The sequence below is a fragment of the Aulonocara stuartgranti genome, assembly GCF_965226115.1.
Source record: "Aulonocara stuartgranti genome assembly, chromosome: 15".
In the NCBI taxonomy this organism is placed as follows: Eukaryota; Metazoa; Chordata; class Actinopteri; order Cichliformes; family Cichlidae; genus Aulonocara; species Aulonocara stuartgranti.
This window is the reverse complement of record NC_138951.1, coordinates 9,514,626-9,624,631: the sequence shown is the minus strand read 5'-3', so window position 1 is coordinate 9,624,631 and position 110,006 is coordinate 9,514,626. Positions and strand designations below refer to the sequence as shown.

Below are 110,006 nucleotides of genomic sequence, written 5' to 3'. Positions count from 1 at the left end.
CTTTGTTTCTGATCACTTGCTGAGTTTTCATGCCATCTCGGAACAAATACGTTGCTGTTTTTGTCCTATTACCACAAGAGGGAGACATTTACAAGCACATTCCCGCGTCCCCCCCCCCCCCCCCCCTCAATAAATAAACAAACAAACAAAACAAAATAACATACAAAAGTACAAACAAATTATTATTATTATCATCATTATTATTATTACTGGAAAAAATTGAGCACTTAACGATTTTGGACTGAAAGGTCACACAATGCAAATTGCAAAAGCCATCACTAATTGGAAATATAAACCAACAAGAAGTATTCACAGAAATGTTTTATTACATTGTACTGAGTAAAAAATTCTATATGAGATGATATGAAAATACTTTTTTTATTATCAATATTATTCTGCAATGTGAGTTCCATCCATCCATCCATCCATCTACCCATGTGTGTGTCCACAGACTGTATGTACAGTCTATGAGTGTTTTCATATAGTTCCGTAAGTTTTATCCATTGACTGAGAAACCAACTGTGGGAGTTCAGGCTGTGTTTGAAGTGGGTTTAGCAGCGTACAGGATGAGATCTGTGGTGGGTAAAGGACCAGTGACTTTAGGTTGCCCTTGAGGTCTGATACACATAAGAGTGTTTTTTTCTTAAGATCACCAGTAAATCTGTATTAATTTTGACCAGAACCACTTAAAAATAATCGTTAAAGCGGATTAATCAAGCTGGTCCTGTTTAATGTCTCCCGTTAATTAGTTTGTCAGCAGTGTTTTAATATCGCCTAATGACTTCATATTTCACTGATGACATTCAAGGGGTGTTAAAAGAGGGGAAATGGCCCATTCAGGATTCAGTTCTTTCACTTAAGACGCCCTCGATGAATAAGACAAGGTCACGGAGGCCTAGCCTTTAGGGAGAGATACATTATCAGGGGATGGGGGTGGGAGAAATCCCATAGAGGAAGTTCTCTCCCCTCTAAAACAGCATGACGGGCACAATGTGATACAGTTCTGTCTTAGGACAATACACCGCACAGAGGATTCATGATAGAGCTTAGGGCAGCCACACTGTATTGGATGGCAGAATAACCCCACAGTACACAATAATGGTGACACTAGGGACCAATGCTTTTGGATAGGAGAAACGTTTGACGCTTATTGTCATATATATTTTTATGGTGCGTTGAAAGCTGGGTTGAAACTATAACATTTAAATATTTATCGACTTTTAGACATGTAAAGAAAAACACCAGTGAAGAAGTTAGCCCCTTTTCGATCTTCATCAGCAGTTTAGAAAGCTTTCTAAGCAAGAACAAAGAAATCAGAAATCGTAAAGTTGTAGCTCACAGTATTGAGGACACGGCATTTTCTCTGAGATGAAAATCCTATGTTAAACAAAATGCTCAATGGAGGCTAATGGATCCCAAACAAGTCCATGCACTGCTTCCAAAATGCTTTGTTTGACAAATCAATTTTCCCATAACCCGGTGAGGAGAAAAGTGATGTGGATTGATCGTCCCCCCTGACTTTGTTTCCAGAATATTGTTTGATGGCTGGATAGATTAATTGGTATGACATTTGAAAGCCTTCTCTTGACTGTCAGCATCCGAGCCTCGATATGCCGATCGAACCTCTGTCTAATTGTCTCCTCTATAATACCTCAATTCACAAATTAGAGACGGTGCCTCTATAAACTATTCCCCATGTAAGGCCCAAACAACATCACACTGCTCAATCAAACACTGGTTTGAATAGGAGCGATGCTGTGGACTGATAAGATAGAGTGCATTAAAGGGCATCACCTAAACCGCTGTGCCAGCACATCTTTCCCTCGGCACGGAAGATCCGAAATATACAAGTCAGATCCCAGCAGCAAGTAAACAGACTCTGGACTCAACAGTCTGTCAAAGCTCACACTATCTGAATCTTTATTAATATCCTCATTTAAATTAGGACTATTAAAGAACAGAATAAAAGGGTAAATCATGAACATCACTGACCTTGTAGTGTAAGCATGTAGTTCTCTGATTTGCTTTGTAAGCGCATGGCCATGTTTTTGTGAGGTAAAGGTCAGAATTTTAACCTTTACAGCTGACCCATGTCCATTCATATGACACTAAAGTAATTAAGTAATAAATATACCAAGGGTGTCAAACTCTTAAGAAGTTTAACTACATGCTGAATCCTTCACATGTCTTAGTAAAAGAAATAATAAGTGTAATTTGAACAGCATGTCTCAGTTTTTCCACATGATAAAGAAATGCTGCTGGACTTAATGGAAGAAATCTGTCAGCATAACTATTTGGGCTTAGAAAATTACAGTCAAATTTTCTGGTAGCTCATTGAGCAGACTGTCCTGTAATTGTTAAAGAAAGTTTCTGCAATTTGTTTATTTTCTTGATTCATTTTGTTTTCTTTTTACAGAGGACTCACCATAAAACTTAAATTCTATTGTAGATAGTTATTTAAATGTTTGTCTATTACTTAGATACTGTGGTGTAGTATGAATGGGCTGTAGAGCTCATGAAAATACAGTAAAAAAAAATCAAAAGTCTATGCCTTCCTTTACATTTTCCAAAGCAGTACGTGGGTCTTATTGGAGTTTTTTGTGGGCCAATTATGGGACCCGGATGAATAGTTTGACAGCCCTGATATAAACAAATAAATGACAAAAAGGTTCCTGCTTTTTCACTATTTACTGTTGAAATCTGTTTTGTTTTGTTTTGCAAAGAATGTTTTCTGTAATTTTATACACATTTATTTATTTGTGCTTCCAAATTTCTTTCATTTACAACTTAGAGATCTTGTAGAAAAACTAAAATGTACCATCGAAATTGTACTTCTTATTCTTATATTAAGTTATCTCAGGGAGTTGAATGTCTGTAGAGTGACAGAAAGGGAAGTTTCATTGGTCTGGCCCACTTAAGATCAAATAGGTTGCACGTGGCCCATGATGTAAAGTGAGTTTGACCTTCCTGGTGTAAATAATGAAACCGCGTTTGATGAATTCCAGTTGTCCACTGTCCCATTGTCCCACTGTCATTATGGTATTAATGGTTAGAAGATAGTTTTTTTTCATGTGAAAATGTTAAATTAAACATCAGATAATATGGTTTTGTGCAATCTTCTGTTGCTTTTACAGTGTGGAAGTAAAGAAGAAAATATACACTATATAGTGGGTTTTTTGGGGGGGGGGGGCTTACACTGACTTTTGGGATGTTATGAAGTGTTTTTGGATTTCACAAAACAGTGTGACTGTCTGTTCCCATAACAATGTAAAATACTGAATCTGGCCAAATGCAGGTTACTTGATTGGCAGTTGTACATGCAGTCTTTACCATTTTCCTGATACATTTTCCTTAATGATTAATTATGTGAATAAGTAAACCTTTAAATTTAAACATTTCAATTGCATTTAATTCAGAAATATTGCTTCATGTTTATCAGTGCCAAGACTATTTTTTTATTGCATCTGCAAATGCTTATATAGTTGTGATAGGCTAATATCAGCAGATAATAATGTGTTGGCCTGACTTTAGTATACAGTAATGGCAATTTTTACAGTAATCCTGACTTATACTAATTAACAAGGCATTATAACAGCATCATTAGTTACCACATATACAGCAGTTAAAGTTAGAAGCACAAAGTCTGAATCTGTTATTTTCCACCCACTATAATCTCTGATACTTTTATGTTTACAGACTGTGCCTCCCCCTCCAGAGCTGCAGCCATCAAAGCTACCGCAGAACAGCGGTCCTCCCAAAAAAAAAAAAAGGAGACAGGCTGGTTTACAGTCCTAAAAGCACCAATAGTCTGTTAGTTCTCTGAGGGAAAGCAACATGTTTCATTAAATCAGATCTGGCGTTGGTGGGATGCCTGCCCACGACATTTTATCACCTTTTATTTATCATTCAGAATGACTAATTGTCTTGACTCCAATTTTATGGGCTGGGCTCCTCACAGAGCAAGCTGCTCAGACGCCCTCCTCCCTTCAGCACCTTGCTCCTCCCTATCACCCCAACACACCCACTTGCCTTTGAAAAAGTGTAATTGAATGAGTTTACGTCGTCAAATTGATTAATCATATTAATTTGTACTTATTAGTGGGATGGTTGAAAGCGATGACAATTAGATTAATGAAATTAGTTAATTCTTCCTACCCACGCCACACTCCCAACTATGAAGAAAGGGGGGAAAAAGGCATACAAAGGGAGACTGTTATGACAAAATTGGCAATCAAGATTTGGCTGCTAATTGAATGTCTGGTTTTTTATTAATGATGAGCTTTATAAGAAGACCTTGAGAAGAGAATATTAATTGATTAATCAAAGTCCTCCAAATTATGCGGGGAGTATACAAAGCAGAGGTCTGACGAAGCCCCCACCACCACCATCACCACCACGTTACATTTAGAAGAATGTCCGGTAGTTAGTTTCACTGGAACATAGACCTGTTTGATAAACTGTTCACTGACGTCTGAGTTTCTAGCTGCTGCTTACATTTGTTCATGTAATTTACTTTTAATCTATTTGCTTAAATAATTCAAAGTGATTAAAACCTGATTTTGCATCCATATTAAGCGTATATTTTCCATCATCAGCCCACTGGTTTAAAGACAGAAGTCTTTATTTTTGCATTGCAATACAAGGGGAACCTCCCCACACTTTACTGTAAAGCATTACAGTTGCCTGATCACAGATCATTTGCAGGGAGCCACATGTCCCAGCAGTACCGCAGCCAGACATTCATCATACCTGTTTGCCTGTGCTGGAAAAACAAAATATATGTAAATATAAGTAAATGGAGTGTGAGATCCCTCAAGCCGATAGAGTGCTTTGAATTTCATTAAGCAACAAGCTGTCCGCCTGTTATAAACGATACCGGTGAAAAAGAAGTGATTGTTGGATATGATAAAGGTGAAATGCAATAGTTTATGCCACCATGAATCTGATTGTAACGCTCACACTATTAGAAAGGCTGATAAGAGCATTTATGACTATTTGCTTTGTGTCAAAAAGGGAAGTGGGCTGTTTGATTAATACAAGCAGCTGGCTGCTTCCAGGTCCTGCAAGAATGCGTTGTTGCATATAACTTACAGAGGCAGTAATGGGCTGGTTTATATACTAAAATGTGACCTGCCACACATGTGAGATAAGCAGAATTATGACTAGCACATTGTGCATTTACAAAGTGCTATGCTTGATATGCATTCTGTATAAATGTGGGTGAGTAATGTCTTTGTTTTCACTAAAGAAATATGTGCTTAAATGACAAGATGCTATCTGCTAATGTGGTCTGTATAAAAGTGCAGGAATGGTTGCTTTTTACATTTAAAAAACATATAAATCTTGCTCACACTTATGCAGCCAGAATGGATTGCACCAAGTTTTCAGCCATTCAATCAACATATCGGGGCACTTAGCTTTAGCTTATATCCTCAGATAGTAAAGGAGGCTGTGTGAATTCATAATTGAAATAATAAAGTTTGTGTGGCTTAGCAGATCCCCACTGGAGGTTTATCGGCTCACATAACACACCCACCCACACACACACACATTATTTCCTAGATATTTAATTACACTCTGGGTTAAAATTGTACAAAAAGATGAATAGTTCCTTTAAAGGGCTCAGATCTGTTATTAAGTCTAATGTTGTTCAATCTAACAGAAAGACAATAAATCTACATGGCTGAGAATCTGAACCTGAGGAGACATCAGCATTTTTATTTGATCCCTTGTTCATCCTCAGCGGTAGCAGGAAGTAATCTACCAATCGACCACTCAAATATCTGCATATTTCATGATCCTGATGTCCCACTGAGAAGATCTAAAATCTGTCCTGAAAGTACAGACGACAGCCATCAATGCTAGACTTGATCAAATGCTACTGCACTAGTCAGAGGCCATCAGTGGTCAAGGCACCCTCGTTGGCAGGATCTATTGTCTCTGTTTACACAGTCCATCCTCTTTAAACTGTGCTATCGATCTTGGCCTAGGTCATGGGTTTGGCATCAGGGTAGCGAGGAGGTGGAGAGGTTGGATGGAGGAAGGGTGTACGTGGGAGAGTAAGGACAGAGAAGGGAAGAAGAGAATAAGGACACAGAGGAAGACGCTTCCCCAGGGTGTTTCTTGTGCCAATTTCCTCTTATTTAGCATTTGACCCTGGTCTTGGCTTTACAACTCAATGCAGCAGCCTCATGTTCAGCATATAGTCAATGCATGCCAATACTTTAAATGAAGACTTGCCACTGCTTGCAACAAAACCTTAAAAGTACTCTAAACTGAAAAAATGTTTTTCATCTGAGGCTGGAGGTGTGGGGATGTCTTTTCTTCCCAGGTCAATATTTGAGCGAAGGTGATGAAATTCAGCCATTCTTATTTTTCACAATAAGGCAGGGGTTTTGCATCTACAAATGTGTTATTTAGTTACAAGATTTTATTGGTGAGGTCTGTTGCTGTTTTACTCCACACTCCAGTCCATTAGCAGCATTGCTGCCAGAGCAGGGCCGATAAACCATCTGGCCAGGCTCCTGAAAGAGATAGCAGCATCTTAATGGAGTGAAAAGGTAAAAGCAATTAATGTCACATTAGCACATCACTAATAAGGCCTGACCCTCAGTATGCTGCAGAGGCAATAATTGGTTTGTTCACAGTGGGCCTAACAACCGTGTTGAAGCTGATGCTGAGTCTTGAAAAAGAATTCCACAAACCAATCACTTTCAGCACACTTGATGGACTGGTTCTTATATAGCGCTTTGGTACTTGTTAACACTTTATAATACAACCCATGACTAAGGCTGTGATTCCCCTGTAAAAACATGGAGTACTAATGTATTTTATTTGAAATTACAATGTAATTATATTTACAGACAAATACTTAAAGCTAGGCACACTAGAATATGGGGGTAACAAGTCGGGTTGTTACACGAAACAAATAAATAGTAGTAATATTAATGTTAAGAACTGCATCTGTAATTTTAAGTACTGCATAATTTCCTGGTAAATAAGTGGAAAGACAGATAATATTTCCTCATCTTATACTGTAAGCATGCTTTACTTTCTGGGGCGAGGGCCATATGATGAAATATTATGAAAATTGTAAAAAGGCAAGCTTAACCCACTCCATAATATAACCCGTTGTCCAAAAAGTACAGTGTACTTACAATGTAAGATGGGGAAATATTGTTTGTTTTTCAACTAAATTACTAGGAAATTTGTTACGCTGTACCTAAAATTACACTCAATATAACTGGTGTCTCCTTTCCTGTAAAATAACTGGAGGTAAGGCTATGGCACACCATAATATGGTGTATTTGTGATGTAAGATTTTAAAATATTGTTTGTTTTTCCAGTAAATTGCCAGGGAAAAATGTAGCTCTTACTTACATATTACTTAAACTTAATTCATAGTATAATTATTTCTTTATTGCCTGGCTTGTTACCCACGTAACAAGTGTACCTACCTAATGTATTTTTATATAAATACAATTATGTTGTAAAATCAAATAAAATGTGCCAATATTTCATTTAATTACAGGGGGATTACACCCTTAGTCTTTGGCCATATTTCAAACTGTTACCTTCTACTCGAGCTTTCAAAGCACGCTATACAACATGCCTCATTCACACCAGGACTTTTTCCTATTTCCAGGTCTTATCTATCTAAAATTCAGAAGCAACTCAAGGTTCATCATCTTGCCCAAGTACACTTTGGCATGCAGACTGGAGTACCCAGGGATCGAAACCCCAACCATATGATTAATAGATGTCGTAGTGGACTTCCTAAGCCACAGCCAACAATGTACTGGTGCTGATATTTACAATATGAACAGCAGCGACTGAGTTTTTGGTTACGCAATGGCCTGTCTGACTTCTAATGAGTATTAATGTCTCATGGAGTTTTATCTTGGGTTTAACTAAAATAGATGTAGGTCCTCTGGTTGTTTGTTGTTGTGCCACAACAGTATCTCGCCATATGGAACATTAATCTGCACTGAAACTTTATTCCAGTGAAAAAGACAAAATAAATAAATCAAAATCAAAAATCAGCATCCAAAGTTTCATGCAGAAACAACGTGCAGAAACAAAATTGTGAAATTTACAACAGACACTGGTCTGTCCTCTTTAACAAATTGTATATAACAAACTATAATCCCACGCATTGTTGCCATGACCTCCCCCACTTTCAGCTCCTGCCTTTGAACCGTAATTCAGACTTCACGCGGCGGTGGCAGCCGGCCTCATCTCTAGAGCTTTCCCCAAACAAAACATGTCCTTTCTGGCTTGAATGGGATTGGGAGGGTTTAAGATTTGGCTTAATTGTTGTCTTTTCCGGTGTTTAATTATAAAAACACCAAAGCACTGTCATTGCTGCCGTCTAATTCCACCATGTTCCGCTAATTATGCTGTGTTAATGTAGGCTTTTCTGTTACAGCGTCACACTCATTAACTTAGCGGTGACACTGCCCTTAATTGGATAAGAGGCCATTTAACTCACTTCTCTTTGATTAAAATGATCGCCTGCTTTGAAACATCAACCCAGAGAGCATGAAACAGCAGCTTCCCTCGTAAAAGACTTTGAAAAGTTTGACATCTGTCAAATCTCTGAATATAACTCCTCATTAGAAAATGCTTTCACTGGAATTGCACATACCTGCAAAGTAAAATGGCCCCACGCTGCGCATCGGGTGTCACTTGCTGCAGAGCATGTGATTGTTGCAGATCCAACCACTGCTCACAGGTTTAATAAGGATCAGTCTAGAAAGAGAAGCTCTGCAAACCTCCAAAATGTCAGACACTGCGGTATCATCACTCACAGCAAATGGGCTTCTTCCTCCAATTTCCACCTTTGTTTCTTTTTTGTTGTGATCCCCTGGGATCTTGTGCATAGCAGTAATGCTCTGAACTGTCCTGATGTAGAATATAAGACAAGAGGAGCAACAAGCTGATCTGGATTTCTTCTCTTGGAGCAGTTTTATAGAAGCACACTAAATGCATGTAGAATTCAACATACGTTACTTTAACATTAACTGACAACAAGTCAGCTTTCTGCTGCTGGCTGCCATGTTTAAGCAGCTCACAGTTAATATCAAGCAGACCTCCATTTAACTTTAGGCCCGGTAAAGACAAAAAGCAGGATGAGAGCAGCGTTGCTTTCCAATCTTCCGTACCCCTGTTCCCATACCCACACATGCCCTCAATTACCCTATGAGCACCGCATGTGCAACATCATTAATAAGATCCACTAATAATGGTGGCGAGCTCCATTGGCCGTGAGTGAGATTTGACTAATTACTGTAATTGTATTGGAGTCATGCTCATTAAATATGAAAATTGTGTTCTGTGAAATGAATGGGGTTTCATGATCACTCTTGTATGGACAGGCGAGAAATAAATTAGAGAACCGGTTCCCGCTGCACAATTAACCACAGTGCAGACAGCTACCTGCCACACCCCCCGGTCTGGTAATAGAATGTGTATGTGAGACTGTGTGTAATGCGTGGATATTTACCATTACTTGTTGCTAAAATTCTTTTTAATACAGGCAATATGCATGACCTGCTTCCTTATGAAACGAGGAGACGTTAATAATTCACAGAGCATATAATTGCAATTATAATGTTTTTCTCAGAGACGTTTCTCAGATGGATGATAATTTATGTTTTTTTTTTTTGTCATTTGATTTGATATTAGCTTTTATCAAGTGCATTCCCTTTTCTGGTATATTTATGCTATATAAATGTTAAACATGACACCTCCACAGAATAATTTGCTGAGAATTTTATAAATATAAAAAATATCATGCTGTAATTATGCTCTCAACACATGGAGACCATTATCACCAACTAAGCAGGCATTTTGTGTCCATTTTGAAACACGTAAACCTTGAGAAAAGTAAAAATATGCCCCCCCCCACAAAATTCAAAATTCTTATAAGGTGTTCTGGGTGCATAAATGCTAAAAACAAGTCATGTTGCTAAGTGGTTGCCAGCTAAAATGATTGTATCAGAATATATCATGGCTAACTGAAGTTTTGTGGATATAAATGAGATGTTACAGCGGTGACAGAAAATGCTAGGATGCTATTATTAGGTGCTGCAGGGAAATAATGCTAAAAACAGGTCATTTTAGCCAGTTTGTTAGGCGGTTGCTGGCCAACATGGTAAAATCATAGCATCTGCTATAGATAAGAACCTGCAAGGGACTACGATGTAGAAAAGGAAATACAATGTTAAAGTTTGAAAAAGATCTTTCCGTTTGCCCTTCAACTTTTCATATGGAAAGTAGGATGTTGTCGATGCTTGTAATGTAGATGTGTTACATTTATGGAGGCCATGGTAGTGTAGCCATAATGTACTTAACATTGCTTGTGTGAATGGCATATTCATATTAATCTGCCCTGCACTTTGTTCTTTCAGTACAAAAACAAAACAAAGAAACAAAAACACCTTTGCAGCTGAAACATTCTAATCTTTGGATGACAAATGAGATTTTACAGTTTATGAAATAATTACTAATAAGCCTCCTTTAAGAAGCAGGGCAGTGGCTGCAGTTTGCATGGAGATGGTTGTTGTACCAGCTCATGTTGAGTGTGGGGAGCTCTCCTAAATCACTCAGATTCTGTTATAAATATCTTTGCATTTTCTATATGTGCTTATTAATACCAACCAGGTTATCTTGTGTGACGCATCATTTCATGCATCTAAAATATATCAACAGTGATTAAACACTGATTGAGGAGCTGCTTAATCGGTGTTGGAGTTATGTGTGGGTGCCCTTTCCTTTCACTTGTCCCCTAAAAATTAGAGAACCTGAACCAAACTTTTTTTTAAATCACAGATGTTGTAATATTTATTGGCTGGCCAAGATCAACATGTGCACAAGCATAAACTGCTAAATTCCATCTTACATCAGAAACGTACGACCCATGAGCAATTAGTGAACAACTTCCACTCTGAGCACAACAGCCCTCTCTTCTACTCAGAAAACAGACTGTGCTGGTGACTCTTTACAGTAACTTTATTTCTTTCCACCATCTCTTGGGATTTAAACGGCTGTCAGAACTCCAGATTCTAGATGACGGTACCTGGGAGTGGCTACGTCCCCAGGGAGTGGAGAATTTTTTTCACCCCCCTTGTTTCTGCGCGCTCAAGCTGCTTGAGAAATCTTGCAATGCAAATGTGGTGCTTACCTTTACCGCCCAGTAACAAAACTGTGTTACAGTTAGAGGCTTCTGTGAAAGCCCTGATTTTGTCTGAGGAGATATAGAGGTGAGGAGCAGCAGGTAAACAAAGCATAATGTGGAGGTCAAATGCTAATGAGAGCTCCATTTGTTACATCTGGCTCTCCCCAAAGGCAAAGCAACAACGTCAAAGGCACCCAGACATAATAAATCATCCAAATAAATAATAAACTTCAGAGAAGATTCAGAGAAGACATCACGATATTCATTGTGGCTCATGGAATGAATTCACAGCCAAGTCCTGATTTCTCTCATGTGGCCTTATTTAAATTGTCCCATTTTAAGCTGCATGTACTTGAGACAGCATGACGCTTACAGGTCCATTTTCAGGCCTAACACCCTACCATATAATTTCCATCTGCTCACTGGTTAATAGGGTAAGACCAGCGAGAACCACATTATGAATTGTAACTTGCTTTAGCAGAGATAGAGGCCGTGAGAATTGAACAGATGCAGTGCCATGCGGGGCTTGCAGCTGTTGCGAGGCCTTAGAAAACCCACAGCTGTCCCCCTCTCTGTCTGAGTCCTTAAGTAAAAGGAGACTGCGAGACAGATGTGACTGATGAGGCGATGAAAAATCCAAAGAACAGGTGGAGTAACACAGGTAGTACAGTGCACTTGTATAATGTGCATCTAATTCTTTCTGTCTACACTCTCGTCTTTCCTTCATGTCAATCAGTTACTGTGGCTACCCATAGATGGCGCTCAACTCATTTTGAAAAGCACCGGGCTTCCTCAGGGCTGTCCATCACAAAGTGCCACAGACTGCATGGTGTTGAGGATGAGCTGCAGAGAAAGGCACCCTTACCTGTCCTTGAGCCAGGCGAGTGAGCGGGGGGTGGATAAAAAAGAGTAGATTCAGCATGTATGTACAATGTAGCCATAAATCATGACCTTCTTCAATTTACACAGGGAGCATATTGATGGTTTCCTATCTCCTTCACTCACTTTCACCCAGTTACATTGTCTAAGACAACACCGCTCTGAGTACGTAACTGTGACTGACACTTTACAGCCTATTCTCAGTGGACTCTCACCTCAGTCGATGAATAATCTTCATGAGGCAAAGGAAGGAGTCCGGCTGCCCAGCTGTGGAGCTGAAGCATTTGTCGGTGGTACACGGTTGCACTAAGAGTGTGATTAAAGATTTAATAAAAGACCTAAGCAACAAGACTGGTTGATAAACAGACTACAGTGCGATATTGTCAGTGCCCCTTGGTAAGTACAGACCGCCCTAACAACTTGTGGTGACTTAAGGTGAATACAACAGGGTTTGCAGGATGGAAAGTCACTATAAGGACAGTGGGCCATGGCCTAATTCCCTTCTATATGATAGGTGAAAAAAAGAAGATCTGCAAGTTCATAAGACACATTTTCTGTAGCTTCTTTTACTTTGCTTGCAGTTTTTTTTTTATCAGTCAAACGTCGGCGAGGAACACCTTCACATAAAACTTCTACACATAAAAAGGTCTGCTGATATACAGTATAGACCAAGTTAATACACAGTTATGATTTGCAGCAATAATATGGAGTGGCGAGTGCAGCTTATGCCAGCATAATAAATAAAAAAATGAAAAAGTGACAAGCCCATTTATCTGTTTAATTCAGTCTTCTGTTGAGACATCTTTTCGCTGGACATCATAGCTGATTTTGTTTAGAGGAATGCTTTGTGGCAGGCTGATTAAACACAGACTTACCCCCACTCCACTCCACCCCACCCCCACCCCGACTCCCATATTGGCTGAAGTTGAAAGCCCAGTAAATGAAATGACTTCCACAGGATTGCACCACAAAGGAAGAGAGTGCGTCAGATGTGCATTCAGCCGGCGTTGTAGCCAACGCAAGGTCAAAAGGGACGGCGTGTAGACAGTTAACCAACTGACAGTCGGGGGGCAGGAGGATGCCGTTACACCCCGAGGCACCGTCTTGATAATATCCAAGCGCGCATAGACACATACACACATGTAGACACTCAACTGGTCTTCCAGGCACTGCACATAAACTACCAGTTTTATTGCTTTACAACTTGCCTAAGGACTATTTATTTTGTGTGCATCTGTGTGTAAGTTTGATGCGAATTTCATCTTATATCTAGTGCAGGTTAAGCATAGGCTGCAATTATATTGTTAGTAGGTTGTGCAAATAAAAATGTATATACTGTGATAGTGTAACAAACCTCATTGTTGCTCATTTTGTAGATGTGGTTGCATCCTCGCTTCAACAAAGGATGTTACTGTTGCACCCAGAGAGGCAACTTTGTTACAGAAGACATCTGAAAAGTGCCGGGTGACAATTTGCAAAAAAAGAAACAAAGAAAGTTATAAACCTAAACCACGATAAGCTTACATTATCAGTAAAAAACACTGAAGACCAAAACTAAGCATAGCTATCCAATAAAAATCCTGTGCAGCTGTTACATAAACCATGTGATTTTATTGTCACTGTACATTCAGTGCACTGTTAGATTTGACTCACTCCAAAAAAAAAGAAGAAAAAGAAAAAAAAAGCATATATTTACACATGGATACAGTAGGCATGAACACAACAAACGAAACACAAGAAAATGCCACACAATACTGTCCAGTGAAACCCAGCTGTAGTTGCTTCTAACTTCCAATATTTTCCCTTTGTCTTCCCAGGACTGTGCGTGCATAGTTAGCCTGTCCTTTCCCAAGCATAAGTGTATAATCAAAATGAACCAAAGCTCCCTTTTATCTTGATTCATATATTACAAATGCTAACATATTGCTTTTGAGAAGGGGAGGGTTAATCCTCTTGGGTAATCACATGTCTGTGGTACATACACCTAGCAGGGTCCTTTATACACCGTGGACCAGAACGGCCAGGGAGGTTCCTCCATGTTTTATGTAAATCTCGTCATCTCAGCGTGCGCGGAGTTAAGGTAAAGTCCGCAAATGGAACAGCGAATAAGCAGCTTTCTCCTCCGAGGAATGTGTTCCCCAACCGCCGTAAGTTCATCTACATTTTTTTAATACCCAGCCAGTGATGTCACTTTATTTCTGTGCCACAGATTCCCAAGAGGAACCCATGGCCCGCTTCCAAACCCAGTGTAATTTTCAAAAAATATGAATTGAGGTATAGGGTCTAGACGACTTTACTCACTATATGTCCTGCTGTGCCGATAAGCAAAATCGATGGTAACGCAGTGTGTGTGTGTGTGTGTTTCAGCATTGAGATACACAAAGATACAGAAGAAAAAAAAAAACAGAAAATAAGACAATATCTCACCAAAGACTTACTTAAATAATTACCCATTGACTCAATACAGTGACTTGTATTATACAGGTTTTCAGTGGGCTCTAAATTTTGTTGCTAATCCAACATGAAAAACTCCCTAAATTGGCAAATCAAAGGATCATAGTTATAGTAACGAACAGCAGTCGTAGTATAGTGAAATATGCACATAATACATTTGTACAGCATGTCCACAATGTAAACAAAGAACAAATAAATGTCAGTCTGATGCTCCACAACACAAGGAACATAGGGTGGCCATATTTGCCTTGCATAGCCCAGTGATCGCTCTGTTATGAAACTATTACAGAGACTCATGAAATCGTCTTTGTAAAGGTTTAGACAAACCCTTCCCACCATCAACCAAAGTAAAACGTCTCTCGTCCCCAAGGTAGAGCCAAAGCAGAAATTTAATTGCTCCATTTCTACTGAGAATTTCAGCTTAGGAGACAATTAGAGTTAATTGGATGTTGTCGAACCGTTTTAGAAGTCTGGAAATAAATTAAGCATTTTCTTTTATTTTCTTATATTAATTTGGGAGAAGGGGGGGGGGGGGGTGGAAGTTGGGAAACAATTAATCTGCTATCAAGTCTTCAAAGAGCATGGAGGTGTGTAAATGAACTCTGATCAGGAGGGAGGGTCAGTTTTCCTGTTTTGGTCGAGCTGGATTGCAGCCATTTACAGAAACTCTCCTCAAATTAGTACAAAAAAATAGAAAAAGAAAAAAAAAATCCTTTCACTTTTTAGACTTGTTTTTATCTCAGAGTGAGACTTCACAGAACTAATGATCGATCAATGCCTCTATTGAGCGAACAAAAGAAGATAAAAGATTTCCAGCATGTTTTGTTGTTAGGTTTAGTGGATACAGAGCAGAAAGGGTATGCTCACCATTAAAATCTGTATTTATGTGGAAACAGCAGTCATGTCTGCCTAATACAGCAGCTTTCATAACGTGTATTAAAAAGACAATAATGCTTTGGCTTGCTACTGTACAGAGGTGATGAATCCCTCATTTCAGCCGGGGACAGAAAAGCTGGTTAACAAGTGAGGAAGTGCATCGTGGGAATTGTATTCTCTAATGTATATGGTTATAATTATCTATGCATTACATTACAGTGAATCAGGAGTGTTCCTGTGGGAATCGTCAATAGTTACTGGCAGCTTGGCTTTATGCTTTATAATTGTTTGGGCAGAAGCTAATGGCACTTGACACTTTAAAGACTACTTTAAGTGTTCACGAGGGACAATATGTGTCTTACTAAAACCCTAAGAGCAGCTGTTTCATTTATTATTAGTATACTGTTTTGATCATATGGTAACATGTTCCATCTAACCTGCTCAGGTCATCAGGACAGGAAATAATATGTTCATAACTCTATCACTTTTATCCTAATTGAGTAATTTGGCAACTGGTTTATCACTGATAGATATTATGCTCCAAAAGACTACCATTACTTTTGGAATATACAGATTTATTAACTTAGTCTGTACTCCTTAATGGGAGTATGTTTGTACACAGTGCCTGTCTGAATATTAGCACCTTCATTAAAAATTAGCTAAAGACCAATAAAACTACAAAACATCCGAAAGCTGCATCTGGTGGTCAGTGAGATATATAATTTTCCACTATTGTTGCCACTAAGAATGAACTCGGAGAGCCTTTCAGGTTGTTCTCAGACAAACAAGTGTCATTATTGTGATTTGGATGAAAAGAGAAATTAAGACGAAAGAAAAGTGAGGAAAGTAAGGATCATAATGATTCCTGACAAAAATAAAATAAAATTTGGGTATAATTTAGCATGTTGCATATAAACTTTTTTCTTCCTTCATCTCATTTGCAATATGATCTTATGCTACAACCACAAATTGGTGTCTACAAAGAGTCTTTTTTTTAAACTTTATCAGTTATCCTGATAAAAAGTCATGTAAAGCATCATTTTTTTAGTTTAAAGCTCCTACATTCCTACATCAAAGCACGTGATGACACTTCAGTTGGAAAAAAAGACTTCCCAACAAACCAACTGGGACATTATGACAAGCATTTGAACGCACAAATTAATAATATTAATTGACTGTAGCCTTTATATCGACACAGATGATGTTAAATTAAATAGCAAATAATACTGTTCATACTTTACAGACATATTCAGCTATGGGCTATCAATATAGTGACACTTGTTGTGTTGAGAACAAACTAAAACAAAGGTGGGCAGAGTTTCACAAGAAAAGGCAAAGCCTGTACAAAATATCACAATCTAGCGCACCATCGTCAACAAAAAGCTTTCGAAACAAACTGAATGATATTGTATAGTTGCTGAGGTCTTCATATTAGGGGTGTCAGTTTGCATTAAAGGGCGTATTACATTGCATTCATTGTGTTTAACTTCATTCTTAAATATAGCTTATCGTTATCACGTGCAGGTTTCACAGTACGTTTAGTTGCCAATAGATGTGCATGAGGACAAAGAGAAGCGAGGGACAAGTTTAGCCTCTAAAAGCAAAAAGGACCGACAGAGTGAGCTGATACAATACTCATTATTGCCACATTATTCATAGCTGCTCAGTGCAAACTCTCAGTGAACTCTGATCACCAGCCAACCACCGTCCTTCTGCAAGCACCAAGTTGACCGAACCACTGAGCTGATGAAGCTTCTACGAGGTAAATATATAATGAAGAAATGGAGAATCTTACTGTAACGAGTACCACTGTCTTCGATGGTCAATACAAGAATATGTCTAACAGTTCTCCCTCCCCCAACCCCACATGTCCAGTGCAATTTCACACAATATACAGTACACATATTATATGTAGACCAGTTAGAGACTATTGCTTTAACAGCTTGCGATGAGAAAACGTGAGAGAAGGAAATAAAAACATGTGGCTACGTGGCTGTACAGTTCTTGAGGACATTTATATTATCACATTTCCATTTTGAGATGAAAATAAGATAAGAAACAAATTCACAGAACCTTCAGGTGATATAGAGCAACGGGTCTCTGGTTATAACAAGACCTCGGCTGCCTGATTTCTGTACACAACATCTTTATATACATAATCGTGATCCCCTGTCAATCAGTCTGATAATTGCCCACCTTTTAAAACTATTTCAAGTCCCTTTAGTTACCTTTAAGTTTAGTTTTGTTTAAAAGTGTTAAAATGACTCCAAGCTTCATCCTTCCATTGTCAGTTGGCACCACCTTTATTTATTGATTTATTTTTTAATGGGCTGTCCCTCGCCTCGGATTGGGTGATGCAGCTGCACGTCAAACACCCGGCCCGGGTGTCAAGCCTTGGCTTCCAGCATCTCGAGGAATAGTTTGTGCATGGGGACTTTGCCCTGCATTTTGATGCTGTAGAAGTGCTGAACGGCCTTGGTGGCAGTCTGACGGAGCAGAGGCAGGGTCATGAGCAGCTTGCCTGCCCGCCGGGGGTCCTCTGGGTGCTGGGAACCCTCAAAATCCTGCAGGGCCTCATGAAGAGAATCCTGGAGCCTTTGGACAGCCTCGATATTCTCTATGTGCATGGAGTCTGGAGCGAGAAGAAGAAAGTCGGAATGACAAAAATGCCTAAGACAAATCAGATGTTTCATATCTACATTGACAACAACTGCATGTTTTGCAGCTGCATCATCTGGTTTTAAACTCAGTAGCTTGTATATGCAAACGTGCAATTTTGCTTCTTAGTGCTTAATGACGCTCCTTAAATAAATGACTATGCATGGCTGGGAGTCTCGGGAGACATAGGAAGAGAGGGAAGTACAGTAGGTATATATAAATATACAGCAGGAGAGGAAAAAAAAGATTCATTTCTTTTGGTATCATGGACCACATACATCCCCCCTGCTAATGAATTCAGATGGCTGCATTACTAGGATATCATTCAGCTGAATGATGGTGGCAGATGGGCTTCATTTCCATAAGAAAGAGCAGTTGGCCCCCTTATGTATAGGCTCTAAAATAAAACCAGTTGAGACTTATTAAAAACTGCTCTCTACGTATAAGTCTACATGTTGGAGGGGAAAAAAGAGAGAAAAAAAAACAGGCTTGTCCTCCGAAGGACGAGCTGACAGCGAGCATTTTAATGGACAAGCACTGGTTTGCTTTCAGCCAATTTCACTGCACTGACATACTGTGTCAGGTCTAATCTGTGTATGCATCATATCCACAATTCATTAACTCACAGATAAAGCAGTGCACGACGCAAATGCGAATTCAATACAGTATTATAATCAAATCTCACAGACTGAGATAAACTCGTCCTACCCTGGTAGTAATACGGAGTAGCGCTAAAGAGAAGGCAAACACGGCTGCTGATTGAAGTGTAAGTGAATGAGATCAGCTCTGCTATGTGTCATGAAAGTTGTGGCGTGAAGTAAGACCGTGTATGAACATGTAAATGAGGCAGAAAAAAGGGAAAGTACAAGGCTAATTATGTTCCTAACTGACTGATTAAGTCTCTTTTACCAGTCGCCTTCTGTGTAAATTGCATTTCTATCTTGGGAAATTAACTAGGCTATGTGGACCGCACATGTGTTCCAGCACTCTTCATTTGAAACCTTCATGTTAATGCTGATCTGATCCTCATTAGGCTGCACGATCATGTGTGTGCGCGCGCTCAGATGTGAGAAAGAGAGTGGAAAATAAGCAATATGTTTTTAAATGGGTGCACGCATAAAGCATGAGTGTGTGTGTGTGTGTGTTTGTGTGTGTTTAAGGAGGCTGGGGCTGGGGGAGGAATGCAAAACTAACTTTGAAGAAACAATTTCCATGTAATCCGTCAGCAGCCTGGCGTCAATCCCGTCGATACTTTGCTAATTACAAAATCAATGGCCATGAATTTCCACAGCTGTCACACCCAGAGGACCACTGGAGCCGAAGCTCGCCGAGACTGTGTTCAAACGAGCCGAAGTTGCCCCCTCGCCCTCCCAGAGCAACCCCTCTGAACCCTAGCCTTCCTCTCTCTCTCACACGTCTTCCTTATACCTTTACCTCCCTGTCTTTCCATCACCTCCCCTCCTATTTATCCCCAACTTTCCCATGGAGTGTTTGTCATCAGGAGACTAAAGCTCTGGGCTCAGCATTTTTCATTTTTTTCAGTCAGGCAGGAGAAAAGACTCCTAACAGGCATTGATTAGCGGGGGACAGGCCCAGCCTCATGAAAAGCAAACTGTCAATACGGGCGCAGCATCTTCACACTGGAACAAACGAGGCCCGTCGCTCCCCGACGCTCATTCCACTCCACTTAACACATTTTATTGACAGCCCCTGTTTTTCTAATGAAATGCTAAATATATCTCCCTCGGCTGTGGCGCGCTGGCAGCTACTGTTATGGAGATGGAGAGAATGAGAGCGCAATGTGACAGTCACACACACACACACGTGCACATGTATCTGCACACAAATTAAAATATAGCTACACACACAGACACAGACACAAAGTTAAATTAAAAAAAAATCTTGATCTTGACCTTTATGTCCTCTCTTATCGGGGATCTTTCATTGTGGGGGTGATGGTGCCACAAGATACCGATAACCACTCGACATTTTTTATCCCTGTGTTTTATTTCTTTGTCTGTTTAATTAAACGCCAACTGCCAGGCTTTACTTGAGATTTTATATAAACATGCACCTTCCTGTCTATGTCATTACTGCGGAGAAAATAAAGGCTATTTGGCAAAAGTGACTAATCGGTTTTCGATTACTTGATTACAGTATTTTAATTTACTTTAATTTTATTTCTTTAGCGATAAATCACAGTCGCCTCAAGGTGCTTTAAGTTGGAGGGAAAAGAGCCTCCAGAGAAAACCCCAACAATCAGATGATCCCTGTACAGCAGTTGGCGACAGTGGGAAAGAAAAACTCACTTTTAACAGGAAGAAACCTCTGGCAGAGCCAGGCTCAGGGAGGGGCAGCCATCTGCCGTGACAGGGTGGGGGTAGTAGTCAACGCAAGTATGCCACTGAGCCACTACTATCTCTGGGAGTTTTAAATAGATGATTTTTGGAAAACTTAAACTCTCTGGAAGCCAAATACAATAAACAGAACTTGGTTTAGGATGTAATCCCATCATTTTGACTTGCATTCAGCAACACAATCCTGCTCTGCCTACTTATTGATGCACTATGATGTTTATGAAGATCCAAACCCACTACTCATCCAACGTTTCTATGAATTTGAGCCTACAATATTTGTGCTGTTCACAAACTCATAGATTAGGATTGTGAATTTAAGTCTAACAGGTGAATGGAAGATTACCTGAGTTAGAGAGTGCAATGGCTTTGAGCGTAACAAACTCCTCCTTCTCCATACGCAGCTTCTTGTAGCGTCGGACCAATGGCAAGATGGCAACATGAAGGTCCAGCAGGCCTGAGATCCTCGCCTGCTCCTCATCTACCACGTAGTCCTCCGCATACATTATCTCATCCTCACAGGGCAGTGAGCGAAACACAATGCTCAGCACCAGGATCTCCATCCAGGCACTCTGCAATAGACTCATCTGGTCTGCCAGCGAGAGTGTGGAAAAGCCTGCAGGAGTATAAAGAAAATATATGTCACATTTGAACATTTTCTAGGTACTGCTGAGCCCTCACACAGAACAACCATGTGACATAGTAAGAGGGCAGCCTATTAACCCCCCTGCTCAATTGTTGCCTCTTTCAGTCCTCTGTGTGCTTTATGGGCTATGTACAATTGCTGCGCAATCCTCAAAGAAGTCCGACTTGAAACAGAGACCGACTGCTGTATGCAGTGGCTTTCAGGGAGCAATATAAATCAGTCAGGAGCAGAGGCCTTTGAAACATGAGCCAGGGCTGCCTCAGCCATCAACTCAGTCCTTCTGCAACCCACTGCATAAGCACATGAGACCCTGCTTAGTGAGGACAAATCCAGACTTAACACTGATTATATCGTATCATTGTCAGAGTAAGGACGGGTGAATAGACATTCACTTCTTCTTTACAACAACTTCAAAGTTAATTCTGTCATTTAAAACAGACTAAATTAATGTACTGAAATTCCAACTGAGAAAATAGGAAGGAGAAAAAAAGAAGATCGTGTGGATTTATAATTAGACTTCACCATTTTATAGTTTTCGCATTTTCTAAGAGACTTTTGTGGGATTCCTCCACCCTTTTCATAAAAGGGTAAAGAAAAACCTTTCAAACAGTAATCAAAACACTTCTGAATCAAAAAAAACAACCTCTGTTTGCATCAGAAAGACCATCTGATGATTTTTTTTTCTTTTAAAGGAAGCAAGTGAAAGTACCTTTTATCTATAAAAGATATAGCCTACAGGTTTATAATACTTATATACATAAAACATTTACTACAACAAGAAACTCTAATAGTACATGCCCATGTCACGGTACTTTCTGACCCGTTTTTGCTGATGGCCATTAAATTAAAATGATCAATGCTTTATAAATTGTAGCCCCATAAATGCACAAATTGGGTCATTTCAGCCCACTGCCAGGTGGTTGCTATGCAACATGATGATAATATATCATGTGTAATTCCACTTTTGTGGATATAAATGAGATGTTAATGTTGTGAATTGAAAACAATAGGTGATGATGATTTCATGAGGTATTGTGGATTGTTGTACATTCAAGGTTAAAAAGGTAATTTTAGTCATTTGTAATATGGTTCTCATGGAACCTGAAGGTATCATAACATATCATCCATAACTTAAATTTTGTGGATGTGTTATTGTTGTGAAACTAAAACTATAAAATCCTTTTATAAGTTGCTGCAGCTTCAGAAATGCTAATATCATGTCATTTTAACCTGTTATTAGCTGGTTGCTGGGCATCAGAATATCTGATATAGACAACAACCTTCAGGTGTATCAGATGAGCCTGCGTACCAAGTTTGGTAGCAAAAACATATGGACAGACATACACAGATTTGCGTATCATAGTAAAATGTCTTTTTTCCTGTTCATGCACAATCATTCCCTGTATATGAACATGGTGTCTCACTCTAATCCTGTTCCTGCCTATCACATTGTTCATATTCTTTATTGGCATCAACTTTCAACTCACCTCTTCTGGCTGTGGACTCTGAACTGGTATTTATTGGTTAGTTCATTCACAGGAATTTTGAGCCACCATGATTAAGAAACTGGATCTGTTCTGTAGCTGTGGTGTAGTTCTCCCAACAACATTTACCATCATGTATCACAAGTGTATTAATGTGCTGATTTTCAGTGTGTGAGAATTTGTTTAGAGTTTTGCAACAGGAGAAATCAGGTCCGTACATATACTGAATAACATATTCACTGGGATTGGGATGGAATTATGAAGGGGAATGCTTTAAACGCAGCAATGTTAAGATCCAAAAACAAAGCACACATGCAGGCTTCTTCCTGTGTTGTTCAACCTTTTGAACTTGGTGTGGCAATTCATCCAAATCTCGAGGTCGACCCATCAACTTTCACCTCTAACATTCACACACACCACATCAAACACCTGAAAGGACCTCAATGGCCACAATACCTTTCACTACTCTATGGTGAATAGGAAGGTGATTGGGGGATATTGACCAGGGCCTTGAACTCACCACGCTGCTTACTTAAATCTTGAAACTTGTATGGATCGGAATCGGACAGGTTGACTTAAAAGGGGTCCTCCCGATGTTTCTTATCAAGCAAATAGAGGAACGGCGGGAAGCGAGAGAATGAAACAGAGAGAAAAGAGTGCTGGGGGTGTCATTGATTAGTAGATTGTAATCAGTCCACCAAATGCGAAAGGGTATCGATCCAAGCCTCAGATCTGACAAACAGACATTTGATGGAGGACATCCGGTACATGTTTAGTGGGGGGAAGAGAGGACCACAGGATCACTGAATGTAGATATCAATGCTGTGTCAGGAATTCATGAGTTTACTCCAGATTCCCCAAAGACACTTCTGCAAGAGAAATGAATGGCCTAAATTTGGTGAGGCTTATTTAGAATAGTGAGGCAGGACTAGGGATGGGTACCGGTGTCCGGTGCCATGATGGCACCGGTTCTGACATAAACGGTAGTAACCAGACCGAAAAGCAGCGCACATTTCGGTGCTTTATTTCGGTGCTTTTTTTTTCCTGAGCTGTGATACACTTTAGATTCTAGCCAATCATTTTACGTTTCCGAGGATAGTAGGCGGGGCCAGGTACGTACGTTCTGTTAGAGCAGAGCTACAGATTAAAAATGTCCAAGGCGAAGCGGTCAAAAGCCTGGCTGTACTTCACAGCAAAATATGCAAACTCAGCAGCCTGCAACAAGTGCTTTAAGCTGATACTGTGATACTGTCAAAGGAGGTAACACCTCAAATCCGATGAAACACCTGGCGACGCATAGCGTTTTTTTTAAAAGCCCAGAAATGCGCCGTATTTGATAGCTTGCTGCGAGACCTCACACCGAGCACATCTACTGCGGGTGGGTTGCCTGTTATGCAACATCCCCCAAAAACACGAAGAGGAGAGTCCTGGCCCCTAGCCCTGCCAGTGTAGCAGAAATGATGACAGATGATGGTGGCAGCAGCCGTTCTTCTCTGCGTGAGTAGCTAATTTACGTTGAGTAGGCTAACCACGTTATTACATTAATGCATGTAAGGTGAACTAGCAAACATCATCATAGCTACATGCGGCTGTCTTCTTGTTTGATGGCAGATACTCCCTTCACCCTGGCTAAAAAGGCTAAAATGACCAAAGAAAAAGTGGAAAACAGTTAAACATGAGAGGTTTAGGACAAAGTTTGTGTTTTTTCCATTGTTTAAGCACTGCTTCCAGCCAAGAGTGATACCATATATGCCCCATAGCTGCAGAAAAGGCTAACATTGTTATATTTTTTACAACAGCTGAACATGAGAGGTTTTTGGACCAATTTTGTGTTCTCCATTCTTTAAGCACCGTTTGAGCACCGGCACCGTTTCAAAAGTACCGATTTGGCACCAGTATCGGATAAAACCTAAACGATACCCATCCCTAGGCAGGACAAAATAAGTCTGACAGTTAGAAAAAAGTAGCATAGTTACATACAGAAACAACCCGTTTAAATAACTATAAAGCAAGAACACTTAAGGCTAAAAATCATGCTTATTAGCTCCATTTAATGTAGCATACCTTTAATATACTGCCTCAACATAAAACCACCAATTGTGCAGAATGCCCTCCCTTTGTGATGCCAAAAGCTTGCTTATCATGGGTAACCTGTAGTGTCAGGCATCAGGACATTGGTAACAAATGCTTTGAGTCTTGAGAGCTGCTGGGTGTGGCCTTCGTGAACCTGGGCTGTTTTTGCATGTGGGACAGATGCTCAACTGGACTTTGTAAATAAAGTTTCGAGCTCTTTGTAAAATTCCTCCAGTTGCTCCTGTGCAATTTTGGAACTTGTGACATGTCAAAGTAACATCTGCATGGAGGCCAGGACTAAAGGTTTTCCCAGCAGAACATTGCACTGTGCTTTTCATTTTGTGACTCATTGGTGAAGACATGCATATATTTCCCTTATTTTCCCCCAGCACTCCTGGCCACCTTTTTCTTTTCTCTTTTTTTTAAACACTCAATTTACTGAAGCAATTTAGTGACTTCCTGGTTTCCCTTGGGTTAGCCTGGAGCTGGATGTGCGTCGCCTGGAGGTGGCTGAGTTAAGTGTCACTGTGGAGGGTGAATCCCCCTGATGAAATATCAATATTTCACCCTAGTGATTTGATGCCGTTTGACCAAACATGACACAATACTGAGCAAACCAGGCAACGTCAGCATCTCTGTGTTTGCAGTCTCTCTGCATGGAGATGAAGAACATGAACAGCGACGCTGTTCTGCTAAACTACAGGGTTTTAGAGTATTTATGTTTTACTTGTTAGCTGAATAAATCAAAATCCTTAATTTTACATCCTATAGGCTTTATCGCTATGCGTCTTCATAGTGTAGTGACTTAGACATTTGCTTCACAAACAAAAGGTTGCTGGTTCCATTCCAGTTGAGACAGAAATCCCCTTTAGGGTTGCGTCAGAAAAAAAAACATGGGGAGCTATCAGCTGTGGTGACCCTTGTGAACAAAGAAGCACCCGAAACTAGGTTTAGGTAAAATTATTTTAAACTTAAAGTGATTTCTTTAAATTATTTTAAAGAAATCTAGACTATTGGAAAATGCCTAAAAGACACTTTGAATAAAAAAATGTCAGTGCAAGAGTGCAAATTACTACTTATAGGGCTCAATGAAGCCTAATTTTTGGAGGTTACAGTTCACTTTACTTCAACTCAATTTTATTTATATAGTGGAAAAAAACCATCATCTCAAGGCGCTTTATGTAGGAAGACCCTACAATAATTCATCAAAAACCCAACAATCAGACAAAGTGCTATGAGCAAGCTCTTGGCGACAGTGGGAAAGAAAAAAAACAACCTTTTAACAAGAAGAAACCTCCGACAGAACCAGGGTCAGGGAGAGGCAGCCGTCTGTCATGACTGTTTGGGGGCGAGGGGAGGGAGACACGACAAAAGATATTATTAATCTCTGGCTGTTTTCCAAAGCATAAGTAATAATTAGATGCAGAGTGGTGTATAAACACATAGTAAGTGAAAAAATGTGAGTGAAGAAGAAACAGCAGCCTACAGCATAACTATGGGAGGATATAGGGTCACCTGATCCACCTCTAACAAATGCTTTATCAAAAAGGAAAATTATGACACTAATCTATAGAATCTAATCTAATCTATAGTATAGAGGGTCGCTGTAAAAAAACTGTAAAAAAAAGACTGAATACATGTAAATAGAGGGCTACTCAAATACCCATAAATGCCTAAAACTCAGAAGTTACTGCTAACTCTTTTAAGCTAAGTTTTGCTAACGAGGCCATTTTTCACCAAAGTATGTCTTTTACCTCTTCACTCTGTGCATTATTGCCAAAATTAGGAACACCCTGTCTCAGATACTAGAAGAACTAGTCCAAACATTTTTCAATTCCAGGCTGAACTCCTTGTTACAAAAATGCCACAGCAAGTATACCAACAGGGACTGGAAAGAGACACATTCTCTACTTTTATAACTAAGCTTGACAATTTTCTTTTTGATAATTAAACTATCTCAGTGACCCTGAAAAAAGCATTTATCTGCCACTACTGCATGCCATTAAATTTGAATTCTCTCTCCTCCAGCTTGTGCTTTGTACTCTCTCTTTGCACCTCTCTGCACAAGCTACACATTTATGATCTGTAGTTACGAGCCCAACTAACCTGCTCAGTGTTTATAGTGTGTTATTGCTCTGCGCTCATCTCTTCTCTCGCCACTCCCCACAGCTGACTGAGGCAGATGGCTGCCCCTCCCCGTCCCCCTAGTTCTGTCTGAGGTTTCTTCCTGTTAAAAGGGAGTCTTTTTCTTCCCATTGCCAAGTGCATGGCTACAGGGAATAGTAAGGTTTGTAACACTGCAAAATTTTGATCCAACTATGTAAACTGCTGTTTTTTTTAGTGATCAAATACATTTTAATGCTAATAGTTACAAAAAGATTTACTACGCTGACAAAATGTAATCAAAATGAAATTTTTTAGCCATAAAGAAAGAGACAGTAAGTTATATAACAAAATGTCCCTATTTATTTGAGCATTAAAATAAATAGGGACTGTTTTTTGCTAACTTTAAAATCAAAATCAGAAGTATTTTTGTTGCTTTTACATCTATCACACTGTTCACTGTTTTAAAACCATGTTGTGCTCTGCAAACTGTGGGGCAGCTTTTGTAGTAATGCATTGACCTGCAGGGGGAGGCTGTTGTTGTTGTGTGTGTGTGTGTGTGTGTGTGTGTGTGTGTGTGTGTGTGGAGAGGGGTGTTGCCGTTTCACCAAACACATTACAATACTGTAACACTGTAAAAACCCATATTTAGCCAATGTAGCATGTTAGTCAGCAATATGTCTATTTCTTTAAAGGTCCCCAGGTCCCCAAAAAAAGAACTGTTTGGCAGGGTTCTGGTAATGCAACAAAAAAATACAGGTGCGTGTAAGATAACTGAGGCCCTGCTCAGTACAGTGAGGAGACTGAGTGGTTGGCAGTGAAGCTTGAAGCTGTCATTGAGAGCGAGGTCTAAAACAGACAGCAGTTCACTCTCTATTCATTTAGTATCATTACAGGCCTCCTAAGAGCCCTAATGGGCCTAATAAAAAGACAGAGGTAATAATGAGACTTGAGGGCCCTATATGAGCAGGAGGAGTAGGAGAGGGAGAGCCAGGGGAACAGGAGAACAAGGAAGCCAGAGAGTGTGTGTGAAAGATATTATGGCAGAGGGTGCGCGGGACAGAAACAGAGAAAAAGAAAGGAAAAAGAACGAGCATTAGATAAAGTGAATAGAGGGCGCTGTACGCTTTTGACTTGAATGTAGTCTACGCTTTGTGAGGTGGTCTGTGTGTGTGTGTGGTTACAAATCAAGGGCCACAATAACATGTCTCCTATCATGTTCTTGAAGCCAAAATGTGTGTTTTTGTTTTATTTTTTAAAAACTTCAATATTTTTAATTGGCTCCTTTGCACACAAAAAAACCTAAACCAAACTAAACTGTGAGGATTAAAAATTCATCAAATTACTTCTTTCCAGCTGTAAAACACAAATATTTAAGCCTTCACAATGAACACGTGTACCACAATACCTAAGGAGTATTACATGTTTCTTCCCAGCTCTCCACATGTGGATGCTGAAGGACTTTCACATTAATGGAGCGATCTGCGCTAATGACTCCTATTACCTCATCGTTAAGGCCATTTGCGCAGTGGGCTATGAGTGTAATGGAGGGAGTGGACTGTTAAACTGTAGGGACCCCTTTTGTCTTAATCGTTACTTGGTGACACTTTGACCCAGTGGCCGCGGGTAAAATGTCTCCAGAGTGTCACGTGCTGCCTTTAATAACTCTGACAGATCTGGATTTAGATCCTCACACCATACAAGATCAATACTTTTTTATTTATATTTATATATATATGTATATATATAAAAAAAATGTAATGAGAATAAGGCAGTGGAAAAACATTACAGTAAAATTCATTACAGGCCCCATGGGGCTCCATTAAATTGAGGAATTTGACTGTAGTTACCCTATTTGGCTCTTTTATGAAAAATACACCTGAATTAGATTTTTTCCCTTGTTCACAAGATGTTGGATGGAAAAGAGGTCAGGAGTAAAAAACAAAAAACAAAACCCAAAAACTGTGCATTTGGGTCAGGGAAGCTCCTTTTGTTCCTGTTAACGCTTGTTTCTCGATGTAAACTCGAGAGTGGTGAGACAGCATGTCTCAAACCCCAGCAACCCTCCATTGGCTAATCGTTTAATAAGGCTTCTCTTTTCCTAAACATTCATGTAAAGTTCAAAGGGCTGGTTTGGGCTCAGCTCATTTTGGCCCACAGTCCAAACAGATGATGTAAGCTTTCCCCAACAGGTAACTTCCTTCATGTTACTCCACTATGCAATCGATGCTGTTTTCAGATGGTTGCCCACTTGGCTGACTGTGGATGAAGTGGCTAGGTGCCCCACTAGTGGAACACAGCATACATTTGAGAATCACTGGTCTACAGCAAATTGACACATAATGTGGAGGAGTTGTCTCCTAATGTCATTCTCCATTCCTGAACTTTTCTTACTGCTAAGGCCTCAATCACACGAGCCTGTCAACGACCATCTGGCAAACAAAGGTCATAAGGTTGTCAGGTAAGGTCCCTAGTTAGTTGCCAGGGTTGTCAGTAGTTTGCATGGAAGTACTGCAAATACTTGCAGACATCTCTCTGAGCTTTAGTTAAACTTAAAAAAGTACAACGCAAACCAGAAATAAAAAATATTTACCATTAGAGTAAATTTTCCTGCATCAGCCAATGCATTTCAAAAGCGTCAACTTTTACTTTGAAGGCAAACAACAAAATGACATATAAGTGTCATTATTTATTAAACAAAGCCAAAATGCTAAATAAATACGCCCCATGATTCAGTTGTTAGTAGAACCGGCTTTAGTGACAATAACTTGAAGTAACTGTTTTCTGTATGACATCAAATCATTGTAACCTTCTTTACACCACTGATTTAGCCCATTGAGGTTTGTTTATGTCAAGCTCTCTTAAGGTCCCCTGTATTTCAATGAGATTGAGGTCTGGACTTTGACTGGGCCATTACAACACCTTGATCCTTTTTCCACCCGTGAATAAGCTTTCTCACTGGAGTTCAATTAAAAAAAAAACAAACTTTAACTCTTACCAGACTGATGTGCAAGAACATTGGGCTCAAATTGTGGTCATAAATATTTTGTACTACTGAGTTTTGTAACCTTGTAAACCAAAATATCTGAAAATTTTATGTTTGTGCATTCGTAGATGAGAATTTGTTTGTGTGTGTAAAAAAGATTTGTGTTTGTAAAAATATTTACACAAGTTACAGTTTTTTTTGTTAAGGTCTGCTTACAGATACAAAACAAAAAACTATGTGTAAAGCTCTGCGTTCAAGTTTCCTGGCTGTGTGTGAGTTTCAACATACAAGTACGAATTTTGACCCGTTTTTTTCTTCCTTTCAGCTGATTGGTCAATGTCATCTCAATCACAAATTTAACAATCCAATCAGAGAACAGATGGGTTTGGCTGTTGGAGTGGCGCTTTCCATATAAAAGTTTCAGATATTTTGGTTTACAAGGTTACAAAACTCAGTTCACAACTACGCATTTGATTTACAAGTACAAAATATTTATGACCACAATTTGAGCCCATACATTCCTGATATCTTTGCTGCTTGGCATTACATTAACACACATCTGAATACCGCAGACCAGCAAACTGCCAAAACCTCAGTTTTCACAGAGGTGCTCACCCTCGCTGATGATCAATTAATTAACTTGATTAGTAGCAGCTTGCTGCCACTTATCTTTCTATTTCCTACAGAAGCAGTAAGGATGTACTTTGTTTACACACTTCTACATCTTTTAGTTTTTGTCAAATAAATAATGACACAGGTTACATGTCATGTGCATTTCCTTTGAGGCTTTATTTACTTAATTTTAAACAGATAATTTTTATTATGTCCTGATATGTAAAGCCACAAAATTAAAAGAGGATGTACTTTCTTTTTCCCATAACCGTATTTGCCATCGTCCTATAACTACTCTGGGCCACTGCTCAGCAAACGATTCATAGTCTTGCTTTAAGTGTGGACGATGAGTCAGTAAAGGGGACAAATAGGACAGCACTGTGCCAGCCCAAAAGGAGACAGAGAGAAAAAAACTCCATTGTTTTGGCAAAAAATCATTTTTTATTTACTCTGAATAAATTCATTTTTGTTTTTACGACTAATTAATTGTGTTTAAGCAAGCATGAGACCTTTTTTCGTTCCTTACTCTGACGTAAGGATTTGCTTTTTTTTGTTATCACCTTGAAATAAATGCACAACAAAAGACAACTGAAGATAAAATTTGTGTCCTGACTGCTGCCATTTATTTTAATCAATTAGGAACCCCTTTAAGAAATGCATCAGTGAAGAATATTACTAGCTTTAATTGAATAATAATTGAATTGACAACACGTGTGTCTTTTACATGCTTTATTTAACCAGATCAATGGCTTGCATATACTTTGAAACCAGCCAGTGCTCCTTATGAACACGCGGAGGTCCAAAGTGTCTCCTTCAGCCGATAAAGATGAGAAGAACGGAAGATCTAAGAACATTTGCATAGCAAGTCTTATTTAAGAATTCATCAACAAGGAGAAGGGAAATCCATCAGTATTTCCCTAAATAAATCAATTTCACCACAGGCCCTGTGTAGTCTCCTTAAGTAAGTAAGAGGATTGCTTTCTTTAAGTCTGGGATTGAAATGGAATACATTGACATAGGGGCGGGTCCCCCCCACAGACTCTCCCACCCCACTCCACCCCACCCCAGTCAAATCAAAGGTTTCAGCTGCTCTTTATTGATTAGATTTTAGAATATGGGACTAGCTTCTCCCTTAGGTGCAGATGAGTAGCAGATGTTAATTATCCTGTGTGTGTGCATGCGTATGAACGGGAGGGGGTGGCGGGTTATGTACAGCAGTCGGTGAAGTACTCCAGTAATCTCACACTGTAACATTTGAGCAAATCAAAGAGCAAATGGGAGCAGTTTCTCCTCCGCTTTACTAACTGCACAAGACCACACGTGAACCTTTTTTTTTTTTTTTTTTAGCAACTTAATAGATGGCCTGTATAAAAAGCACCTATGTCTGAAATTTCACATTAAGACAAGTGTTTGGAAAGCCAGAGCCCTGATGACAGGTTCAGTCAAGAGCAGTCACATGTTTCTACCTGGGATATGTTTGGCCCAGCCAATGATGACCACCAGCTCGCGGTCAGCCAAGTCACAAAGCGTTGTCAGAGCCTTGATGTCTCCGTCCGGCATGGTGGGGTCAGGCATGGCATAGATCTTCTCTGGCTCCACCACCAGCAAATGAGAGACGATCTTTGTCACTAAGAGGGGGAAGAGACAGAGAGAGAGAGAGAGAGAAGGACGGAGGGCGTGAAGGAATATAAATGTACTGTGGTGTGCGACAGTTTTAGGCAACAGTGTTTGCCTAAAATATGATCATATTGTGCCACATCAATCTCATCTTTGGATGTAGATAACAATGCTCTCGCCATATTCCTCAAGGGGATTCATTTCACAGCTTTATGTCCCATCATATTAACTAATAAAGTTAATGCTTTTTCTAATGCTCAGGTAATACACACATTGTTACTGAGTGAGATTTTAAATGAAAAAAAGAAAAAAGCAACAAAAAAGCAACTCACGTGGTTTTTTGGCTGGAGGGGGGAGGGTGAGGCCGAGGTAGGCGCCGTTTTCGGCATCCAACCGCCGCTTGTACTTCTGACGCCCCCCTCTCACTCGATCCAGACGCACACCTGCAAAGAAAAATAATTAAAAATATCACGTATGCATAAGATAAACCAAAGCCACTCTGACGAATCCACAAAACGTAATGATTACGTAGCAAAATAAAATAAAAGGGAACTTTTCACTTGTTATGTTTGGAAGTAGGCGTTGCTGCTGACTTTCTCACTTTCTTTTTATATGCTTAATTTTTGAAAGTTACATTCAGTTATAACGACCTATTTTATGGCATCGTATTTGCTACAGCTTATTATAAAACTGTAGCCTATTTATTGGGGGGGAAACTTGACCTATTTTGCTGTGTCATCAGACTCTCACGAGCATTTCAGGGTTTTTAATTTTCTACCCTGTATATGACAAATACTATATAACCATTCTTCATATAATATACAGTACAAAAATTAGGATAACAGCATTTTTCTGTCATTTATCTACATAAACAGTTACATTCCTTTATTTTTAACCTTTCAACCATCAAGCAGGACTTCTGAGTGGAAGTTTAAGCATTCACATGCAGGATTATCTTCAAAGCCATCACAGAGGATGCGGGCTGGATGCACCTTGTCTCCTGAATTGATACGTTTGCATTAAAAGTTGTTTGAGCACTGAGGGAGAGCAAACAGATTTTACATGGTCAAGTGGAATTAAGTCGTGTGAGATTTCCCAGTGACTCATATAAATTCCTTTGATTCCCCTGGAAACAAAAGAATCCGATTAGGATGGTCTTTCAATTTCCTGACACCGACTATCCACTAACCTAATTACCCACCGTGCCCAGAGGGAGCTCATTCTTCCCAGCAAACACAGTGAGATCATTTTATGCCTGGCAGATTGAAGCTAAATCGAGAGCCCCTCTCCTAACACAGCTTTCCATTTGTACGCCTTAAAGTAATCAATAAGGCTTGCAAATAGACTTCTTGTTCTTTGAACACATGTGGATGCGGTTTTAATTAGTCAGTTAGGCAGGCAGGAGCTGGGTTTGCGATAGATGGAGCTTTAGTGGTTGTTTTTAGCATTACTCTTGGTTAAGTTAAATTTAAAATGATAAATTGGGCTTCAGGAAACAGTGTGCATGTACTCCAGATATTAAATCAGTTCAGGAGCCTCTCTCTCTCTATTTAATGGTACACAGAGGCCTAATAAAGGGTTATGCAGTTAGTTAAGCCTTTCACAATAATAAGCTTGTTTAATGCATAAATATATTAAGAAGGTACCAAAACCGAATTCATGCAGCATGTTCTTGTAAGGCTAACTGACAGTGAATTGTTGCTGCTTTTGCCCCTAACATTATCAAGACACACACACACTGACACACACACACACCAGTTTCCCTGCCGTGGGCTGCTAGGTCATGTAGCTACAACAAGCGACAAGTGACCAAACAGCCAGAGTTAGAATTCCAAGATCCGCGGGGGCTGTTTGAACTCGAACATCCAACTGGCCCATAATTAATAGACGCTGACAAGAATTAAGAGCTCAGCGCTAACCAGTTTCAGTTTACAGCTTAGCGGCGCTCCAAACAGCAGAGACCCGAGGCAGGAGGGCAGGGACAACGACAAGGGAAAAAAACAAGGGTTAGATAAGGCTGAAGAGTGGGAGGGTTGGAAAATCAAACAGAACAATCTGCTGTGCTTGGATGAATATATCTGTTTTCTGATGGTTTCTTCTTTCTCAATTTGTACATCCTCTCTCTGTCGGCCCTGCCTGTCCCAATGACCACCTGATCTCACCAGTGCGGGATTATCTCCTCCCCATGTGATATGGAACAGTACTGAGAATATGACCACAACAAGACAGCTGAATGAGGCCCCTGGAAGAGGGCCGGAGAGGGTGCGAGGGGGGCAGTGTGTGTCATCGTCAGCACCGCATTCCTAACCTCAGGCCCAAAACCACATCGGCCTCCGCGCTTCAAGACAATGCGGGTCCAGACGAGAGCCTCTGACATGGGTTGGGGGCGGCGGGGGCCAGGCGGGTCCACAGATCATCTTAAAGGCATCCAGATCCTTTTTTATGGTTGCTGGCCTTTCATAAAGTGTGACAGGCAAAGTATGGATGCATGGGTGAGGTTATGGGGTAAAAGAAATGTGTGTGCTGGATAATATGAATTCACATACTACAGCACGCTCATAACTTTGTGCTGACTGCGAGAAAGACGGGCTGAGATACTTGGCTGAAAGTCTATTCTTGCTATGTGAGTGTGTTTGTGTGCGTGCACATGTGTGTGGCAAGACGATGAGGCATATTTACATTGGAGCAATCTTTACAGCCACCTGATCTGTTTTGCTTTCACATACACAACATTTATTGACTTGTTAAAACGTTAAGGCAAATTTCTTATTAAAGTGACAGTGTTTCGCTTCATGAATGAAATCTGAGTTAAGTATGTGATTAAATTTTCGGCCTAAAGCCCCCACCCAAATTGTCTAAATCCACATTCTTCGCAATGTGGTCAGAAACATCGGTCTATATGCTGAAAAACACCCACATCAGCAGTGTCTTCAATGTAAAACTGAAGCCAGAAAAACAAAAATACACAAAGGAAGACAGAAGGTTGAGCAAAAACAAAAAAAAGTGTCCAAAAAAAACATTCATGATATAAATGAGATTCATTCTTCTGGTACAAAAAGATGCTCTACAGAGCAGCTGTCATCACTGAAAGGTGCATGTGTCTCATATCAAGACTGTGTGTTACTATGTGAACATGTGCTCGTGTGTACATGCGTGTTTAAGCTTCTCACTCTCAACTATTTTCAGCCTTTCACCTGTCAGAGGCGCTTCTTTCGAGAGAATGTGTCAGAATTGGCTGGCTGGCTAACGCTGCCAAAGGGAGATTAGGAGCTCCCTATTTTAGCTGGGAAAAATCAGAGGGATGCGGCGTGCAGCCCCCTCCGACGCAGCCTGCTCACCCTTTGCAAAGCGCAGCCGCTCTGCCCTTCCAGGGCTGCCTCTCAACATCTGATCTGGAAAGTCAGAAAGAGCTACAGTAAAGGCTGTCATCGGGTTTTTTTCTTAAGTCTGGGTGGGCTGAAAATAAGAAGGGAAAGGCGAAGAAAAGACGACACAAAAAGTTGAAGGGAACTGGATTGGGTTGGGTATTAACATGGCGCACCATCTGCTGCAACCCCCTCCCGGTGGCCTGGCAATGCTGGCACTGCTTAACCGTAACTGCCATGGCACTTGTATCACTCTTTATCATGTTTTACACTTACATAAATCTGAGCCAGCGTGTCCATAAAGGGCTATTATTTTGTCTCGCAGTGCCGCCCTAACCACAGATGCAGCTCTAATAAAAAACATCTGCAGAGCTCGAGAAGGGCCGAGATCATTCATGAAGTTGAAGCTGGTGTAGTGGACAAAATAAAATGTTTTTAAAAAGCTAGAACGGTGTCAGTGACAAGCATGGGACCTCAAGGAGCGATTCTGAGCCCCTTGTCAGGGGTGATATACATTTTAACATGTGTGTCGGGAAGCGAGTACATGTATAGAAGGGTTGTTATGAGGTCAGCGCTTCGCTAAATCTTTTTCTTCGGAGGAACACGTGTTAGCCTCCGTGTCTGATCTATCACCTGCCAGACAGTGAGGACAGGCCAGTGCAGAGCCTCTGGGTGGGCGCTGACTTTCAGCTGCATTCTGCCAGCTACTCTGACACCCTAAAAAGCAAACAAGCCCCCACACATGTGCTGTTAGATAGACAAGTTTACGGTACAAGAAAAAACAAGTGGCAAGAAGGGAGGGGTCCTTCTCACTTATAGTTCAAGTACTTCGAATGGTGCAGACCAACACATGCTAAAAATTCTGGTTCTGAAGACGCCCACAGAGTATAGACTTTGAGTATATCTTTATTATGGTGATGTAATCTTAGCATATAGATTGGTTTCTGATTTAAGCCTATTGATTTGGAAGGGACCTGACAGTCTGTGATATTGGATATGGCTTTACTAATCTTTTGTGTATGTGGCCGGAGGAAAATAAGGCTGTAACATTACCCTGGTAGCCACGTTCGCTCAGGAAAGACTGCTGATCCCTATCTGTGGTTAGGAGAGGGCGAGACAGCGGTGTAGGTTGCCAAAATAGTCTGGCAGCTTGTGTTCATCCACCACATTACAGCGATGTCAGAAAATCCCAGCATGCAAAGAATAAACCACAGAAACACCGAGCTAACATCACTGAACTAGAACCCACCAGTAGTGACTAAAAGACCAAACTGTAAGCGCCTTTTATGCTCAGACCTGCTTCTTCCAGGACAGACACTCAGTGGGTATAAGGCGATATGCTTCTGTTCCAGTGGGACTTGGTTTTTGAACACGATAATTTGTTAACATGATGATCGGACACCTGTTCAAGGACCAACATAGATACCCATGCTTACTGGCACAAAAAGAAAAAAAGAATCCATCTCTTCTTCAGCAGGATGTGACTCAAAGCGGAAATTGAAAAATGCACACGCGGTAGATTCTTGCATCATTTAACACCGTACAGTAATGCTATGGGATATTAGCGCCGCTATTAGCTGGGGGCACTGACTCCTGGCAGTTGTGACTGACACCATACCTTCCGTGAGTTGTAATTACGTGAAAGTTTTTCCACTGACCTGTGATCTTTCATCAGTCTCAGCTGTACATTTGAGGGGTCAGTGAATGAGGCTTCCTCGAACAGCTGCCCTTCGCTGCCGTCCACCCGGCTCATCCAGGTGCTCTGCTTTGACAAAGCAGTAAAGCCGAACCAGGAGAGAGGCCTGTCATCTATATTATTTATTCGATTTTCTTGGAAAAATAATAATCTGTTACATCTTAAACAGACAGCTTAGCTCAACATACCCTTAAGCATAATCCATAAATTCCCTTTGCATTATGTTGGCACTGGCCACAGCTAGAATACCTGATTTATTTAGACCCCTATCACACCTGAAGCCACCAAACCAAGTTCGAAGAAGTAAAGTCAGCTGATTAGTGGCAGGTGGCGCACAGCAGAAGGGTTTTCCCCACCCACTAATGGGGCTCAAAATCCCTGGCAGCTACCCTTTAAAAGTCAGGATGGCACGACTGGCACGAGGAAGAGAAATATTGGAAACTTCTAGAGCAACTCATCACAATATATAACTCTCACAGCACCCCGAGGGAGGCGTTTTTTAGGAAGCCACTGCCAACGTGAGGGAAATTTGCAATGGGAACAAATGAATAACTTATGAAACTTACAATATCCAGTTTATGTATTTATCAATGTTTACCTGTTAATAGCTGAAGATTATAATAGTTAAAATAGAAACGTATCTGGAAACATTTTATTAATTAAAAAGTTAAAATGGTTTCATTTCAAAGGAAAGAAGTAAAAAAAACACAAGCCTGCTTAATATTGACAAGGATTGCTACGAAAAATGAAATTTGCTCAAATGTGTAAACCTTCAACATAAAACCATTTTTCTGTTTGGACACCACAATCATGAGTTTACACCTAAAAAATCTGTTTTTAAGCTGGAAAAGCTTTCATCCACATCAGAGAGTCAGTCAGCTATTTTTTTTATGTCAAAGATCAAGGTTTACTGCGATCTCACAAAACATATTTGGGCCAAACTGATTAGGTCTGGCTTGGATATGGATATAAAACACAAGTTAACTGGTTTCTGGTTTCTCTGTAATTATTGTATTTAGGTCTGGACTGTGGAGGCATCACTACAATTGTGGGTGTCTTCAAAATATCCCTTCAGTAGACGCTCAAACATTCGTCTTTGTTGGTTTAAAAGATTTGCGTTTCAAATCTGAGTCTGGATAATTGTGAGGATAATAGAAACCTTCTTTATTAAGCGAATACTTTAACACTACGCTTCCTTATTCTTTTCAGTGTATCCATCTCCTGTTTGTGGAATGTGCTGTTGTCTTTAAGTCCTCTGGATTCATTCCACGCTGCATTAGTTATTATTAATCTCTGGCTTTCTTCCACAGTGTATCTTTTGTCCTGTCTCCCTCCCCTTAACTCAAACCAGTTGCAGCGGAGTCCGCAGGTTTCTAACCATTGAAAGGGAGTTTTTCCTCCCTGTCACCGACTGCTTGCTCATAGGGAGACGTCTGATTGTTGGGATTTTATCTGTATTATTGTAGGATCTTTATTTTACGGTAAAGCGTCTTGAGGTGACAGTTGTTGTGATTTGGTGCTATGTAAATAAAATAGAATAGAACTGAATTGAATCTATGAAATAATCCTTGCTAGTGTTTCCTAGATTTTACCCACAATGTCACTCTGCTGCTTGCAGTTCAGAGTCTGCATTTGTGCCTTCTGTTATTAGTCCTCCGTGTTTGAACCTGTTGATGATATAACTAACCTTGCAGGATAATAGAGTGTTAAACACCATTTAAGTTAACATTTTAAGAAATTACACAATGTAATTGTTCCTTGTCGGTGACCAGCCCTTGGTCACTTGTTGCAGGGTGATCTCATAGCATAAAGTGAGGCTAGCCGCTGTCCCCTCCCCCCTACTGGTTCACTGATCAAAGTCCCCCTTAAATCTGTAAGAGTCCACGCCACTGCAGTATGCCATGATTAAGTGTCCTTTTTACTCTTAATTGAACACCATCACTTTTAGAAAATCGCCTACTGTGCCACATATTGCGGTGGCTGTGACGCTGCGCCTCGCACACACACTGGCCGGCTTAGCCTGGCTCTCCGCTGACAATACCCCACAGTTTTTCCTTTAAGCATGCACTAATAGTTTCAGCTTTATTTCTGAAGCAAATGTGTTGCTATTTTTTTTTTCTTCTGGCCAAGAGTCAAAGGCTCAGTGTGAGATATTTTGGCCAGGATTAAGACATAAAAAATGGCTGCATGTATAAATAGTAGCGTTATGCCAAACAGAACGGACGGCCCCTCTGTCTGAGAGGAACAAACGCAGCTACGTCACAGTGAAGCTGGGTCAGTGAAAGTGAACTAAAAGAGAGACACGCAGTCTTGTGTTACTGGGACAAATTGCAGTCAACTTGTGCAGGCTGCTATTACCAGATGTGTACAAAACTATATGGCCATGGTTTTATTTTTAGGAAACAGTTGTTTTTCTCTATGTGGAGCTTATAAATAAATTTATAAATCGTATGTTTCTTTAATTTAGGATTCAGTGTGGACTATGAAACACATACACACACATTAATGCTATCAGAGCACATATTACGTCCTAATAAAATGTACGATGCAGTCATTCCTCTAATCAATTACACTTAATCTTAATGTTGGTAGAAATAAAGAAATCCTAATGTGTGAATGAAATATTTTAAAAATTCCTTTGCTTCTTTTTCTCTAAATCTTTATTTTCTTATATCTTTTATGCCATCAACACCTATGGAAAGCCTACACTTCTGCCTTTTCCAACTATTTATTTATAAGTGACTTATGTATGTATGTATGTATATATATGTATATATTGTACTATTCTTAGTTAGTGTATTGTCTGTCTTGTCTTAATGTTGGTTTAAAATGGAGCACTGTAACAAAAAATAATTTCCCCCAGGGATCAATAAAGTATTCTGATTCTGATTATTTCAGCACATTATTCAATTAATTTACTGTTACTGTCAGTGTGCATTTATTGTCCTATACAGCGTTCGTACCACAGTTGCTCAAAAATTATTCTTTGTTTCAGTATAAGACAAAGAAATGTAATTAAAATAGGCTGTATTTCAGCAATTTGAGATTTTGTTTTTTCTCATGGACATCTGTCCAGAAATGTTCACTGAAGTCCAAGCTCAGCACAAGCCCTCTGCGTATAAATAGCATGATTTAGACTTTTCATAGACTTTGCATTGGTGTAGGATAGTTCTTCTCGCTCTGCAAACTGAAAAGATAAAAAAAATGCTCTTCCCGTGGAAAGAAAAAAGAAAAAAAGAAAATCTATCGGCTAGATTTTCCCTCTGTACTCCCAGAGGACTCACACTGGAGGAAAAACAACACGTGCAGGAAGTGAGGTGGGATATTCGGAAAGCATTTAGTGGATCAATACGGCAGGCAAGAGAGGGGAAGGGAGACAGACAGACAGACAGACAGAGTGGGAGATGGAGAGAGAGACACCCAGAGCCCAGGGGAGAGGGAAGTCTTGGGGGAACAGCCTGTGCTTTTTAAGAGTACTGTTACACATCTCAGTCGGTCTTGGTAAGAATATCCAGCTCAGCAGCTTTTTCCACCCAGCTGAGTTAAACACTCAGAGGCTCGGCAGTGTGAGGAGAAGTAAGTAAGGCTTGTGGGTGATGTCACCGGTGTCTCCCTGAGGCCACAGCTGGCTTTAATATCACTGACCATCCTCTAGACCGGAGTGACCATCACAGATCCACAACCATTGAAAAACAGACAGCTTACTCTAACATATAGGCAAACCTCCTGATTTCAGCTTGATCATAAAATCTTTACACAATCTCATATATTTTAAAATATAGAATCACAAGACAATTTGGTGCCATAGAGGAGAGTCTAAAGTTTATATACTAATAAACAGAGAAAGCTGCCTAAGAAGCATATGATCTTTAGGATTTTGATGTGACAGTTAATTAATCTAGACAGATGCTATTAGCACCAAGGTGTCAATAGCCAACAATGCTATTTGCACCAGTGGGTGGAAAAGTTAATGTGGCTATTTACACCAGGGAGTATATAGCATGGCATATACGGCATCACAGAGACAAGCACCGGGGTGTCCGTAGCCAAAAGTGTTACTTGAACCCAAGCACTCACTGCCAGAAAGGCGTTCTAACACCTCAACTATAACCTTTTCCTGCACATAAAGAGCTAGTTTTGTTACCCAAGCTTAGCCACAGTGTGACTGAAATTAAGTCTAAAAATTACATGTGTGTGGTTTTATAAGGGACACAGACTCCAGACAAAAGTCTTTAAAGCATTCATCCACCGCAGCCCTCGTCACTCTGCGAACTGTGAACTCAACTGCTTCACGCTGCTTCCTATGTGATATACAACCATGGATACAACAGTACTTAGATTTTTTCGTAGTGCTGAGGAGCAGCACTGAACAGAGACCCCAAATAATGCAGCTTTGCACAAGGGGCAGAGTAAAAATAAAAGGATAAAGCAAACACACACTCACATATATATATGTTGTGTGAGCTTGTGTGAAAAACCAGTACTCACCCTCTTTTAGCATGCCAACTTTAAGACATTTCATAAAGCGGCAGGCCTGGCAAGACTTTCGTCTCCTTTTGGTGATCTCACACTCATTGGTAGCCGGACAGCTGTACTCGATATTCCCTGGAAAAGGATTGGAAAAAAAGGACTCCATTATTCTGTGTGCTTAAAAGATATACATCAGCAATTAGGAATAATTTGTTTTGGAATTATTGCGCTGGCAGGAAGATCAAATCACACCAGGCGCGGAGTGAGAACACTGCAAAATACACAACACGTGTGTGCACATGTGTGCCTGTGAACGCACACACACCTGTCCCAAGGTGACCCCGTGTGACACTCCTGAAGGAGAGGAGGGTTTAGTGGCATTTTGATGGGGCATGTAAAAAGCACCTACCCGCCCCGCAGTCACACTCAAATTTTGATTCACAGATAAATTAGCTTCATTAATGCAGAGCGTCCTCTCTGCAACGCTCACCACGACCCTTTCCAGCCCATCCTTCTTCACCTAAAGGATGATGGGAAAACTGCCCTCCCTCAACAGCACGGGGCTAAGAGACGGACGCACAGCTGAGCACTCTGCATAATGTTCTCCAGCAAAGACCAGGAGCTGCTGCTAGACTGGACAATCTAAGACTGCGATATCATGTAGCAAAGCTCGATGTATTATTCAAGTCGTCTTGACGGTTGTTGGCTCACTATGGAAATATTTCCTATGCAATTTAATCACTCAGATCCAAAAACAGCCAGAAAATGCAGACATATTGAATCTGCTGGAATTTAACCGCTGCCCGTCTTTCTCACCTGATTCCGGTTAAGAGTTTTTTTTTATTTATTTTTTCCCCAAATCATTACGCACACACTTCAAAAGTTGACACGACACCAAGAATCCAGTGACAAATCCTCTTTCCCAAGTATCCGTAACCCCATGATTGACTGTTTGAACAATGTCCCGTAAGTCCAGAGATGTATTAATGGTACCTAAAAACAGCAAACCAGGTGTTGTCTGTTGCAGGTCTGCCAGAGGAGCGCACACACACACACACACACACACACACACACACACACACACAACCCCCTGTTGGTCAAGGAGAAGGTGCCAACATTTGTCAGGATCCCTGGCATCGAAAGTGCCAGCAGGGTCACACGCACAGTTAGGGGCCGAGGGCACCACGCCAGCATGTTGGCAGAGGCTGCTGCTGGATTCGGGGTAGGTAAAGTCTGTTAAACTGAGAGGCATTAGCAGAGGGGAAATAAAGTACACTGCAGCGCTCGTATGTAGAGATGCACGCCATGTACCTTACTGCATACTACACTGCAAACTAACTGCATGCAGCAAGAGCGTTATAATATTTGCAGTATTAATATATAGTACTTTAGTTTTATTCTCAGTGCGAATACTAGAGGGTAAATTCTTATGGTAAAAATTACATAATCTAATGAGTACACTTAATACTTTTTAATGCACAGTAATGTCCCACAATTCACACTAGAGACAATTAAGAATAAATGAATAACTAAAAGAAATATATATATATATATATATACATGTGTGTGTATATATATATATATATATATATATATATATGTTATATATGATGCATGTTGTATGAAAATCTAATTCATGTTAAATCACATAACCACATTTTGCACAAGCACAAAATGATGAAAATGATGTGATATGTTGAAAGGCATTAATAAATCTGTGAGTATAAAATTCCGGTTTTACAAAATGAAACACAATAGTTTTCATTTTTTTCATCTTTCTTCAGCTGCCTCCTTGACGTCTGCTGTTTGTTCTATTGTTGTAGAGCACCGAGCAATATGTTATTTTTCACTAACTGAAGGCAGTGATTCTGAGCTTTGCCTTAACAAGCAGACAACATTACAGTTTGCTGCATGCCTGAAATGTTGAACTTATTCTCTGTACTACATACATGCAATATTTCATGACCTTCTGAGGTTGATGAACTTGCTTGGATATCAAATTTTCTTCCTTCAAAATCAAACAGTAATCCAAAAATAACAGGATAGGTCAAATATGACCTGCATGTGTGTGTTTTTTGTTGGGTGTGGGTGGGTGAGACGAGGGTCCACAATAGACTTAAATTGCCTACCTCTAAAAGCTCACTGTCGGCAACCCTCTTAGTTAATCAGGTCTTGTGTCCACCTTTATTTCTCAAAGGACATTTCAACCACTCTAATAACCTTCCTTAACCTCTCTTATTTTCCCTCTAAATTTTGATATATTATTATGCTATGCTATTATCCACGTGCATCTCCACTCAAGTTGGACCTCTTCCTGTCCTTCTCCTTTACCGAGGCCGGGACCCCCTTCCTGATTACCATTCCATTAAAGCAGCTTCTCCTCTCTGTGAATGACCACCTACCCCATCCCTCGTCCCACCGCCTTTATTTAGAGGACTCTTCAGCATCTCTGTCTCGCTGTTCCCTTCCTCTGTTATTGCCACCACAACACGTGCCTCTGCTTCTAATTGGACCCCATCTCCTTCCCCTTGGGTGAGGGCTTGAGGGGCCTGGGGGCAAAAGGAACGGATCCACACCTCCCACCCTCCTTTCTTGACTTTCTCCCAATGAAATGCCTGGTTCTTAATTACAGTCACCCAACACTGATTGTTATTGACTGAAACTCCCGTGGCTCAGGACGAATGACGGACAGATTAAGCTCATTACAGGCCTGTCCTCCAAGAAGGAGAGTGAAAAGAAGAAGAAGAAGAAGACTACAGTGACGAGGAAGAAGATGAGAAGGAGAGAGAGAGGTCTCGGCAAGACAATGCAAAGTCACACATCAGCATTACTGGGGCACGAGCAGCCTTTTAACTACCAATGATTGATCATAAACAGGCATGCAGGATTTGGACAGAAGGCCAAAAACATTCAGTAAAACCCAACAAAGTGTAGCATGCGGACTGAACAACAGATATTGTGCTGATGACTTGAAAGAAAGTAGGGGTTTCCTACATTTTCTGATGCTCCCGATCCAAAGATGCTTTAGCCTCTTGTACATGAAAAGTGAAAATTCTCCTAAGATAAAACAATCCAGCCATTTTCATATAGGCTAATTAAGCCAGGAAAGGCCTTCCTAAAAATGGGCAGCCAAAAAAATGTAAATAAATAATAAGTTTTGGAAAATATGTCTTTGCTGTCTCTATTTTTTGTGTGTGTTTTTCTTTTAGAAATGTCTGATAATTAATAATGAGAAATAGGATATTTTAGAAAATTTTAGAAAAAAAACCTCGCTGCCAAAGAAAAAGAAAAATTATATATATCAGGATGAGGCTTGGTATATTTGTCATCATCACATTAAGAGTTATTAGAAAAAGTCAGAATTTTGTAAACATGTGATGTAATTAGAGAGAGTGCCGAAGAGTTTCACTCTTAAGACCAAGTGAGGTAACCAGCTCTCACATCAGTCCCACGTTTTCCATCTTTATTCTGACAGTAATGCGCTGTTTTGGATTTTAACAAAAGCCAATAAAATAAAAGGAAAAAACAGTGCCGAAAGATGCTTCTTCTGTTTCTTCGTGCTTCAGTAATTGAGAGGGATTTAGGCAGAATACTTTTCAAATTTGCCTGACTTAATGTGCCCTCACTCTGACTCCATGTATCCAGACACAAATGCTGCAAATCAAATTAAAAAAAAAAAAGTGGCGCATTATCTCTGTCCAAAAGATTACTCTGGAACGGATCCCACACATGGCAGATTCGGTGCCAGATGTATGATTCGCATGCAAAGACATCAAAAATCACAAACTAGAGCAGATTTGCGGTCTGGGCCTAATGCCTGCGGTAGACACCACATCGTATTAGCCCCATGAAAGCACTGAGGAACCTGTGACACGCACGACCACGTATTCAAGTGAACGTAAAGTATTTAAAATCATTAAAAAGTAGCACTTCTCTATTGTGACAAGAGTGAAAATACACCTTGCTTAAAAGTACTGGTGGAAAGTCAGGAATTTATTGTTTTAAGTATAAATTTATGTTTGATTAAAATTCAGTTTCACTAAAATTATTCATCTCTTTACTTCAATGCTTTCATGTAACAACCTTAGCAATAATTTACTTTTTAGAATAACATATTAAGAAATACAAATCATTGTTTTTTTATGGCCACTTTAAGGGAAAAAAAGATAACAATGTAACATTTTTATCTGGCGCTGTTCACCTGTCGCTGTTTTGATGTCTGTGAGTTGGTAACACCTATCGACAAGTGGTTTTCTTTTTTGCTACTTATTTTGAAAATCCAAAAAACAGAGGCCGTCAATATCGATTGATCTGATAATCCACAGAAAAAAACCAATAAAAAATAAAATGAAAACTGTAAAATTTTTAACGTGTGTGGGTTCTTCATTTCTCTTCTATCGATCAGTTCTCCACATCCTCTGATTTATCTGGTTAGCTGTGGTGTTGTGAATGAATATTATTGTGTCTAATGTAGTTAAAATAAACCAGTACTTAAACAGCTACAAACAAAAAATGCAAAAATGCAGTGCATGGTCTAAGCAGTAAATGGGAGCACCACAGAGCATTTTTCTAAGTATTCACAAGTTATAGTTAATCCAAAAAGCAGACATTTTTACTCATATTTTCTATTGCTGCGGTTGTGCTTTTACTTGTCTCCAATTGTAACAAAAATACAAAGAACCCATTACCTAAAAGACAGTTTTACTGACAGCTCAGGTGAGTCAGTGAAATGTGAAAGGAAAAGTGGGAAAGGGGGAAAATACCTTGTATCGTTCTTTTGAAAAAGGCTTTGCAGGCCTCACAGGAGGCCACTCCGTAGTGGTACCCCGAGGCAGTGTCGCCACACACCAGGCACACCCTCTTGGGAATTCCATTGAGCATGTACTCGCACTTGATTGGCGAGTCATCGGCCATGCCGCCGGAGCACTCCTCGTAGCGGCGTAAGCAGGCGCTGCCGCCTCCCAGCATGCCTGGGTTGAACATTGGGGGGGAGTCCAGGGTGTGTGACCGTCCACTGCCAACGTTAACGTAGCCGCCGCTGGCGTCAGAGTTGCCACTGGGGCTGTGGTGACTGCCAGTGTCTATGAGCGAGGAGGAAGGACTGGAAGGCTCAGTTTTGACATAAGAACCACAGCTCGAGGATAGGTGCCGGTCCTCGGAGGGCATTCTGGTTAATAACCTGGAGAAACACAAACAGAGTCGGAATGTCAGTCAGTTTTGAAACTGAATTTACAGGGAATGCAATGGTTTTCCAAATTTTTGAAAAGAAATGAATGTTTAATTCAGTTCAACTGAATTTTTATAATGTCACCGCAAAATGCTTTATCCTGTCCAGTAAAGACCCCACAGTATAAGAGCTAAAAACCCAACAATCAGACAACCCCCCTATGAGAAGGCAATTTGCGACAGTGGGAAGGAAAAACTCCCTTTTAAGTGGGAGAAACCTCGAGGAGAAACAAGGTTAGAAGGGCAGCCATCTGCTTTGACTGACTGTGTGTGAGGAAAAAGAGAAAAGAAAAGGAGAGCATTGGGTGATATGGTGGAGTTCAAACCACTTGTTTTAAAGCACATATATAAGTAGGCAGAAGGACACCATGGTTTGTGTTGTTTTCAACTTTTGTTTCCACGAGTTGTTTGGTTGGATTTAGGAAAAAAATTGTGATTTGGATTTGGAAAAAAACAAAACAAAACACAAAAACTGTCATATTGGCATAGAAACCACATCAGGGGACACTGAGCTTTGGCATAAAAATTATATTTTATTACACAAACTAATAACATAAAAGTAACATATCTCAGTATTAATAATTAGCAAACTTTTTAAAAATATTAACTGTTTTACCGCATTTTCTTCACACATTTTTAAAACTTTTTCTTTAAATAAAAAGAACGCAATGGCTCTCAAAAAAAAGAGGACCAAACAACAGAGCACAACAGAGCACAAAAGCTTCGCCGTGACTGTACCGAGTCTTGCCTGCTACCATCATCCGCCACTCATTCTGCGAGAAATTCATCAGCCCGTTCACCTGAGTTTGATAGATTGCCTTACACACACAACCATTAATGCGCCGGAATGCCAAGTGATATAGTGCAGTAGCTCATTCCTCTCAGGCAAAATGGTAACTAACGACCATGTCAACAGATGCCCCATACATCTTGCAAACAATGCCCACAATTGGTCGGCTGCCAGAAGTAAATGAATGAATGAAACTTCAGAAGGCTGTTAATGGACAAAGAGAGGTGTTACACTCAGCATATGGAGGATTGTGGGTAATAGATGACCCAATCAATAGTCCCAGTTATTTTGACAGTGGAGGTGCTGGGTTACAGCTGGCAGAGGAAGTGCCTTATTCCAAGAATTTCATCATAAAGATTACAAAGGTAGGATTAAAGAAAAAAAAATCCTCATAATGCAGGGTAGAAGCTAAAGAGAGTATTCTTTATTTGCCTTGTTAAGCTTTATAAGAAATTATACACTTTGCTTAACGGTGATGTTATAACTCCATAAGTATGCTTGTTTACTTAACGATTACTGCTACTGGTGGGTAGTCATTTCTCTTTGAGGCCGCAAAGCCAGTGTATGTTGCGCTCCTTGCTGTAATTCAATAATATTCTCTCAAACGAAGCATGAAATGAGGCCCGGGTTGGTCTTAGAACTGCTGGCTCTGTCTGTCACAGTTGGTGTTGATCTTACAGAACTTCAGCCCTTAAATTCTTATGAGTCATAAATATGGGGTGAGAGTGGCGGAAAGGCGTGATGGGAATGTCTGAAACTAATAGCAAGCTAATGCTGCTTTACAGTCTGAACTTTTTGGCTTTTTTTACTGCCAGGAGCTGTCTCCATTTTTTTTTTTTTAATTTTAAATGGTGTTGTGTTTCCGAATGCATTTTCCTTCTTTTGCCTCCTTTGCACAAGTGTTTATTTAAAGCCAAGAAACCTCTTTTTTTTTTCTTTTTTAACTGCAAACGAGTAGTGAGAAGAAGAGAAAAAGAGGAGGAGATAGCCTCTACCCCTGGGCCCAGATCAGATCTATTGATCCTCGGCTTCCTTCCTGTTCCAGATGAGGCATGAAAAAATAAACCCTCCTCTTACGGGCCCCAGACATTCCTTATGCATTTTTAATCAGTCGAGACTGTTAACATAGTGCGAGATTGAGAGATACAGCATTGTGTTAGCCTTCATTCTAAGGATATTGTGGCTTATAAAAGACTCAGATGACTCATGTTAAATCTTGTTAGCAATCAGCATTCACCTAGAGTCAATTGGACGATATATTTTCTCCAAGCTGAAGTGGAGAGAGACCAGCCTGGTAATAGTTAATACATCATTGCAGCCAGATAGGGGGGGATTCCCTATGGAATAGCACATTGTGGCATACGTAAAAAGTAGTTCATTCCACACTTAGCACACGGCAACGCTGGGGAGATGTTTTTTGTTAGGTTTAATGGAAATTTCTAATGGGCCCTTTCAAATCTGTCGAAATGAAATAATGGCACGAACCACCAATTCGTGCAGACAGAAATAGCTTCATAGTTTCATAATTTGGTCGCCCCCCCCCCACCAGCCCCAATATAAAGAGACATAGAGTTTTCAAACCACAGCCTGACTCTCCTCAACCTGTCCCACTCCCTTGACAAAAAAACACACACACACATGCACTGCACCTAATACCTAATGGGGTAGTGTTTGCTCCGCTGCGCAGAAAAATTGTACAAACGGAGCAGACAAGCAGGACTCATCAGACAGACGTGAAGGTCACCTGCCTTCTCTGTTCTGAGAGGCCCACACAGTCCCACAATGGACACCACGGAGCAGCAGATGCACGCGTTCCAGTCTGTCCACCACACGTCAAGAGACTACTCTGTACGACAAAATACAGTCGTCCAGAATGTTTAACGCGACAGGACTGTGATGCACGCTCAGATCATTGACCATTTTTTCTTTTTTGAAGCTAACATGAGATAGGTGCGGAAAATGTCCCGACAGAGCAGCTGAAATCTCAGATGTTTGCATGTGCATGTGTGTATTTTGGCATGCCTCCTCATGCTGGCAGAGCCGCAGATCCCCAGCTTCCCAACATAAATCCCGAATCCATCCACCTCTTCTCCATGAAATATGTTGTCTAGCCTCCTGAATTTCAGCATGATAAATTTACACCGCCACTCAAACACGAAAAAGAAAATGCATATTTAAAACAGTTCTCCATAAATGACCTCATGCTGTCCTTGTCTTGGGTGAAGGAGTGAATATATACGGCTCTCCAAATTTTTACCGTGTACTTTTCCGCATAAAGGAAATATTATTGTTGAGCTTGGGGTTAAGCTTGTAGCAGGGAACACAGCGTAAATCACGGTGCTGAACACACAGTCGAACATGGAAGCACAGAAGGACAGAGGCAAGGAGCCATGCATGAAATTAGTTCATTAATCTTTCTATGATAGGCTGTCCTTGTTTGGGGCAAACTCTATCAGCTTTAAACGGAGTGCCCCTTCCCGCCTGACACATAGATTACACTGTTAGTCAGTGGCCGCGGTGTCTGGGAAATGAATGGTCATGCGAGTGGGAAAATGGGGGTAGCGTGTGTCTCCAAGTGTTAAGTGGTAACAACAACATGCGGGTGACACAAATGAAGGTCATCAAAAATGTGTGTGTTCTTAAATTTCGCTGCTGCGAATATCGCTTTTTCCCCCTCATATATTTATAATGAATACACATTTAAAAGAGCTATCCCTGTAATGTGCTGATTTGATAGAAGCAAACACATGAAAGAGGATTTCTAATAATCTAATAATCATCTGCTACAACGTTGCAGATTCAGTCAAGGAAACGCAAACCTACAGTTAAATGTGACAACAACAAAAAAATCTACCAACTGAACAGAAGTATTTATTGTATTTGCCTTTAAAGGGTGAAGGTTTCTTCTTTTCGGAGCATCTTATTCCTGAAGTCGTTCGGATTTTCTTGCATTGTTGTGTGACTGATTTATCTATTCCCTCTTTTTCGGATACATTTGAGCTTATGTTTAGTGTACTTGCATGTGTATTTAATATGTGTTTATGCTAATGTTCGACTATGTGCATTCCACACACAGACTTGTACATAATACTGAGTGATTCTGGTTTAAAATGGATCAGATTGTATTCCTTTGCAACTGCTTTAAAACCACAGTTTAAAGCTTGATGATAAGTTTGTGGAACCAAGCATATCCTTTACTTGTGCTGCAAAGCTGGAAAGTCATTCTGTAAGTTATTTTGCTCTGACACCTTCATTTTTAAAAATATTTGTTTTAATGTTGTTTTATCTCAGGTAGTAAGTCCCAGCACTAGTTTTGCATCACATAGATATACTTTGTTTCTTCTTCTCTATCTCTCTAACACACACACATACACTCACACACATGCACATACCATACAGAGAATTTCCAGCATATGGCCTCTTCAATGTCACTGCCACGAGGAGAGACTGCATAGATTTCCCACATGGATGATGTCTCCTTACCTGGAGTGTCAACCCCCATCTACATACACATCCAGCACCTCTAGGAAATTGCTCTCTCTGCAAAGTCAAACACACCCCTAACTGCCTTTTAAAAAGAGACAGAAGAAGGAGGTTACGGGGGGAGAAAGAATAAACGAGCAGAGACTTAAGCCGTCATTGGGAATCAGAGAAGGACTCATGAGGGACAGTTACGATATTGATTTCATAAATAAACAGAGATGGCCATCGATCCTAATGTTATTTTGCATTTCAATTACTGCCCAGAAACATAACCTTCAAACGTCTGCTTCTCCACAGTAATAACATCCACTGATAATCACAAGCGAGTCTTGTTCGGCACAAATTGGCTTTTCTCTCACCCCTCCTACCCCTTCCACCCCCCACACCCCCTTTTTTTCTCCCCCAAATGTGTAAATGACACAACTTTGCATTTGCCTAATGGTATTAGAGCATGGACTGAATTTCAAGTGAGACTCAAGCTGATACAGTAAGCGCTCCGGTCAATTGACACAATGCAAATTAACGTGGTGAAGAGGAATTAAGTTCACAATGTGAGACCTCGTGAAGCTACGATGAGGCCCATTAAATTAAACATGCCGGCTGACCCGCACTCCATGATTAGACGCACACTGCTTCTTTCCTTGTGTGTGTGCGTGTGTGTGTGTTAATTTCATTTGATCAATAAAACAAACTCCTTCTAAGAAGTCCTCTCACTGCTGCTTACACTCAGCCTGAGCACTTGAAAGGCACATTCATGTTTGATTGAACAGCAGGTGAAGAAAAAAAAGGTGTCCATCTCCAGCCTGATGAACTCAGAGTCTTAACAGGCCACCTAAAGGATATATCTATAACAAGAGGGGCGGTCATGACATGTGATGAAGCTATTTCTCCCCTCATGCCATCACACAGAACCAACAAAGCTCGGCTCGTAAGGAGTAGCCACTGCTAACAGTGAACGCGACAGTCATGAGAAAACACAGCAGCGACTTCACACGTTCAGAGCTGTTTTTATCTCGGCCAGTTTTTGTCAGCTTTATGAAAACTCAAAGCTGGTGGTGAAGTTGGAAGGAAGCAGATTGTTTTCCCCCCCTCACCACAGTTTCAACACAACGCAGCACTTTCCCACCACCTGCTCCCTCCATCCGTCAGTGGATTCTTTTGGCTTTCCAGTCAGTTCTGCTGGTCAGATCAGCCAACTATCAAACAAAGTTGGTAGAGATCACAGCCCTTGTGTAAGGTTTGGATCCTTTTCAAGCAGTCTGACACAAACCAAACGGTGACTGGTGAAGTGCGAAAAGGTGGCCGGGAGCTGTGAGTACACATAAAGTGAAATATTCAAACTCGAACCTTGGACAGCACACGAAAGAAGCAATGAGTGCAAGATCGATCACGAATGGATGGAAATAAATCCGCCACTACATGTTCTATGTTGCAAAAAACACTGATTGCAGATAGTGAACTGCACTCACTGCAAATTTGTAATGCTTGAATTCCCCTAAACAACTGGCAACTCCAGGTACTATTTTCCTTATGTTCAGGGTTTTAAATACTCCGTTGCAATCAAATTAATTTTACCTCAAGCATCCGTACGTGACACCAAGTGTTAAAAAAAAAGAAAAAAAAAAGAATAAATTGCGGGTGCATCTTAATCACAGCAAGACCCGTGTGTTAAGCGTAACAAATTACAGATGCAATGTATGATAAGATGATGTGCTCCTCTTTAACAGACACAGTCAGGTGTTTCTATGTATCGGACGGCTAAAATTAGATCCCAGTCTATCTGTGTCTGCATACATTTGGTCGCTTATGCATTCCTGTTTGTTTACTTGGGGAGGACACCTGTGGGAATAGCAGGTAAAACAAGTTGAAAAAAAATTTGAGCAAGCAGTATATTTAATCTTCATGTGACGCCTTTGTCAGTTAATAATAAGTTAATTAATAAGTATTAGAATTTCTATAATTTAAAAAAAAATGCAGTTATTGTAAAAGAAGAATAAAGCAATATGTGTAAAAAAACGTGTCTAATGCGACTCTTAATTCAAAACTGCCTCCATTAATTTTAAAGCAGATGGTTCTGACTGACAAGAAATAGTGGAGAGCACCTGTGGAGGCTGATGCAAATAGTAGGTCATATGCAATTATGTACAGCTGCATTTTATTGTGATTTTGGTCCACAACACGCAAACACGATCCCGACGTGCACATTTACATAAAGAATAAATCACTAGATGTAACTAATATTTTGGTCTCTTGACAAAGCAGGTATTTGCTTTAGCATCAGAAATGTGGTTTGACAGCTGGGCACTAAAATCCTTTGACCTTTCACCTCGGGCCAGTATGATAGTTGTAAGGCAAAAGTCTCCAAGGGTTTGAAAGCAGAGGCAAACCTAACTAATCACAGATATATGTGACACTGAGCACACAGATTTTCAGCGTGCGACTTCTCGATGTGGGAAAATGTAGGACAACATGGTTAATGCAACTTTAACGCTTACAAATACATTTTTAAATAAAAAAAATTCTAAGTGTAGAATCGTTCATCTCAAGCAGAACCAGTAAAAATATGTAGAGTTGTGGTGTTAGTGTAGTGCTGGCCTATCAAATATGACCTAACAAGTATTTAAGGATGCAGGTATAGCATGCATAACCAGCTACTCACTTGTCAGAAGCATATTTTTTTATCTGCATACATAAATGCAGACACACACACACACACATAGATGGACACAGACACAGTCTGGGGTCACGATGGGTTAATAGCATCATATCGTAGGATTTGTCATTTTTAATCATTTCTATTTGGCATAGTTTTTTTTTTTCTTTAAAGATGTAATTAAAACTTCAGAGTTTTCATTTGAAGGTTTTTTGAGTGTAAAAATGAAAGCCTTGCGATTGTGTGTTTTAAAACCACCACGAATTAACTGTGATATTAAAAGTTAGAGCCTTCAGAGACGATGCTTGAAACAGATGTATTTAATTGAGATCTGTTACTTTTATGTAAAATATCAAAACAACTGACAAAACTGTGGTTGAAGTTTCCAGCCTGGAAATGATTTACATCCTTTTTCAAAAGGAATTTTATGTGATTCATTTGATTACAGTGAATAAATCAAATTTATGTACATCCTTCAAGGTGTGCACGACACCTTTGACTGAAGTGTTGAAGCGCTTTGAATCATCGTCATCATGAGCAGCAGCAGCAGTGTATACATTTTATTTCGTGATCAATAGAACTACATACACTTAACACCAAAATGAGCTTTTTTTGATGCATGTGCAAAGTGCATTAAAACGACACATACTTCTACTGAGCGAACAGCTTCTAACCAAAGCTGCTTTGTCGTTTCACTTGCTCAACCAATACAAACCGATAGGATCTCATTTGTTTTGATTATGTGCAGTGGCAGCTCTGATGCAGTTAGAATAAACACTTGTTTAACACTTCAGGAGATGCTCCCCCTTTTTTTTTCTTTTGTGGAGCCTTGCAGAGTTGGAAATATCCTTAATCGCAGTCCTGTAAAAAGTGCTTAGCAGATTAAACCTTTCCAATCCCATCTACAGATTAACATTAAGAGGATCCCAGTGAATCTTTCCAGGTATCCAAGAACTGTAACAATGATAAAGACTGGAGCTCCAAATGAGATTTGAGAGTTTCTTTAACTTCTCATTTGTTAGGGAAAAAAGCTGCTTGATCCCTGCCTTTGAGCTAAGAAAATGCACAATAACCATATGCATGCGCAAGAAAAAAAAAGTTTTAAAGTGCACATTTTGTTGTTCGTATTAACTGCATTTTACTCAAATACTGTGCCACATTTGGAGGTGACCAAACTTACTAAACTCTCAGTGTTATTTAATCATAACCACCAATTTTATATAAAAACTATAAATGACAATAAAATGAGATGAGCTGTATCAGTAACACAGACAGACATGTATCTACTTCTTCAGTTACACACTTTTCTGTGTCACGCTTACACAGTACAGTCACAACTAACTTTCCCCGGGACACCGGCTGGTGCTGGAGGACAGTGCACGGGATACCGGCTGCATTAATCTGCCTGTGACTCTCTCCTACGAGCTGAGTTTAAACCCTGGATCCTGATGCAGAAGCTAGAGAGCTGTACAGAGACCAGCTCCCCGGTCTCCCTGCAGGCTACGCCACAGCAGCCACCGCTCAGCTCTGATGTCCTGTACATGAACAAGAGCAACTCCCTGTCTTTGGAAATAGTTTCGTTTGCTTTTTTAAAGAAACAAATTATAACATTTTTAAACAATTTTTATCAACTTAGAGAGAGACAGAAAAGTTTAGATGAGCTAACCAAGAAGGGAAAAAAGGGATTTGTATAAAGAAGCACCTACTGGTTGTGGTAGCAGAGAGGGTCAGGGATACACAGTTCGGAAACATCCATCAGTCCTTGTTAAGCATTCCAGATGTTGCAATTTTAAAAAAAATTCAAAAACAACAACAGATAAACAGCTGGGGAAAAGCTGAAGCAGGAGATCAGTTCCTAAATCTCCTCATATTCTCAATAAATATTGGTCAGGTGGTCCCGGGTGCTGCTTCCCCTCCCTCCTGTGTTCAACCTGCACACTTAAAATAAAAATAAAAAAGAGAAGAAGAAAAAAAAAGAAAAACCTTCTGCCTCGGCCCAACAAACTCCAGTCTGCACAGGTGCCGCACGCTCGGGCTCAGGAGTACGGCCGGTGAGAAGAAAAGTGGTGGTCCGAGAAAGAGGAGAGAGGAAAAAACAAAAAAAGAACCTCAGGAAGAGATGAAGAGAGGAAACGGTGAGCAACGAGAGGAGGTAGAACACAGATGATGGGATTGGTGGACAGAGAAAGAGAATAAAAGATAAGAGGGATGGATGGAGAGCAGCAGCAGTGAGAGCGCACTCAGGCTGAGTAAGTCGGCGAGGGGGGATTGAGTCTCCATTGAAGACAAGGGGGCTCTTTAAGAACAGGAGGGAGTGGTTTAGGTGCATATGGAGCGACCACTATTGGCTGGATTCAGGAAGGTTGTCCTGCCAGCAGCCAATGGTGATGAAAGATTACTGAGATGAGACGGGCTAATGGGCCACTAGTCGGCCTCCATTCACAAGGGAGCGCTGCAAAACAGAGAAAGAAAGAAAGAAATGATAGATAGATAGATAGATAGATAGATATTCAAAGTAATGAGGTAAACAAAAGTGGACAGCAGTAACTGACAAGAAACAGAAGTAGAGGCACGTTCGCTGAGGGTGATTTGAACAGGTCTGTTTACGGTGCTTTAAAGGGCTCAGTGCCAGATTATGGAGCTAAACGGTTCCCTTTAGTCTTTTATCCTCTCCACCATGGATCTGGCTTTCCACAGCCTGCCCTCCTTTAAAGTAATGACAGCTGCTTCCCACAGCATTCCACCAGTCACGCTGTGAAGAGAGGGGATCTACCCGTCCTTAGCGAGGCAGGATGTAGGAAAACTGAGAGTGATAATGACCTCGGCAGGAATGATAATAATGATGACGACGACAGAGAAGTTTGAGTGGATCTTTACCACGTACGTGAAATGTGGCAGCCCATCGGAGGAAACCCAAAGCCCCGCCACCCACCCCTCCAGCCCACTTCATCAACCCACATTTTCCCGATCGATGCAAAACCCATCACACGCTCCTATTGATCACAGCGTTGCCGTGTCGCCACAAGCCTCAGGACAGACTCCCGTTTCCCAACCATCTTTTAAATGAAAAGGAATTATACATTTGAACGTTTTCTTTTCATGTCAGTCCATATCAGAGTCACAGGAGCAAAAGGCTGATTGCGTTATTAAAGCAGCTGTGCATTCTCCATTTCATTTTTGATCAATATTTTAGCATTTAATGTACTTTCCTGCGAAGGAAAATCCGGCTATTCCCGCTGATCCGATTAAGACATCCAGACATAATCAATAGGGGGGATATGTTTATGTTTTTAATGAGACCGAGAAGATGAGAACTGATGTTCAGATGACATGTATGATTTCACATGCAGAAAATAGAGCCAGTGCCAGTCAAACCAAAAAAAAAGTGGTCTTTTGGTATTTTTAAGACTGAATAACTTTATGCAAAATATAAAGTGTATGTCAGACTACCTTAAAATAAAACACATTTTTATTTGGCAATGCTTAATTCAAGGCTAAATTCCACATTTCTTGCATTTTCCCGCTCCACTCTTGTGTTGCCAGCTTTCTGAGGTGGGTACATACTTGCGTCCAGACCTAATTTGTCTCCCTTCCTCTGCGCGGCCTGCTCACACAGAGTAGAGACACAGGGTTTTGTGGCATCTGACAGGAAATCTATTGAGCGCACAGTCTGTGTAATCCCACCATCACGTTATCTTCAGAAGAAGAAACCGTAATCCAATCATTAAATCTGTATTTAAGCAAAAACAGATTTTCGGCTCTATGACCGTGACTGTGTCTCTTTAAGGAGATCAGTGCAGACCAGCCTCGCACCACCCTGCATTTTCAGGCAGCAGTTTAGGCTCTCATTATAGTTTTGCTCTCATTTGCCGTTTTACATTCTCAGCACTGTAAACTCCCAGCACGGCTGTAATTTAGAGAAGAACAGCTGAGTAGGAAAGGGAATCGGGGTTTATTTTTGGAGTGAAATCTGGACTAGTGTAAACAGTGAGTGTTAATGAATGAAAACAAAGATGAGAAGGATTGTGAGAAAAAAATTTCTGTAGAGGACCAGAAATTTGCAGATTTCTCAAAAGTGCAAAAAAGTGCAAAAAAGGACAAAATTGTTACGTGTCAATAAGTAGTAATGACATATTGTAGTGGGCTGAGGGACACGGTCTTCCTGTCACGCTGCTTGTATGTAATTAAATTCTTGATTCACGAGCAAACTGCCTGTTATGGCTGACCTTCTGACCTCGCCATGAAGAAAGTGTATCAGCAGGAGGAAGTTCACTCTGTACACCTTCCTAAATGTTCTGGGCATTCAATTCAGTCTCCAGAAGCTGGTACAGATGAAACCGTTTCTTGTTGGTTCATTTATGCAGGGAACACGAGACAATACCTTCAGTTCTTGGAGCCGGTGTTTTTAGTTTCACTTCGGCCACACACCACTCGATCAGCGGCCACTTTGATGAACTCAGCGCGTTGCCTGAAATCATCAGTTGCTTTAATCAAATTACTGACATAATGAGCAATCAGTGACACGGAAAATAATCAAGGTGCATGAAGGTAGAACCAAAAAACTTGTGGTTTTCTTTTAAAATATAGAATTGTTATTATATTTATTTTTGCCATTACATTTGAGATTTGTGCATTTTAATGCGTTTGATTGTTGTCATCAAGCACTTTGTGATTCTTAACAGGAATAGTGCAATATATATACATATGACTTTTTGATCACGTTGCAAAGCTGCTTTATCAGTGTACTAGCATTTCATATAAATCTGATAAAATAAAAATTCAGTGTTGCATTTAAGTGCATATCATTATTTGATTCACTTTATACTAGTTAAAAGTTTGTTGTATGTTGCTGTCTGAAAACACACATACTGTTATCTCTTTCGTCTACATGCAATAAATCGATACATTTATTTTCATCTATTTAAACCCACGAGGAATTTGTAACTCACTCCAGACAGACATTAAACTGCTGACATTAAACTTCTGCAAGTGCAAAACCTTCAACTCCGCCGCCACAGCAAAACCGAAACAACAAACCCCGTGTCAACATTCGACTTCTTACACAAAGCTCACGAAACAGACACTGAGTCCCACAAATCCATCATTTGCACATTTTCCTTTCGCTGCCGCGTACTTGTTTGGCTCGTCTGCCGGAGGAGTGTGGAGAGGGATAATTACTATAGCCACAGGGCTGCATTAATCAGCTGGGTGCATTTGTTGGGCTTTATTATGTTCCACTCCCCTCTCTGGGCTGCGCCGACTGAACCACCAGGACGAGACAGGGCTGGTGGAGGACCGCTGTCGCCCCGCTGCCCGCTCACGCTGGGTTAATAAATGCTATTAGCCTCTATCTCTTGCCTCTTAATTTCTCATTTTACTGAGGGCAGTTAAAAGAAAACTACGTGAGCGCTTGTGTAAATGAGAGACTTGTTGCAGGGCTCCGATATCGTTGACTGCGAGAGCCGGACTCCCACAATGTGACTGGATTCACTTTTCTTCTGCTGGTTCGTGCTGTTAAAAATGTCCATGCAGTCAATTCAAGATTGATCATTTACTATTGTGGGATATTGATGTGACATCACTGATAGTAAGCAACAGGCTGAGTGTGACCAAATGTGAGCATACAGCTTCTCCAAAAACATCTTTTAAGGTCCTGCGGGAGTTTATATTGTGAGCAAATGTATTATAAATATGTAAGGCTGAGAGGGATGACACCCAAATTAGCTAAGCAGCCTCCATCAGACCTTTGACTAAGTATTCAGTACAGAGTCTGCATCATAATTAGAGAAATCCGCTGTTATGAACTCTTAAATCACTGCCTTGTTGGTGCTGTTACGTATTGTGCTCTTTGTTAAATGTTTTCACTCATCAGAAGTCACTTTGGTTAAAGGCAATCACCAAATGGCATATATTAACTTAAGGACATTTCTCCAACCTGCGCTGCATCTTTGAAAGCCGCGATTGTGATTCCAGCGACAGCAAACGGTCTCCGCTGTGTTTAATCACATCACATATAAACAAAATCAATTTTACCCCCCACGCTCTAATTTTAAACGACTCCTTGACACCGCTCGAATCCTCTGCGACTCGCCCACGTCAACTGCATAACACAAGAGGGTCTGGGATGGAGTCACCTTTGAAGCAAAGCCAGGTTGTGTCATTGTCGGATCAATACATTCATCTCAAGTTCATTCCAATATGGAAGCTGGCAAAAAGGGGAGCCTGGTGCCGTCAGCTTTTTAAAGCCTTACGATGCTTGCGTGCATGTCCGTGTCTAGACCCTGCCGATAAAAACGGCTAGCCCAAAGAGAAGTGGGTAACACAACTGATTGGACAAAAATAAAACACACAGGAATGCATACGAGCATCTAGATCTTCATGATAGCAAGTGTGCACATTAGTCAGCCTCACCGAAAGTGTCTGAAAGAAGAAAAATATAGCACGTTCTCAAATTCATGTCACAGAGCTGCCATTTGGGCTCATACCGACTTCAACGTCTCAGAACACCCACAGGGCACTAGTGACTCTTCAATTACGAGCTTCCCTCTGAGGAACGGTTAACTTAAGTGCGAAACTTTCTGTTTTAAATGAGCGCGTTTGATAGGGAAATTATCCTCTTCGTTCGTCCCAAACCCACAAGGAAAGAAGCTCTTTGTGTGAATGAATTACCTCCATGGGTGAAAGAATTATCAAAACGGTTAAGCGGAGATTTGGTGGCGTAGCCCGTAAAAGAAGCTCTCTAAATATTAGTTTAGCTGCCGAGAAATCATCAAGTTAAAATAAATAAATAAATAAATAAAAGCAAACATTTATGCAAAGCAGCCTCATTGGCAGCAAATCTCATTTCGGAGAGAGAGGCTTGGTATTCCAGGCTCGGCTCCCCCAAGATCCAGGGATGACTTTCATTTAGTCTCACCTCTCCCTCCAACTGGGGTCACCCCTGTTGGTATAGCAAGCACAGCAGTCACATTGCTCCGCCATGCACACAGATTGCTTACTAGACCCGCCTGGAACCTTTCATATTTCCCAGTCAGCATTTTTACAGGATAATTTTGGCAGCCTTTAAGGATATCGCTGCCTTAATAGAGGATAAAAATAAACGGGTGGTGGAAGGGCTATATCAGGCCGGTATAATCTTGTATTCTACACTGTGTGGAGTTAAACGTCTGGCTTTGGCTCCATTCAATGAGATTAAACTTCTCCCCAGCTGATTCCAAAAGACCATTTGTCCTATTTTTAAAACTATAAAGAGCATTTTGAGCCAACTATATCTAAAAAGGCCAGTTAAATTGATTAAAATACTATGGTGTAAATGGCATTATAGAGCAGCTTCTAAGAATGTCTTTGGTCTATATCACATTGAGCGACTCTGGTCAGCAGATTTCTACAGATGGTTTGTCAGATTCAGTTTGCATTTGTAGTCGTGTGCAATCTTTAATGTGCGCTGTCTGTGCATATACATATACAAACAGTGGTGAGCATGTGTGTGTGTGCTGTATGTGCCTATAGCTTTGGGCGTTTGTGTAGTTACAGCAGTGACTGGCTGCGGTATAAGAAAGCTAGTCAAAGTGTCTCAAAGAAGGAAATAGCTTAATTCAATCAACGCTACTGCTTTCAAGACCACAGGGGAGCCGGCTAATGGTGTTAGAAACTTGAAAAGTTGGAAAAATAAGCATGAGGAAGTTCTGACTACCTGGGAAAGAAGTCTGTTCCTTGAGGCTTTCCTATGCTGTATGATAGTAAAAGCTCCACTCTTCAGGGCCTTGTTGCTTCTCTGTGAGCTCAAATGCTGGATTTTAGCTTGTGCTCCTCCCATGAGGGGCAAAGCTTTGCAGAAGTTGGAGGAGGGTTATGTGAAGTTCAGTGGAAATGTTTTTCGAGTACTCAGCCAACTTTTTAATAAAAGACAAGAATATGGATCAAGATGTTCTGCACAAGCTTGTTTGGAAGAGAGTGGATAGGGAGTTGGAAAATATAGAGGTTTGGTTGAGTAAAAAAAAGAAAGAAAGAAGTAACCCTTCTTCTAAATAGGCATCCTGTGGGCATTGCCTTATAGACTTATGAGAAAGAGACAAATATTATTGCAGAATCCTGAGAAAACATGACAGCCTGCGTCTAAGACTGTGCAGTGCAGGAGAAAAGCCGTGGCTCGATAAGGCGCGCACCTGGTTTGTTTTGTGCGCCCTTCCCCCTTCTCCGACATTCACCCGCATTAATTCTGTGATTGTGTCTTCCTCTCATTTTCTCCCTCGTTATGCATTTAATGTTTCCAATTTGCCATCATCACAGAAAAACGCCACAAGAAGCAATAAATTCTTTTCTAATTCAAAATAATTAGGATTACACGGACCAGTGGTTTTCAATCAGTGAGATCATCTCGGTGATAGATGGCAGGATAACTGGTCATTGCCGAGACATAAATATTGTGTCGTTCAATTAATCTGGTCTAATGAGGTGTCAAAGCTGCCACTCATCCATCAAATACAATTAGGAATAAACACATATGCATGGAGATGGGTAATTAATAATTAGCAAAGCAAAGAAAACAGTATTGGTTTCAGCAGCCACATTCACAGAGCAATTTACCACAGCTCTGTCTTCATCTGATTTTTCAAGTGACTGAGACAACGCCACATCAAAGGAATTTGAATCAGTTTTTTATCCATTTTCGTGTCCCATGTTTGCCCTGTGATTTTGCTAGGACGTATGTCAGTTTGCAAAACAGCGTCAAACCTTTAATGGGCATTAAACGACAGTTTAACCTCAGAAAAATCCACTTACCTTTCAGCCAAATGAGCAACATCTAGCCCTGGAAATAAGAGCATGTTTTCTGTAGGCGTGCTCTGAAAACTCGATGATGGATAGAGGTCTATTTTTTTTCTGGACCAAAAAAAGGGAAAAACATTTATTCTAGATCTTGGGAATTAGGGGCTGTCATCAACAGTTTGTCTTCATATTTCTCTAAAGCCCACAAGGCTCATTGTCCTAAAAAAGACATTTCATGCAGAGGGCTCATCGTCTTCCATTTTCAAAAGGCAGCCAAGCATCCTGACAGAATTAAAGTGTACTGACGAGTCCTCAAGTATGAAAATAGCGGTTTATTCTGCTCTGTTCAAAACACAGTGTCAAAATTGTTCACCAATATCCGAGACATAAAAGGCAAAACTATTTGTGACCTGAGCGTGTCACCTCTCAGGGAAAAGGTCCTGCTCATTAAATCTGTCTGTAGCACCAAAAGCTGGCACCTGTCAAACAGAAGCAGTGAGGCAGTGTGCTTCAGACACATCGCAATTATCGGGCTTCACCTCCAGACTTTTACTCATGCTTGTTAAAACCACTGAAAAACATGACAGTTACATGACATGTAAGCTACTGTGAAGCACTGATCTCAAAACACAAATAAAAATTTAGATTTTATCTCCACATTTATTTGCATTTTTTTTGCCTAAGATTTTTTATTATCTCAAGAGTTTGAGGTGGAAATCACATTTTATCCTCAGCAGCAATGACATGTTTATATTAATTTTTTTTAAACTTATGTTCTGCATCTGAAAAGTGGTAAAGTATTTATACCAAAAAATAAAGCTCAGGAACAGCTGACCAGGAAATGAAATGTACAAATTTCTCTAAAGTTGCCCGCGGTGCTATTTAATCATCTAAATCAGCGGTCCCCAACCTTTTTTGCGCCACGGACCGGTTTATACGCGACAATATTTTCACGGACCGGCCTTTAAGGTGTCGCGGATAAATACAAGAAAATAAAACTAGTACCGGTACCGAAAAAAAGAAGATTTATTCATAACACACGTGAAAAGACCAAGGAAAACCGAGTAAACGATAAAAACGATAACAAAATAACGCTGAAAACCGATAAAAACCCTGAAAACCATACATTTCAGACCTGAGCCTCAACTCTCGTGGCCCGGTACCAAACGACTCACGGACCGGTACCAGTCCGAGGCCCGGGGGTTGGGGACCGCTGATCTTAATTATTTCACCGTGTTGCCTGACTTGTGGAAACAACTGCTATAAAAATATTGGCCTTCTCTTTAATATCCTGACACCAAGTAACCATTAACCTAGTACTAAATAAGTGATAAATAAATAAATTGGTTTTGAACTATCGGCAGCAATTCTTTCCAACCATCACAACCTCAACAACATCACTTTGTGGTGAGTGATTTAATGCCGTTGTTCTGACAAACCATCCTACTCAACCAAAGCTGCAAATTTGATAGTTTTGTGCAAAAAGCAGATGGCATTTCCACTTGAAAATTAACAAACATTCACAATGGCATATTAAAATCAAGTACCCGCGTCAATAAAGTGCTAATACTTAGCTAATTTCTAAATATGAAAAAGGCGTTAAATCACAGGCGGATGCTATCAACTTGCGCTTTTGTGTTGTGCACATGTGCAGAAGCAATAACTTGAAACTAGACTTGACCAAAGCTGGAAATTTGATTTCAATAGTTTTCTGCAATAAGCAGATAGTTTTTCACTGTACAATTAACAATCACAGTGGCTTAAAAAATACAGTGTCCATGTCAATAAAGTGCTAATAGTTCAAAATATGAAAACGGAGTAGTGTTAAATCACAGCCAGATGCTAGCAACTTGCATTTTTGTGTTCTGCGCATGCGCACACATATGCAGAAACAAGGGGTAGGATGGTTTGTGGGGTAGGATGTATTCCCAGAACACCGGGGACATTTTCTTTTTACTAGCCATAAGAAATGTGCAGGTCATTAATGTAACAGCTCAGCCAAGCTGATTGGTGGTGCCACAAAGTGACGTTGTCATACTGTCATGAGCCTCTCTTTATGGGTTGAGAGACCCTTACTTCTGCAAAGTGATAAGACAAGTAGCTTGTTATAAAAAAAAATTGTTTCTACATAAAACTGTAGGCATCTGTGCAGCTGTCGATCTCCAAACTAGATGGCTCAAAGGCACACAAAAAAAAAAACCAGAGGAAAAACATACATATGATTTTGAGGTTTTTCTTTAAAAGGATGTTATCAGTTGTTATTACTCTCACTGTTATAGCTAACACGGTTTCTCTTCTACTGTTTACTGGGCTAAGCTTACTGAATGGAGATGGCAGCACAGATCACGTACATATGTTTGCTGAAGTAGCAAAAAATGACACCTTAGATGGTGGTGTTGGTGGTGGTATATGCCACCGGATGGAGTTTTTTACTCATAGTTTCTTGTCCAGGTTTTCACAGTTATCAGAAACTGTTTAGTTTTTGCAAAAAGAAAAAAAAAAGAAAACTTTTAGGGAAAGATCGTACTTTGGGTTCAAGTTGTTGGACAAAACCTCTTTTTCACACCAATACAAGCTCAAAACACAACACAAGGTACTCTAGTGAACCAGTAGGATACTTCAACAAATGCTTTCAATGATAGTACGGTGGTCAACACTGGACATGTTATGCGCACTTGTGCCCTCCTTATGTGATTGTCAATGACAGAATTAATGATAGACACCTCCTGGCTCAGGCCTCATGCATACAGGCCTAGACACTGGCAACTGACCAGCTGATGAGTGGTTGGTGTCTGTCTGTGGGTGAAATTGGTCACTGCAAAAACCTAATTGTGAGTGTTTTGGTTGGTAGCACATAGGTGATTGTACTTGTGGCTTGAATGGAAGAGGCTGCAACAATAAAAAAATACATATATACTATTTATACACTATTTACATGAAATAACAGAACAACAACCTATCCTCCAACCACAGTCCCGGAGATTAGCTGCTTAAAGACAGTCACAGTTGACCTTTGTCTGAGGTCACTTGGGAGATCGTTGCGGAGTGCATCGTGCAAACCCCTTTTGAAATAAGCTTCCCAATCGCTCTTCACCATTACAGGATCTTTAAGAGATATTGGGGACCTTGTTGTTCTTAAGAGAGTCTATGGACCCAGCATGTAGGTATGTAACGTGTAGGTGCAAGAACATTTAAGCCTCTAAACACTAACAGTGCCACTTTATACTAGATTCTGTGATGCACAGGGACTCAGTGCTAGGCTGCCAACACTGGAGCAATATGATCTCTCTTCTTTTGATCCAGTCAGTAATCTGGCCAAAGGACTTTGGACTAATTTCAAATAAGTAAGAGATGATTGATTAAGTCCAGTGTACAGTGCATTACGGTAGTCCAGTCTAGATGTAACAAAAGTATGCATTATGCTTTCCAAATTTAAAGGTTTTGAAAAAGATATTAGTCTAGAAATCTCAATTATTCTGGCCTCACTGATGCATGATTATGGGAGCAAAAGCAACAGTTATTTACTGGGCTGATTGCACTCAAAAGAGGTGGCAAAGCAGGTTTCCATCCACAAGTTATTCATTTTATAGAAATGAATAAAAGTTGCACTGATGAAAGAAATATCTTGACCAATAAATCAAAATATAGAAAAAATATTTTATTTCACCTCTTAATATTTGCTGATAGTGGATAAAAAAAAGTGCAAGAATTGTATATTTACAAAAAATATACAAAATATACATGCTAAAATTTCTATCAGAATTGGACTGAAAATAGAGGCCATATTCAGAAAACACTTTGTTAAAAAATAGGACCAAAATAACGAAGAAATCTAAAGATGTTTCTGATCTGAAAGTAAGGAAAAAAATCTAAGAGATGATTGAAGAAGCTTGCCGGAGTCCTGGGACTGTAAGATGTACTTCCAGTCAGTCAAACTGTGCAGGAAACTTAAGTGTGTTGGATAAATATGGAAATAAAATCAACACTATAAAAAGAAAATAACTCAATGTTAGAACGTGGTTTGATCTACTTTGTCATCTATATGACAGATTCAACCCCCTTCATTATTTAGCGAAGCAATATTTAGTAAAAGTTTCATGCAGCATGGTTAGAAATAAAATAATAATTAATAACTAAAACTATTCAAATAAAAACATATAAACTGGCTCCTAATGGACTGATATTATACCAACAAACAATTTTAAGGTTTCATCTTTTAAATGTATTGTTTTATAAATAACATTAACATTTTTATTCCATTAATAGAACCTGAAATGTTTCCTAATGTTTAAGTTAAAGAGAGATCTGCAGTTGTCCAGCTGATGGTGGTGGAGACACATAAGCAATGTGAAGTCGTCAGGGTTGTCTTCCACGAGTCTACATAACAGGCCAGAGACACTGAGACACCCTGATGGTTCAGTTCAGCTGTAGCAGCAGCAAAGAGGCAATTATCCAGAGTCATTGAAGCGAAAGACAGGAGGAAAATCAATACATAATTTCAGCATTTCAGAGGGTGTTTCCTTCAACTGAATCAATGTCTCAATTCACCACTCTGACTTAGTTGTTTTGTGAGTTAAGCTCTTTTTGTGTTTCTTATTGTACAATGAAAATAGTTGATAATAAATAATGATTTACCTCTACTTCCTGTTGTGGGTTATATAAAGTCACCTTAAAGCTGCTGGATGCAAATAGAGTTTGAATTTGAATCTGCTAAATGTGAGGTCTACTAAGAACTGACAGCACACTGCCGTGAATTTTTAGTCTAAAGTCACAAAAAAAGGTTAAACAGACACCTCTGTGCATCCTCTAAGTGGCCCAGCCGAGAGAAATTCACTTTACCCGACCCGGGGTTAAGCATCCGGGAGGAGTTTCATCCAGTCCTAATGGCGCAGGAGCGTGGTGTAAGTTCACGCAAAGTTTACGGCTTCCACGCTGTACCATTTTATTACACTGTCACACTGTATTATGGAGGGCGGGCAGATGGGCAACCCCTGCTTACACCGCACCAAGATGCCATGGTTAAGTGACAGCAGCCAGACACAAAAATGAAACAAATCAATAATGGCGTCTCTCATGGAGAAGACCAAACCATGGCACAACATGATAATGACCACAAAGCCACTGAAGCGTTGAGGCTACCCTCAGAGAGGCACTTGTTTAAATGAATCTAGGTTAGTATGATTGACTAATCGCCGAGTAAATTAGAAAAGACAATATCATACAGCTCTGTGCTGCATATCAGAGCTTTGTTCTGCTCTTAGCACCCATGGCCCACGATGGTTGTCTAACATAATGGTACACCTTCCTCCATAACCTGGCAATTATGCTGCTTGCAAAAACTTCAGGCATTATCTCCTTACAAAACAGTAAAAGACCCATTTTTAGGATTAGATATGGCTAACTTTTATGTTGTGAATTTGAATATGAAAAGAGACTGGTGGGGCGCACAGGGAGCCCATGGGACCCAAACACAGACTTCCTCTAAAATGTTAATCGTTTAGCTAATTGAAGGTATGTTCTTTGTCAGCGCTGCGTTTTGGAGGGTCTCTTCTATGGACCGAGCGAGCACAAGGTAGCAGCGCTTTTAGATGTTATTGTATTTGACTGCTGCTGCACCAGGGTGCCAGTGGATTTAGGTGCTTTTAAGATAAGTTACGGGAAAAACGCACCCATACCCACAGATGTGAATGAAGACACACAAAAACCTGTACGTATACCCACCCACACACCCACCCGTGCAGCGACACAGGCACACACACACACTCGCACATGCCATCATTTGCATTTCAAAAGAGCATAATTGCCCAGGGCGGTGACAGGGGGAGTGTGGCCTCAGGATTCCCCGAGAGCGCCTGTGAAGTTAACGAATCATAAGTCGAGATTCAGCCGAAGCTCCTCTTTCATACAAGCACATTCACACCAGCGTCCTCCGGAGTAATAGGCTGGTAGAGCAGCCGTATACCGTTATTCAGGCAACACATTTAGTGCCTTTTGCAGTTCAGGTAAAAACCTTGAAGTGATTCTTTTTTTGGAAAAAAAAAAATATATAAAAAGCTTTTTTTAAACATAATTTTAAGTTGTCTAAAATTTTGAGCCCAGTTTATATTTGAGCAGACCAGCACAATAAATACATGTAAAATGAGACATGCATTAAATTATTGCATTTTTTTTCTGTTAAATGCAATATTTTTTTTTTAAATGAGGCTCATTTTTTAGGGTTGCTTTATTTTATAAGTAATAACATGACAAATTTACTTGCAAAATTTTATAACCAGTCTTTTGTTCAGCTTTAGAAACATGCTGCATTCATTTCAGTTTACATCAGATGTGAATTGCTCTGGATACAGCTCTGAGTAATGGTCTTCCATTTCATCCCTCAGCACTGCTGTCAGCGAGGCATTTTCTGTGCGATTCCCATGGTTTATTGTATACGCCTCTGCACACATTCATTTTAATGCTTCCGTACAAGGTAAAATGTGTAGTAGAGCCAGTCTTGAGCCAAAGTTTGTTTTTCTTATGTTATATTCAGCACAATGAGACCGCCAGAGTTATGACACAAGAAATATATACACTAGTTTTAATGATTTTATTATAATTTTAGTCACATGCAACCCAACTGTCAGTTTTAGTGAGTTTTTATCCAGTGTGGAGAATCAAATGTGAGACTGCTCCTGAACAAAAGGAAGAAATTGCACATTTTTAAGTTGTAGAAGTTTAAGGAAGGCCACAGAAAAGTGGCCTTAGGTGAGAAAGAAGGTCCTATCTTCCCGCTCTTCGTCCTTGCAAACGTAAAGCAATAATTCTAAATAAAATGCAACTGAAATATATAAAATCAAAGTTGTTGTATTTGTTTTTTATTAAAAGAATTAATCCATCCATCAATCTTCATCTTCTTCCGCTTATCTGGGGTCGGGTAGCAGGGGCAGCAGCCTAAACAGAGAAGCCCAGACCCCCCTCTCCCCAGCCATCTCCTCCAGCTTGTCGGGGTGAACACCAAGGCGTTCCCAGGCGAACCGAGAGATATAATCTTTCCAGCGTGTCCTGTATCTGCCCGGGAGCCTCCTCCCATTGGTACATGCCTGGAACACCTCACCCAAGAGGTGCCCAGGAGCATCCTTGTCAGATGTCCAAACCACCTAGTGATGGGAATTCTGTCTCTTTTTGGAGAACGGGCTCTTTCGGCTCGGATCACAAAAAAGAGCCAGGTCTTTCGGCTCCCAACCGGCTCTTCAGGTTGTTTTGTTGCTTTAATTAATTGATTATCAACAACAATATAAAATTATGCACAAAAGAAATTACTAATGTAAAAAAACAACGTGGATTTATTTATATGTTTACCTATAAATATATATACGGTGGCCCCTAGAGTCAAAGCATGTACAAACTCCAAAACACGTACAAACTCCAAAACACATCGCTAGCATTAACTGACCTACCAAAACAGAGCTACCTAGATCACTTAAATTACACAATTGAAAGGATATGCGTATTGTTTGTGTATTTATACACAAGCACTCATATATATTCAAATAATAAAAAATAAAAAAAAGTTCATTTACCTGTTACTACCACGCACCAAATCCGGTCGTTGGTACTTCTTGGCTTGTGTAGCCACTAGGTAACAAAAGCTCAACACTGCCCCCTAGCATCCTGGAGCACTTCTGTTGTGTTTTGTATGTGTTTTGGAGTTTGTACGTGTTTTGGAGTTTGTACGTGTTTTGTCTCTAGGGGCCACCGTAAATATACTTTTATTTATTCACTCCACATACAATGTAATAAATAAATCATATAATACAAAAAACAACTATTCACATTTCAACTTTTAACTGTTTAAATTTTCAGCTTTTTCCATTCAAACAAATTTAAAGTGAAACAACACTGCAAACCACAACACAATTAAATATAAATTAAAATATGCAAAACACAAAGAAGATGCACATTCACAGTCATATGGGCCTGCGTGAATAAACTTTCTGAATCCTTTATCATCCGTAACTAAAAATTGTTGTGGACCAATAATATACCTTTCTAATGTGCCCTCCAAGGTGCTCAGGAACTTTTACTCGTGCACCATAGAGAGCATCCTGGCGGGAAACATCTTAACCTGGTTCGGGAACAGCACCATGCAGGACAGACGAGCTCTACAGAGGGTTGTGCGGTCAGCTGAGCGCACCATCCGCTCCGAGCTCCCTGACCTGCACTCAGTCTACAGCAGGCGGTGCTGGACCAAGGCCAGGAAGATCGTGAAGGACCTCAGCCATCCCAACAACAGACTGTTCTCTCTGTTGAGGTCAGGAAAGCGATTCCGCTCCCTGAAGATCAACACAGAGAGACTGAGGAGGAGCTTCTTCCCGCAGGCGATACGGTCTCTCAATCACACCACCACACAGTACTGACCCACACATATAGTTCTTACACACACACTGGACATTCTGGACATTGTTTTCCCTTCATCACTTAAATCACTTTAAGCATATTTGCACTGCACAAGACATTAAATAATGTGGATTGCACAACACTGGTCATTATATTCTTCATTTCCAGTTAATACTTGTACAGCTGCTGTTATTGTGTATATATTTATTTATAATTCTTCATACATTCTTATATATTTCTATACTGTGTATTGTGTATTTTGTTGTACAGTTATTTTATTTTCAACTTTAATTTATATATTTTATTTTATTCCTTCCTAGTTAAATTTACCCTTTTTAATTTTCATATTTATTTCCTATCTTATTCATAGCCTTTTCTTTTTTCTTTAGGTCACGAGCAGTTGTCTAAGCATTTCACTGCATATCGTACTGTGTATGACTGTGTACATGACAAATAAAATTTGAATTTGATTTGAATTTGTGACGTTGTTGTCTCTGGCTCTCTTTTTCTCTCTTTCCCTCCCGCTCTGTTCCTGTGCTACCCCCCTCTGCCCAGCGCAAGCACAAGGCTCGCGTATGGAGTGAAGCGGAAAAAAAGTGCGAGAGAGAAGGTGGGAGAAAGAAAAACAAAACGGCTTGCGTCGTTCACTTCAAAGAGCCGGCTCTAAGAGCCATTTCGTTCGCGACCAACACATCACTAGAACCACCTCAACTGGCTCCATGTGAAGGAGCAGCGGCTCTACTCTGAGCTCCTCCCAGATGGCCAAACGTCTCACCTTATCTGTAAGAGACACGAGAAGAGATATCTGTGAGAAGACCATCGAGGGAACGGTTCACCCTGCCCGGGATAGGGTTACTGGGGCCCCGCCCTGGAGCCAGGCCTGGGGAGGGTGCCCGAGGGCAAGCGTCTGGTGGCCTTAGTCCATGGGGCCCGGCAGGGCACAGCCCGAAAAAGGGACATGCAGGCCCAACACCTGCAGGAGGCGCCATAGAGGTCGAGTGCATTGTGAGTCAGACGGTGGCCAGCAGCGGAGGTCCTGGCGGACCGATCCCCTGCTACCAAAGAATGAATCATCAAAGAAAATATTTTTGGTCAGGCTACTTGATTGCCTTCTGACAAGTTTCTGTGGGGAGAACTCAGCCGATTTATCAAGCCAATATTATCACCTACCCATTCATCCTCTTATCCTACTCGAGCTGGTGGGGCTTAAACCCAGCTACCATAGAACAGGAGGCAGGGTACAGGTCTGCAGTCTGTTTCAGGCTAACACGGGAAGACACACAACTATTTGCACTCACATTCACACCTGTAGCTAACCCCTCACTGCATGGCTTTTAGAACTGTGAGTGAAAGCTGGAGAGAACCCATGCTGGCCCTGATTAGATGGTGAATTCGGATCCAGCGTGAGGGAACAGTGCTAACCTCAGTGCCCCTGTGCTGCCCCAGTATTACCTATTAGTTGGTACGTCAGCATTGGCATTTCTAATGGCTAGTACATAAAAAAACAAAACAAAAGAAACAAAAAAAGAAAGAGATGAAAGAAACACCATTCAAACATCTGAATATCAGCTTTTGAAATATCAGTATTGGTTTTACAAACCTTGTGACCTGCAGAAAATACACTGTTTGAGTAATATATCATACTATGAACATTTATATCATTGAGCTTATTGATTACCATAAACTAAAAAGCATTTTATCATAGTTCTTGCTTTAAAAGACTTCTATTTATCTTGTTTTATGTTGCTGATTAAATGTTATTACAGTCATTGTAGTGAAAATCAACAGACAAAAAACATAGATGTCTTGATTCAGCCCTGCGCATTCAGGCAGAGCACCGAGGACAAGTCAGTGAACAAGAAGCTGAGGTGATGCTGAGTCTGATACTACATGGACTATAGTCAAGTGAAAGGTAAGCTGCCTTGTTGTTGGAAAGAGTGATGGCCTGGCAGAAGTGTTATTTGTCTTGTATTGCTGGGTGAGCCCTCATGTCCACTCAGGAAGAGATGAAAAAGGGATGGACGTTCTGTCTGGGAGAAGTGCTAGCAATGTGGTGGAGGACAATCTGTCATCAGCAGTCATCACTTAACTCAACCCAGAGCTGCACCACTCACTCAATGAAAATCTCACCAGACTAAAATGGGAATGCTGGGCAGAGCCAGAGAGAGATATGATTAAAAACCCACATGAAATGAAATGCAAATCCTTTTACTTTACTGCTGGCCTCAGAAATCTGAGCGTAAGTCACATTTAGACAAATCTAGAAAACATTTAAAAAAAAACAAGAAGAAATATTTAACCTGATGAGCTGCTTCGGAAACGTATCCTACGTTTTCACAAATGGTCAAGTCTGCCATCCATGTTGACACCTGATTGCTTAAACCCAAACACAGTGTAGTGCCTAACAGAGGTTGGCATTGCATGTGGAAATGAAGGACATGCGGAGTGGTTGCCCTGTCTCATGACACAATAAATGACTATGATACAGATTCCCGCAAAAACAAGGACTGCTTTTCAATTCCACCTTTTTTACGCCGATGAAAGATGAACCCTGGGTAAAGTGTGCAGAGCTGTGGTATTAATATACATCACAGGGCAGAGTGCCACACTAAATCAGAAGCCCCGGTGCATTTGTTATTCTAATGACAAGCAATGGCTGCTCAAAGATGGGAAATCTGAAGTTGGCAAGAAGATGAAAATTTTAAAAAAGACTAAAGGGCTTAATAAAAATGCAGAACCTTGTGACATTAGCCAGGTGTTGTTATTGCCACATAAATTTCAGCAGCTTTTTTACTTAACTAGTAACTAAAAATTGGAAATTAAACGAGTCCAATGTTACATTCATCTATTTAAACCACATACAAAAGGAATGTATTAAATTCTTAATTAACAATTTCAAACAAGGGAAGCCACTTTTTAAAAATCCCATTCGGGCCTCGTTACTTCATATCTCTTTTATGCATGTCCAAGGTGTCTTAACCAGCAGCTGCTCATCTGACCCAAAAGATCATAAATCAGCTCTCAGAGGAAGATTGAGTGAAAAGGGGAGGAGAAGATAGATGACTCTGCTGAACTCTCGGGATTGAATAATCAATACTGACAAAAATAAATGGCTTAACTATTTATTAAAGTCTGTGGTTAGCGCCGCAGCCCAATTCCTGTAATGTATATTTCATATACTTTTATACCCATTGATTAGCTGCCTTGTAGTTTGTAAATTACGTGTATATTGATTTGCTCATGATGCACTTGTGATTTTTACTGTCACCCATTTGTGCCACTGATAGAGAGATCAAGATCGAACTCTGTAACATAAATATTTAACCATTTTCTTCTTGGTAAAGTAGGAATTTATGTGGCATTAAAATATTCTATATGTCTAGAGATTAGAATTACTATCAACAGCACGTTATTATTTGATTACTTACAGAAATGCACGAGTATGATTATTGTGAAAAGCCTTTAAAGAGGAGGTAGTAAAGTTTTTTCATGAAAAGAATATATTATTACACACACACACACACACACACACACACACACACACATATATATTGTTACAAAGACTTAAAATGTGTATAAATAAATTTTACAAAATGAAGTCAACTTGTTATCAGGTACCTGATGTGTTACCTGATAATAAAGACATTAAACAAAAGAGCACTGATATTTTCTCCCATTATCAGAGCTTACGTGCATATTCCAGGGAGGGATATTAGAGTCAAAAGATGTCCCCCTGAATCCAAACAGATTACAAAAAGAAAGAGTGGAATTGTAGAAGGACAGAGGCTAGGCTAGGTTGGGATCAATGGCGCCAGATCAATTATCAATAGGCCGCTCACACCAATACACTTCCTGCTGACGCTCAGGGCTCTGGTTACACAGATGAAAATGGGTGGGCAGGTCAAGAGTGTGATGATGATTTATGTTAGCGGGGCAGATGTGTTATTTTGTGGAGAGAGCGTCTGATAGAGATGCCTGAATGTCACCGCATGGACTTTGGGAGAGTGAGCGAGTGTTTCATACCAATGGACTGTTGCTGGCATGCTGGAGATACTTCAAAAGTCCACAAAGTGGTAGAAACTCACAGGGATGTGAAAAACACTGTTTAGCAGGTTTGGAATATTTTTTTTTATCGTTAGCCAAGAACTAAGAAGGGAAAAACACTCCAAAGACTTCTGAATTATTATTTTTTATTATTTTTAAATTATTTTTGTGCTTTTATGCTAGTTATCCTGAAAACATCAGGTTTAAAATCAAACAAGAGGCACATTTTAAAAACAAAGCTGAGCCTCAATGCGTACCAATAATGACATAATTTTTTTATATTTGTATAAAATAGTGCAAGTGCAAAAAATAAGATCAGTTTTATCAGTGCTGTCTTTAGATGATCGATAAATGCCGTCTGAAGTCCAAAACCAAACGGCTGTTTATAATAGTTTAACCTCATTGTATGATCATATTTATATTTATGACTTGGTATGTGACGCTGGAAAAGCTGCACACTCAATTAAAAAAATTTTTTTTTAATAAAAACATGGTAACGGTGTATTGTGGTAGTAGCCGCACTGGTAAATTTTTGTCAGACGATTAAATGTAAAATAGTGTCTCTTTAAAAAAAAAAAGTTTTTGAGGCTGCAGAGGCAAAATTCAAAATGTGATTACCCATCCTTTCATCACACCACCACGACAAACACGAACGTTGAGGTGAACAGGTACCACATGTGCACACTCCCAGACACGCAAATGAGATCCTGGTTTCGACCTGTCAGTCACCCATGCCACTCGCAGCCAAGGTCTAGTGACAACTGTTAAATCAGAGCATGCCTTAATCCCTGCCATGGATAATGCTGTTAAGCGTAGAGGAGCATCTTGTCTAGCACACCCTAATTACCCCCGAATGAGTCCAGCTCCTCCTTCTACCCACATGGTGCCCAACTCCACATCCTGGTGGCGAGAATAGACCAAAAGAAAACACTTAGCATCACTGAAGAGTCTCTTTTTTTTTTCTTTTCTTTCGCAAAGCAAAGCAAAGAGCTAAACTCGCCTCCTGAGCTCCCTAACCTCTGAGCTGCTGTAATTGGGGTAGAGCTCAATAAAGATGCGACCTCCAACCCCCTCCTCTTCCTCCTCCTCCTCCTCCATACCCCACCTCAACTTACCCCTTGCAACTGTGTCCACCCGGCTCTCAGCCGTGGTAAATTGGGTTAACGCACACTAAGTGTCCCATCGTTAGCGTTGTTAATTGACTACTGCGTGTGATAATTAACAGGGAGCGGACTGCCTACCTCGCTAATCTTATTTAGGTCATTTGCATTTAAAATGGTTTTGGTCTCTCTGGCAAGTTGAAAAAAAAAAAAACTTGCGCGTGCAAATCATATTTGATGGGTGAGTCTGACTGTGCAGGCACTTAACATAAAGTGCTGTCAAACTAGGACTTGTGCTTTTTTCCAAATGGTACATCTAAGTTTGAAAACTTTCAGATGACTGCACCAAAATAACACACACAGAAAAAACAAAAAACTGTGCACCAAAGGCATGATGTCCCGTAAAAGTTCATCCCATCCCACTTCTCTTTCTAGTTGGAGTTGTGAACTCTTAATGTATTTAGGTTGATTTTGTTGCCACGCTGCGATACCTCCAGATGAATGTTTCCTTTGTTGAAGCACCTTCTGTCCTATTTTGGCAATGACACGAGCGCTCGGTAGCTACGGGGGAGACACACGACTGAGCACTCCTCCTGATTCACACAAGCATTAACACAGCACATTAGCTCAGCGGAGTTGTGGGAATGAAAGATGGGCGAACACCGCTGCCCCAGGCAAAGTGAAGACGTACACTAAAGCCAGCTGCCATCTATTATGGATAGCCAGCGCCGACCCCTGCTGTTAGTGTTACAGGGGTGACAGTACTGTCCTTGCCGAGGCGGTGACCTTCGTTGGTGGGGAGAGGGTGCTGGGCAGATTAAAAGTGGACTGGCTCACCGTGCAGTCCAGGCGTACCCCTGATGTTCTGCCCAGATGGCAACCACGCACACTCACATGAGCACACGCACACACAGACGAGTAAACACACACTCTGCTGCATCCTGGGAGGGCAGATGTGGGGTACGAACATAGCCGCTCCTCAGGGTGCTCAGCCTTCAGAGTCTATACGCTACATCTACATTTTTTCCCTTCGCACACACACACACACACATTTACAGAGCAACACACACACCCAGCATGTAGTCCTCAGAGGTCTAACCAACCCTCACCTCCTCCACTCTGCGTCTGAGTGTTTCTCCATCACTTAATTCTGGCTGTATGTATGTGAATCATCCATCACTCACTCAATCAGTCCATTGAATTTCATTTAGTGCGGTGTTACACAGGGCATGTGATTGATTCACTGGTACCTTTTCACTGAAGCTTGAATGACACACAATGCTGGTTTGTGTAGAGGCTCACACACACACAAGCACGCACGCACACACACACACACACACACACACACACACACACACACACACACATATGTACATATCGCTTGCTTATATGCTACTGCACTGGGTTTCCTCTGCCAGGGGGGGAGAGTTGGTGCCCATGCTGCCAACGAAGACCCCTTTGAGATTTCCTCAAGGTCGCCATGTCCAGCTGGCTGTGCCAACATCTGTTCAGAATGGCCTCAAGACTGGCATGAGAGAGGCCTGTCTACGCTGCTTGACCTTGGCTCGGCGGCCGCGGTTTTGGGAAAAAAATGACTGTTACAGCAGACAGACTACAGCGTGGATGATGCATACATGTGGTGTAGTGCACCTTCTTAAATGTAAACGTGTCGTCAGACTGTAACCCAGATACGCTCTCTATACTAATTAAATGCACAGGCTAACATTTAAAGCGACTTCACGCAGTATGCCATCCATGTGCTTCGCTGTAATCAACAAAAGCAGCAACATCACCATCGCGGTGATAAAAATAGATCATAGCAAGGCTAAAAAACATGTTCACATTGTTGCAGCTACACAAGTTTATGCACAATCCCAGTTAGGGTTTGTGTTTGTTACTCACAGTGTTAATGTGGACATCTATTTTGTTTTAGTTTTAGTCGAATAAATATCCCTCACACTCTGTCAGCTGCAGATAACCTTATGACACAAGGAGATTACTTTTGATTGGATCACTTCCAAACTCATCCCGCCTTTCTCCACAACTTCATTCGTTCTGGTTGGATCTCGTCTCTCCAAAACATTTTCATCTCCTTTTTATTCACTGACTAGAAGTTCAATACATTTTAGCAAAGTTTTGGTCCTCTTATTGTCTTGTTTTCATTAAAAAAAAACCCACTAACAATCAGTAAGAAAAACAAAACAAAACAAAAAAACACAGTAAAAATGAAATTAAAACTGGTTAGTCAGTAGGTTGTTAAAACCCCATAAGAGAACAAATTTTGGCAAATATATATATATATATATATATATATATATAGGTGTGTGTGTGTGTGTGTGTGTGTGTGTGTGTGTGTGTGAACTACCCAATGCGTCCAGGACAGGACGGTTTCATGGGTCCTTGGCAATAATCCCACCAACTCAGGCTGGAAAAACTAACAAAAGAAACCAAAAGGCAGATACAGACACACACACATTTACACACACACACACAGTCCTTATAAAAAAAGTTGATAAAAGTCCAAACTTAAGGTTGCTGATTTCATGTGACTGATGTGCAGTTTATATTAAAGCGACTTTCAGCTGCTCACTCCTTCACACAGAGGTCACCACAGAATGCAGCTCCAAATGTTTGAATTGGCAGATTTTTGTGTCAAATGCACGTCCTGATACAACATGAAAGGGATTTGCATCTCCTGCTGGCATCTTGCATTCGTTCGGCAAACATACAAACCACTACACTATGGAGCCACTATGTGTAAAACAACACTGACAACCTAATTAATAGCAGAGTGAAGCCAAATTGGACAAAATATCTTGAACGACATTAGCTTAGTTATTTCTATTATATTTTTTAATGCTTGCTTTTAAAACATAATTTATTAGTCTAGATTTTTTTTGCACCTCTGTTTGCCCAGTGTGCTATTTAAAAAAATACTTGACTTTAGTTGGTACTGGTGTATTATCTGTTCCCTAATATGTGACAAAAAGTTGTGAGATATATTGATGACACAGTTTACACACCAAGCATCTGCAAAAAGACTTAACACTGTAAAATATCTGACTCATCTTAAACTGTTTTCACCCATGAAGCAGGTCAGAGACATTTTTCACAGTTGTCCTTTTTGCAGATGTGTAGAGAAGGCAGCACATAAACCCACTCAGCAGCAGCAAATGCACTGCATTTCTGTAAACCAGGATAACATATGGCTATAATGCCCGATCTAAATGACCTGATATATACATTTTCACATGCACCTCTACTGGCTAAGAGTCCTAGAAAAGTTGCAGTGTTGCAGTGCATGCTTGAACATGGCTTGGACACAGATGTGATCTAATGAATGTGAATGAAACTGTTTCCCCCTGGTTACACAAATCTGGTCTAAAAAGTCCAACGTCAATCAAACTACAAATCATGTAGCATGTTACTATAAATGTAAAAAATCAAGTGCAGCTCCAACTATGGGAAAATACAAAACATCAAAATAAGTAAACTGCACAAAAAGAACAAGAACACAAAAAACAATGAAAATGAAAACTAAACAAAAAAACAACAACTAATGCTTATATAAAACTTTAATACTAAGCTGAAACCTATAAAGAGCATCAGCAGGGGTCAGCAGTCACAAAAATACTGCTCTTTAAAGCAACATTGATCAGTTTTATAACAAAGAACTGGAAAAAAAACTGTGCAAATGTACACCCAACTCAGCCGCTCCCTTTGTAACAGATTTCAGCCCATTGTTTACCTGTTCCATCCACATATTTAATTTCTGGGGCATTTTGGTAAATGGCCTTTATTTGTATAGCGCTTTACCATTCCTAAGGACCCCAAAGCGCTTTACACATCCAGTCATCCACCCATTCACACACACATTCACACACTGGTGATGGCAAGCTACATTGTAGCCACAGCCACCCTGGGGCGCACTGACAGAGGTGAGGCTGCCAGACACTGGCGCCACCGGGCCCTCTGACCACCACCAGTAGGCAATGAGTGAAGTGTCTTGCCCAAGGACACAACGACCGGGACTGTCCGAGCCGGGGCTCGAACCAGCAACCTTCCGATTACAAGGCCCAACTCCTGAGCCACAATCGCTTTCATCGCTTTCATGTTGCCATTTCTGGAAACAGAAGTTAGCTGTGTTCAGTTAAATGTGAAGGTCTGCACCATAAAATCAGTGAACATCTGGAAGCAAACTAGACTCACCTATAATTTGGTAGAGACCAAAAAATATAAAATAAATAGAAAACAATTTGAATTAACATATTTCTCTATGATGGCTGAATGAGTAAACAAGCAAATGTTTCCTAATAGGTTGTAACTGTTCTGGGATTTATAGCTCCGAAACTCATTACTGGTCCATGCAGCCATAAAAGTGGTTAATTTTTCAAATAGTTTAGTGCATGTAAGATTCAGACCACTGACTGACCTCAAAATTTTTTACCAATACCCAGTTGGATGTCTTCTATGAAAGGCGAGTCTTTTTTTTTGTATTTTTTTTAGCACTGCAACTGGCAACCAAGTAAAATCTGGCATTAGTTCAAAAAATAAGATCGATGTACATTTCAATATCTGGTAGCCTTCCTAGTTGACGCATTTGTGACTCAACTACAGCACAACAAAGTCCACTTCTTGATCAAATATGAATCTGAGGCTAAAAAGGAATTGACTTTCCCATCCAAGAAGAGCTGTCCAATTTTTTGTTTATCATGAGATGAGGAAAGCTGACATGAAAATATAAAAACAAAAATTGAAATTAGTTCAATAAAAATATATTTTATTTATATATGAGCATTTACAACAACAGGTGGCTTTGATTTAAAGTAAAGACCCTGAAATATTAGAGAGAAAAACCCTAGCAAACACAGGACCCCGTTTAAACACTTGGCAAAACTGGGAGGGGAAAATTCCCTTTTAACAGGAAGAAAACCTCCAACAGAGCCAGGCTCAGAGAGAGGCAGCCTCTACTGTGACCAGCTGGGGGTGAAGGGAAAACAGAAGAGGAAAAAAAGGCGAGTATACAGGACAAAAGCGAAGACCTAATGCAATCACATGCAGTAGTGGAATCTAAACACATGTGGAGTGTAAAGATGGAAGTGGAGAAGAAGTGTTCAGTGTGTCCTGGGAAGTCCCTGTGCAGCCTGAGCCTAAAGCAGCATAACTAAGCGATGGCTGAGGGTCACCTGATCCAGCCCTCAGTATAAGCTTTATCAAAACCGACATTTTTAAGCCTAACCTTTAAAGTAGAAAGGGTGTCTGTCTCTTGAATCAAAACTGGGAGGTTGGGAGCCCTGACAGCCAAAGGCTCTGCCTCCCATTCTACTTTCGGAAACTCAAGGTCTCTAAGATATGATGCTCATCCTGATTATTAAATGCTTTGTATGTGAGGGCAAGAATTTTAAATTCACTTATAGATTTAACAGGAAGCCAGTGAAGAGAAGCCAAACTAGTTGAAATATGATCTCTCTGTCTAGTCCCTGTCAATACTCTCACTGCAGTGTTTTGGATCAAATGAAGATTTTTTTCAGGGAGCACAATTTTATAATAGTGAATTGTAATAGTCCAGCCTAGAAGCTTGTTTTTCAGCATCACTCTGAGAAAAGTGCAGAAAACAGGGATGAATATATTTGCATTGAGTTAACATGGTTTGATGACAATTCATAGCTTTGAATTAAGATCGCAGCCATTATGAAGCCATTCTGTCTTAATCTAAGAAAATACACAGTGCTCTTCTGGAATCAACCATATATTTCAGAAAAATATTGCAGAGAAACGACTGACCACTACCAACACTTTTCTTGCTTTAATTCTTCATGGAGGTTGTTCTCTGCCAGTAAGCCTATCGATTTTTCTATCAAATACAAAAACAGGCATAGTGGAGAGGCCACAGAGGTCAGTGTGAATTAGAGCAGAGGTGTGTGTGTGTGTTTGTCCGTGGATGTGTGTGTATGAGGGCGTCCCCTCCTCTTCCCCCTACATCCCCGTTGTCACTCCCCAGAGGCCTCTCTGTTAAATTGGCTGACAGATAATAAGATCATACACGAGAGTACAGACACAGAGAATTTGTCCCACAGTCCGAGAGTCCTGCTTCTGGTAAAGCTCTTGGTCTGGTTCACAAACCCTGAGCAGAAGTATTTGTGGTGATGGGTGAACCTGTTTCACAAATATTTAATGTTAATGGACTCCAGTCCACCCATTGCTTCATTTTTCATGACCTTTCCACATCATTTGACCTTGTGCATATTTATGGGATCATAACATTGACTCAACAAATCACTCTAAAAGTAATTGATGAGGAATCCTTGCTTTACACACAGCATACATGCACTGGATACTTTGTTAGGTACACCATCCTGGTACCAGGTTGGACCCCCTTTTAATTAAAAAGGCGCTGCAAACATTTCTCAGAGAAAACCCCAACAATACTATGACCCCCTATGACCAAGCGCTTTGTTGACTGTTTGGTGACAGTGGGAAGGAAAAACTCCCTTTCAACAGGAAGAAACCTGCAGCAGAGCCAGGCTCAGGGAGGAACGACCATCTGCTGCGACCGGTTGGGGGGGGGGTGAGTATTTCCACTGTCACCATCTTGGTTTAAAGAAAACCAGATGTGACAAGGAGGGGCAGGTCTAACTGTGAAACTACATCCTCAATGGCTACCAACCAATCAATTACAAGTTATTAACCAATGAGCATTCCACAGATAAACTTTCATCTTTTAAAATTTCAAGCATATTAAATTTAACGATTTAAAAATAGACTTTGGTATGATCCGAAATTAGTGACTGAGCCCATATACTCAGCAGGAAAGTATTTACAAAAGGTCAAGGCAGCAGGACAGAAAGCCCTTTCCCCATAGACCTTAAGTCTTCTTTCAACCATGACTATCGCCATCTGGTGGCTTTCAGATCAAATGCAGGTTTACAGCGCTTCAACATTAGTTTCATTTTTGCAGCCCAGAAACTATGACCATGTCGCATTTAAAGAATCTTCTACTGTTAATAACAGGCCCAAAGTATGCAAAAAAAAAATATCTGCAACACAAACATCCCAACACCACCAGCAGCCTTAACTGTTGATACAAGGCAGGATGAATCCATGCTTTCAAGATGTTACACCATATTTGAACCCTAAGAGATGAATGCTGCAGCAGACCAACTTATTTTCAATATTCTATTGTCTAAATTTGTTGAGCCTGTGTGAACTGTAGCCTCAGTTTCCTGTTCTTAGTTGATGGGGTTAGAACCTAGTGTGGTCTGCAGCTGCTGTAGCCCACGTGCTTCAATATGTTGTGCATTCAGAGATGCTCTTCTGCATACTTTGGTTGTTGTCATTCACCTCTGACCTCTGAGGCACTTTCACCCAAAGAACTGCAACTCACTGAATATTTCTTTACTGGACCATTCTGTGTAAAAACCCTAGAGATGGTAGTGTGTGAAAATGTCATCATGAAATACTATCACCAGCACCTCTGGCAACAACAAACCTCCCACATTCAAAGTCACTTAAATCACCCTTCCTACCAATTTTGATGCTTTGTCTGAACATCAGCAGGTTGTCCTGTCTGATGCTGGCATGTAGTTGGCCGATTAGATATTTGTGTTAACAAGTGCATGAGCAGGTGTACCTAATAAAGTTACCAGTAATGTTTTCTCACAAGCAGCCTGGTTTCTTTCTCAGAAACACCATTCATTCACACATTCAGGGACAATAATAGGCATACTATAACTTTGCCAGCTGCTGAGATCAGAAGGCTTAGAAGCACCATTTATTTTTCTCAGTCTGTGGATCGTGTGTTAAAATGCCATTTTCTAAAAAAGCCAACTGACTATAAATTGCCTTTTCAAAAGCTCCAATATTATAGGTCTTCTTGCACCTCTGCTTGTGGTCTAACTATTTATACTGCAGTACCTTTTTTCCCATTATCTCTTAATCTCTTTGCTAAAATCCCAAATGGGCCAATTTTATTCAACAACTATCTGCTTTACATTTATCTATAGTCATCATATTGAGATATTCAGCTCTCCTTTTTTTCCCACAACACCCCTCAATACATCCCCACAGCGTGTCCTCGGGCCTTCTGCCCCAAGGGCTCTTGGGATACGAATATTCCCTGGGGCTGCTGTTTTCACAGCCTGTGAGAGAAGCACTCGAGAGAGAACAGGAGTGAGGCGGCAGCAGCGTTTCTCTGTTTGCTTGATGTCACTATAATGGAAATATGCATAAGTGAGAAAAAGCATAGTGGGCCTTTGGGGCCCAAAAAGTACAAATATTTTAATAACAAACACTTTCACTGTTTGCCTCCTGTAACGGCACCTGGGTACTATTTCACATTGAATGCAGTCAGTCGCTGCTGGATTGTGTATGCATAAAGATATAGATGTTTTCTTCTTCTTCTTTTTTACTGGAAGTGATTTTCATGCTGTGGAAAGTTTTTGCTGGTGAGATGTCCTTTGGAGAACTGTCATTAATCAAAAGTCAAAGTCACCTCAGATCTCACATTAGAAAAGACCAGTTTAGCTACAGCTGAAATTGCAGCTGACCCCTCTTGCCCTGAGCACTTATTCAAAATCAGCAACACGGCCATAGGGGGCTAAAACAACTAAATTGAGTGAGGTTGCAAGAAGCTAGTAAGAGTACTGAGGGAAAATACCCAATAAAACACTGCCAACTGGCACTCTGGGGGGTTTCTTTGAGCTTTCTAGTGTCCTCATGGGTGACTTATAGCTTTTTATATGATTTAAATGTAAATGACAAGGGGGTTATACAGCAGTGAACAATGCAAAAAAAAAAAAAAAAAAGAATGTTCCTGCCAAAACAATAACCTCTGTCCAGCTCAAACACCTGCTCGTGTGATTAAAAACAGACATGGAAAGTATTGAACATACAGAAGGTGGAAACCTTCAAAAGCTGGGTGAGGTGAGGTTGATAAAAGTGGACCAATTAACCAAAAACAGCAACCAGTCCTGAAATCTGGTTGCTTGCCACCGATGAGTGTAAAAAAACAACGCTAAACTATTTGTGTTTTATTAAACAAGACTTTCAGGTTTTGCTTAAATTTGACTAGAATTTCTGTTTTTCCTCCTTCTCAGACGCCAAAAAAAGAACATTTCCAGATAACTAAAAGCACTCATATTAGTGCACATTTGTGTCTGCGTTTTGTGCATTTCAAACGGGGAAAAAGACAAGAAAACACAGTAAAAAGGAGTGGCTGAACAAGTTAGGTTCCCTCCTTGGATTTTCATAATGAGCTGTCAGTCATTTCTCACTGCCCAACAACTTTCATCTGCCCTGATTCTTTCCAACCTCCCTCATTTATCAATCCTTTCTCTCTTCTGCGACGCTCTCCTCCGACGCCCAGTGTCGTTTATCACGTCCGGTGGAATAGAGTTTCTCCAGCTGTCAATTTAGGAAATGGAGTGACGAGTGAGACCCCAGGGACCCCTCACTAATCTCGGGCTGCAATGTTACACAAAATGATATACAGTACGTCTCCAGCAGCCGGTTACCCTTGCATCCACTGAAAAACACCCAGACATCAATAACCCGTGCTCCCCAAAAATTCATCCCGTTAGAAAACAAGCGCAAATAAAATCAAATATTGTGTCAACGAGTTCCCGTATAGCTGCGTTGTTACAGCTGGTATTTATTCTGAAGCTTAGCCCTGCTTTAGCCGACTGCTCTTTCACCTTGATGGCATTTAATAAAATGCTTCGTGTGCCATGGTTTTAGCGGCCAGTGCTGCTGTTGCTGTCAGAGCCAGTGAGGGATGCCGGTGCTACACTGTTACGCGTCTCATGGGAAACGGGTATCACACTCTGCCACATGACAGACGTGGTGGATGAGTGGTGAGTGAGACCTCTGCTCGTCACTCTGCTGACCGGTTAAGACGGCAGCTGGGAGTTTGCTACGTGTGCTACCTCGCCTGCAAACACATAAACACCTCAAATCCACTGACACCAGCAACCTAGTCTTGTTATTTTGGAAAATTTGAGGTGATGAACTGTATCTTTAGGGCCAGTTACTGTTACTGCACATCAAAGACCAGAGTTTGTCTTCATGTTTTAAATTTTCCAGTCTGAAATAAATGCATAACCACTGCATAAAGCAGTAGCAGTTGGACAGCAGGGTGAGGTTTGAGTGCAAGAGAATGGTAACAGTATAGCACTTACTCCACTGGCTGGCCACTTGTAATCACCCTTGTGGTTTAAAAGGTCGAGAGGTCAGAGGTTATGAGAGATAAGGACCCCGAGGGAGCGTCATAAAACACTTGCGACACTTCAGCCCTCGTTTGTCAAGCTAGAGCTCGATACTGCTCATTCATCTTGTTTAGGAAAGTCTTTTCCTTCAATAGACGTCTTACATCATAATCCTGCAATGCGCCCACAGTCTACACTCTCTAAGGCCAGTTTTCATTTTATTTTTAGTATTATGGCTAAATTTAAATGTACAGAAGATTTATTTCGAATAGTTCTTCCTCTGCGTCTCTTGCAGTGAGATACGCTTGGTGCTTTCAAGGGAACACACTTCCTTAGATTGGGCAGTAACAGCGACTGCTCCCCCTTGTTCACATCTGCATTGTGTTTTTTTTATTTTTTTTTTTAAAGTTTGCCAGCAGAGAAAGGCACAATCAAACGTCGCACACAAACCAAATGTGATTCCCTTACATTAGGCAACTATGTAATCACATTTCCCATGTTGTCCCTTACCTTGAACGCTACATCCTGTTGAAACTGGAGCCAGGATGCAGACGCTGCATCAGGAGGGTCACAGTGCAGCCCGGTGCAGGCCTCCCTCTGTTAGCTCTGCATACAGAGACGCTCGCTCCCGCTGAGACATCTCATTTAGTGCATTTGCAAACAACATTACAGGTGGAAACACTTTAGGAGATGTCTTGCAAACATTAATCCAATTTGTGTCCAAACCCATTTCGAATGTGTGTTCGGCTGCACTCATGAAATGAGAGGGATGCAGCCACGATCAGATGGATGCAACACAAACATTTCCAAGGACTTCAGTGGACACACAAAGGATATGTCATCACTATGAGGCTCTGCATTCAGCGAAAGGGAAGGAAACTGATGTTTTAAATTGCTGAGAGGCTGGGCTAATAATTTGTATACGTGGAAGCTAAATGTGGGGTCAAATTTAAAAGCCTCTAGTAAGATTTCAACAAAAGAAGACAAAAATTATGTTTATTAACTTAAAAAGTCTCTTTTATGTTCTACAAGATCGTAATAGAGGAAGAAACCGGAATAGTACAAAGCGTGTAAACACAGCATGAGCAGAAATCTTAAAATTAAATATTTACAGCAGCAGGTGGTGACAGTTGGGAGTCATATCACGCCTTTTAAAAATATTGGGATTCTTGCTCCTGATTAAGTAGTTTCACATGGCTTCCAAGTGATTTTGAAACAGCAGTGATCTGCTTTAAATCAGCAACCAGGTCTTATTTGTTTCCATTTAAGTTCACGTAGGATGGATATTAAAAATATCAATGTTTAGTGATACAAGATGTTTACAAAAAATAAAACCAAAACAAGAACTATTTGGGATCATTGGACAAAAACACGCATAACCGTCAGCAGACAGAGGTTTCTTAAATACATGATTAAGAATTTTTAACAAAAGAAGAAATGTTCAGTGTTTTGTGAGAATAATAAGCTTTTAAGTGGGTCAGTGATTGTGGGAGAAAAAGGTAAAGAATTTTACCAAACTCCAAAAACAGACACGCATGCAGTAGACAGTGCAGATAGTTTAGAATTCAGAAATAGATATTAAATACTGCCTGTAGTTAAATACTACCCTCTAGTGGGCGTTACAGCATTGCTGGGTGTCTAGTTATGATCCAGTTCAAGGAAAGCAAAGTCTCCATTTCATTACCAAATGATGTTGTTGTTCTAATCTCACATTCAGAGCAAAACACTGAAACGTGATCTTCATAAAGGCGTGAGTAATCCGAACATGAGAATATCAGACGTAAGCTAACGGTCCTCGGTATTTTAAAATGCTCAAAGTCAAATATTAAACATGAGAAGCAGCTTTTTTAACAAGTGAGGCATAACGTTAAAGTTCATCTGTTCATACAGAGCTAAAGAGATCGTGCAGGACGAGAGCTAAACATGGAAACAGTCATTTTCAGTAGTACGTTTAATATTTACTGTGGCCTTTACAAATTGTGAATGCAGGTTTATTTATTTAATTATTATTTACTTATTTTAATATTCGATACACTAAATGTGTTATATATAAATTAGAAAAAAAAATGAGCAGACAGGTGAATAATATTATAGTATTACAGCTCTATGGTCTTCTTTTTTCCCCACCTTTCGCTTCACTCTTACACTTCCATGCTGCGAGCTAAGCTACTGCCAGCATGAATGACATACGGCACCCTAGTCTCCATCTCTGCCTGCTCTTAGCATTCCCCTCTTGGTCACGTTCAATTAGCTATCCCCTAAACACTCTTTCTCATTAGTCTACCCATAATCCACTCATCGTGCCTTGATTTGGCAAATAAATCACACTCTGAGTTTTTTCAGACTCTTCCTGTCTTCCTGTCTGTCTCTCCCTCGTTAACCCTGTCCAGAGTTTCTACGGTGACAGTCTCCGCCAGGCCTCCTCATTGGACATGGCAGCCGGCAATTTGCATGCCAGACTATTTCTCTTCATCATTGGGCCTCTTTCTCGAGCTCTCTCATTCTCCCCCTCTCTCTCTCTTTTTCTATGCTAGAAGAATAGAGAATAACTCAGCAACTGACGGCAGACGGCATGCACGTCCTTGTCCTACAAGGTTACGAATCCATTTCATCTGTGCAAGAGGGGAGTGAATTAAAATAAATGATGGCCGGACATTTATTGCATTCCGGGGTGAAGGAGGGATTGGGGAGGAGAGGCACAAGTTGCGGAGTGAGACTCGCGTCTCATACTGAGCCAGACTGGCAGACAGTTTGATATCGACTGGCATACAGCGTTGGCACAAAGAATGAAGACAATGCGAGGACAATAAAATTATCCGCCACGGAGCAGAGTTTGAATCTGTTTGTCTCCGGGCAGATTAGGCTTCAGGCTGAGCTTTACATAGCACAGCAACTCATATGTTACCAGTCAAAAACGGGACAAGTCTCACACCACACACGTGTGTGTGTGTGTGTGTGTGTGTGTGGGGGTAACAAAAATTACAGGTGTCGTTACATATCTTCTTGATATATATATATATATACACTCACCCTCAACCGGTCGCTACAGACCCTCCCTGAGCCTGGTTCTGCTGAAGGTTTCTTCCTGTTAAAAGGGAGTTTTTCCTTCCCACTGTTGCTAAGGCGCTTGCTCTTAGGGTAAGTCATATGATTGTTAGGGTTTCCTCTGTTTTCTTTGTACTATTGTAGGGTCTTTACCTTACAATAAAGTAAGTAATAAAGTGCCTTATGGCAACTGTTATTGTGATTTGGTGCTAAATAAAGAAATTGAATTGGAATAATTTAAATATAACATGCAACAACAAGTTTCATTACAACTTTACATTCATGACGCTATTGTGGTGACAAAGTCTGTCCACAGAGAGACATAAACACCTACCAAAACACTCAAAACCACACACACACACACACACACACACACACACACACACACACACTGTGTAAGCAGATTTAGATCCCCATTATGAGTAACAGTCATGGTTTGTCCCACAGATTTTCTGTGCCCCTCAAGGTGGTTTTATTTAGTAAGAGGTAAAACCAGACTCACCAGCATTGTGACAAATATTTTTTAAACAAATTGAAGTTTAAATAATTGTTGTTTTAATGACTCAGTTGCAACAAGTTTATCATATTGATCAAATGCTCTGCAATTACAGGAAAGTGCACACGTTATTCATCACCTTTCCAGAAAGTGGACTGGTCATGCTTGCGTTTGCGGTAGCCCCAAAAGGCCCATTTGGATTGAAGGAAAACCCAAGTGTCTGGACCAGACCACACACACCCCTACAGACACACATGAGCAAAAGAAAGCAAAGGAAAAATCCCATTTTTAGACAGTTTAACTAAACTTTTAGAAGTTGGTTGCTCTAAGGTAAAAAGTCCAGTTTAACTATATACTAAGAGAAATAAAGGCAGCATTTATTTCACTTTGAGCACTTTTTAAAATCAACCTTAAATATAAATGCCACTGAATTAATGATATTTTTTTACTTCTGTGAGTTGTATTCTCTGTTAACCTGAGGTCTAAGATTTGGTTGTACAGATTCGCTTATTGTAACACTGTGGCAGTAGGGTCAATCAGTGATTAAACCTCCTCTGCTCTGTTTCCTCTGTGTGAAACTTGTTGAACGAGGTATGTAGAAACTATATTTCCTTGAAGCATTTGATAGCCAGTATAAGTTCAAATCTAAAATAACAGAACAGTAAATTATCCAGTCATTTTCTTCCACTTATCTGCAGTTGCTGGTCGCGGAGGCAGTAGTCTAAGCAAGGAAGCCAAGACCTCCTTCTCACCAGCCACCTACTCTAGTTTATCCGGTTAAAAATAGAGACGTTCACAGGCCAGCCAATAGCTATAATGTCTGCAGCGTGTCCTGGATCGACCTTGGGGCCTTCTCCCTGTAGGAAATACCTGGTTGGAACACCTTACCCAGTAGGCGGGCTGGCTCCTTTTGATGTGGAGCGGTAACAGCTCTACTCTGAGCCTCTCTTGAATGACTGAACGTCTCACCCTTTGCTAACGGAAAGCCCATTCACTCCTCAGAGAAAGCTCATTTCTACTGCTTGTATCTGTGATCTCATTCTTTCGCTTTTAAAAGAACAATCAAGCCGAGAGTAACAAATTTATGGCATTTCTCAAAGGTTATGCAGGCATCTGTATAATACGGCCCCCCGACTATGAGTGTAATTAAACAGAATTTCATTGTCTCTCATTTTAAATGTCAATGTAGTAAGCAATAGTATTACTTAAAGGGAGACAGATTAGAATGAGGTTTTTACAAGAATGATTCTAATCGCTCTAATCGCTCATCATCCAAGTGAGCATCTGGTTTTAGTATTGGTAGTTGATATATTATGTATATGGTGTTTGAAACACTTTTCATCTTCTGTATTTTCTTTTTCACAAAATACATTTTCAGGTAGAAGTTGTAGCACATGCACAGTCTTCGAAGATGTGGGCTTATGAATGTGTCTGCTGTATTGTTATTGTAGTAAAGGTGACCCTTTGCAGTATGCAATCATTTTTTACATGGGAAAATGTTTATAGTTTGATTATTATACAGTTTGAAATGATTTCTGTAAAGCGTGCTGTGCAAAATGTGTAATACACAACATAGACAGAAGAAGAAATCCTATGTTGTAATTGAACTGATAATCTTCAGTATACAAAGCCATAGGGCTGCTCGATTATGGCAAAAATGATAATCACGATTATTTTCACTGAAATTGAGATCTCGATTATTTGACGATATTTATTTAACCCTTTAAGACCTACTATAGAACCAAGTCCGCCAGAGCTTATATTATATTTTTACATGTTGTAGTGCCATTTGTGGGAGCATTTCAATTTGCTATGCAACTGTAATAGCCCATATTTTAATAATATGTATGCATTAAGTACATAGTAACTACATTAATTGCAAAAAAGTGCAATAAACTACAAAAAAAATTGAAAATCATTTTTGTTTTTTTTACATATATTTCTACTTGGAGAAATTTAAGAGGCTTATCCTTCAAAACTTTAAATACAAAAAAGTTGCAAAAAATAGTTTACAACAACAGGAAATTTATTTTGAGTGTCTTCATAGTTTTATTTTGGAGATACACCAATTTTTATATACTGCAGGAAAAACGAAAAGACAATCCTATGATGCAAATTTGCAAAGAAAACAGCAGGTGCATCAAAATAAAATATTTCCAGCAGTGCAATTCGAGTTCTAAGCATCCCAGCAACTATTCAGAAAAGTCAAACATGACCAGTATAGGTTTTTAAGGCCTACAAGTAAAAAAACTACAATTTCCGCGAAAATGACGTCACTTCCGGTTTCGGGCAGGAAATGGCGGACATGTGACAGTTCGCGCTGACGTCTGTTTAACTGTGGGAAGTGTTACGAACAGCTGATCAGATCGGCAAAGCGTGTTTCTGGAATATTATGTTTTTGTTCCTGCAAGCGCTTTTTATGCAATTTTTGCAAAGCTTTATGTGGAAGGAAACCGTGACCGAGGACAAGCTGATGGCATCAGATGTAAGTACAACTCCTCCGGTGCAAAACAAATTATTGCGCTAGCTTACACGGTTCTGGTTCTACAGGGATTTAAAAATAGTTACACAAAACGGAGCGTGCTGCTCTGACCGGCTTTAAAGGGTTAACAATGACTTTAAAAAAATAATATAAAATAGTGTGCAACACCAGTGAAGTTTTTTTAACCTCTCTTTTCAACCAACAGCAGTCACTCTCCTCTCCAAATAACTTCTGCTTAGCTTTCCCAGCTTCCCTCGGGTCCTCTTAATCAGCGGTCTCCAACCTTTTTTGCGCCACGGACCGGTTTATGCCCGACAATATTTTCACGGACCGGCCTTTAAGGTGTCGCGGATAAATGAAGGAGGGGCTAATAATCGGCTCCGTCATTTTTAATGATCGTTGAAAGCCCAGATCGTAATCGTGATTAAAATTCGATTAATTGAGCAGCCCTACAAAGCCAAAAGGGGAAAGGTGAGAGAGAACTTGCCCTCAATTCAAAATGAATGGAACTTTATCATCAGAAAAAGTAGAATAGTTCAGAAACAGTAAAAATTTTGAAAGTTTAAATAGAAGAACACAGCATATGATTGAGGCAGTCATTTTGAGGTGCGAGCAGTCTCTCTACAGACAAATGGCGTAAATAAATATTCGGAGAAGAAGAGGAAAAATTGTAGATGACAATAACACGTAGTGGGATTGCTGCTTTGTAACAATCCAACCAATTATTTAAGCAACACTGAGCGTCACATTATCATTTAGTTGATCCAACACGCTCAAACGTGCAAGGAATATGACACATGGGCAGGTCAGAAAGTGTTTAGAGTTGCGTTGCCCCCAAAATATGTCTCTGTGACTCTGTTAGTACCTGTGTTAATCAGCTAAATGAACTTGCTATTACTGATCGCTACAGTGTGCACCAGCTTTGAAGTGTCTGTTTATACCCACAATACCACACAAACCCCACAGCTTCAATTACGTGATATAAGTAAAATTAGAGTATTACTTTACAGCGAAAAAAAAGAAGCTTAAAATGAGTTTTATTTGTCTCTTACCAAGACTAGTATTCCAAGTGGTATTCCACTGCTGGATGAGTGTGTAGGTGAGGGAGAAGTGTTGCTGCTAGGCGGAAATCGAGCTAGAGGCTAAAATCAAATGTTAGCCTGTTTGCTCAATTTAAATCCGCTTGTTAAGTGATGACATGCTTCCGGATCAAATAGAGCTATTGGATTTGCTCTGCTAATGTTGTTATATTATTATTCTAACCATAGCTCAGTAGGTAGCCACCAGGTAGCACACCATTATATGCCAGCTAGCATAATTTTAATAACCCTACAAACATTTCTACTGTTTAACAGTGTTGGTCAAGTTACTTGAAAAAAATAATCAGTAACTAATTACTGATTACTTCCCCAAAAAAGTAATCCCGTTACTTCACTGATTACTTATTTTGAAAAGTAATTAGTTACTTAGTTAATTGATTACTTTTTAAAAACACGATTTACAACCTGAATAGGTGATAAAGCGATAGATCTTTCAGCCCAATTCTACTTTTTCTGCATAATCCATCATACAAAATGTAATCAAATGGAAAAGTCTCTTTTTAAAACTTAAACTTGTTTTTATTAGTTTTAATCAGTGTTGGGAAGGTTACTTTTAAAATGTATTCCGTTACAGAATACAGAATACATGCCCCAAAATGTATTCTGTAACGTATTCCGTTACGTTACTCAATGAGAGTAACGTATTCTGAATACTTTGGATTACTTAATATATTATCGTGCTTTTTACAACAACGTGAATGTACTATTGCTGTGTGATTTATTACTATTACTGAAGGTCCGCGACTCCGAACTGTAGTAAAGGGACCTCTGACTAATACGGCGGGGTCTCTGTCGGCTCATAGCCGAAAAATAGCTTTACTTTGTTGTGTGGGTCAATTTTTCTTGCGAGAGACAGAGAGAGGCGTTGAAAGACTGCTCCAACGGAACTTATTGTTTTCGGAGGAAACTCAAAATAAGGTCAGTACTTCTACTTTAAACGCTGAATGCTCATACTCTCTCCCGCACTGGATATATTATCCACTGTTGATCTGCACACAGCTGTTGTCACAAACGTGGCACTCGCTTACGTCACTGTCATGAGACATTCTTGCAAAAAAAAGTCACGGTTTTAGTAATGCAGTAACGCAGCGTTCCTACGGGAAAGTAACAGCAAGCTAATCTAATCTAATCTTGCAATAGTAATCCCTTACTTTACTCGTTACTTGAAAAAGTAATCGGATTACAGTAACGCGTAATCCGATTACCCAGCTGAGATGGGCAGTAACGCGTTACTGCTGTTTAATCCTTTATGATCCTTCGTTTATGTTGAAAGACTCCAAGGTTTTCAGAAATCCCTCATTCAGGTATCACCTTTAAATTGAAACTAGCAAGTTAACTTCTAACTCTGTTAAACCTCGCAAATCCTCTTGCATGAACTGAAGACCAAGGTCCATACTAGAAGACCATCAAATCTGGAGGAGCTTGAGAGAGAAGAATAAGCTGAGATTGCTAGAGACCCAACTGACAAATCAAATCAAATCAAATCACTTTTTATTGTCACATCACATGTGCAGGCACACTGGCACAGCACATGCGAGTGAAATTCTTGTGTGCGAGCCCCACAAGCAACAGAGATGTGCAAACACAACAACACAAACGAGCAAAATACAAGAATGGCCAACCTGAAACTAATAAATTTTTAACCTTGCATTTTTTTAATTAATTTCTTAAAATAATTTTGTTTCTGTGCGCAAAGTAAAATAATTTAAGCACCCAAAGTAAAATTAGGATGTTTGGAAAAGCTGTTTTAAAAATTCCGTGCTCTGTTTAACAGGACTTGGGAAATACCTCAAAAGAATGAAATGTTCATAGGAGGGCCTAATAGTCCTCATCTGAATATTATAATTCATCATATAAAATACATATTAAAGTGTCAAAGACCACAATGCTGGCAGTTGACAGAGGACTGTAGATAGCTATTTGGTTTAATTCACTGTTATCACATGCCAGCACTTCTATTTCTTTATTTATTCCTTTTGTTTATTAGTCAGATGGCATCTGCACCCAAACTTAAGTATGCATCTATAGATGACTATTAAGTAATTACTGTTGACATTGAGATATATCTTGAATCTTTGTTTTATCTAACATGGTAAAAACGCTTTACATCTTGGATTCTATCATTAAAGCTTCAACGCTCTGATGGGAGAATTACTTTAAATAAGCTCTTGGCCTCAGTCTTAATGTTCCAGAAATACATCCTCTGACCCAAAGGATCCCTATGTGAAGTGGGTTCTTTTTTTTCTCCTGCTGACCACAAAGCTATCGATATGCCTGCACTTTCTTGACACTGCCATGTCTCTCTCTGGACTTTGAATGCTGACTGCTGCTCGCTCCACAACTCGCCTGGACCTTTTCCAGGATACTCAATTGTAATACAGTTATTTTTAGACAAGCTGACGCAAATACATGTTTATAGTTGTTTGCAGGTCAGGTGTCTCAATGAACCACAGCATGGATGGAGTGTATGAAACTGTGTAAGCACGAATATGGCATCAATAACTAATGGGTTCTGAAGTGAGATATTTAAGGCTTGGCGATTCCTCTTACTTTAAAATGGAAAAAAATACGTACATAAAAATTGTGATCTATGGCGCAAAATTAAGGTTGAGTCCATATCTATCAATTCTAATTCTGGTTAACTTCACAATAACCTAAGTGGAGAGTTTCCCAGTGCCTTATGAGGTTATTCATTGCAATGTTAGATTTTTGCTCACACTTTCCCTAAATGCAGCTTTCTCTTTTTCCTTGACATGTGAATGCCTGATGATAACTCTGGCTCTGATCACTTTTACATTAAGCCTCGGTCTCAATGGAGATGTGTGTCATTGGAAATTATTACACTTGTCATTTCAATCCACTTCCTTTCAAATTTATAATTTAGAGAGGATATTTCTATGCAAAGAGAGTGGAATGACCTAGACAAAGCCTTGGCCTGGCTGATGAAGGAGTAGCACAGGAGAGGAAAATTTAAGGCTCAAGGAAATGTGGAAATGCTGAAGAAGCCAAAATGGTGATTGAATGGTAACATTTTCTTGTGGTCTCCCCTCCAACCAGAATTTGGACTGAAAACGGGGGGAATATTGTGTTTCTGTCATTGTTCGTCTAGCATAACTTTCAGTCTAAATATAGGTTATGTAAGAAAGCCTCAGGCTACACACATGCACAGCAACACACGCACAAACAACAGAGTAAGTAATTATTGTTAGCTTTTACTGTTAAATGATGCTTATACATATCTTTTTGAATGTTATAATTAGTAGAGTTACATCATTATTAAGTTAGTAATTGTCTTCATTTTTAACATGGACATCATATTACTATATGAAGAAAGTTCTTATCGGCAATATCAATCAATACAATCAAAGAACTGTATATAAAGGATGTAGCCACTGTGATGTCACCAACACTAGGGCTGTGCCATATCAGGCCATCCACAATACCAGTGTTGGGGAGTAACGGAATACATCCTATGAGGTTCAGTTGGACTCTGGAAGTGTCCTGAGGAGGAATCGGAGGCACCTGAGACATGCAGGCGTGGTGGATCAGGAAAATGCCATAACGGACACCGGGGCACTGACCAGGTCAGTGACAGCTCCCTCAGACACTCGTGAGCGGCAGATCAAGACTGACGAGGTAACAGGGGGTGTCAGGACAAGGTCAGGCCGCAAAGTGGTTCCACCACTTAGGTACAAAGACTATGTTGCATAATGAGGATTTATTGTTTATTGTTTGAGGGGAAGAGTTGTGTATTCTGTGGATATTGATGTTCACTACAGCTTACAGAAATGTACATGTTTGAATAAGTGGAATGCTTTTGTATTCTTTGAGTGTTTCATATTGTTTTCACCCTCAGTGAGAAGAAGGACAAATCAAAACAAAAGGACTTCTGTTTTTTCCAAAAAAAAAAAAAAGAGAAGGGATGTAATAATGTGAATTATTGTTTGCAAGATGTTTTGTTCCACAATAGATTGTGTTGCTGCACGGACGTTTTAGAGTGTCACACAAGTAAGGATTGCTAGGCTGTATGTTGCTGTTGTACATGGCAGAGGACCAATCTGAGTCGCATGACTTGTTAATAAAACTTACTACCCCGTTGGGTAGGAAATAGATATTCTGGAGTCTGTCGTGAATGAGACCAGAATATAACACCGTTGGAGCAGTCTTTCAACGCCTCTCTCTGTCTCTCGCAAGAAAAATTGACCCACACAACAAAGTAAAGCTATTTTTCGGCTATGAGCTGACAGGGACCCCGCCGTATTAGTCAGAGGTCCCTTTACTACAGTTCGGAGTCGCGGACCTTCAGTAATAGTAATAAATCACACAGCAATAGTACATTCACGTTGTTGTAAAAAGCACGATAATATATTAAGTAATCCAAAGTATTCAGAATACGTTACTCTCATTGAGTCACGTAACGGAATACGTTACAGAATACATTTTGGGGCATGTATTCTGTATTCTGTAACGGAATACATTTTAAAAGTAACCTTCCCAACACTGCACAATACTACATGTGATTTTCATGTGATTAAAAAAATGTCATCTCATGATATCCATAATATAGCTACACGGTGTGTTTAACATTTTCTAGCACAAATACATAACTCTGGTTCTCTGAGAGCAAGAGCCAAAGTTATTATAGTCTTGTATTTTTAAAATGTTTCAGTGTTAGTTTGAGACTTTTTAAGTACCGCAATAAACTTGGTACAGTTACAGTTGACAATTTAAGAATATAGATTTTTAATAACTAAAAATTTGGAAACAATAGGAAGCAGTAGAAACAAGTAACTTAAACACAAAGATAGAATGGTGGCGGGCCCATCCTGTATGTGGTATGGCTCTTATCATGAACTAGTTACAATGATTGTTCTACATATCTTTTCTGTTACTTCAAAACGTTGATCTACCACAAATAGCTGATTTACTGCTAAATTATTATTAAAGATGACTTGGAGCAGCATTTAAAACTACACATTTATACTGTCAGTAAATGAGGAAAGGGTACAGCTTTCAATATTTTGCAACAGGTCAGAAATTATATTTTAATTAATGATTAATTCATATTAATCCATTATTTAATTTTAATTGTGAACACAGAAATTGAGACTGAAGTGACTGAAAAGGGAAGTCAATACCTTACCTCAAAGGAATGACCAGCCACACAGTTCATGGCAAATCCTTGCAGACTTTTAAGGTGATCATGGTTCTTTGTATGTAACATGCAAATGTCTAGAAAGTTTCCCTCTCTCTGCCATCTGCTGTAACCATCTTTCAACCTAAGTTAATGGTCTAGAACAGCGGTCCCCAACCCCCGGGCTGGGCAAGATGAGGCTCGGGTGTGACATTTATGGTTTTCAGGGTTTTTATCCATTTTTATCGTTATTTTTTTTTAATTATTTTTATCGTTAACTCGGTTTCCCTGGGTCTTTTTCCGTGTGTTATGAATAAATCTTCTTGTTTTAGGTACCCACACTGGTTTTACTTATCCGCAACACCTTAAAGGCTGGTTCATGAAAATATTGTCGGACATAAACCGGCCGTGGCGCAAAAAAGGTTTGGGACCGGTGGTCTAGAATTGTAAAGCATGCCAGATAGGAAATTAAAACTGCAAATTCGTAAAACTTGAACTCAATAATGACCGTTAAAACGTAAGTGTAATGTGCGCATGAACGTGCAAACATTATGTTCAATTTATATTTGTAAAAATGGCGTGCGTTCACAAACTAGCCTCAGTCACATAGTTTCTATGTACAAACAAAAGACACAGGAAAAGCACTTTCTATTTGAAATAACAGTGGTGGATCTACTGTGGTGGCAAAATAATAAAATAATCTCTTGTCACCCCTAGTGCCACCATTGCATATGACAATGTTGTTCATTAAAATAAGCTAGCATTAACATGTTAAGCCTATTAGTAATTAATATTGAATGCAAATTCTTAAAGTGAATATACCGCATAATGGCCCCACAATTAAAAAATGGTTCACCCATAGCTTCCTTATTTCTTGTTATCAGTAGCAATTAAAACTTATGTTAGACTTGTATTTCTAACTGAACCACCTTATGTTGTGTAGCTTTCTAGATTTAGTACTTATTCGGCTACATGCTTATTTGTTATACAAAAAATTCAAATTCAAATTTTTTTATGTGACTGAAATGTTTAATTACTTGGGCTAAAGCTATTAAGAATGTTACAGACAATGTTTAAATGAAACGTGTATACTTTCTGCATTTTATGTATTTTAACCACATATAGTACATATTCCATGCCACCCTAGCAAAATTTCTCTAGATCCACCCCTGTGAAGGAAATATTTTAAACCCTATAGGGATGTTAGGTATTCCAGTTAGTTTTCTTTTTTTTTCAAAAGTCCACTTTAAATTTTTATTTTAGTTAACTAAATGTATTTTCCCACTTTGCTTTTAGTTTTAGGTTTTTTTAAGTAGCGTATCAGCACGACTTAGTACCTAAAAAAGAAGCAATTTCAATAGTATGGAGGTGGTTTTGCAACAAGAGACCAGACTTCCAAAAAACCACAGTGCTTTGCGAAAAATGCAAACCATTCGTGCTAAACCTTGAACACCACTGTCAACAAATTCTGCTGGAAGCAAAAACACACTATTGAGTACAGCCAGTTAATGAAGGCCAGTCAAGTGAAGATACAATCATCTGGTGACGTTCACTCCAAAAGTAAAAACAAATGCCTAAACTGAGTAGTTGCACTCCACATAATTGGATGAGCAAAAAGCGGATGGAAAATACTGATGCAGTTACATGTGTTTTGGCCAAGGATATACTGCCAATCCAATTGGAGGAAAAGAAGGACTTTAACTAACTGGTTGAAAAAGTTAGACCCAAACACTCCAACATGCTACTGCTACTTCTGTGCTTAAATATATTTTATGCTGTGTCAGTACTATTGTGCTATACCTTCTACCACCAACATTTTGTGTCATCAATGACAGTAGCTCATTGGACAAGAAGAATGGAAACTGCCTTTGTTTTTGTTTGCAGTAGTAAACTACAACGTCTCAAAACGAATAGCAGCCTTATATCTACGTTACTTTACGTATACGTTATTGTTTGTAAATGCATTTTGTTAAACTGTTTTTAGTGCAGCAGCACTAAAAAGAATTAATTTAGTCTTCAATGAATACGTAGCTTGCAAAGAACAAGAACAACCCATATGGAAAAGATATATATAAATCTTATAAAGTTTGTATCTGTCTTGTGTGAAACTTGTATGAAAAGCATACAAGAGTGAAAACAGATATAAGATCCCTTGAAAAATTATATAAATGAAACTCGTATGTTTTGGATACTTACTCAAACAATATATGAAAGTAATGAAAATGTGGCCACTTTCATGAGTAAATCATATAAGCCTTACATGATTCACTATATGAAGCAAGCCAAATCTTATGCAAGTCTTTTATACGTTTTTTCTATTTATTTTCCATATGGGAATAAAAACATGCATTTATTATTGATTTGTTTTGGGTTTGTGAACAGCGGTTTATGCCAGCAGTCTCACTATATACTGTAATATAAGGAAGATGAAAAAAATAATATGATAAATCAATTTACATATCTGTGTTTTGATGCATGAGCAAAGTGAAGAAGCATTAAAGGCCTACTAAAAACAGTTTTTTGCTAGTCATCATAAATATCATTATTACTAATTTTCTTAAAATATGGTGATATAACTTTAAGACTGTAAATGTCCACCCCTAGTGGAGTAGGTTTTTCTGAAGCTTAATTAATGTTTGACCAAAATATCTTGACTTGTCATCTATTTTACTCTAAATAAGACCATAATTTACAAAAATAAAAAGCATTAGGAATTAGGGAAGATTTTAAACTTGTGATTTAGAACATAAACTATTTACTGAGGTCACACATCGGAGGAGCCCAGGATGTTTTCTCATAGACTAATTTACAATCAGCAACCCTCTGATTTACTCCTCTTTGAATCCACACCAATGTGGGTTAATGATTAATAAACTTACATACACTTACACTCTTTACAGAGAATAGATGACTCTAAATGGAATGGGGTAGATGAAGAAAAAGTCTAACCTGAACACTGAACCAACTGATACACGTAGATCTTCTGCAAAAAAAATCCAAACACAGAGTTTCATCTGGTTTTGTCTCCATTATTCATCATACAAGAGATCGCCGTCAGATTGTGCAGGCAGTCAGACAATACAGAGAATACAAAGGAGTCGATTTTAATTTCTGAAAGTAATGGTGTAAACCTCCGTCTCTGAGACCACGTGCACCCATAATGGATCATATTTGTCCTTTGCCTTTCGCAAATTCAGTAAAGAAGAAAATAATATGGTCGACTGTCCAATCAGCTTTTCAAAATTTGACATGAAATATCTCACAACTATTAAAAGTCTGTAGTTCAGCAGCCCAAACTGTGGCACATTTTGACCTTCCTACCCACCAACCCAGCAGGCGTCCGCTAGTCAAGGCTGCACAAACAGTGCTGCTCAAACACTTGTCATCATCCCTCATCAGCATCTTGATTGTTGAGGAGTACAGATCAGAGGGAATGTCCACATTCATCCAACGGCCTCTGATATGACAGCAAGGGTTTATGGGATAGCAACGCACGAGTCCTTCCCGCTTCACCTTGACCCCGCCACCCTGTTTCCACCACCGCCACTCTTCTCGTCTCAGCCTTTTTAGTCTGACCTCGTCATCCCAGGGCCTCTGGCCTCGCCTCTGACAGCTGAGTTATTACCATAATTACCCAGGAGGCATTGCAGGGATCGGCCACATGGCAGAGGCCGTCCATGTTTAACAGAATATTTGGGTGTTTTATCGGCTTTATTTCAGCCCCCGGGGCAGGTGATAGGAGACCTGGATGATAAGAAAACCACTCATGTGGGAAATGAAGAGGACCATTTCGTAGACAGAACCAAGAAGGGGATGACATATACTGTTAATGCAGCAGTCAGCAGTGCACATTTGTCATATATTCTCTAAGACAAGGTGCAAATATACTCATATATTAAATTTTCAACAGGAAAAACTTGTTGGCAATAAGTACAGTATCACTTAAAGCTTTAGAGAGATGTATATTAATATATACTCATCACCAGCCACTTTGTTAACTGCATCTGTTCAACTGCTCATTAACAAATTAAACAAAAAACAAACAATCACATGTGGACGTGGTCAAGACAACCTGCTAAAGTTCAATCTGAGCATCACATTGAGGAAGAACGGTGATTTATGTGGTTTTGAACATGTATGGTTGTTCCTGCCAGATGGACTGATTTGAATATTTCAGAAATTGCTGATCTACTGGGTTTTCCCCCACAACCATCTCAAGCGTTCATAGAGAACGGTCTGATATTCAGTGAGAGGCAGTTATCTGGATGAAAATTACTTGTTAATGCCAGAGGTGAATGGTCAGATTGTTTTGAGCTAATAGGAAGGCAAGAGTAACTGATATGCAGTAGAGTATTTCTAAATTGACAACTGTGACGCATATAGGCTACAGCAGCATTGAATAAGCAAAAAACTGGAAACCGAGAGTGGATGAAAATTGAAAGAAGATTAGAAATATGTTTTTGTGGTCTGATGAGTCTCAATTTATGCTGTGATAGTTGGATCATAGGTCCAGAATTTGGTATAAACAACAAGAATGCAGTGAAATGGCCTATTATTCATCCATCCAACCATCCACCTTTGGGTAATAGCCTTTTTTTTCAGTTTATTGTGCTTACAGCCTACTGAGATGGCACTGAATTCCCAATATCTAGATATCGGTCACAGATATTCCAGATATGCTTACCTCCACGCTACCATGCTGCCCATGGGAGGGAAGGATGGTGAGCAATTAGTTTCAAAAAGGAACAATAAAAGTAGTGATAAATGTTCTGTAAGCCAAAACAAGCAGTCAAAAAAGTAACACAACTTTTTATGGTCTTTACCTTACACTATAAAGCACCTTGAGGTAACCGTTGTTTTGATTTGGCGCTGATTTGATTTTGTTCAATTCTGCAAAAAGCCCAGAAATGTTGACTTTTGAGAGGTGGGCAAAATTCAAACATCTAAAAAGTTTTAACTGTTTCTCAACAATATATTGCATAGGAGTTGAAGGTTTAGCCATGTACAGTGTATGTTAAATGAGTCTGTACACAAAGAAACTAATGCAGAACTGTCAAGAACTTTAGGCCAAAGAGGAACACAAACATGATTTTGAAGTGGAAATAACTGCATGGGCTGAGACATTTTTTTTCAAACAATTGTTGGTGGAAACAGATTGTCATAGTGCCCACAAATACATGTCAAAAAAGCACCAAAAAGACAAAAACATATACAAACAAAGGGAAAATGTCTTTTTTGGGCCTGTACTCATTTAAAATGCACTGGGGTGAACAGGATAATTGTCCTGTGGTTGGACAAGTCAAAATTTGAAAGTCTCTTTGGAAATAAACACAGCGGTTTCCAACATAAAAGGCTGGAGAGGGGGGGTTATACAGCTTTTTATCAGCACATAGTCCAAAAGCCAGAGTCAGTGATGGAATGGGTTTGTATTAGTACACATCAGACAGGTGACTAAACGTTTGGCTTTTAAAACTACAGCAACTGGTCTTGTGAGTTCCCAGTGATGTAAAGTTTAAAATTTTAGGGGAGTTATGGCGATTGGGACAATTTTTGAAATGGCCTCAAGTGGTTATCACAGGAGCTGCCACTTGTAGTAATCTACCTCCATCCTAATGTTACTGAAACGTGTTGCTGGCATCAAATTTAAAATAAGTAGACTGTTAAAAAAATGTATTAGACCGCCTGTAATAGAAACATAAAAACAAGAAAACTTTATTTTAGAAACCTGTCAACAATCTGTTTAAAACTAAGAATTAAGGTGTTATTTATTAGACTAATTTGTCATCTATTTATTTACTATTTTCTAGTCAGGAATGCAAGTATATGACCGTAATTTGGATTCTTTTTTTTGTAAAAGCGTAAAGTTGAAAACTCATGGATATCAGCAGTAATTGTATTTGAGCATTAAAAATAAAATTCTAGTTAAAGAGCTTGAGAATATTGGTAGATTCACTATTACAGAAACATAAAAAATAATTTTAGCAATTACCAATATTTTTACGTCAGCTTATTGGTGTGGTCCTCCACAACAGTCCCAGTTTCTAATGTCGGAAAAGTAATTGCTTGGCTAAAATAATTGCAAATTATATTTTTATCAGCATTTATATTCTATTTGTTTTCAGGATAAGGAACTTCCGGTCTGTCTAAAATTCAGTTTTTAGCAGATTTGATATTAATATTATAGTACTGTTTTCCTTGTTACTTACCTAAAAAAATCACAAATACTCATGTTTCATATGTGACACAGGGTTAAAAACAGCAGCTCAGGTTAAACTGAACAAGTGTCATAAAAAGGTATTAAATAAAAACAGTAAAATTCCCCCTAAGGCAAAAAACCCCAAACAAAGAAAGGAAATCTTTGACAATGGCAAATAGCATGACAATATAAACACATTTTGAAATCCAGGTAAATATAAAACTATTTAAAGGTGCAGCTATATGCAATATTATTTAAAAAGCTCTTTTCCAAGCCATGTCTACACTGCCATTTCTAATGAGCCAGGAGGCTATGCATATTCATACTGCCAGAGTGAAAAGTACAGCACATCCTGCCATAGAGGGGGCACAGAGGTCACTGGCCTCAGGCCAATAACACACAGAGAGACAAAGATTATTACAGTAGGCGGACTTCTACTGGTGTCTGTATTTACGCTTAAGAGATCAGTCAAACTCACGGAGTGAACTATAGAAATGTGCACATTCACACAAGACTTCACCTGCTCAGGAAGGTCAACACATTAGCAATTCAGTGCATACAGTATTTAAAATTTTCTAGTCCGATATAGCTACCCATCAAACATGTCCGAGATGGCACTTAGCCGTGTGTGCCCGTGTCTTATTATGCAGACCCATCTGTGTGGGTTCAAAGGTCATGGCCAGGCCTGGCAGGGGCTACAGGTGAGCAGATGAGAACAGCAGGGGCTCGGTTTAATTTAGCTAAGCACTACAGGATGCAGTGCGCCCCTGTACCTGAGAAGGACGAGTTGAACTTTTCACACTGAGCCTCAGACTCATCATTTCGAGGAAAAACGAGTAATCGAGCCGAAAAAAGCTTCTGACATGGAATCTGTGTTTCTCCGTTGGCTGAGTTCTTTTGTATTTTGTGTGCGAATGATTCAGTGACAGACAAGCATATAAACACACAAAATCTGTGTACACACAGGGCTCTGTCACCAAATTGCCATCCCTTTTACCTCCCTTTCTTTCCTACTTTCTTTCTCCCTGTCTGACACACACGGAACCACAAAATACACACAGATGTATTGAAAGAAGTGTGTGTGTGGGTGTGTGTTATGGTGGTGTAAGGGTGTGAGGGAGAAAATCCCTAATCTGGCATGGACCAGCTTCCTGTCTAGACTCTGCATGAGGAGGCCAGCACTAACCTGGCCCATGCTGTGTGTGTCTATGTGTGTGTGTTACCATTGTGCTTGTGTGCAAGTGTGAGCACAAACCTACATTAGCTCTGTGTCTTAGAGAGAGTATTTGCACACTATCATTGCTTTTGTCCAAACAGGGAACAGTCGTTAACCTTTGGCCTGCCATATCTACTGTCCAATGTCTGTTTTTAATTGGCCTGTTTCCAGTAAAGCTCCTTTTTGTTTTCGCTATTATTTTGACACTTTCTTTACCATGTATGCCAAAACTGCTACAATTCCAAGAGCCAATTTCCTCATTATCCAGCTTGCAGCATTTACGGGAATACAGAGGTGGGGGAGTGGAGGGCTAAAGTTGGAGGGCAGTAGGGGGGGGAAAAAGCCATATGCGGTTTTCTCTGAAATTCCATGAAAATAGCAAGGATAAGCTGGTAAAGGACTGGAGAATTCCCTTTCTTTCCTTATTCTTTGGCCTTCCTAATACAGGTGATCAGCTTAAGAATGGTAAATGTGGTAACTTTTGTCCTAACTGCACAAAAACTAGGCTGAAACATAAGAAAGTTAAGTCACTGAAAAAGAATCCCTTGTGGTTTTTTGTAACACAATTAAACTGAGCTGAATCATAACTGGAATCGCTAAGAGCTTCTGCCATCAATCATTCGCACAACCCCTGCCATTAGTAATCACAACAAACATCACTGAGCACAGCAACTTTGTGCCATCTTACTCTCACAGAGTGCTAATCCAGAAATGCTAAGTGTGTTCAGCCTTAACCGTGACAGTATTTGTCTGGAGTGTGAATCAACATGCCGGGCGCTGCTATTTCATATTCATGCAGTGGCCCAATGACACCTTGTCCTTTGTTTTGCAAAAAGGTCTTAACTCAGCAGATCGTTTCCCCCTTTAGACCCAGATGTAAAGTGAACAGTCTTCACCTCTGTGACATCAGACCACCACAATATGCCATCTTATGGGAGCAAGCCGTCACAAAACCCTGCCAAAAACAAAAAACAAAAAAGTGACTACAAGAAGGGATAAATAATGATAAAGGTGATTTGTATAAGCAACAGAGAGACAGTTAAACGGAATAACTTGACGTGATGAGTGTTATTAGAGCAGTTTCTTAAAAAACAAGCATTTTTTTGATTGTTTTTTGTTTTATAGATGCCAACTTTTTTTTGGTTCTTGCTTATTCTTCAGGTTTTTACCAAATAAGATTAGAGAAAGCACTGTTTGTACAACACAGTTCAAACTGGAAAAGGTTTATCAGGTGGAGGTGCCACGCTTCAGTAGCGGGCAAAACAAAAATGAATAAACAAAAGCAATAAAAGGACTTACATTCACAAGGATGTGGGAGGCTGAATCAGATCTGTGTCCTTCAGCAGATCAAAACCTTTTGGCTAACACTTTGGTCACATCAACAAAGCCATGGCAGTCAGCAGATTTGACATCCTCTGCCCCTTAGTGGAGAAAAAAATAATTAAAACGTGGATGGTTACTATAAAAACAGAATGAGAAATTATTTAGTAAAAAATGAATTTAACTAAATAGCTTCTTGTTCAGAAGTGTTTTTGATAACTGCATTTGGTCCCTAAAGGAATAAAAGAAAGATGTCACCAAAACATTGAAATCCTATAAGGTGAGACTATGTCATAAAATCATTATAAAGTCGACAAAGTGGCTTTGTAATGTTCTTTATAGACCTAACCCTAGCAAAATTAATTCTGGAAACCTCCAGGGGAAGCCACCAGAGTTTTAGGACTTCCTGTGCAGCCACTAGAAATCCTCACCAAGACAGAAAGCAGTGAACTGAAAAAGGGGAGTGAAAAGAGAAATCATTTTTCCTGAATGGTTTCCTGTTGGTCAGCTTGTTCCTGTATTTTTCTCCCCGAGTGGACTGTTTACCTGCGTGCAGCCAAAGTGTGCTCTAACACGACTGCTTCCCACAGATTGCTGCATGTTCACATCCAGATGTGTGTGTTTATAAAGATCAGGCAGACGTTAGTTTACATTAGCTAGGATTTAAGCAGCCGTGCTCGTATTGAAGCAGCAAAACTCCTCAGTGCCTTGAAATGCATGGTGGTGTGTTTAGCGTTTCTAAATAAAATAAGCGTGTTACTTATTTTTAATTCGATAATTTCCCACCACTTGGAGATGTCAGTACAGTAATTAAAGCCGCCTGAAACCTCAAACATAACACAGACATAAGCATTTAACTTGTGTGTTTTAAGTACTGTACGCCATAAAAAAATAAACCTCAGACACATCAGTGACAAAATGACAGACAAACGTCTGCTGCTTCCACGTGATCTCACTTTAAGTCATCGTCTAGCTGCCATGTTTTTCCCTTTCTATGGACGTGTAGTAAGAGGGCTGATGACTAACACAGATGGTGGACAGATTAAATGATTCATTTGAGTCGTATGGCTGTGACATATACACATCATTGTCTCTACTGGTGTGAGTTTTAGGGGTCTCCTGTAGCATTCCTACACAACTGACTCTCTACGTATGACTCATAGACTTGTAACCTCCAGACGAAGCAGACTTTACTGTGCTGGCTGGCTTGTCTGCATGCTGTAGTAGGGAAATCTGGCAGGATGCTGCTTAGTATTTGGGGTTTGCCTGACTGTCTAGCCAGTCTGTGTGCGCGTGGTCAGATCAGTCTGTCTACAGAAGCATAATGAATCGCCACTTCACTCACAGAAGAGGTTACAAAGTTACGTTCACCACTCTGACAGCTATACTCAGCAGGAATCCCACCTACGTGACAGCAAAAAACCCCACAAAAAACAGGGCATACTTCTCTGTGTGGCTAAGAGCATGTGTTTTTATTTTCATCCTCGGATCTGTAGCTGCATTCCTTTTCCGTGTGTTGTGCGAGACGGAGAGATTGCCTGAGAGTGACTCACTTAAACCTGACCCAGCGGTGAGGTAATCACTGGAGGACGCTTCGAGTAAAAGTGAACTTTGATGATGGTGTCTGGGATTGTGTCTAAGAGTCCTACCCCATCCAGACAGTTAAAATACTACAACGTGCATGTATGTATCCACATGTGTGTGTTTTAGGGCTTTAAGGTAATGCTTTTTGCCTCCTTAGGGAGTCCTCTCTTCACTTTGTTGTTCTCCATGTTCATGACCCTCTGATATAGACCCCCATATCCTCTCCACAAAGACTTAAGGAGCGCTGGAACCTATTTCAGTAGGTGGGGTGCACCTGTGTCACTTCAAGGGGGCCAGAGAGACTGAAAACCACACCAACAGGCAATTAAGAATCACCTGAAAGAACATATCATGCATGTCTTTGGATTACGGGAGAAAGCAGCATCTGGCAAATCCATCCAGGCACTGAGAGAGCATGCAAAGTGCACACACAGAAGCCTCAGGCAGGTTGAACCTACTGCACCTATCATCTCAACCCATTGTTATTGGTTTTGCTCTTGTTTGAGGTTCCATCAGGTTTTTGTGATACATTTACAGAACATCTAAATAAATCCTTATGTGAGAGCACAGTTTAGAGCACAGGTCTGCCTGTTGTTACATCTTCACTTAAAAATGAGTCCACTATAATTTAGATTTAGCTCTGGGGCTGTGTAAGATGCTTTCTTTCCTCCGCTCTTGTGTGTGGATTCAGACACTAACAGCAGATATTGTTTGTTATGCAGCATCACCTGCTGGCTTAATGGAGAATTGCCAAAGGATGAATAAGACAGCAGTGGGAGAGTTGCACAGCAGAGAGCTCCTTCAAAGCCATCAAAACAGGGAAAATGCTGAGATTCACCAGAGCATTATGGACAACAGCAAAGAGCAAAAACAAAGTCAAAAAATGCCTTTTTGTTTTGTCACAAATATCTCACATTCTCCCCCAAAGTCGTTTTCAAAAGTTCTTCTGATAAACTTGAGTCTTGTGCATTAAAGTATGCATAGAGCACTGTGGGTAAGCGGCTGAGAGAAACCAGAGACCTGGGTGTCTGCCTGAAAATACTCTGACAATAGCTATAGAAAAACTCTGCTCTTTTTGGGATCATACAAAAAAACCCAAACTCCCTCATTTAAGTTAATTTTGGGTTTGGATTGCTTACATATCGCTCCCGACATCAAGTTATAGATGAAGGCGTTTCAGCTGGAGTTTGGAGAGACTTTAGTTTGGAGATGGATTCAAGTAGACACAAAAATACATATATTTCTGTGACTAAAGTATCAAAAGCAGCAAAGACAGAGAATCTTGGTTATTAATGGACAAACAAAAAAATCTTCACCACAGTTAAAAGAGTTAAACAATAA

The 110,006-nt window shown here is 40.0% G+C and overlaps 1 protein-coding gene across 9 annotated transcripts; it reads right to left on the bottom strand.

The window, feature by feature from the left end:
• Positions 1-13,671: 13,671 nt before the first annotated feature.
• On the bottom strand, positions 13,672-86,740 carry esrrgb (estrogen-related receptor gamma b; the record flags this gene model as incomplete). Of its 9 annotated transcripts, none has more annotated exons than XM_082505703.1 (8): positions 13,672-18,020; positions 20,747-21,016; positions 31,771-31,932; positions 32,254-32,364; positions 41,471-41,587; positions 46,216-46,631; positions 57,986-58,072; positions 62,386-63,099. In XM_082505703.1, 6 exons carry the CDS (start codon positions 46,616-46,618, stop codon positions 17,776-17,778), a joined length of 1,308 nt encoding a protein of 435 aa, XP_082361829.1. In that variant the 3' UTR covers positions 13,672-17,775. The 9 variants fall into 9 exon arrangements, with proteins under 9 accessions (XP_082361829.1, XP_082361830.1, XP_082361827.1 ...); XM_082505704.1 differs by lacking the exon at positions 62,386-63,099 and adding an exon at positions 61,298-61,361; XM_082505701.1 differs by lacking the exons at positions 57,986-58,072; positions 62,386-63,099 and adding an exon at positions 86,603-86,740.
• Between the last annotated feature and the right edge of the window lie 23,266 nt (positions 86,741-110,006).